At 37.0% G+C, this 144,179-nt stretch overlaps 9 protein-coding genes across 14 annotated transcripts in view; 6 read left to right on the forward strand and 3 right to left on the reverse strand.

Annotated features, from left to right (window-relative positions):
• Window positions 1-4,571: 4,571 nt before the first annotated feature.
• cabp5b (calcium binding protein 5b) lies at window positions 4,572-14,532 on the reverse strand. The gene is made up of 7 exons (XM_022668498.2): window positions 14,454-14,532; window positions 11,747-11,911; window positions 9,083-9,113; window positions 8,476-8,619; window positions 7,301-7,410; window positions 5,770-5,917; window positions 4,572-5,046 (listed from the first exon to the last, which is right to left on the reverse strand). The coding sequence occupies exons 2-7, from the start codon at window positions 11,831-11,833 to the stop codon at window positions 5,018-5,020; spliced, it is 549 nt and encodes a 182-aa protein (XP_022524219.1). The 5' UTR covers window positions 11,834-11,911; window positions 14,454-14,532; the 3' UTR covers window positions 4,572-5,017.
• A 7,790-nt stretch (window positions 14,533-22,322) lies between these two features.
• Window positions 22,323-31,540, reverse strand: asphd1 (aspartate beta-hydroxylase domain containing 1). The gene is made up of 5 exons (XM_007234691.4): window positions 30,738-31,540; window positions 29,369-29,575; window positions 26,096-26,303; window positions 23,919-24,032; window positions 22,323-23,578 (listed from the first exon to the last, which is right to left on the reverse strand). The coding sequence occupies exons 1-5, from the start codon at window positions 31,278-31,280 to the stop codon at window positions 23,469-23,471; spliced, it is 1,182 nt and encodes a 393-aa protein (XP_007234753.3). The 5' UTR covers window positions 31,281-31,540; the 3' UTR covers window positions 22,323-23,468.
• A 5,458-nt stretch (window positions 31,541-36,998) lies between these two features.
• sez6l2 (seizure related 6 homolog (mouse)-like 2) lies at window positions 36,999-58,750 on the forward strand. 4 transcript variants are annotated; one of them, XM_007234692.4, is made up of 19 exons: window positions 36,999-37,432; window positions 39,871-39,951; window positions 40,140-40,268; window positions 41,526-41,738; window positions 43,614-43,750; window positions 45,314-45,506; window positions 46,011-46,196; window positions 47,441-47,624; window positions 48,060-48,223; window positions 48,322-48,516; window positions 49,102-49,240; window positions 49,417-49,613; window positions 50,877-51,071; window positions 52,339-52,533; window positions 53,757-53,948; window positions 54,082-54,120; window positions 54,338-54,455; window positions 55,043-55,154; window positions 57,421-58,750. In XM_007234692.4, exons 2-19 carry the CDS (start codon window positions 39,894-39,896, stop codon window positions 57,448-57,450), a joined length of 2,676 nt encoding a protein of 891 aa, XP_007234754.1. In that variant the 5' UTR covers window positions 36,999-37,432; window positions 39,871-39,893; the 3' UTR covers window positions 57,451-58,750. The 4 variants fall into 4 exon arrangements, with proteins under 4 accessions (XP_007234754.1, XP_049324153.1, XP_049324152.1 ...); XM_049468196.1 differs by having other exon boundaries at window positions 41,592-41,738; XM_049468195.1 differs by having other exon boundaries at window positions 40,140-40,205.
• Window positions 58,751-61,341: 2,591 nt separating this feature from the next.
• Window positions 61,342-70,846, forward strand: kctd13 (potassium channel tetramerization domain containing 13). Of its 2 annotated transcripts, none has more exons than XM_022668447.2 (7): window positions 61,342-61,515; window positions 63,417-63,683; window positions 64,559-64,728; window positions 65,828-65,917; window positions 66,024-66,076; window positions 66,872-67,067; window positions 68,406-70,846. In XM_022668447.2, the coding sequence occupies exons 2-7, from the start codon at window positions 63,452-63,454 to the stop codon at window positions 68,655-68,657; spliced, it is 993 nt and encodes a 330-aa protein (XP_022524168.2). In that variant the 5' UTR covers window positions 61,342-61,515; window positions 63,417-63,451; the 3' UTR covers window positions 68,658-70,846. The 2 variants fall into 2 exon arrangements, with proteins under 2 accessions (XP_022524168.2, XP_022524167.2); XM_022668446.2 differs by having other exon boundaries at window positions 61,342-61,504.
• Window positions 70,847-72,091: 1,245 nt separating this feature from the next.
• hirip3 (HIRA interacting protein 3) lies at window positions 72,092-79,915 on the forward strand. Its single transcript, XM_022668491.2, has 8 exons — window positions 72,092-72,243; window positions 72,462-72,588; window positions 72,988-73,135; window positions 74,379-75,116; window positions 75,521-75,696; window positions 77,687-77,837; window positions 77,987-78,085; window positions 79,400-79,915. Exons 1-8 carry the CDS (start codon window positions 72,176-72,178, stop codon window positions 79,582-79,584), a joined length of 1,692 nt encoding a protein of 563 aa, XP_022524212.1. The 5' UTR covers window positions 72,092-72,175; the 3' UTR covers window positions 79,585-79,915.
• Window positions 79,916-83,085: 3,170 nt separating this feature from the next.
• Window positions 83,086-94,101, reverse strand: zgc:123295 (serine protease). Its single transcript, XM_022668501.2, has 6 exons — window positions 93,859-94,101; window positions 92,334-92,351; window positions 89,600-89,762; window positions 86,590-86,867; window positions 85,126-85,271; window positions 83,086-83,749 (listed from the first exon to the last, which is right to left on the reverse strand). The coding sequence occupies exons 1-6, from the start codon at window positions 93,917-93,919 to the stop codon at window positions 83,480-83,482; spliced, it is 936 nt and encodes a 311-aa protein (XP_022524222.2). The 5' UTR covers window positions 93,920-94,101; the 3' UTR covers window positions 83,086-83,479.
• A 5,488-nt stretch (window positions 94,102-99,589) lies between these two features.
• Window positions 99,590-135,501, forward strand: taok2a (TAO kinase 2a). Of its 2 annotated transcripts, none has more exons than XM_022668499.2 (20): window positions 99,590-100,490; window positions 111,847-111,987; window positions 112,097-112,168; window positions 113,535-113,636; window positions 113,745-113,790; window positions 114,440-114,536; window positions 115,702-115,815; window positions 117,303-117,394; window positions 117,750-117,843; window positions 119,242-119,323; window positions 120,919-121,086; window positions 121,210-121,416; window positions 123,009-123,161; window positions 123,427-123,663; window positions 125,004-125,132; window positions 125,237-125,440; window positions 126,642-126,881; window positions 128,255-128,476; window positions 128,768-128,950; window positions 130,219-135,501. In XM_022668499.2, the coding sequence occupies exons 2-20, from the start codon at window positions 111,856-111,858 to the stop codon at window positions 131,158-131,160; spliced, it is 3,516 nt and encodes a 1,171-aa protein (XP_022524220.2). In that variant the 5' UTR covers window positions 99,590-100,490; window positions 111,847-111,855; the 3' UTR covers window positions 131,161-135,501. The 2 variants fall into 2 exon arrangements, with proteins under 2 accessions (XP_022524220.2, XP_022524221.2); XM_022668500.2 differs by having other exon boundaries at window positions 99,591-100,490; window positions 128,255-128,467.
• A 1,554-nt stretch (window positions 135,502-137,055) lies between these two features.
• cdipt (CDP-diacylglycerol--inositol 3-phosphatidyltransferase (phosphatidylinositol synthase)) lies at window positions 137,056-141,913 on the forward strand. Its single transcript, XM_007234690.4, has 6 exons — window positions 137,056-137,248; window positions 137,529-137,663; window positions 137,782-137,935; window positions 138,801-138,882; window positions 139,751-139,832; window positions 140,099-141,913. Exons 1-6 carry the CDS (start codon window positions 137,206-137,208, stop codon window positions 140,242-140,244), a joined length of 642 nt encoding a protein of 213 aa, XP_007234752.2. The 5' UTR covers window positions 137,056-137,205; the 3' UTR covers window positions 140,245-141,913.
• Window positions 141,914-143,789: 1,876 nt separating this feature from the next.
• The window catches only part of LOC103028280 (vascular endothelial zinc finger 1), a 10,006-nt gene continuing 9,616 nt past the window's right edge, over window positions 143,790-144,179 (forward strand). The window contains exon 1 of the mRNA XM_007234687.4: window positions 143,790-144,179. This exon is cut by the window's right edge and continues 764 nt beyond it. The gene's annotated coding sequence lies outside the window, so the exon portion shown is untranslated.

Genomic DNA, 144,179 nt, shown 5'->3' on the forward strand with positions numbered 1-144,179 from the left:
TTAAAAAACTTTTATATAAAATAAAAAGGAAAGTGTGCCAGAGTGAAGTGCAGCACAGCAGTAATTCTCCATGCAGTGCTTTTATTCTAAATGTATTTGTTGTATTGTGTGTAGCCCTGCTGTCGCTTATCCTCCCACCATCTGCTTATTCCAGCTGACCCATACAAACATGCTCTGTGCATTCTTTCCCATAAAAGTCAAATGAGTGTAATTATATTTGCATGACTTCTGTGTAGGACACTAAGTAGGATCTGATAGTGCTGTGATGTAACTGTATCAGTGTATGTGTGTGCAGGGGGAGAGAAAAAGACCCCTACTCAACAGGCTTAGAGACTGCAGCAACAGATGTGACCAGCAGCGGCCTGCGATGGAAGGGTCGAGGCTGAGCTGAAGAGAGGCAGAGAGGCTTCGCTGCTTTTCTCAGAAGACGATGATATGCTCTGTATCCGCTTCCGTTTAATTAATAGGGGGGGGGGGATTTAGAATAGACACAGGTATTACTGTGAATTAGATTGCAGGCATCAAATCTATCCAAATAAAGTTATAGTTTGACAAGGAATAGTTTAAAAAAGAGATTCAGACTTGATTAGGTTAAGGTGTCTAGAATTTGCTACTTTAGTCTTAAACTGGAGCTGGAAGCCCAGCTAACAAGCAATAGAAGTCTATACTACGGTGAAAAAAAAGTATGTGAACCCAGTTCCTGATGTTTTTTGATATCATGATATTCCCTCCACCATACCTTATGCCAGATGTAGAGCAGCAACAGCTTAATCTTTGTGCCGTTTGTCCATAAAACATTTAGCCAGTACCATTGTGGAGTGTCAATGTAATTTTCCACTGCTTATTCAAGGTGTTATTCAAAGACTGTAGATCATAGATCATGGATGTTGGCCTGTACCAATAATGCCCCTAAAATAACCCTTTTCATCTGTATGTAAGTTAAAAAAAGGGTTATGATCAGATTTCTTTTTACTGTGAATGGCCAATATACTCGTATCCTTCTTGTGCAGAGCAAAAAATGACAATATGATATTCTGCATTGTTCATGTGGAGCTAATATTAGTGATAAATTCTGTAAAGTCAGCCAAGTGGTCACACAGGATTTAAATAGCTCAATAGCCAATCAGAAAAGTCTTAAATGCAATCTTAAATGTATTTGGTCAGGTTTTTTTTTTTTTTTTGCATGTTTTTGCTCTATTGTACTAAAATGAGTAAGATTTGGACATAGTTAGGTGTGTTTTTCTTTTTTTTTTCTTGAGCAGTACATTTTGATGATGTGTAGGGATGAGTAGAAGCCTCACCTGCTTTAAGAAATCCAGCTGCTCAAAAATGTTCCATCACTACTTAAAAAAAAAACAAAAATAGGAATCAGTACAGCCTAAACCAGCCCATGGCAGTGACAGGTCAGTGAAGTCATGATCCTCCCCCTGACCTCGCCCTCTTTTCCCATGTCTTCCTGCCTGAAACCACGCGGGATTTATTGAGATTATGTGCTTATCCTAATTCGTAAATAAATAAATAAATAAAGCAGAGGTTCACAGCTGTCAGCTTGTGATATAGGTTTAGACAGATACCACAGAAGTAGCGCACATGTATGAAAACTTGAGACGTGATTAGCTTTTGCAGCTTCTGTGTTTTACAGTTTCGAATCCCTGTGTCAATCAAGCCCCAGACTGAAGAGTGATCGAAGTTTTACATCAACATTGAAGTTCCGTCATTAAAGTTAACCCTTTGACATTTCTACCTCTTAAATTAATTAAGCCTTACAGCCTTAAAACAGGAGAGGAACATATTTTTACTTTTGTTTTAGGTATTATACATCAGTGATACACTTAAAGACATTAAAGCTGTCCAGAATCAAATGTGGAATTATTTTCTAAACAAAAAGTGTTAAACAAACCAGAATATGTTTTGTACTTTAGATTCTAAGCAGCCACATTTAGCTTTGAGGACAGATCTGCACACTCTCTGTATTTTAATCTCAGTGTCTTCATGAGGTGGAGTCACCTGCAATAGTTCTCTCAGTGTCTTGAAGGAGTTCCTGGAGGTGTTGAACAACAGTTGCTGCTTTTTCTTCATGCTGTGAAGCTCCAGCTCATCCCAAATCACCTCAAATCACCATCTCAGTTGATTAGGTTTAGGTCAGGGGATTGTGGAAGACAAACACTAATTTCGACCTAAATTGTTTTTTATGTCTTTAATATAATTATACAATGTGGAAAATACTTAAATAAAGAAATAAAGAAAAACACTGAATGAGAATGACGTGTATTGCATGTGATACTAGACAAGAACCAACAGCTGCAACTAAATTCCTTCTGTGTGTGAACAAAATTGGCAAATCTGAATCTGACAGCAGATACTGCAAAAAGTTAATTAAAATAAGTAAATATATAGAATTCAATAATTCATTAAGTACATGCTGCTCTTTTTTAAAGACAAATCCAAATAGATCACTATTAGACAATCTAATCATAAACTGTGAGGTCTTCCTTTAAGGTATTTTGGTTTCTGTCCAGTAAAAGGGATTTGGGTAATCCCAGATTAAAGTGGTTTGTTTACGAGGGTTTTCACCTTGTTTTATTCCATTCATAAATCACTCAGGTTTTCCCTTTATCCCAATGCTAAGATGCTTACCAATCAAATATGTCACAAAATATATATAAAAAGATGTGGTGATAAGGAATTAAACTGTCTTGAATTAACTTAAGTAATTGAATAATTATAGTACAATAATTATACACAATACATGGTGGCAAAAATATACGCACTATAACAAATGTGCTACAAAAGGTTCTTAAGTGATACTACACTCTTTATTCACCTACGCACCATGGTCTACCAAAAAGAGTGTGTAGGGGACGGAAGTAGTGTTGTACCACTGGGTACTAGCAATGCCGCCTCACTGCTGTGTTCCCAAATGCACTTCTTTAAAAAGAAAGAAATCTTATAGCAGGGGTGTCCAAACTTTTTTTGTTGGGGGCCAGAAGGAGAAATATATTTGAAGTCATGGGCCACAGACTCTGTAATAAAACAAATAATGAAATATAACACTTTAAATAATACTTTTTTCCTGATTATTTCCATTTACACACCATTTCACTTGACTCACTATCTTTACCTATCTTTGATAGTGTTGTGTAAACTTAAATTTTTCAAATTGATGTTTCATTTCATGATCTCTCTTAATATTAAACTCCTTAATTACGGCAACTTTTATTTATTATTATTTTGCCCTTTTTCTGCGCTACAACTAAACACCCTCTCCGCTTTTAGACTCTTTGGCCCGCTTTTCTGCGCTACAACTTCACTCTTTCCGCTTTTAGACTCTTTGGCCCGTTTCTGACACTTAGCCTTTAAACTTTGAATCTCACATTATAAAAACCTGCTTAACAGCGGGCCAACTTTCATTCTATTTCTAAAATACCTTGCGGGCCGCTCCAAAAAAGGAAACAGGCCGCAAATGGCCTGCGGGTTTGTAGTTTGGACACTTAGAGGGTTCAAATCTTCCATGGTTTCCCCAAAGATTCCGTACTTCATCGTGAATGGATTTACAAAATCAGTAGAGATCACCATTTCAATTTAAGATGTATGTTACTCTGCTAGCTAGCTAGCTAAGGCTAGCCATGTTAATATTTCCCAGCCAACCAATTTAAACTGATTATTTTCTCGGTTTACCGTCAAAAAGAGTGAGGGGTAACGTTAATCAAGCCATAGCTCTTTAGAGTTAGCTAGCAAACTAGTTAATAACCTACTGTGGGGAGCCTGTTCTTACAAGTGTACACTCTCATGTTTAGCCGGACTGTATTTGTTGTTTAACGATCGTGTTGACACTGGCTGGCATTGAAAGTTAAAGAAGGATTCTGTGCCCAAGTTATTTGCCTAAACAGATAATTCAGTGAAGCCTGTAAGGAAGACTGTAGTTAGAGGAACTACAAGGTATTTTAATACAGTCACTAAGTTAGTTAAGATCTAACTAGCTAGCAAGCTAGCTAACATGCAATTTTTCAGTACAGCAAACAAAGGCACTTTTACTTAGCTACATGACCCTCAATCCAGTTGCTGTAGCCATTTTTCGACTGCTGTCGCCGTTAATTCAGGGAGGTGTCCGAGGTTAGTTGTCCACACAGATGCTGCCATTTAAGCGTGTGGTTATTCTGCCGGCTCCAAGGCAGTGGCCTTGGAAATTCCAGTTTAGGAGCGTACCCCTCAGCCTCACCTTCATTTCAACGTGGGCACAGAGTGAATAAGGGGCATTATAGAACCACTTTTGGAAACATTACAAACCATTTTTTTTATGAAAGAAAAAGAAAAATATGTCTAATAAAAACCTTAAATGTGGGCGTATGTCAGTGTATTATACAATATTGTATTAAGACTTGACCAACATGCATACTTTCTGTTTGTGTGTGTGTGTGCATATGCACTGCATGTGTGTGCCAGTGTGTCATTCAGAGGTTTATAAATTCTGCAAGCTGCCTAAAATGTATACAGATTTATATGGATGAATTCAGAATGTAAAAAAGCTTGCATCACAAAACACGTCACACAGCCCCCGATGGGAAATTAAAAACTTTATCATTTCCAGAAACACTTTACCCTTTTCAAGTTTACATTTCAATATAAACCCAAATATGCTTCTGTACAAGATACATACAGAACATACATACATACTAACAGAGTGCACTAATAATGTTACATAAGACAGAGGCTTTGACATCATCGAGATGTACAGCGATGGATAAAGTGGAGCTTACACAGGATCTGCAGTAAACACACAGAGTGGCACTCTGTATAGTGAGTTGTTTACAGACCGTTGGTATAAAATTATAAAAGGGTGCTTTTATAATATATGACGGAAGTTCTGCGAGTTTGGATGCAATTGTACAGACAGTAATAAAGAAAAAGCATAAAAAGTGCAGCTGTTTTGAGTTCGTGTTTGAGTTTGAGTTGTTTATCTTTGTCTTTGTCCTTTTTTCCAGTTGATATCATTCTCTTCAAAGCATTTTCTTCATTTTCAATCCCGTGACATCATTTTGACAAATTCTGAGGGAAGAAAATTAATTATTTTTTAAGGATTTAGCAATAAAAACAAACAAATGTCATTTTGTCTGTTTTAACTGCCTTTTCTTTATTTGATTTTTGCAACTGACTCTTTTTTAACCCTTTAGGCCCTGTGTGTGGGCCCATATTTAATTTTTTACCCTCAAAACTTCATTACTGAAATAGTGAACAACAGTTTTATAGGTCCTCAAAAACAGTGGAACCCTTTGGAACTCCCCAAGATGTACTTGGGACTACTACAAGATATAGCAATAAGTTAAGAAATATTAAACAATATTTTACCATATTGTTTAAATTAGGATTTGTAACTGATGCACGATAAGTACAGTACAGGATATTTAGAACAAACTCATTTTAGAACTAAAAGAGACAAATTACACAATTTTTTCAGCATTTTACATGTCAATAGTTCATTTAGAAGCTGGAATATTTTTCTGCCTCTCACAGTAAAAGCCATCCATAACACATTCAATAATGATGAGGTCTGGACACTGAGGTTGCCACAACACTGTTCTGAGAAAATCGGTGGATTTTCTTAAAACAAATTCTTGAAATTTCGTTGTGAGCTATTTCTTATTAACAGCTAGAGAATAAGTGGTAAAGTGGATTTTCTCCTCTCTTTATCTCTAAATTGAATATGTTGAGCACTGTAATATGGATAGGACCAGTTTTGGTGGTATATTTAAGATATTGGTACAAACTCACCTTCAAAGTCGACTGTTCCGTCTCCATTGTTATCTGCCTCTTTCACCACGGCCTCAATCTCTTTCCTGTTAGTGGATTCACCAAGCAGCTTCTGCATGGCATGCCTCAGTTCATCTATAGTAATATTACCGTCACCATCCATATCAAACTACACACACACACACACACACACACACACACACACACACCAAAGAGACCTGTTAGCATATTAAATTTATTGTATATACCATGAAGTACATATACTTCTAGAAAGAAATACTAATGGTTCAACTGTTTATAGAGTTTTGGTAACCCAGTGTTTAATAATGTTTAGTGCAATGTTTTGCTATAATTTTTTTTTCTCTCTTGCCCTCTACTTTTTTCTCTTGTGGTTTACAAATTATTCAGTTATTATTATTGTTATTATTATTATTATTAATTCTCTTTTTTCTATGTATTAATTTTTTTTCTCTTCCCCCTTTTCTCCACTATCCCCCACTTCTTATTTTTGTATTATATATATATATATATATATATATATATATATATATATATATATATATATATATATATATATGTTTTATTATTATTGTTATTATTATTATTATTATTATTATTATCCCTTTTTTCTATTATTATTTTTTTTCTATTATATATATATATATATATATATATATATATATATATATATATATATATATATATATATATTATTATTATTATTATTATTATTTTTTTTTTTTTCTTCTCACAATACCCACAGTACCAAAAAACTTTGTATAAACACTAATAAACAATAAAGTTAAATTGGTCCTCCGAAGTCGGGGGGTTGTGGCGGGCAAAAAAAAAAAATAATAATAATAATAATAATAATGTTTAGAGCAGTAACAGCCTCTAATCGTATGGGAAGGGTTTGCACTACATGTTTTGAGTGAATAGGAAATATAAGGAGTAGCTGTGCAAGCAACTAGTTATGTGTATTGTCCTCAGTAGGCAGGTAGTGAAGTGTAAACGTAATGATTGTAAACAGCAGTGTTTGGCTAGAATTGTCCGTGCAAACAGATAAGTAACTCTGGCATTCACATTTAATGCAGAAAGCTCCACATGTATATTGTATTCTGCAGGTCAAGTGCAGTGTGCTTTAGTTTCCACAACAAGTGGCAAAAGTCGTGGACGTGATGCAGGTTCCCATCATTGTATAGTGTTTTCCTATAGCAAACGGACTGATGAATTACCAAATTAAAAACAGTTAAAGGAGAACTTCAGTGTGAAATGGATGTGTGGTGTAGTGGAACATAATAGCCCCCAGTGTTCCAAAATACAATCACTATATTTGCACCATAAACAAGGCTCAAAGTAGCTCCACAATAAAAGAGTGTTATGCCCCATAACAAGCATTGTATGCCTGTTTGGAGCATTGGCTAAAAGCGAATATTTTAGAATGCTGGGGACAAATGGAGGAGGGCTATTAGACAAAACGTTTTACTTGCAATGAGATGGCTTGTATTTCTGCAAAAGGGATCAATTTAGTGGGTTTCTTAAATGGCTTTACCTCTTTAAACGCTTCCTTCAGCTCCTTCAGGCCGATCATTCCAGCTGTCTCTGCTAACAGCTTAGGAGCCATCAGGTCCACAAAATCCTCAAAGTCAACTTGCCCTCCAACTTAACGTGAAGAAAGAGAAATCAGGCAGAGAGAGAGAAGGACAAATTAAAAGTTGTAGTTAAAGTAAATGATACATCTCTGGGAAAAAATAAGAGACCACTTCATTTTCTAAATCTGTTTTTCTGATTTTGCTATTTATAGCAATATGTGTGAGTAAAATAAACATTGTTGTTTCATTCTATAAACTACAGACAACATTTCTCCCAAATTCCAAATATAAATATTGTCATTTAGAGCATTTATTCGCAGAAAATTAGAAATGTCTAAAATAGCAATAAAGATGCAGAGCTTTCAGACCTCAAATAATGCAAAGAAAACAAGTTAATATTTATACAGTTTTAAGAGTTCAGAATCAATTTTTGGTGGATTAACCCAAGAAATTCTCATGCATTCTCATGCATCTTGGTATGTTCTCCTCCACCAGTCTTACACACTGCTTTTGGATAACTTTATGCCACTCCTGGTGCAAAATTCCATGCAGTTCAGCTTGGTTAATTGGCTTGTGATCATCATTGTGATGTGGTCTTCCTCTTGATTATATTCCAGAGGTTTTCAATTTGGTAAAATCAAAGAAACTCATCATTTTTAAGTAGTCTCTTATTTTTTCCAGAGCTGTATATTAATAGATTAATCAAAGAAGCAAATGAGCTTATATAAAAATATATCCAATACTGCAATCAGATGAACTTCAGGCATATTTATCAGCTCAAGAGAAAGAATGCGGCATAGCCATATGATGTACAGAAACTGTATTTTTGATATGCAGTTTTAATACATGTTCAAATGTATGTGAACGCTCCTCCTAAAGAATGCAATCGGCTACTTTAAGTTATGCCCGTTGCTGACAGATACTTAAACACAGCTTGTTTTATCCATAAAGAAAAGTACTTCCAATAAAATAATACTCTCTGAAGCAGAAAATCACGAACATACTGGTATTATACCTAATGCCAGGTAGGGCTAGACTGGTATAAAGCAATGATAATTAGGCTGTAAACTGATGAACTGTTCTTGCATTACATGGACAAAAGTATTGGAACATCTGAAATAATACAGCTTCTTACGATTCATGTTGATGTTCTGGCCGAGTTCGATCAGTTCCATCTCGGTGGGCATGTATCCCATTGTCCTCATTAGATTGCCCAGGTCTTTACAGCTGATGAGTCCGTCCTTATCTTTATCAAACTCCCTAAAGGCATCCCTCAACTCTGGAACACACACACACATTTATATTTAGCCTGGAGTCATCATGACATCTTATGGTTGTTGTGTACTAATAGGAAAAACACCAGCATAGTTACATGCTGTAACCCGGTTTCTCAAATACAATAATCTGCCATAACATTAAAACCAGCCTTTCATTCACAGTCCATGGCATCCACATCAATAAGCCTTGTATGGCTATGACCCTGTTGCCAGTTCATCAGTTACATACTTCTATCCCATGAATTTTAGCATCTAAATGTACAATATGACTAGAGCTGGTGGGACTCCCACAAATAAGAATGTTATGAAATTGCCTTGTTTTATATAAAAATGATTAATGAGTGTGTAGGGAGTGTTTTACTTTTACAAACTGCAGCATACACTAATTACAATTACACACAGGATGCAAAATAACACAGATGGAAACAGATGAAGATGGACGAAGTAGAGAATTAATTGCATTACCTTCTATCTCATCAGCTACGAGTTGGCGTGCCTGCAATACAAATCCCATCAAGTGAAATTCAGTTTAGATAGATAGATAGATAGATAGATAGATAGATAGATAGATAGATAGATAGATAGATAGATAGATAGATAGATAGATAGATAGATAGATAGATAGATAGATAGATTTATGTTACATTAACATTATGCTTTCATCAAATGTTTGAAAGTAAACTTTAATCATACTTTTTTAAAAGTACAATATAGTGTAGTTAAAAAAACATAGACTACTATGAAGTACACTTTTAGTTTAATGTAATTCACTTCTAATGTAAAACACTTCTAAAATACTTATTTACAAATATACTTTTGGACATTACTAATTAAAAAAAACAAAGTAATTTGTAACAAGCAAAAAATACAGTACAATATATTAAAATATATGTTTATACCCAACAAAGTATACTAGAAGTGTGCTACTTAAAAAAGACAGAAACAAGAAGCAAATTTGTACTCACATATATTTAACATCAGTTCTTAGTACATTCCACAGTTGTAATACTCATTAAATATATTATAATTTTACTGTAAGCATGTTTAAAATATGCGGTTACGTACATTAAGTGGTATGTTTAAATGTTGCTCAAGTATATTTAAAATAGTTCCATTTTAGTACAGTTAACTACACTTAGCACAATTTAAGTAAGACTGTTGTACTATTTTATACAATAAAAGTATAATAAGTACAAAAAAGGTTGTTCCATTTAAGCCCTCTTTAAATATACTGATTAATAATGTGGCCACAAGAACACTTCTTTAGTGCTCTATAGCATAATAATGCTTAGTATTCTTTAATCTACTTTTTTTATTAGGGTTTACAAATACTATAAAACAAAGTTTGAACAAAATGTGTATGTTTATTGTTTTTTGAGTTACCGATCCTGGAAGATTAATAAGAAGTAAAAGAAGAAGCCTACAGATAACAGTATAACTCTTTGCTTTGTAACCACTGTAATAACACAAGTCAGCCAGCAATTCCCAAATCAATTAGTTAAGTGTAAAGCATGTGGAGTAATTTCTAAATGGCTCATAGGCTTTGCATCTCTGTCTCTCTTTGGATCCATTCACTCGCGCAGATGAGCGAGATTATTCCCGATTATAGTAGATAATAGTAGAGCGTGAATGTTTATAGGCTCCAGAAGGATATTAGAGGAATTCTCCAGTTTTTTTTTAACATAATCTCAATCCGCGGCATCTGCAGCATATGGTTGATTACCACAGACATTCATTTCAACACATTCCATCTGTGAGAAGCCCTGTAGGAGCCAAAGAGATATAAAGAGAAATAGCTGAGATATCCTACTGCTGAAGTATTATTCCTTTAAGAGTAAAGACTGAGGAACTGCGGTGTAGCAAATCAGCTGAAAAGCATCTATAAGCTCAAAACAGCATTACTGTACTACTACTTTACTACATTAAGGAAATCACCTCTAGATCTAGAGGTGAAAATAGACTCAAGTCACTCTAAAAATCTCCAGAACTTTCCAAAATGTCAACTTTACAAGATAAGGAAAAAACTTTTGGTCATTTATTATGAAATTCTGATTGCAATATTTAAAATATAAAAAAATACTCAAAAATTTATCATTGCTGTCCCTTTGTATTTGCATCTGGATATATTACACTATATTACATTATAATAAACACAAATAAACTTAAATAGTGGTTAAACATAACAATATTGTGTAAAATGTTGTTATTCTAGTAGAAAAACTTCCATTAAAAGTTGAGAAGGTTTTTTTCTTCTCCTGTAATTCTGATGTCTAAAAAAAAATATATATATAACAATAAACAAAAAGATATACTAAATTTTAATAGTAAAAGACAGGTAGACTTCGGCCAGTCTAGTAAGCATGCTTGTGCTGCTGAAAACACTATATTACATTATAATAAACACAAATAAACTTTATTGTAAAAAGTTAAATAGAACAATATTTTATTGCCTTAGAAGATATTACTGATATCCTATATGTTGGCTAGAAAACCTTTTTTTCTCCAGCTAACATATATATTTATATTTATTTATTTCTACCATTAGCACAAATAGGATGAAAGATTGATCAACTAAATAAACTTGGTCTTGAATTATTCTACTGTAAGGACTGGCCTGGACAGTATTGGACACACCAGATTTATTTATGTTAATTTTTATTAAATCAAGTGCTTGGTTAGCACAGACCAGGAATGCTTCAAATACTTAGCAAATGAAAATAATTGATATTTGACAGAATATTTGATACTGAACAATGCCTTTATTTATTTTAACATATATCAGTGTTTTTTCGGATCTGACTGAAAAAGAATTGCTGATGTAAATTCGTGGTTAAAATAGCAGTGCTGCAGTAAATGTATTGTCCTATGTTGGTTCATCTGTTGGAATATTAAAAAGTTGTCCAATAAATATTTTTAAACTGTAGTTTTGTCTTTTTTTTTCTTTGAAAGCAAGACATTTAATACATTTAAAATGTGTAATTTATTCAAATGTGAAAAAAGTGACAAAATAAATAAATGTTTAAAATATTGGTGCATTTCTCACTAAGGTAATAAAACACACAGCGCACACTGTACAAATACACATAAATATACACACACACATATATAAAGATTTGAAATCAGACTTACAACATGTTTTCCTCTGAGGAAAATACAGGCTGGTCCCAGGCGCACGTCCATATCGTCCCGCCGCGGAGACAGTGAGTGTGCGAACATGTGCCTCTTGGTTGAATTTTGTCTGGCCACTGAGTCTTTAATGGGATTGGGATGGGACTGACTGCAATCTCCTGTAAACTGAATACAACAATAAATACCTCAATACTGCAGATTAAACTAAGCCGCTGTTTTGGCTTAAAGAATTCTGGGTGTGCTGCTGTTGCCCTGCCAGGTCACTAACAACACAAATTGACGTCACGATTTTGGTCACGTTTTACGTTTCAGTTGTAAGAATGGAATCTGTGCTGTAGATATTAATATAGTTATTTTTGTGCATATTCAGAGTATATAGCCATCATATATACCCTGATTAAAAACCAGGGTATTCCACAAAATACTGATTTCTAAACTTTTCAAACTTTATGATTATGAACTTTTCTTTTTTTTCTTTGCATTACTGGTCTGAAAGTTCTGCATCTTTTTGTTATTTCAGCCATTTCTCATTTTCTGCAAATAACTATGATAATATACATTAATTCATCAAGGGAAAAAAATGGCTTTATGTGAAAAAGTAATTGCACCCCCATTAATTAAATATGATTAACCAATTTTTTTTTAAAAGATAAATTCAATTTCACTATTCAAAAAAAGGCTTGATTACTGCCAGACCTGTAAAATCAAGGATTCACTTAAATAGAACCTGTCTGACAACATGAAGCAAAATAAAATATCTCAAAAAGCAACACATTTTTATATGAACAGATGAGAAAACTAAATCATTGACAGACTGGAAAAGGTTACAATTAGTCCAGCAGACCACAGTGACCACAACTTTAGAAAACATGAAACACTGGTGAACTTTTCCAGGAGTGTCTGGCCTGCTAAAATTATTCCAAAAGGGCATGGCAGCTCATCTAGGAGGCCACAAAAGCAACCCAGAACAACGTCTAAAGATCTGCAGGCCACGTAAAACGTGACCAAAATTGTGACGCCAATTAATATTGTTAGTTGATAGTTCCAAGACAAATAACACTGCTGACCAAATACATTTTCACATAGGTCCAGATTACTTTGAATATATTTTTCCCTTAATTAATTAAATTAAAATTTTAAAACGGCTTTTTATATTTATTTAGGTTATATTTGCCTGACACTAAAATGTGTTTGATAATCTGAAAAATGTAAGTACCATAAAAAAGCAAATATGTGAGGGGCAAATATTTATATGAACAACATCACAGAGCCAGTGGAAATCCTGCACACCTCCACCTTATGCTTGAGGGTGCCCCACAGGTTCTCAATTGGGTTCAAACATACTTGACCTGCCAATCACATTTATCTGCAGCTTCCAAGGCAAAGCAGTTGTCATCTTGGAGGTGTGTTTGGGGGAGGTGACTTTATTGTGTTGGATCGTGCTCTGCTTAAGAATGTCATAGTTTATGTTGGCATGTACAGCTCTCCAGTGCAAGTGGCACTCATGCAGCCCCAGACCATGATGCTACCACCACTAAGCTTGACAGTGAGTTAGTGACAGTTGTCTTGTTGCTCCTCACCACATGTCTAGCTTGTTCTCGTCAGACCACAGGACATGGTTCCAGTTATTTAGGCTCTTGGGCTGCGTGTTTTCAGCAGTTTTTTTGCAGGCTTTCTTGTGTGTCAGCTTTAGAAGATGCTTCCTTCTGGGACAACAGCAGTTGCAGACAGAGTTAATGCAGTATGTGGCATATGGTCTGAGCAATGCAGGATGACTTCATGTGTATATTTGTTTTAAGCCCACCTCTAGATAGCCCACCTTCTTTGGTTGTCCCTGTTCTGAGAAAAATCTTGCTTTATGACCTTGGCCACCATGCTGTAGCTCAGTTTCAGGATGTTAGCAGTCTTCTTATAGCATTGGCCATCTTTATGGAGACAAACAATCCCTTTTTCTCACATTCTCAGAGAGTTCTTTGCCATGAGGTGCCATGCTGAATATTTAGTGGCCAATATGAGAGAATTGTACCTAAAGCACCAAATGTAACTGTTGTGCTGCAAATTTGCTCCTGGAATCCAGTAACTCTAATGAGTCACATAACACCAGAAAAAAGAACAACATAATTGGGCACAATTTGGTCATGGTGGTGGTTGCATCATGCTCTAGACCTAAACTTAATTAAGCACCTGTGGGGCATCCTCAAGTGTTAAAATGGCTGGTTTCTAAGATCCATCAGCTCTGTGATGTCATTGTGGTGGCATGGAGAAGATTTCAGCTCCAAGATGTCCAGCTTTGGTGTCTCACCAGCTCTCTTCTGTTCTAATTCTGCATTTTTTGTTTTAAAAATGCATGAACGAGTAGATAAAGTTTGTAAAATGTTCGTAGTAGCTCTTGTATCATCGCCATTAGCAGCAAAGTTGCTCAAGTAACCAAGAAAAGGCAGAAAAACTTCTGCAAAAATCTACCAGACCACTTTGTTTTGTAGAGTGAATATATTGAGCTTTGCAGGAATGGCCACATAAGCATGATGAATATTTTATCCCTGTCTAGTCAGGAATCATGCAGTATGTCTTTCAATAATAAAAAACTTTACATTGATACTGCAAGCTGCAGGTAAATAAAAACATGTTGAATGAAAAAAGTTAAAAGTAGGTTTTAGGTTTTATTGAAGGTCTGAAGCAAATATTTAAAATGAAATCCATCACATACCTCTTTCTCCTCCTCTTCTATGTGGACACTGTGTGAGTGTTTGTTACCCGTAGCTGCGTCCTGCTGCGTCCTCACGCTGTCCAAGAATTAGAGTTCAAACATCCATCTCTGTCAGAGTGACTGACTGACCACAGCAAAGAGAGAGCGTGAGAGAGAGTTAAAGAGAGGGAGTAGAGAGAGCCATAGGGTTAAAGAGAGAGAGTTTAAGAGAAAGAGAGTGAGAGAGAGAGGGAGGGCGGGGAAATGACATGATGGAGTATTAGAGAGTAAAGAAAGAGTGAGGAAAGCTAGAAAGAGAAGAGCGAGTGATTTAAGGAGAAAGGGTTAAAAGAGAGAGAATGTTAAAGAGCGAGAGAATTATAGAGAGAGCAAGAAAGAGAGGCTTAAAGAGAAAGAATGTTAGAAAGTGAGCGAGAAAGCTAGTGAGAGAGGAGCAAGTGATTTAGGAGGGAGAGGGTTAAAGAGAGAGAATGTTAGACACTGAGAGAGTTATAGAGATAACTAGAAAGAGAGAAGTGAGTGATTTAAGGAGAGAAAGGGTTAAAGAGAGAGAAAGAGAGTGAGAGGGAAGCAAGAGATTTAAAGGAGAGAGAGGGTTAAAAAAAGAATGTTAGAGACTTGGAGAGTTATAGAGAGAGCTAAAAAAGAGAGAAGTGAGAGATTTAAGGAAAGAGAGGGTTAAATAGAGAGAAAGAGAGAGAAGCGAGTGATTTAAAGGAGAGAGTGGGTTAAAGAGAGAGACGGTTAGAGACTTAGAGAGTTATAGAGAGAGCTAAAAAAGAGAGAAGCGAGGGATTTAAAGGAGAGAGGATTCAAGAGAAAATGCTAGAAAGTGAGAGTTATAGAGAGAGCTAAAAAAGAGAGAAGCAAGTGATTTAAAGGAGAAAGAGGGTTAAAGAGAAAGAATTCTAGAAAGTGAGAGAGTTATAGAGATAGCTAGAAAGAGAGAAGCGAGTGATTTAAAGGAGAGAGGGTTAAAGAAAGAGAAAGAGAGTAAAAGAGAAGCAAGTGATTTAAAGGAGAGAGTGAGTTAAAGAGAAAGAATGTTAGAGACTTAGAGAGTTATAGAGAGAGCTAAAAAAAGAGAGAAGCGAGTGATTAAAAGGAGAGAGAGGGTTAAAGAGAGAGAATGCTAGAAAGATTTTTATTAAACAATTTAATAGTATAGGTGAGTCAAATTTAATCAAATTAAATCAAATTTAATTGAGTCAAATCCAGATTAAATAAAGAAATGAATATACATAAATAACTAAATGATTTTAGTGCTGTAGAAAAATATAGAATTTGTGTATACATCCAATAGACATGCAGACAGACTGACAGATGGATTTAAAAGAAGCATAAATACATACAGTGTGTGTATATATATACACTGGGGGTCTGCATTACATAACCATTGAAGCCCACCATGCTCCTGGGTCTCTTGGGTTTGTGTAAGAGATCCTAGTAATCCTATAGCTCTTAATGCCCAGCAAATGCAAGGGCAGATGTACATTCTGTAAACCACATTACTGCCCAACAGCCAAGAGACCAAGAGAGAGAGAGAGAGAGAGAGAGAGAGAGAGAGAAAGAGAGAGAAATAGAGAGAGAGAGAGAGAGAGAGAGAGAGAGAAAGAGAGAGAAATAGAGAGAGAGAGAGAGAGAGAGAGAGAGAGAGAGAGAAAGAGGGAGATGACCTATTTCTGCTCCTACTCTACTAACCTGTGAAATAAAGTGGTAACCATGCGAACTTTAACTTAATTACACACCCAAAACACCCACTGTTTTGTCTAAAAAGTGTTATGACTTGGGCTGGATATCATTTTAAAATGTTCGATACCGGTACCAATAGCCAAACAGTACTTTTTCCAATACCTTTTTTAAATGTAACCAAAAAATATAAAAAAGTATAATAAGACATGATTAATCTTATTCTCATACTGTCACCATGAGACACTTCACCTAAAAATCATTGTGTGTGCTTAATCTACAAATATTTTTTCTACGCATATTGCTTATATGTGCATTTCAGTTTTAACAGTATCGAAAACAGGATTTTGGTACTCGGTAATACCGAGACATTTCGGTCTGTGCCTTTTTGGTATCGAATTTCAACCATAGCCAAGAGGAACCCAGAAGACAGATGCCAAGAGAGACACTAACTTCCTTTTTGTGTTACCAATGCAGCTAGTATTTGAGATAGCTACCTAAAGTGATCTGAACTATGCTGATTAACCATTTCAAACCCTGTGTCCATTACAATGGAGATCATAATTTTCTTATTTTTTCAATTTTTTTGTTGCAAATAATACTATTTGACCGCCGTTGTTAATCAGAATGAAAAAGCCAATGAAAAAGTTTATACGCCAATAAAACAACAGCTAACCCCGCCCACTGCACTGAAGAGAATAAAAGCACTAATTGTGTGTACCAGTTTTGTAGTTTGTGTTCCTTGAATCTGTTTCTTCAGCCCAGGTCTGTTTTGTTAAGTAAGTGTGCCAAGTTTGTAAATTTTGTATTCTTAGTACTATTCTAGTTTTTCTGTTTCTTGTTTGTTTAGTTAAGCTTAGTTTTGTTCTTAGTTTTTGCGCTACCTGTGTTTGTTTTCTGTTTTTTCATTTATCTTGTTTATTAAATAAATTGAAAAATATATATCTGCACTTACGTCCACCCTCCTCATTTGTGACACAAATTAAAAGAGCTCATTTTTACTTATGGTATGAGATTTAGAACACTTTTTATCATGTTTATTGTAATGTTTAGGAATTGCTTGTGAATAAAAAGGTCATTATTAATTATCAATATCAAATATTATTGTCAATATCAAATCTAAAATAAAAATGTGAAGCACAGGCTTCCAATTTAAATTTAGTTAATTGGATTTTATGTTAAAATAGATTTTATATTAGAATATTAGAGTCTTCCTTTGTGTGCATACAGACAAAAACAAACATCATTATTATTTTTATTTTTTAATCACAGGCACATTATTCAGGTATGATAGGGTTAACACCATCATGCTATTCTTCTATAGTGCTTACTCGTGTGTTAGTCTTCCTCTCAAGTGTGCTCTATTTCACTTGTTTGCACTAAAATAATATTTCTGCGATATTGTGCACAATTTGCAGGTATCAGGGAGCCCTGTAAGATTGAGACTAAAGTTTTTTATAGTATTTATTTTCTTTTGGTAAGTAACATATGTTGATTTTTTAACATGTTGTTTTTACATGTTACTATTAGAGTTATCATAATAAAAAAAGTCAGTTTGTGCTGCAATAAAGATTTTGTTGTGTCCAATTTTAGGTTCTGACTTCAGAGGATGTTCAGGTGGTGCTTACTGGTGGGAAGCTTGACACCAGTGGAATACAGCATTAGCTTAATGGTTCAGAATGATCCCATCACCATTCCTACTGTGGGCTTGTACCTACTAGAGAGAGGATCAGAAGAGATCTAATGCACAGGCTTACCGGGGCTTCATCCCATCCCATGGGACCTGAATTACTGGGGGCCTGAATTAGCTGTTGTATTTTCATTTAGATTATTTAGATTTTTCTGTTGCAAATGACGAAGCCACACGTTTACAGACTAGTGATTTTGTAACACTTAGATACATCATTCATAGTTTTTACTGCTGATTGGCCAGATTCACTCTGCTGTAATTCATATGGTGGGTTTAACTTCATTTGTATGAGGATAAAAAGAACTAGAGCATGGGAACAAAAACAGGAAAGCCCAAAAAGTACAAAAACTAACAGTAGCAGCAAAGCAAAAGAAGCCAAAAGTGAGATAGTCTTCTATCCACCGAACCCAAGAACTATGTCGAATACAGCAGTCTGTTTTTTTTGAAACTAGACTCTCTAAACAGACTCTGGTATTTATAAACAGTTTTGAGAAACCTGGATTTTAAGAACATTTTTATTTCAGAAAAGAGGAAGAAAAGCAGACAATATAAGAAATACAACGAGACTCTAGAAAGAGACTCTAAAATAAAAGAGAGCAATAGGAAGAAAGACGAATGCACTCAGGCGTAGACAGATCAGGATATGAGAGAAGATGAAGATGAAATGTCAGTTAGTGTTAGGCCAGTTAATCTTAGAGCATATATAAAAACTGACCAAGCAGAAATGGAACTGAACTTAATGAGAGCTCTGTCAAACACAGCTCAGACACTGAGACACTTTGAGTAATAAAATGTTTTATACTGTTGGACAATAATATCTACTGTTATCTCGTTCTTCTGATGAAATCCAGTGTGAAATGGACTTGGGGCGTAGTAAAACATGATAACGAGTGTGAATTTTTGTTGAATAGCTCACCTCTGTTTGCCCTTCCAAAATACTCCCAAAACTCCCAACATGCTTACAAATGATAGCAATAAGGACAACGTGTTATCCATGCAAAGAAATCCCTATTAAACAACTAGTTAAGCAAACAAAATACTTTGTAACGCATTTAAGTGGCTCTTGTCCGGTTTGCTGTTGACTTTTTTACAGGCTGATGAACTAATTCTGTGCAACAGAGGTAACTCTTGGTCTTCCTTTCCTGGGGTGGTCCTGATAAGAGCCAGTTTCATCATAGTGTTTTTGATGGTCGTTGCGACTGCACTTGAGGATACTTTTAAAGTTCTTGAAATGTTTCCAATTGACTGATTTTTATTTCTTCATTTTTCTTTATTTAGTTAAGTAGTTTGTGCCAACTCAACTGATGCTCTCAAACAAACAAACACATTAAGAGGCAAGAAATTCAAGTAATTAACTCTTGAAGTTCAGTACAGCTGTTAACCCTCCTGCTATCCTCCAATGTAGTAACACCCTTTATTCTCTGGGTCAACATGATCCAAGCAATTTAAACCTCCAAAAAATGATTATAATTCCACATAATTAAACATGTTAGCAAAGTTAACTTACCATTTTTGTATGTTTATTTGACAATTTATTAGCGGTTCTGGTATTGTTATAAGTGGTTTATTACTTTTATATAAGTATTATAAGTATTGTGTTGTTAAGTCAGGGCCTAAACTGAAGGTAAGTTTAGAGAACGATAATAAAACTGAATGTAATAGTAAACTTGACATTATAACCACACAAATATGTTTGAAATATTGATATTTCTTATGTTTTACGCCAATAAAACAGCCTAATAATCAGACATTGAAGTTGATATATATTTAAAACATCTTATGTTTTACTTATTGTCTTTATCAGATTAGGAGAAGACGGTAAATATGAATCACAAACCTAATGTCAACCCTTTTTTCAGAGGCTTTAAACATGAAATGGGGTCAAAGATAATAGGAGGTTTAACTGAAAGCCTAAATTCCAGGTGACTCATAAAGCTGACTGAGAAAATCCAGCCAAGATGTGCAAAGCTGTTGTCTAAGCAAGAGCTGCCTACTTTGAAGAATCTAAAATATAAAACATATTCTGGTGTGTTTAACATTGTTTTTTTACTAAATAATTCCATATGTTTTTCTACATAGTTTGCATGACTTTAGTATTAATCTACAATGCAGAACCTTTTAAAATAATGAAAAACTACTAACATGAAGATGTGTCCAAAACGTCTGACTGGCACTGTAAAAAGGATTTATGGTGTATAAATGTATGTTAATGTTAGAAGTAAAGGGTATCATGTAAAGGGTATCAATACAACATACAAGAATATGGGATATGGGTATTCAGGACCAATGGACACTACTGCATTATAATGGAGCCAATTGAAATTCGCTTTTTTAAGTGTGTGAATGTATTTGTTGGTTAGGCATAATAACAGTTTAGATGCAGTATTCTCTGCAAAGGGCTGGTGTGGATGCAGATTTCCATTCCAATCATGCAAGAGTTCATATTATCAGCTGTTTGGAGGCTGACTGACTGATTGAACAAAAGACATCCAATGTGCTGCTGATTTTTTAGAAAGAAGAAAATGCAGCCACGCCAGCTTTTAACAGAGAAGATTGGACACACCTGTATTATAGAGTCTTTGGTGTAAGCTGGCACTGAAAGCGTGTCAGTGTAAATGGCTCAGTAGTGCATAACAGAGAGGAAAAATAGGTAAATAGGGCAAAGAAGCAGGAAAGGGTCAGAGAAGGGAGCTTTGTTGTCACTGAGGCTGTGTGTGTGTGTGTGTGTGTGTGAGTGTGTGACAGAGAGATATATGCCCCAGAGGCAGTAGTACAATAGCAGACTGAGACAGATTACCTGGACTGGATTACAGTATCACAGAAGCAGAATTGACCGATTTATGCTCTGTGAGTTAAACTGTTTGATGATCTGCTTAAACATGGATCAGTTCAGCTCTCTACTAGCATACTGTCAGCTGTGGTGGTGTAACAGTACCTGTATTTATACTGAATCATCTCTCGGAGCATAATGTCGGCTGTAGAGGCGTAACGATACCTGTATTTTTACCGAATTATCTTTCAGAGCATCTCTCAGAGCATAATGTTGGCTGTAAGGGTGTAACAGTACCTGTATTTATACAGAATCAACTTTTAGAGCATAATGTCTGCTGTAGGGGTGTAACAGTACCTGTATTTATACCGAATCATCTCTCGACTGTAGAGGTGTAACGATGCCTGTGTTTTTACCGAATCATCTTTCAGAGCATCTCTCAGAGCTGTCAGCTGTAGGGGTGTAACAGTACCTGTATTTATACCAAATAATTTCTCAGAGCATCTCTCAGAGCACAATGTCTGCTGTAGGGGTATAACGGTACCTGTATTTGTATCAATTGTATTATTTGGGAATGTCCTATGATGACTCAGAAATTCTTGTCTTGCTTTTTCATTTCTTCACAGATATAATTTATACTTATTATTATTATTATTATTTTTCGTTTTCCTTTTTTTTTGGTTCAGTTTTTCTGGTGTTGCTTTTCCTTTTTCCTTTTATGTTGTATGTGTACAGAGAATTGTCGGTAACTAAGGTCATGAAGGATACATCAGTTGTGTCCTGTTCTTGAGATTACTAGTGTGGTACAGAATTGAGACACAGCCTCAATTAGGCTTGGTTTTGTTTTTTTCATGCCTACTGAACTGTGAAGTCCAAACAACCTAATTCACATTGTGATAGATCACAGTAATATCTCAACATCAAGTGTAAAGCCTTATCAGAAGAGTAGAGGCTGTAAAGGGGGAAATTCTTAATCAATAGCTTTAATTTTAGAAGTAAAACCTGAGATCTGCAGTTTTTTTAGTTTCACTTATAAAACATAAAAGTAGGTACCACTTTAAATAATAAAATATAAGTATGCATTATATGTACAGTATCCTACAAAAGTAAGTACACCCCTCATATTTTTGTAAATATTTAATTGTATCTTTTCATCGGACAACCCTGAAGAAATAACATTTTGATATAATAAAGTAAAGTAGTCAGTATACAGCTTGTATTACAGTGTACATTTGCTGTGTCCCTTAAAAAAGAACTTAACACACAGCCATTAATGTCTAAAAAGCTGGGCCTGGGGTAAGTAAACCCCTAAGTGACGTGTTACATTATGAGTCACATGACAATGTTGAGGGAAAAAGGCTAATTGGGCACAATTTGGCCATTTCCTCTCAGGGATGCACACACATTATTTGCCAGTGGTTTAGACATTCATGTCTGTGTGTTGAGTTATTTTAAGGGTACAGCAAATGTAAACTGTTATATATGCTGTAAACTGGCTACTTGACATTGTATCAAAGTGTTATATCTTCATGGTTGTCTCCTGAAAACGTATAATAAAATATTAACAAAAATGTGAGGGGTGTACTCAGCTTTGTGAAATTCTGTTTATTAACTATATTAGCCTCATAGCTACTTCACTGATTGACTACCTTTAGTATAATAAAGAGAAATATAAGTTAATCACTGCTTTTAAAGATACGAAGGTGTCTAGAACAACATCTTTTTGCTTTAACAAAAGTCTTTATTCAGAGAATACACCTTTAGTCAATTACACATTTGCTCTGCGAGGGAGATGGTTCAGATGCATCGCATTGGCTGTACAGTTGGGCTTCACAACGCATGCATGCAGTCTGATCAAACACATTTCAGGTTTCATTTCTTTACTGTGTGCTTCACACAATGTGTCCGAAAATAAAGCTCCAGAAAATAAAACTCCACGTCATAAAACAGGGGACAGAAGTAATAATCTACATACAGTATTGACGGAATAGCTCGAGTCACAGTATATATCAGAATAAGAGGTCACGATCAGGTGAAGAAATCAGGCACGAAATGATAGAACAGGAGATCGGAGTCGTTAAGACAGGCACAAATCAAAAAAGTTTAAGATATGAAGATACTGGAAACCAGTGTTTGAATAGAGTTCACAGTATTTGTGGCTGCATGTTAGCGATAGCGCTCTCGCGAGGGCCTGGTAAGATAGAAAACTGTGCTTGTGGAAGACTCAGAGTGGAAGAGAAGTTTAGGGCAGTAGAATATAAAGCAAGGACATACAGTAAAATGTATGGTCAGGTAAGTGAATGGTAATGGTAATTCCCTACCCTTGTTGCTGAACACTGCTGTGGGCCTGTCCCAAAGTCTATACTGGTGGCTTGTGGTCTTGCTCAAGTGCAGAAAAACATAGTGTAGAATGCTTTCCAAAGCTTAACACCACCATTGATTTATTTCCTTTCCAGTCAATGTGGCTTTTAATTGTAATGTACTGTGGAAAATATATATTTAACCAAACATTATACAAAGATCACAACAGATAAATATGATATATAATGAATATGAGCCTTTTGCAGTATTTACTGTCCACACTCTTTTCCTTAATTACAGCTTTCCTATTCCACATGACTACTCCAACAGTTCTGCTGCCCTTCCAGACTTATTTTCCTTCAGCTTTTTCTTTCCCTTACAATTAGATGATTTTACATCTAATCCTCTCAGAAAAAATGAACAATTAATGGCTGTTGTGACTGGAAATGAATAAATTAATGGTGGCCCCTAAGAACAACTTTAGGACAGTGTTTAAGAAGCTGATAAGATGTTCTCTTCCTGTTTTGGTGAAACCGATGAACTCGGTTGAATGATACATAGTTGATTACTGCTCAGGAGAAAAGATGTAGTCCAGAGCCTGTCTCTCTGCTGCAGCCACGCTTGGGTGCCAAAGATCCACACTGAAAATCACCCTTGGGCCATCTTCAGCACCACCTAGTTGAAAAACATAGAAATAAAGAAAAGGTATGAAATATAATGGACCAGTTTTTCTGATTAGCCTTAAGGATAATAAACATTAAAACATTTTACAGATACAATTTATCTTGTATCATTAAAATGTCTAGAATATGTAATTTAAAACATGTATACTATATATACTATACTAATATACAGTATATTAATTACTATATGTATTTTTTTATAGTAAAAATACAGTAATTGCACGTCAAATAACTCTCTGAAGAGCATGTGTTTGTATCTGTAATATATCAAGTGCTTCTTCTTCTGCATGCTCTTTTTAAGCACTTTTTCAGTCTGCCCAACTAATTTTTACCGTTATGAGAGATGGTGTGCAGGAAGGAGTCGTCCACTAGAAGGCAGTGTCCTTCAGACCAGCACTGCGGCTCACCACCCACCACCAGCTCACACTGGGCAGGAGTCTGGAGACCTGAGAGAGATCACATATAACAACAATTTTTTTTCACGTTTATACAAGTGAGATCAAGCACTTAAAGTAAATGTACCTGAGGATGGGATTTTAATTAATATATACAGTACAACTGCATCAGATAATTAGAAAATTTTAAAATTGTTCTGGAAAATTAAAGGAAAAGAAAAGAAAATTAACGCTGCCACTATGATTAGGAGATTGCTTGTTCACATCCCGGTCATGCAGCTTGCCATCAGCTGCCGGAGCCATGAGAAAGCACAACTGGCCTTGCTCTCTCTAGGTGGGTAAATGGCACTCTTTCTCCTCATCACTCCACAGGATGATGTTGATCAGCACAAGGCATCTGTAAGCTGATGTATCGGAACCGAGTCGCTGCACTACACTTGGCAATGATGCATCAGCAGGAGTTTAAAAAAAGGTGCTGGATGACTTCACTTGCTAGTCTTCACCTTCCTTGTGTCGTGGAATCACCTGTAATAGCGGATATATATATATATATATAACTGTGTAGTTGCTGAATCGGACAATTGACTTAGCTTAATTGTACGAAATTTGGAAAAAATAGAAATAAAAGGAAAAAACAATAGTTAAATAGTATTATTGATATCAATATATTTTAATTTAGATTTTCAACGTAAAAAAAGCTTTTGAGAGTTTATTCTCTTGTCATTTTTTTCTGTTTTTCAAATTCACATATAAATTAAATTTTCACACCTCCCAGTCCCTCCACTGTGATCTTTTCACTTTCATATAGTGTCTGAAACACAAGAAATACTGACTTGATGCCTTGCTGTTCACTCTACCCCAATTAGAAGACAGTGCAGTGATGATGGGGTGTGTAATCAAATCAAAGTGGGCTATACATCCTAAAGTTGTGAAGGTAATGACAGGTCACTGCTCATACTGTAGCTGTTAGCATTTTAGTCCAATTACACAGAAAGCAAGATGACCAAACTTCAATTTAGACATGACTGGGTAACTTCCTGCCTCAGAATCCCTAGCTCAGAATCCTGCCTGAATGGACAACTTTTCTTACACTCACGGACCCAATTTCTCATAATGAAGCATTCACAGTCACTCAAGTTCTGTTTCCACACACCTGCATTTCCTCTGTGAATCTGCTTGTCTGTTTGGTTGCTTCTTTGCAAAGTACATACAGGACAGAAAACTGAACCCACAAGTTGTTGTGTAACACCCGTAATACTGTCTATAATATATAAATTGCATGGTCTAGAAGTATCTGAGGCATTTTGTTCAACAGCAGAAGAAATCAAAGACCTAGATCTGTACTAAGCGTTACAAAACGAGAGCACAGATATGGGACAAATATGAGCAAATTGATACAAGCAAAGAGAGAAACAGACATCATAAAGCATTATAGAGAGGATATGCCACATTGGGAAACAGCCAAAAATAGCTTTATGTATACTCAGTGGATTAATGCTCATAGTCACTGCTGGATTATTTATATATTACAGTTTATCAACTGCCAACTTTATCCCAGATGTACTGAAGAGATTTTCCATAATATTTTCTAGCATATTTCAATAGGATCTTTTTATGTAATGTTATTGCACTGCCGTGAAGTATGCTTCTTTTATTTGCATTAGTTATGCTTAAGCTTAAGAGAAAATGACTTTTATTTTTCTATACATACAATGTATTACTTCATTATAGTAATAAAAAATAACAGGTTTTATTTCTACTGGAAAAAAGGCTACAATTTTGGTTGATTTATTGTGTACTTATGCATGTTCACTGCGATGTAATCAGAAACAGATTACAGTCACAACCTAAAGAACCAGAATTAAGCTTTAGATTTCGGATATAGGGATTTAATGCTGTAATTCTGTATATGCCAAGAGACACGTGGGTCACCATAAAGCAGAACATTCAAAACAGAAAGGTCTTTTTGACTGGAGTGTCCTAATTTTGCAGCAAAGGAAAGAAAAAATAAATAAATGAAACAACAATTACTGTTTAACATTTTAAAGATTAACAAGTTGGGTAGGGGTTTGTGTCAGCAGAGCTGTGTATATATATATATATATATCACTCACCCAAATGGCAGCGCAGGCGAGTGTTGGTGGGGCCATAAGCTCCTCCCAGTGAGGCCCCGGGGCCCAGTACCCAGAAACCTGCGGCCCCAAGAGAGTTACTGCTGATGAAGGTTCTGAGGGAGAGGAGGGTACGGTACGTATACGGACACGCGCGACAGTTACTCGCCACACACACTCCTGCATTATAGAGCGGAAACACTGCCTGGCCCTGCAAGAAGAGTTAGAACACACACACATTGTTTAATTTAATTCCATAAAAAAAAATTGCCTTATAAACGTTGTTAATGAGGTAGCATTATAATAGTATTAATGTGTTTGCCAAAATCAAAGACTTTTTCTCACTTTTGCTTTGGAATTAAGCCATTCCATCTTAAAAGTCCCCTTTTATGTAAGCTTGTTCTGCTGTATACATCTAAATACTGAACTAACGATACCCCGCATTACTGTTAGCATCAGTGTTAGCATTGGTACTACTCTGCTATCAGTGATACTACGCTACTAGCAATGCTTTTGTGGAATTAGTATTGTTACCTTGACATTAGCATTGCTACTGTGACAGTAGCATCATTACTGTAGTTTTAGCATTGCTACTGTGGTGTTAGGGTTGCTACTGTGATAGTAGCATTGCTACGGTGGTATTAAGAACACTACTATGGTATTAGTATTGCTACTGTAGTGTTACCAACACTACTGCGATATTAGCATTGCTACTGTGGTACTAGCATGGTCACTGTGGTATTAGCATTGCTACTGTGGTATTAGCATGACTATTATTGTATCAGCATGGCTACTGTGGTATTACCAACACTACTGTGGTATTAGCATTGCTACTGTGGTACTAGCATGGCCAATGTGGTTTTAGCATTGCTACTGTGGTATTAGCATGACTATTATTGTATTAGTGTGGCTACTGTGGTATTAGTATTGCTACTGTGGTATTAGCATGACTATTGTAGTTTTAGCATTGCTACTGTGGTATTAGTGTTGCTACTGTGGTATTAGCATGACTATTGTAGTTTTAGCATTGCTACTGTGGTATTAGTGTTGCTACTGTGGTATTAGCATGACTATTATAGTATTAGCATTGCTACTGTGGTATTAGCATTGCTACTGTGGTATTAGCATGACTATTATAGTATTAGCATTGCTACTGTGGTATTATTGTTGCTACTGTGGTATTAGCATGACTATTATAGTATTAGCATTGCTAAGGTGGTATTAGTGTTGCTACTGTGGTATTAGCATGACTATTATAGTACTAGCATTGCTAGGGTGGTATTAGTGTTGCTACTGTGGTACTAACATTGCTACTGTAGTTTTATTTTAGCATGGCTACTGTGGTATTAGCATCGCTACTGTGACATTATCATAACTGCTGTGGTACTAGTTTTGCTACTGTAGTATTAGCATGGCTACTGTAGTATTAGCAATTCTACTGTGGTATTAGCATGGCTATCGTGTTATTAGCATCACTACTATTGTGTTAGCATTGGTACTGTAGTGTTAGCATGACTACCATGGTATTAGCATCACAACTGTGGTAATAGCATTGCTAATGTCTTTTTAGCATTGCTACTGTGGTGTTAGCATTGCTAATGTTTTATTAGCATCACTACTATTGTATTAGCATTGGTACTGTAATGTTAGCATGACTACCATGGTATTAGCATCACAACTGTGGTAATAGCATTGCTAATGTCGTATTAGCATTGCTACTGTGGTGTTAGTATGGCTACCGGGGTATTAGCATCACAACTGTGGTATTGGCATTACTACTGTAGTATTACCATTGCTACTGTGGTTTTGGCATTGCTACTGTGGTATTAACATCACTACTATGATATTAGCATTGCTACTGTGGTTGTAACATTGCTATTGTGGTATTAGCTTAGCTACTGTGGCATTATTATAACTACTGTGCTATTAGCATCACTACTGTGGTATTGATGTGTCTTTCACCAGTCCTTTTTCAGGCATGTTTACATGAAATGCTACATACAAACATGCCATGGAATAGTCTATGCAGACTGTGGCAGGCCAGTAACCTATGGCTTGCCTGTTTTTTCTTGTTTTGAATCCTGTTTATTGGTTCTTTAATCATTAATGAATGTTGTATAACAGTATGTTAAAAACCATGTCCATCATTTCCTTTCATAGATTATGTTAAAAATGAATGCTATCTATTTAAAGATTGTCAGTACAGCTTTTTATGATCCTACAGCCTGGGGAAGCAGAAGGACATACATTTAAGACATCTCTCAGATGGTGCAGTGCAGATATCGACTTCAGAGAGCAAGAGTGAGGAAGTGGAAGTGAAAGAGAGAGAGCACTGCTACTCAGATATTCTTTAAATATTCATGCATATTGCATGAAAAAGTAAAAAAAAAAATGAAAGCATGAAACAGTGTCTCATAATTTATTATAGAAACGCCCCTAGGTCTATTCTAATGGAAACCATTAGTGAAAAGGCTATCAGTAATCAAAGGAATATGGTACATCCTTTCAGAGTGAAGTGGGTGGAGAAGAGAGGAGCTTATCTCTGCACACACCCATATGCAAATGTCTTTGTATTAGCAAACTGTATACATCTGGTAAGATTTACATATTTACATATTACATACCCTTTTAAATCAGGTTTTCTAAGGACACAGCACTGACCTCTGGAAAACGGTGTGTGCTCTCCTGCATTGAATGTTTGAATGTTTCTAACAGTACTGCATTACACAAAGTGATGGGGACAGAAGCGCAATGGAAGATGGGTAAATGGCTCACTAACACAGTTTATACTCAACTTATTCTGTGTCTCCAAAAGTGCACAAACCTTTAAATACCTTTTTAAATAACTTATGTTCAGCTGTTTCTATCATTTTTAGAGATGGAGGACATGGAAGAAATAATGGTTGACTATTCGACTAATCGAAAACATAATCACCAGATTAGCCAACTACCAAAATAATCCTTAGTTGCAGCCCTAATTATTACCACCCATTACATTGTTCTGTCCACTTTGTATGGCAATGCCTTCTAAGATATATTCATATACATACATGACACCGTGAATTGAGGAATGTTAAATGCCTGCACGTTTTATGATTCTTTATATATTACAGTGTACATTTACATTCAATCTACATTCAGTATGTAAGATGTTTTATATTTAACATGATTTAAAGTCTTTAAATCATTTTCAAATATTATTGCATCAGTACAGTTATAAATATTGTAAAAAATATTGTATAACATTTTGCATTGTAAATAATATGTTTTTATTACCTTAGGTCCTTGGTACATCCACCCCAACTTTGTGTCAATGCCTCTCTGGTAGACTGCCTGAAATTCAGCGAGGATTATGGAATAGTTGGCCTCCAGGACTTCAATGTCGTGTCGATGAGCATCCCGAGGGAAGAACGGGATACTTGGAACATCTGGCAGGTGAAAAAGGTGTGGCTTCTGGATGGAGGAGCGATCGCTCATCCTGGCCTAAGAAGAAGAGGACAAATGCATGGTAAGATCAGCAGAGGCAAGGAATGATCAGGTTAAAATAAGATGAGTGAGAAAAAAGGGTTTAGTTTGGGTTATCTCTGAAGAAATGGCAAAAGCTAAACATTTACCTTTATGGCTATATGACTCTAACTTTGAGTATTTAAACTCTCTGATTCTTATGCTTAGGATCATGTATTCATCATGATCTTAAAAGCAGCATTGCAGTCTTTTGCACAATTCTCACATACATTTCTATACAAGCTGAGAGATTTAGAACTGGTATTTTAAAAAAGATTTAAAAATTGTGCGTGATGCAATAGTGTATTAGGGTGTCTACACACCAGAGCAGGGGTGAGCAACCCAAATCCAGCAGATTTTAATGATGTTCTTGCTCTTAAATACCTACTACACCTGGCAGTTAACAGATGAGTAGAACACAGCTGTGTTAATGCTGTGTAAAAGGGCACTTCATCAAGCATCAAAAGAGTTTCAAATTCTTGTTCTAACTTTTGCATTAATGATTATCGTCCGTGTCTCAAATACATTAAATATGTAGAAACAACAACAGGCACAGGTAGGCGATGTGGCTAATTAGTAATCATCATCGCCTCTACCTTAATGACTGTTCTCTGCTTGGCTCTGTATGTAGCCATATATTTTCTTCTGATATTTCAGATTTCTTTCTAATTGTCCAAATTTCTCATTTCCAATAGGTTTTAAACTGTACAAACTCCATACCAGCTCCAGCCACATACATGCCTTCTAGATGGACAACATCTACATGCTTTTATGCCTACTGCATAATTGCATAATCCAATGCCAATGGATTTAATTCAAGTTATACTTCACCAGAGTTACATAGTGCAATATTGTTATAGTGTGCCAAGCCTAAAGATTGCCCATTAATAGATGGTGGGAAAAATGATGCAATATTATTGCTTAATATCATTTTTCTGCCACTCGTATAATAGATATAATAGAGCCAAATTTCAGGTCAAAGCCATTACATATCAATCGATTTTCAATTTGATTTGAAACATAACCCCAAAATCCCATTCCATTCTCATGACCTGTAGGTTGCCTAGTTGTGCATTTCTTCTGTGTGTGTGTGTGTATGCGAGTGTGTGTGAGTAATATTTTCTAGATTTGTATAACAGACCTGGTTGCGCAGGCCCTTGTGGATGCGGCCCATGCCAGCCCAACTGTAGCGCTTGGCGTACTCCTGCAGAGCTGTGTACAGTTTCCTGCTACCTGCTGTTGCCTGGGCAGGAAAGGGGGCGTGGCTTAAAACAGGTGTGAGGTAGCTCTCTGCTCCCTCCTCCTCCTCACCCCTCTCCATGGCGATCGCAGGGGAAGCTTTCGGTGCTGATCGTCCCGGGTCAGCGGTGGAGCGGGACAGGGCAGAGAGGGTGGAGCCAGCCCCTATGTGACTCCGGCAGGATGGGGGGTCGGAGCCCACGCGATAGCAGTACCAGAGGAAGAGCAGCAGCAGGGTCCACAGCAGACCACTGAAAGGAGGCCCACCCAGCTCCACACAAGGGGGCAGAGGAAGCAGGTCCAGTGACCAGGACATCCTGCTGAGAGCCTGAGGTACTGGGGGGAGTAGAAAAAAAGAGAGTACTGTAGGCAAGCAAATGTAATACATGTACTCTCTTCCTCTACAGTCATTCCTTTGTAATGTGTGCAGCATGTAGTTTTGCATGGTCTTGTTGAGAAATGCATGGACATCCCAGGAAAAAGATGTTGTCTTGAAAGTAGCATATGTTACTCTAAGATTTCAATGTACTTTTCTGCATTAATGCTGCATCTCAGAAGTATACTGACACAAACCCAAACTATGAAATACTTGTTGTTCATAACATTTAAGTCTTTGGTACAAAGTTTTCATTTTTCATTTGTTTCAAAAAGATCAGGAATACTAACTCATCTCACTACAATACATGTTTTCACCTTACAGTGGTCCATCCCAGATGTCTTCACCTCCAGAGAAGTTTACACCACTTCTAAACATGGTTAATAAAAGGCTTTTCTTTTGCCCGGTATTGTTTTAAAAGTGGCATTTATGCATAAAACTGGTGTTTGTCAAAGGAATATTTTGCCCATGTGGTTCAATTAGCTATCAGAAATCACGGGTGTTCAGCTTAGACCTGTGCCTTTATGCACTGAATTTTATTTTTCTTGATTATCAGCCCTGAATTGCTCCAATCCCATCATTTTAGGAATGTTTTACAAGCACGAAATGCAGGAATTGATGTATATTAACACATAAAATAAAGTTAACCAGACAAAATATATAAATATCCAATATGTTGGGTTCATACTGTCTGCAATTAAATAAAAGTCAATTTATATATACACACTACTATAATGTTTCTGAGTGTGCACTGGACACAACAGGCTGGAGGGGATGATAAATTGTGCAGCAACTGATGGGCTACTGCCAGAAACTATAAATCAACAAAATGCACCAGTATGTTTGGTGTTCCTGATGGACAGTGGCAGTACAATGTACACCGAACTTCATTTACATGATTTAAATGTAAGTAAATGGTTGCTAATGAATGAAATGTGTTACATGAGCACAGTTCTTGCCAAGAAAGCACTTGTGCTTTGACATTAAGATGGATGCATTTTTACACTGTTATTAAATGCTCTATTGTTATTCCCTCACATGAGAACCATCACTGTATTATCACAGCAGCCCTGCATAACCTGTTCAGTTCTGTACTGTTCTGTTTTTGTTCACCTTGTTATCACCAGCATGTGGCCTTGACTAGATTTATAATTGGGTGAACCAGTTTGGGACAGACCATACAAGGTAACACCTTAAAACTGTGTGCTGCTCTGCTCAGAGCGGCAGAAGAATGAGGTTTGGCCTGTTTATACAATATATGGACAAAAGTATTGGGACACCTGTATATATATATATATATATATATATATATATATATATATATATATATATATATATATTGTTTCTTCAAAGGCATTAATATTTCTTATTCTGTTTTGCTAAAGTAGTCTTCTGTCCAGGGAAGGATTCTGGAGCATTGCTATGAGGATTTGATTGCATTTAGCCACAAGAGATGAAGACAAGTGAAGTCAGGATGTTGGATATTCATCATCCCACCTCATTTTCCCCAACACAAAATTATTGGATGGTGCACCATCATCATTCCAGAGAACACAGTTAGTTTCACTGCTCCACAGCTCGGAGGGGTCCAAACATATAGTGTAGCATATCAACTCCATAATAGTGTTGAAGAATAAATAGATAGAGAGTGAAAGATTAAGCAAGTCAGTGGAGGGTCTTGAAAATAGAAACATAGATGGCAGTTAAGGGGAAATGTGGAAGTCAAGACGAAGATGCTAGGAAGAAAGTCAAAGCAAAAAAAAACGTTCAATAGCAAAGAACTGCAGAGTAATCTAGTTGACACAAGGGTAGCATTGTAAGGGCATTCATTTTTGGCCAACTTTTATGAATAGTTTAACCCAGCATCCAGCATTATGGTTGGTTACTAGTTCTAGTTTACTTTTTAAATTGAAAGTTTTTATCCATATTTAATGATAAATGAGCTAATAGAAATGCCTTTTAATTATTTATTAAACTGACTGATTAACTGAACTGAAACTGAAAATTATATATGTAAACTACAGTACATTTCAGTATGTGAACTGATTATTAAGGGTTATTTTAGGGGATGTTTGGAAATTCCCACACCTGTACATATTGTAAGGTGTTGTCTTGTGAGTTAGGTTGGCCAATAAGCACGAAAGATAGGCTGAGTAAATTATCTAAATTGTCAGAGTTTGAGTGGACATTTAATTTCTGTAGTTGTGCATTGGGAGTTTAGCATTCCTTAATCCACAGGGTCACTTGTCCTGGGAATATAACATTATCATCCACAGTGGATAGCACAGTGGCTGGCAATGACAGTGACCGGTGGCATGTGGCTAGAATTGACCATGCGAATATATATATAATTATATTGTCATATTGTCAATGAAAGACAAGTATCTCCAAACCAGCAATTTTACAGGGAAGAGATAAAACATTCTTGGCTTTCAATGGAAGTCAACGTGAAAAAGTTTATTTCAGGTTATTATAGAGAATTTCTATTGGTTTGACTATTGGTTTGAGTGTTCTAATAATGTAGTGAACTAAAAATCTTCTAAAATGGAAATACTTGTTTTCACTGAACAGAAACAATATACTTCATATATGAATCGCATCTACATTCAATGCAGGAGCCCACAAACTCATATCTCAGCATCCTTTAACTTTAAATGGATATCAAAAGTTAACACTTTTTTTTTATTAAATATTGTTCGTTTGAACAGAGCTACCCAAACTTTCACATACTGTAACTGTAACTTACATTCAAGCTAAGAACCCTGTTTTATGAGTGTAGGATAAAATAACAATATTTTGCTTTTTTTTTTTTTTTGCTCTGCTTTGCAAGCACCGTAATAACCTAAATTATGATGATGAAGGAAATAGTAAGAAATTAAAAAATGGAGAGATTTCAGCATGTTTGACTTAGCAGCATGCTAAAGCTAGCACTGTTTCCCATTTACAGTTCTTCCTCCTTACTCAAGAAATCACTGAACAATCCATAGTGTAGATCTTGTCTTACCAACACTAACACATCGTCCAGATAAAGAGGATGATGATGATGAGTGCAGTGATGACACTGAGCATGGATACTTCTTCCTGTGTCTTCCCTTCATTACATAACCCTCCTGCGGTCGCTTGCGTGTTTTTGTGCTGGCTGCTCTTCCGCGTTCACTTTACTTGGCTAGAGATATATGGCCAACAGGAGGGACTCCAGTGAGTCCAGCCTTTAGCAGCAGATCTTATCAGTACAGACTGCATTAGAACACCAAGCAGCTTCATTCTTTCATTCTTTCTTTCCTTAAATCTTTGTATGTTTGTATAGTGTGTGGTGTTCTGCATGTAGGATGACTTACCACGTCTCTGCTCCTCACTTGGTGTCTCTTCTCCCCCTCCCTCCTCCTCCTCCTCCTCCTTCCTTCAGTACTCTCCCCCCACTCTGTTTATATACTGCTGCAGATAGCGAGCACACAGCATACGGCTGTCTTAACGAATATCTCCCCCCGAGAGAGTAAATCGCCCTCCTGAACTACTGCAGTAGCAGCAGCAGCGTGAACAGCAGCGCGATTTCTGCGCGTTTAAGCCTCATTTCCCCTCGTTGTCTCACGAACAGGCGCGTCATTACGCTGCGGCAGCAACGGCGTTTCAGCACCACGGCGCTGGACAGCTCCACTCCGCTCCGCTCCGCCTGCACAGGCTGCAGTACCGCGCTGTTCAGCACCAAGGCGCTGGACAGCTCCTCCCGGCCTAAACAGCCTGCAATATTAATCACATGGACGCTTTAACACATGTTTAGCTCACCAAATAAAATGAATAAAACCCATAGGACTCATATTGTGGACTACAATGGTGAGTTCTGGAGTTGTTGTTTGAAGTGCAGAAGTGACTGAATGAATTAATAAATAAGTAAAAGGACACCCACTGCACCTAACATGAGGCCCCACCAAGCATATAGGCTAAACTTCAGAGCACTGCATCGCAATTAATAGTTTTTTTTAATGTTTTTATTATTTTACAGTTTTTTTCTAGTAACGTTTTACAGTATTTTTAATGTTATTTCATATAAACTAATCTATTGTTAGGAAAATAACAAATACAGACTGTGTGATTTAAAAACTGCATAAGCAGTATACATTAGTTAACTATTTATTACTTTTTTAAACTGGCCGTTTTTAAAGGCGATTTCTTTTGCCAATAATTAGGGTCATTTTATATTATTAAAAAGGAAGGGGGGCTGAAGAGAAATGCAGATGCGTTGTAAAAAAAATATCTATAATTTTAGAAGGGTACAAAAGTGGCAGATTTTGCTTTAGTGCCACTGTTGCCAAAAAAAGTAAATTTATTTTACAGACAGACTGACAAACAAAGACTGACAGAGAGACATTTACAAAGACAGGCTGACCAAAAACAGACAGACAGACAGACAGACAGACAGACAAAAAAAACCCTCAAAGTAATCAATAAATATGCAAAGGGTATATAAAACTGTTCTGTAGCAGTGCAGTAGGTAGTGCTAATGGTCAATAAATAATTAACATCGCAAAAGTCCAATATGTGAATTACATACAGGTAATTGTTTAAAAAAATTACACATACTTACTTTAAAGTAAGTATTATGACAATGGAGTCCACCCTTGTTCCTTTAATTTTTAAATATAGTTAGCTAGAAAATAACTTTTAGTAGTCAGTTTGTTTACCATTTTCAGTTCATGTTTTAAAAGAGCTTTTGCAAAAATATAATAATAATTCTTAAAAAAACAAAAAAATATTTTTGTGAATTTACTAATTTTGTAAAATGTTCCTAATATTTTACAAAGAAAACTTTATTTACTTTATTTGTTATTTTCCATAAAATTACTTTTTTCCTTAAAAAATAATAATTTATCATTTTATTTTCTTGTGAAATCACACACACACACAAGAAAAATAGTCTGATTTTAGGGAAATCACAAGGAATATATTTTATAGCATTCATACTTTTAGTGTGCTTTATAATGGAACAAAACGTGAAACTGTGCTATGTTTGTAACATGTTTAAAATCATAAGCATTTATTGTCGAAGGTCAAGACAACACAAAACAACATTGCTGCACTTTAATCTTCTGCTCTTCAATCAGTTCAACACTAAGCATATGGATAGTAGTTAATCCATATAATATATCGTATATACAGTTCTGGAAAAAACATAAGAGTCCACATCAGTTTCTGAATAAGTTTCTCTGATTTTGCTCAGAATCAATATTTGGTGGATTATCACTGGTTTTCATGCATCTTGGCAGGTTCTCCTCCGCCAGTCTTACACAGTGCTTTTGGATAACTTTTTGCCACTCCTGGTGCAAATATTCAAGCAGTTCAGCTTGGTTTGATGGCTTGTCATCATCTATATTCCTCTTGATTATATTCCAGATATTTTCAAGTTGGTAAAATCCTGGGAAAACGCCATCATTAAGTGGGTTCTTATTTTTTTTTTCAGAAGTGTATACTGCAACACAGACTTCCTAATTACAAATTATTAAGTATTAAAAGTATTAAATTTCATAATTTTGTAATCCTCCCTGTATGTTTACACCTGAAACCCTCACCCCATAGTTAAAGCTTAGCCCCCCTAAGATTTATAAATCTCTAATAATGACGCCTCTGCTGCAATACCTCGCTTTTCAGCACCACGGCGCTGGACAGCACCCCCGTGCCTGAAAAGGCTGCTGCAGTACCTCGCTTCGGCCGGCAGGTGATGCGCGATCTGAGCCCCTCTGCCTAGGCAGCAGCAGATGCCCTCACATAGACACGCACATAGATACACACACACACGCACACAGACACACACACACACGCACACCTATACACACACACATAGACATCAACGCGTCAAACCACACGGGTTGAACCTGTCATATAATGGCTGTTCCACCCACCTAAGCGCCAGCCCTGGGCCTAGGACCTCAGATTTAAGCGAAAACACATTTTTTTCACGATTTGCGCAGCGAAGGGAAGCTGTATTTTTGCGCTGGGAACGAGAGAATGCGTTTTTTCTCGTTAGCGTGCTGTTGACATCCCTGGCCAGCCCAGAGCGTGTTTTGTGCCAACAGGGGGGTCGAGCGGAGACTGTTCTGGTATTTTTGGTGAGGGAGAGAGAGACGGAGCATCTTTCCGCAGAGTAAAAGGTAAAAGACGGGAAATCTCAGAGCCACGTCCAAAAATAGGCGCACGGATAACGGAGAGAAGACGAGGAGGCTTTGGAGGTGCGTATGTTTTCCAGCCGTAGTCTGGTAGACTGGCCTTGAATGCTTTAGCATAGGGGGGCTTTTGCGCGACCCTCGCCTTATTAGAGAGGGGAACAGAGCTAGACCACCTGCATGATGATTCGTTAGATGTTTTTTATAGCATGACTAGAGATAAATGCAGATAGGTGTGTGTGTTATTATCATGTATTATAATTATTATTATTTATTATTATGGCCAATGGATTTTTTTCCTCATAGGCCTGTAGATATTAGAAACAGCCTGCATGGCGCTGTATGGTTTAGATGCATAAGGCTATATAAATATAAATATATGGTGCGTTATTTGTTAAGGTACAGCTGTATATGAACAATGGCAATGCTATATACATATATATATTTTTTGTATTTTTTATTGATTTATTTATTTTTTGTGTGTTTGCTAAAAGGGGTTTTGGCGGTAGGGTTGAAGGGGGACTAGCCGGCGCTGAGATGAGATGGGGAGGGGTCTGAACGAGAAGAGAGAGATAGAGAGAAAGAGAGAGATAGAGAGAAAGAGAGAGAGAGAGGAGAGGGATCTGAGGCTTCTTCTGCCCGCAGTGTCAGCAACAGCCTCTGTTTGTTGTGCATCATCATTCACATGTCTTTATTTTGTCTCTTTATTTGTTTGCTTGTATGTTTTTTTTTCTCCAATACCTGTCCCTCCTCCAATACCTGTCCCTCCTATACCACCGGATTCTCTGCTCTTGTCCTAAACAGATTTTCTCTCGGTGGTTTATCCACACAGGCCACCGCGAGCCTGGAGATAAGAGGAGGTGACGTCATTAAGGCGGCATCAGAGAACGTGTAGGCGCGTTTTTTTGTAGTGTGATTTAATTTTCGCTCCCTAATTGACCAAACTAATCCTCCAATCCGCCAAACATGCTTTTCCTCTGAACTTAAGAACAATAATAAAAAGTATAGTATATTATATATATGAGCAATCCAGATTGGAAGAAAAATCAGACCTTACCACATACAGCTCTGGAAGACCACGTAAAAATGATGAGTTTCTTTGATTTTTCCAAATTGAAAACATCTGGAATATAATCAAGAGGAAGATGGATGATTACAAGCCATCAAGCTGAACTGCTTGATTTTTTTGCACCAGGAGTGGCATATATATATACTTATCCAAAAGCAGTGGGTAAGACTGGTGGAGGAGAACATGAGAAGATGCATGAAAACTGTGAATAAAAATAATATGATCTTTGCATTATTTGAGGTCTGAAAACTTATTTCAGCCATTTCTCATGTTCTGCAAATAAATGCTCTAAATGAGAATATTTTTCTTTGGAATTTGGAAAATTTGTCCGTAGTTTATAGAATAAAACAACACATACCTATAAATAGCACAATTAAAGAAACTGAAACTTTTTTTCCAGAGCTGTACACTTCAGCTGACAAATAAAGACCTTTCTCTACCTTCTAACATCATGGAAACTTTAACATTTAAAAAGCACCGTTCCCAAAACTAAAAAAAAATATTTTGAAATGTTTCAAAATATTGAATAAAAAGGTTTTAAGAACATCTAAAAAAAAGGCAACTAATTGTAATTGTAACATTCAGGAAACTTTCTTCTCATCGACTACTAGATACTATCCAACACATCATAATTTGACTTGATTTAAAAATGAGCATTAATAATTAATTAATTGTTATTAATAAATATTGTTTGGTGATGGAAAGCTCAGAATATAAAATACTAAGCAATCTTTTCGCAGAAAACAGGCAGGAAACACAACATTGTGTTCCAAAATTCACATTTAGTCCTGAATAAAGGACAATTCTGGAATGGTCATATCAGACATATCATTTGGACACAAATTCAACAAGACTGAATTTAGCACTCTTACATAACTGGAGGGAGAAACACACAAGTCTCTCCAGACATGCCAGAACCCTCAGAGCTCAGCAGTCTATCTTATTATATACACTGGATTCAGCTCTCATCAGTTAATGACCAAAACCTTTAAGAGGGAAATTTGGTGTGTCAGAAGAAGGAAAGCATTCATCTATGCAGAACTGTGTCCCTACAGGGGCTGAGTTTGACACCACTGATGTAATATAACACATGCTAAAGACTCTGAGAGGGTGAGATGTTGCAAGTTGGTTCTGTTCTCTGAGATCTCAGATTCTTTTAGTGGAAGCTGAAACTGTCGCATAATTTCAGGAGTGTTTAGCATATTAAAACAGACTGTTCTGTTAGTTTGGAAAAACGCTTTGGGCTGTTATTATATAGCTGTATTTTTGTTTTCCTTATTTTGTGTTGCATTTGTTTATTTACTTACATATCATCATTTTGCAATGAAACATTAACATTAAAATATTCTTAATCTTATTTTTTATGAAGGACCCTTGTCTTTTCTGATTTCTGCTGAATTTCTGCTCCTCATTTCCATCTCTTCTCTTTTTTCAGACTGTATTTTTTGACACTTCAACATGGTGTCCACAATTCTGGCTGTGACGCTATGTGTCACACTCCTGCACATGACTACAGGTAAGAATATTTATTTATAACTCTTTATCTCTCTAACAGTGTGTCTCTTTGGACGAGCACTTATCATTATTCATGTATGCTAAACTGCTTCAAATGCCAACTGTGTTGAACATACTTATCATAAATAAAATTGTAATTGGGCATTGAATGATGTCAATCATAACCTAAGGAACTTCTTGCCATGTCAGGTGCAGCTTTTGTGACCCCTGACCCTGAAGCTCCTCCCACCATGACATCTGACCCACGTCCACTGGGTGAGTTGATCCATGCAGCGTTGATGAGTAAGGAGTATCTTGGCCAATCCTCTGGCAACATAGGTGAGCTTATAAAAGGACATGGAAACTGACCTTTTTTGCTCATTTTCACAAAACTTTGAGCCCTATATTACACCCTGAGCAAGGCGTGTTACGATGCTCATTGCTATGTTACACCCCGCCATCTACTTTCATGTATTGCATCTACCAATTGCATTGTTTAAAAAGCAGAGGCCCTTGTGAATTTATCTACACCAATGGACATGGCAGTCTCGAAATGAGGTGTGTGACACAGTACTGACACAGTAGCTGTAAGAAACTGGTTGATATCTGTGATAGTGTTGGGTATACTGAGTCAAATGTAAAGTCCTCTGTGTTTTGGAACAAACATTGTTGCTTAAGCAAATTAGTGCATGCCTTGTTCGCGTTTTTAACCTGGACAACGCATGCTTTTTAGTGTTGCCAGGTTGACGGCTTGCCTACAGATTGCTAAAATAGGGCCCTTAGTCTAGTTTATTAAAGCATTAAAGCAGAATTATGTAACATTTTACAATACAATAATAGTCTTAAAATCAAGTTGACATGAAGTAGGGAACACACCGCTAACTGCACTATGTATCTCTGGTGAGAGGACAATTTTCACATATTTCACACATAAATTAGGTCTGGACATTATTCAGACTTGACCTTGGACACATGCAATGTACATCTGGAAAGTGTATAAAATCCTTTTTATAAATGATTATTGGTGGTTCAAAGCGCGTGGATTCCACTTATTTACTCCCATAATACTGCTTTAAAGAGATCTTGATTTATACAGTAAGTATAGAGTGAACACCTTTTTTATTGTTGCTAGAAAAGCACAAGTAGCGTATTAAGGTCTAAGGTTAGCCTATTTGTTTTATGGTTTAATGGTTTAAAATTTGATAATTGATGGTTTTATGGGTTTGATCACTATCTATGCACTGTGGCCATCATGGCTATCTTCTCATGTCCCATTCCCATTTTGGATTACCTCTGGGTAATCTGGTGGTCCATTACCTCCTTAAAACACACACAGAGTAGGTGAACTGGTTATTTAAAATTGCACCTTAAATTTAATTAAATGTGAGTATTTGTGGAAAGCTGCAATAGACTATAGCGCCCTAATCCTATACTTTTCTGCCTTGTGCCCAATGATTCCAGGGGGGCTCAGGATTCACCATGATCCTGATCAATAACAAGCATATCTATGTCCGTAAATTAACATACATTAATTAGTCCTTAGTTTAAAACTTAATAATAGTAGCTGATAGGCCTGTATGTGTACCTGCCTCGCAGGCACAACCACCAACCCGACCCAGGCCGTCCCATCCATCGACCCTGTTTCCACTGTGATGTCACCAGGTGTTCTGACCACTGCCGTGACGTCATCTGCTGCCCCCCAAGCTGGCCAGTCTGGAGGACGGAGTGCTGTGACGTCACCGCCAGCTGAGGAGGAGACCACAACGACGCTGATCACCACAACGACAATCACGACAGTTCACACACCAGGTACGCTGCACAACTGGGATTTAAAAAAAGCAAAAGATAAATTGTTGCAAAAATAGTTGCACCCAGAAGGAAGCGTCTAATTACAGTGTTATTTAAAAGGAAAATAAAGGTTAGCAGGAACAATAAATTATTACAAATGTAGACTGAAATGGGCAACTCTTGGTTGTATTTATTGAGCTACACGTACAGAAGTAGTGTAGAACGCAACATGCCAATTATCTCAGCATTGAATTGGAGAGGTTCCTAATGGTGTCCTGCAATAACCTATCCCACACACCTTAAATATTCTGAAAATCTCAGTTCCTGCAGATTTTGTCGTAGATGTGGAGTATTGATAGCATGTTCAATAGCATTCCACACATTTTCTATCAGAGATATACTACGGATCAACATTTTTAGAACGCCCCACTTTTTTCTCTTTATTTTTAAAATTTAAGCTCTTTATGTCCAATCAATAACTGGAAATGGTACAAAATCCAGCATAAAAAAGTAAAGATTGCAGCAAAGTTCCAGCGCCTTTACAGAGAACAATAGAGCAAAAAAATGAAACTGAACAAAAAAAAACCCTGGAAAAAACATATAGCTGGTATGTAGCAATGGAAATAAATTATTATTTGGAAATGGATTTTAAAAAATGACAATTTACAAAGCCTTTGTGTGTAGTAAAGCAGTGCTGGAACGGATCATATTGCTGCACTCTCCACTGCAGCATTTACACATTTACACACAGCACACTCACACTTTAACCGTAATAAAAAGAAAAAGACACAGAAACACAGATAACTCTGTAACTATTAAAAGTAGAAGTCTTTTCTTTTGAGAAATTACTGATAAAGCCACAGAGCGATAAGTATTGTATAAGCACCTTTAAAAGACTCCTGGAAACGTGAGAAAACTGCTACAGGAAGAGTCAGGTCTGGCTGACCCACATGGCAACACCAGCCTTTAGTTCTGCTTAGCACTGGACTAAATCTCAGTTTCAGCAGTGAAGAGAAAAATTAGAGGTCTGACGGGTGAAGTACAGTAATAAAGTCAAGACAAAAAAGCTTACCTGTCCATACAGCACTGGTAATTGACTGTTAAAAAACAGGGTTGTTCTAAATTTTTGACTGGTGCTGTAGGTTAGGCATTTGTTTCTTCTGCATTGTCCTATTGGAATGAAACAGTTCAGCTAATGTTGGGCTATCAAAGTGCCTGTGATGGAGACTAAAGGAGATCTGGCTTCAAATGAAATTACCCTTCACTAAAGATGATCTGCTGCCCTTTTTGAGTCACTCCATGATAGTCTGATTGACTTTGGTCCCCACAAAGGTATATTCCAGTTGGTTAATTCATCAAAAAAGAGTGCCACAATTTTTTGACAAGGTATATATGTATATGTTTATTAAAGATTTCTGAAAGTATATTATTTTTTTTCACAAGAAAATGACACAGTAGCCTTATGAAACGGACTGATTTCTGTAATACAGTGTCTGACGCACTGTGTTTTGGAACAAACCTTAAGACTTGGCAATGGAAAGCAGGAAGCCAGATCAGAGTGGCTGCATTTCATAATCTTCTTTTAATAACTTCAGTGCATCACCTCGCATTTAGGCCTAATAAAGCTTAGCACGTTGACATTGAAAAGTATGAGTAAAGTAACTCCGCACTGCCCAAAAAGTCTGACATGAATTTCACTTAAACACAGGACTGGGTTCCTAAGGATGCCACTGAAATCATTTTGGGTCTTGGCAGCAATGTCTCCATTAAAAAAAAAAAGTTCAAAGCTCTCAGCAGGGCACAGAGCTTCAAACCTTCAAATCTGTCAAAAAAAGAAAAGCAAAATGAAGGCTAAATATTGCAGTCTGAATAAATCTGGTCTCTCTCTCTCTCCAGTGCAGTGCAATGCTAGTCTCTCTGGGATGGAGGGAATAGTGGAGTCTCCTGACCCCCTTTCTTCATCGTCTCCCTTTTCACCACTTGAGTGCACCTACAGCATCACTGTGTATCCTGGATATGGGGTAGAAATACAGGTAAAACAGTGTTCCCTTTGTTGCCTTAGACTGAGTCAGTTTGTCAAAAGTGTGCCTAAATAATCAGCACAGACTGAAGCAATCTGTTAATTAATCTCAAACACACTGACTGTCTATTTATTCTATTATTGATACTGTGATCAATACAAACGGATAAAAGTACAGTCGAAATTCTGGCTTCAAGTTGGCTGATATCATTATTTCTATAAATAAAAAAAAAGAATAAATTTGGCACTAAAGTCTGATTAGCTGAACCTTATTGTAAAGGAATGTCAAATCACATGATCATATTGGGTCATATTAGGTAAATTCATTAATTAATTAAAACAAGAATTCAGAAAAAAAAAAATATATATATATATTGAAATATATTGTGTTATTTACATTTAAATGTATGGCATTTAACTGACACCCTTATCCAGAGCGACTTACAAGGATATTCCTATTACAGAGGTGGACCAATGTAGTGTTAGGAGTCTTGCCCAAGGACTCTAATTATTGTAGCACAGCATTGTCATGTTGTAGCTCACTGGCAGGCGGTGGTGTTATCCACTGCACCACACCAACCACAATTTGATACAAATTTTGCTAGGCCTACATTCATGCTACAAACAAGCAAATAGTCATGCATATTAAAGTTAACTAGTAAATATTAACACTGTAATGTAACAATATCATTTATTAAAAGGATTTTTACTACTTCTGCCACAGAACCTTAACACAGAAAGTTCATTTGATCAATCTCACTCCATTATTTGGGCATATTTTACTCAACATTATTTTGGTAGGCGAGTGCACTCAGTTACACTCAAAAACTTGAAAGGGCTCTTGACAAACAAGAGGCATAGGTATCAAAGGTATAATATTTTACTATTTTTAATATGAAAGCACAGATTACAAGAACTATGTTCTCTATATTCACAATGTATAGAGTATAGAGTGAATAGCTGTTATTAGATACCAGTTATATTATTAATAATGATAATAGTAATGTAATTTTTTTTACAGTAAAGCAAAAAATACATAAATAAATAGAATAAGAGAATAAATATATACAGTTTTCTTTACCACAGGGCAGGAATAGTGATCTTAGAAAGTCCTATTAATTTCTGTTGTAGATACATCTATCTTAGATCTGGAGTTCTTAATTTGGGCATGATGCTGATTACCAATTGCCAGTATGAATTCATGCTGTTCATGAAACAATCTCTGACTATTATGTTGCTTGGCAACCTGAGCCTTCTGTTACCAGAAAACTACATTCTTTATATTTACTGCAATATACCAAATGAATAAAATCTTACCTAATATGTCTATGTTTTTTTCACACTGTGGCATAATCTTATATTTGTTTGCATTATACATATTTTTAACACTTACAAAATCGGATAAGTGGAAGTGGAACACTGTGTAAATTTAATTTATTTTGAACACAGCTATTGATCAATCAGCTGATGTGCATTCTCAAGCCTTTTTACAAAGCTAGCATCAGTAAAATGTGTTTTGATCTGAAACATTTATATTATAAGAGCCCAGCCAATGTCATCTGCACTGCACTCTTAGGTGAAAAAAATGAACTTATCTAAGGAGGAGACCCTCACCATCCTGGGCCTGGGGGAGCCAGGGCCTGAGCTACTAGCCAATGAGAGCATGATGAGCGAAGGTCAGGTGATCCGCAGCGCAACCAACCAGGTGCAGATTCACTATCGGAGCCTGAAGCAGACCAATCACGGCGTTTTCAGCTTTCACTACCAGGGTATGTGTTTGGAAATAGTGTGTAATTAAAAAAAATTATCATTTATTTCTTTAAAATAAATGATGTTCAGTGACTGACTGCTTCTTCCCAAGTGCAGAACCAACAGATTTAAAAACTCCTTTGTCCTTCATGCCATCTGACTGTACAACTCCTCTTTGCAGGGGAGGGGGTGGGGGTCACAGGAGGACAGAGGATGGGATGGAGCAGTAGACTTAGTAGACAGATAAAAACATAAACTGTAGCATAAACCATAAAATTCAATGCAACAATAACGTGCAATTCCTCTCCTGCTGGACTTTTTTATATATATTGGAATTTTTAATTTAAATTATTTCTCCCCTCCCATTCCTTATTTACTGTAATGATGCTGCTGGAATCTTAATTTCCCTTAGGAAACCCTCTGAAAGGGATCAATAAAGCTATCTACCCATCTAAATATCTATGAAGCCGTGATGACTGATGCTGTGATCTGTCATCTGTGGTTGTTTGTTTCTCTCTCCTCAGCGTTCCTGCTCTCCTGCCCGTTCCCTCTTTCCCCAGAGGGTGGGGGTGTGACTGTGACGGACATTCACCCTGGTGGCCAGGCTCATTTCCACTGTGACCCGGGTTTCCAGGTCAGAGGTCATGAGGTGGCCACCTGCCTGAACTCCACCCGACCCCGCTGGAGCATGCCTGAGCCTCAGTGTGTCGGTAAAGAGCATTCACTATATTAGTTCGGCTTCTAATGGGCAAGTTTGGATGCAACATTAGCAAGCGAAAACATAGATAATTTTATTTAGCCTATCTATGGCTATATAATTAGGTTAAGATTGCATTTCTTCAAAGCAAATCCATTTGATCCATTTGAAAGCATTTTGGTTGCCAGGATTGGATTTCAACTATTCAGACTGTTTTTACCAAAGATACATAAACAATACTGGTACTGGGTGTTCGCCCAATATAAATCTCATTTATTCATAGCCTTTATTCGAAAGGCTACTGCACATTACTGTCCAAAATTTTACAGTGGCTTGCAAAAGTATAAATGCCACTTGATGGCATTTAATACAGGGTAATCCTGGAAGAACACCTAATGAAGGCTGCAAAAGACTTGAGACTGGGAAGGAGATTCACCTTGGGCATTGAAGGATTTTTTTTTTTGTAGCTGTAATATTGTTCATATCGATATTATATTGTATAGACTAAAATTAAGAAATATACTGTGATATACAGCTCTGGAAAAAAATAAGAGACCAAATCAGTTTCTCTGATTTTGCTATTTATAGGTATATGTTTGAGTGAAATAAACATTGTTGTTATATTCTATAAACTACGGACAACATTTCTCCCAAATTCCAATAAAAAAAAAAATATTTAGAGCGTTTATTTGTAGAAAATGAGAAATGGCTGAAAGAACAAAAAAAAGCAGAGCTTTCAAACACCAAATAATGCAAAGAAAACAAGTTCATATTAAGTTTTAAATTTAAAGAGTTCCGAAATCAATATTTGGTGGAATAACCCTGTTTTTTAATCACAGTTTTCATGCATCTTGGCATGTTCTCCTCCACCAGTCTTACATACTGCTTTTGGATACTTTTATGCCACACCTGGTGCAAAAATTTAAGCAGTTCAGCTTGGTTTGATGGCTTGTGATCATCCATCTTCCTCTTGAATATATTCAGAGGTTTTAAATTTGGTAAAATCAAAGAAACTCATCATTTTTAAGTGGTCTCCTATTTTTTTTCCAGAAGTGTACATTTGGGTTATATCACTCTGCTGTATATATTAACCTAACCTTGGTTATTTGTTAGACACTCCTGCATTTATATTATATCTTTCATTATCAGTAGAATACCACATATTTTACTCCTTTTTCTTTCTGTTGTTTCTAAAAGTAATGTGGTATGTGTGTGTGTGTGTGTGTTTGTGTGTGTTTGTGTGTGTGTTTTATAAAGCTGTGTCCTGTGGAGGATGGATCAGAAATGCCACAGTGGGCCGTATCCTCTCTCCCACCGTCCCCTCCACCAGTAATCTCAGCAGTGGCAGCAACTTGAGCTGCCATTGGCTCCTGGAGGCCAAAGAGGGCCACAGGCTCCACCTCCACTTTGAGAGAGTGGCTCTTGATGAGGATGATGACAAGTAAGTAAAATATAACACCACTATCTCTGAAATCTTATCTTCTTTATAGAAAAAGAAAGAAAAATAGCTTTAATCTATTAAACAAGATGTGGATTTTTTTTTTCAAATCAAATAGTAACATTTGTCTTTCCCACAATTTAATAATTCATTTTAAATTACTAATGTCCAACCTATTAATTAATGTGCCTTTGAGACTGCTAAATGTGGAAGACTTGTCCTATATAGGGCATCATTCAAAGATCACTAAATGACTTCATATAGGATCAATATGATTATGTGTAATGTTCTTTTACTATATATAGAAAATACCGCTATACAGGAATAAGGAAATTAATGAAATGCAATGACAAATGGGTATTTTCCACAAACATTTGGCCATATAGTAGAGCATACAGACTGACCTGTTCTGCTTGTCTGGATGTGTCTCTTTCTCAGACTGATTGTCCGAGGTGGGAATAACTCTAACGCTCCGCTTCTCTTCGACTCGGATCTGGACGATGTTCCTGAGCGTGGAATCGTCAGTGAGGGATCATCGCTCTATCTGGAGCTAACTGCAGACTCCTCCTCCATCCCTCTGCTGCTGGCACTCCGTTACGAGGGTAAAAAAACACGTGTTTTTTGAGCTAAGCAATTTTTAAATAAATTACATAAAACAACAGAAACTAATGCAGACTCTTTTTTTATTTTCCCTGTTCAGCGTTCGATGGAGAGCACTGTTATGAACCCTACGTTCCACATGGAAATTTCAGCAGCACTGACATGTCCTTCCCTCTGGGCACGACCGTAACCTTCTCCTGCTCTCCTGGCTTTGTGATGGAGCAGGGATCAGGAGTCATGGAGTGTGTTGACCCCAGTGACCCCCACTGGAACGAGAGTGAGCCTGTTTGCAGAGGTATGGCCTCTAGTGTCTATACAACAAAAACATTAAAAACTGTACTCACAGAATTTTGGACAACAAGTAATTTTGATTGATTAGAATGAATGAACCAGGTATTCTACTTAACCTATGTTAAAACCTAACTTAGTAGTGATGACTCACAACTGAACCTATAAGCACTGTAAGTGCAAAAATAATCCACCCATCTGTTTTCTGTGAATCAGTTGAAAGTGTTTGGTGTCAGAAATCGTATTCTTCTATGTCACAATAAAAAACTGCATAGAACCACCATGGCTCCACTCCTCTCCCCATAACCCCTCACACACTAGATCAGTTAAAGATCCACCATTTCAGTCAATTTGTTTAAGATCCTTAGACAGTACACAGCAGAATTAGCCAGCAGACTTCTTTTGAAGGAGGGATCTTTATCTATTGTACCTTGCAAGTCAGCAGATGGAGAAAAAAATAGTTTTGTGCTTCAGTCTCAGTTAAGCATGAACTAGCTAAAACTAACATGTGGTAAATGTTTAGCGTAAACATGGGGCATGGTCAGGAACAGCTTATTTGCATAAATTCTCTTCTCCTTCATTCTGTATTCAGCTCTGTGTGGTGGAGAGCTGGCCGATGCTATAGGAACAGTGCTGTCTCCTGATTGGCCACAGAGCTACTCTAAGGGGCAGGACTGCGTTTGGCAGATCCACGTCACTGAGGACAAGCGTGTTGAGCTGGACGTGCAGATGTGAGTCTATGAACACGATTTACAGTATCATTCTACTAGCAGTAATTGGAACTGGGACATTTGTAGGGATTGGGTACCCTTTGTATTATGCCAGTGACTCATGCATAGCTATAATAACTTAAATAAATATTTTATTAATTGCTTTCTACATTTTTATCTTCTTTTTCCTTATAAAGTCTCAACATCCGTCACAACGACATTCTCACCATTTTCGATGGGCATGACCTCATGTCGCATGTGATTGGCCAGTACTTGGGATCACGGGAGAGATTTCGGGTTGTGTCCGGTGGCTCAGAGGTCACTATTCAGTTCCAGAGTGACCCCGACGATTCCAGCTTCACCCTCAGCCAAGGCTTCCTCATTCACTATCGAGGTAAAACTGTTAACCAGAGATTCCAATGTCTATAATAAAACTTTGTGTACTGGCTGACATGAAAACATTGAAAACAGAATTTTATAGAAGACTTTCGTGACCCTCAATGGAAGACAATGTAACAAATAATCCAATTTCATTTTGGAGCATTAATATTGGTCATGAGCTTGAAATGCTGTGCTTTGATACATTGTAAAGAACAACTGTCAGATTCACATTATGTCAAAATCTAAAAACAATAAAAATGGACTGTGCAATGGAAAAATACATATTATTTTCCGTATCAATCAAAAGTTTTAAAAAACACCTTCTCAGTATTATTTTTTTTCCTACATTGTAAATGAATCATCCAGACTATGAAAGAACACCAAAGGAATTATGTAGTAACTTAAAAGTGTTAAACAAACATTTACCGGTAGTTGGCCCTTATCTGAGGAGCTGTTTCTGAGGCTGGTAGCTCTGATGAACTTATCCTGTGCAACAGAGGTAACTATTGGTCTTCCTTTCTTGGGGTGGCCCTGATGAAAGCCAGTTTCATCATAACATTTTTTGATGGTACTTGATACTTTTTTTAATTGTTCAGATTGACTGACCTTCGTTTCTTAAAAAAATGTTTTGTACTTAGTTAAGTAGTTCTTGTCATAATATAGATCTATTCACTGTATACCAACTCAAACTCTTTACAACACAACTGATGCTCTTAAACATATTAAAAGGACCAGAATTTAAAGTACTTAACTCTTCAGCCCAGCTGTTAACTGAAAGCCTTATAAGGGTGACTAAGAAAATCCAGCCAAGATGTGTAAAGCTGTCATCTAAGCAAGAGATGCCTAGTTTCAGGAATCTAAAACATATTATTGTTTGTTTTTTCATAAAATAATGAAAATATGCTGAATTTAAAGTTTATCCAAACTTTTGACTGGTGCTGTGCATTATACACAGAGACTAGCTCTAATGTGCTCTAGATAACATGCCTAGTTGTTTTATCTGCATTTTTATGCTCAAATTTCCAGATAAAACTCCAGACATTTTTGCTGTTGTTGCTTACCTTAGATAGGAGACAAAGTACAATCAATTTTGTGAAAGTTGACAGAATATATTCCTTATTAATATTCTGCAACATTTCAAGCTAGAATTGTTACAGAATCTATATTGCTTGGTCCAGCTAGTTTATTATACTTCTGTCCTCACTGCACTTATGCCTCAACTACACATACAGTATTTTTACACAGCCATTACTGTTGTTCCTGTTATCTTTTTCAGAGGTGGAGCCTAATGACACATGTCCGACACTCCCACCGGTCGAATTTGGCTGGAGTAGCTCCTCCCATCCGTCTCTTGTGAGGGGCAGTGTGCTCACCTATCAGTGTCAGCCTGGCTATGACATTGTGGGCTCTGACATCATCACCTGCCAGTGGGATCTGTCCTGGAGCAACAGCCCACCGACCTGTGTGAAAAGTGAGCAAAATTACCTTCAATTTTTTTTTTCAGATTTTTTGGAGATACAGTATGAGCTGCTTTCCAAAGCCTCGGCTGCAGTCTGGGTAGGATAGATATTCTATAAAGCTGTGCTATGAATCTCTCTTGTAAGTAGCCAGTTTATTGGGGACCTGTTATGATACATCAATTGCATCCTCACAATGTTCCAAAAGTAGGTTGCCTACTTTTTCATGCTGTATATGAAGGTTCCCTCAATTTAGAACAGCCTTTTATGATGTAGCAACCAAGAAATGTAGCCTACCTTGGCTACCTAGACGTTAGAAGCCTAGCCAGCTATTGTTCTTGTAACAGTTTAGGGTTAGAGGCGAGATGCAAGTGAAACTTTTTAGGTTTTAGTAGCTATAATGAAATGAAACAAAGAAACAAAATAACACTAAGATTATAAACCAAAAATAAAATACTAACAAAAACATTCAATTTCAAACATACAATAAAAAAAAATAAAATAAAGGTAACAAACCATGAAAAAACAGTAACACAGAGGGAGCAAACAAAAAAAGCTGTGGGTCAAAAAAAAAAACAAGAGAACAAAGAAAAAAACATGGGGTATATATACACAGACACAGACAAGGGACACTTGTGGTAGATAATGAGGGGGCTGGGTTACAAATAAGACAGGTGGGAACACTAATGGCAAGGTGGGGTAAGAAGGAGACAAGAGAGAAAAAAGAGCCATGTTTTATTGTTTTTATTGTTTAAAAAACTGGATTAATTTAACCTAGTCATGGATAAATAAACAAAATATGTCAAATATGTCAAAGTGAAGTAGGAATAGCACTGCCACAATCGCATATTCACAGTATTGCATTAGCATCTGTGGTTGCAGTTCAGCAGTTTCAAAGGAAGCATGGCCAAGCTTTCAGGCTGGAATTGTGATAATAGCATTATGAGATTGCGTTACTTAATAAAGATAATCATGACAAACAAGATGACTAATGAAAATATGAGTGGATATGGTCAATTTCCTTAGAGGAGAAAAGAAACTGAAAGTATCTGGAAATAGACATAAAGGAAATTTATTTCTGACCTATGGTTAAAAGGTCTTGATAGAAGTGGGGACAATAAGAAATCAAGAAAACCCTTTTTGGTACCATACAGAACCCTAAAAAGCTATAGTCTGTTTTTAGGATTTGAAAAGGTCTGTTCTGCAGGATGATTAGCATTTCTTAGTTTGTGTCTATAGGGATTAACTGTGTTTTTCTTTCTGCTATTGATTCTCCTACAGTCCAGCAGTGTCCTGACCCAGGTGAGGTGGTGAACGGAGCGCGCTCTGTGCATCCAGAGTTGGGTTTTGCTGTTGGGACAGTGGTGCGTTTCACCTGTAACCAGGGTTATCAGCTGGAGGGGCCGAGCCAAATCTCCTGCCATGGCAGAGACACCGGCATGCCCAAGTGGAGCGACCGCAGCCCTAAATGTGTCTGTAAGTGTATGTCTTACAATGTCTTAAATTAAAATCCGGATATTTAAGGTCTTAAATTGTCTTAAATTTACTGCAAAGATTTTAAGACTGCATTTAATGCCAGTGGGAAAGCATATACTAATGTTAGTGGAGAGCTAGCTAATGTTACCGGGGAGGAGCTTATGTTAGCGGAGAGCCAGCTAACATAAGCGAGGATAGAGGTAACTTTAGCAGCGAGATAGCTAACATTAATGGAGAGAGAGCTAAGGTTAGCGCAGAGCTTGCTAACTATAGCAGTGAGCTAGCTAACATTACCAGGGAGAGAACTAAGGTTAGCAAAGAGCTAGCTAACTTTTGCCAAAAGCTAGCTAACATTAGCGGCAAATTAGCGAGCCAACATACTAACATATTAACTTCATTGGCGAGGCGGCTAACATTAGCGGTGAGCTAGCTAACTGGAAGTTCAAAATAAGTCTTGACTAATAATAGCATAATTTTAGGCTGCATAATTTTTAAGTTTTAACTTCCAATACAATAAATTATTTTCTACCAAAGAAATTATGACTACATTTTTGGATCTTAAAAAGCATTAAATTTGACTTTTAAAATAGTGCAAGAACCCTGCATCAGTAAAGTCCAAAAAATTATTAGATTGCATACTTATATACTGTAAAATTTGGGAAGGAGAGTAAAGTAATTTCTATTCTCTGTATGTCCTGTACATATGCAGTATTGACAATAAAAACTACTTGACTTATATACAGAAACATAAAATGGCTTCATTTATATAAATAATATGAACAATTAAGCAATAACACAACAGTGAGTGCTATATTGTGTAATATTGGCACTGCCGTGCTGCGGTCAGAGGCACCAGGCTGCAGGCCGATTCCTAGGCCACAACCCACACAGGTTACCATGAAAATACTGGCCGAAGCTCTGCTGAAATGAGCTGTCAGTCCTTAACGCAGTATGTTTCCTGATCATGTCATGAGTCACTACAGAAAATATAATCCTTAATGGTGTTTTAAGGTTTTTGTGTGATATATACATAGTGATTAAGCATAAGCATTTTAACCACCTCTTTCCTTCTACTGCGTTGACACTGAACACATCAGACACAATAATACTGCTGGAGTTTCTAAATCATAGGTGGTCCTAGGAGTATATACAGTATATGCTAAAACTTTAAGACAGACCCATTCATCTCACTTTCTCTGTTTTTCTTCCTCTCTTATATACAGTGAAGTATGATCCATGCCCTAATCCCGGGGTGCCAGACAACGGTTACCAGACTCTGTATAAACACAGTTACCAGGCAGGGGAGACTCTGCGCTTCTTCTGTTATGAAGGCTATGAGCTGATTGGAGAAGTCATCATCAACTGTGTCCCCGGACACCCCTCACAGTGGAACAACCCACCACCTTTCTGCAAGGGTACAATACAATACCCAAATTTTTCCTAAAACAAAAAAAATCTTATTGCATAGTCAGTTTTATCCTGACTAAATATGATTATTATTATTATATTATAAAATGTTCAATTTCTTAATTTTTCCATTCTATACAGTGGCCTATGAAGAGCTATTGGAAGATCACAAACTAGAAGGTAACAATGTGACGACCACTTTCACTCAGATATGAAATTCACTACTGATAACAGAACATCAATTTATAGGAAATAGAATATGATTATTCTATTTAATGCATCTAAATGTGAACGAGGAAATGAATGCATCAACACAAAAATGTATTGATTTTGAAATTTGAAATCTCAAAAAGCTAATGCGTTCATAATATCAGTGTCTAATATCTTGTCTCTTCAGTCTCCCAGTCATTAGAGGCTTCCCATCAGATGCTGAGTGAGAACATTGCGTTGGCCATCATCCTGCCAATCATTCTGGTCATCCTTTTGATTGGTGGAATCTACATGTACTACACTAAGTAAGCAAATGGAAGGCTGTTATTTAATTTTTAAAGCAGCATTATGTAAGAATTTGCATTTCTTGCTCTTGGACTCCCTCTAGACTCAGAAAGAGCTAAAAACAACAGCTAACTAAAGAACAAGCTTTACACATTTCTGCGCATTCCTGGACAAGTAGAAAAATATAGTATAACCATTAAAAGCATGTGGTGTAAAACTGATAGATTTAAGATATGTTAAGAGTAAAATTGCACAGTTTTACACAAATTAGACTACACAGCTTTATTCAGTACACAGTACCTTACGCAGTTATTCTGTTCTTTTCACCAGTTACATAGTGCTGGAATTTTTAGAGTTACTATTCCCACAATACACATCATTTGAGCATTAATTATACATTTTAAAGTTATTTTAAAGTATAAATTCTTTAAGTTTCCTTTTCTAAAAGCAGTTTTTGTTCAGTATTTATTCTTTTTAGCTTTACTCTTTTTGGCCCATATTGTTTGCTTGATTTGTTCATCCTTTCTTTTGCTTTTCCCTGTCTGTCTCTCTCTCTTTCTCTTTCTGTGTGTGTTTGTCTCTTTCTCTCGCTCTCTTGGTCTCCCAGTGTTTGTAGGTTGCAGTGGAAGCCTTTGTTTTGGAAGTCCCTCTCACACACCCACTCCTACAGTCCAATCACAGTGGAGTCTGACTTTAACAACCCCCTGTATGAGGCAGGGGTAAGACACTACCATCCTTTTGGTCAATACAGATACAATGAACAATGGCTTGTTCATTGAAAACAATATATTGTACCATTTACCACCTGCTTTATTAGTACCTGCCTTGTACTTACACTCACTTGTCACTTTGGGGTCGTTTGGGTCCACTTTACTGGTGCACCACTAGGGTTGGTTTTACGGTATGTTTGCTTATTATCGGTATAGGTGAAAAAATGTCAAGCAGATGCAAGAAGAGAGAAACAAAACTGATTTTAACTCTCTCCATCATTCTAAACAAATAAAACTAAAATCAGCAGTATAGGATTATTTTGAATACCCCCTTAAATGATCTCAGGGTTAATGACACAGGGTTCAGTCAACAAATATTTGCAAGTAATCCAGCTCAGAAAAACCGTTAGCTTTGCTCCAAGCATTGCGGCTAACCTATTTTAACACTGCCAAGTCCGGCTAGCCGGCTGCTAACATTGCAGATAACCCCTATTCTAAGTTTAATAGCACAGGTTTAGAATAACATACAGACATAATATACATATCATAACAAACAGCAAGCCTTACCTTATCTAACCAGGCCTCTGCCTGTCTACAACCAGCTTAAAAAATCAGCTAAAAGGTTCTAAATTTGAAATCACAAAACCTATTCATAACATATAACCTATCAAATCTACTACTCTCTATTGCTTTACTCCAGCCAGGTTAATTTACAAGGTAGCTAAATGTAATATCATAGCAAAAATTACAAAAGTCATAATGAGATAAAAACCTTTAGCAAACATTACACAAACATTCACGTACTGCTGTTATATTTCAGGAGAAATGCACTGAAATAGTTTTAGAGGCCAAAAAGCAAATAGTATTGCTAACTTAGTGAATATAAGCTTTCCTGTGATAAAACCCACATGAAATTTATGATCTAAGCAACAACTCCAATCCAGGCGATTTAGCGAACTTTGCACACACTAGTAGACCTTTACCGTAGACATGACTGTCAGATCATGTGATAAGACAAGGTAAAAATATAAGAAAATAGAAAAATATATATTGAAATGTAAGAATGAAATGCACTAGCAGGATAGGTATAATAAAACATACATTTCATTATGGAAAGATTATTATTTTCCCCTTATTAGCAATGGACAAATATTTGTTTTTATTTATTCTGTTCAGTCCAGCAAGTGCAGTGTTTATGCTGAGCTAACTTTAGCATCTTATTCTGTTGCTAATTCTAACACACTTTTTACACACAGGATAACATCAACAACATATATATTTCATTATCACTGTATTTCTTTTATTCAACAATTCAAAAGATGTATCTTTGTTTTAAACACACACAAAGACGCACATAAGATTAGATGTATAACTGAAATTCAAATTTCTGTATACAGCAGGTTAAAGTAAAGGTCTGATGTTTCTGATGTTCAAGACAAAAATATATTTTAACCACATTCCAAACCAGCCAGTACATTATGGGCCCTATCTTACACCCTGCACAAGGCAAGGCTCAATGTTATCTCTCTGGTGTATTGCTATCTTGGCAGCAGAAAACAAAGGTGCATCACTGACTGATTTGAACCCACAACAAACAACCGTACACCCCTGCTTGTTTCACACACACAAGGACACACAGCCGTGCAACAAATACAACTTCACAGCGTGAACAAGCAGGTCAATTTGCTCTGCTGAGAAGCGCTGAAGTGCTGCGCCGTTAAGATAGCAGTACACCAAAGTCTCTTAAAGGGAATGGCAAGTGACACGCTCATTAATTTATTTAATGTTACGCCCAAAACACACTCATGATTAATTAAGAGAATTAGTACATGCCTTTTGCGTGTTTTGAGCCATGCAAGGTGTACTTTTCCCGACATTATGATAGCAAAGACACACTGACATGTCCTAAATCAAGCTGTGCAATATGCGGTTCATGGCTCATCAATAAATCGCTAAAATAGGGCCCATAATCTGCATTACATACATGATCAATGAGGGGAATAAAGTCAAATAGCTGAGTATGAGAATTACCAAGTTTTATTAATGATCTCTGATTGGGCCTAAGTAGGTCACCGGGAGTGTAGTTGGGCTTTCTGGTTCCCACACAGACCCCACATATGCATGTAATCTTGGGTACTCGGTCCACTTATACTGAAATTAAGATGCTGGACAGCTGATCTAGGATCAGTTTTAGCCTTCCTGTAATTACAGAGCCACTGCAGTTACGTGTTATGTTATTACTTTTTCTCATTTTGGTTATTTTGTCTCACTGCAGGACACGAGGGAGTACGAAGTATCCATTTAAAGGCGTGATCATGTGGTTCATTCAAAACCGAGGACGCAAAGAAGAACAAAACGAAGGGATTGAATTATTTCAAGACACTTTTATTCAAAGCCCATAACTTTCCTTTTCCCACTCGTTTCCTTTTCACTCTCTTTTCAATCTCTCTCTTGCTCTTTGCAGACGCAATTAGCAGTATGTTTGAGTGTGAGTGTGGGTGTGTTTGTGTCTGTGTGTGTGTGTGTGTGTGTGTGCGTGTGAAGAGAAAAGAGAGAATCAAAAAGCAAGTGTTATTCATGAGCTTATGGTTTCTCATGATCAGATATGCTTTCTAACATTTGGTTTGGTGCCTTAGGGACTTACAACAAGGTTAAAGGAGTGACAGAATGAGAGAGAAAAAAAAGAGTGCAAGAATTAATTAGAGAGAAAGGAGAAAGAGAGAGTCAAAGTTTGACTACAAAGGATTGATTTTTACAGTGGACAGGAGCACACACACACACAAACATACAAACACACAGATACAACGTCCTTATTCTGATTGTTGTTTCTTTATATACAAGCACACACACACACATACACAAATACATATACACATATGCACACACAAACACACACAGAATATATTGAATGTAAATATTTTGATTGAATATCAAGGCTTATGTATAAAAATTTGATTCAGTGCCAAAATACGACATCCCATAATGTGACGTCGCTTCATGTTTCACAGGTTTCATGGTCTTTCCTACATTGACGATGTAATAATACTGACAAAGCCAGCGTTTCATAATGTTCTTTGCTGTTTCTTAAGAATCTCTTTCTGCTAAATGTTGAATGACTACGGATTATTTAAAAAAGGGGGTGGAATGTCTTCACGCTTAGGGCACGCAATGATTGTATATTTTACCGCTTCAGCTTAGGATTCATGAACAATTATACTTACTGTCATCGTTTATCAGAGTTGATGTTGTTGCATATGCACTATGTTGACAAAAATATATATAAATATATATATATATATATATATATGTACTGTGAAGAAGAAGAAGAAAAAATCAGCTGCTTGCTGTGATGCAGTATCGAAATTGAAATGCTTTTTATAATGTTATTTTTCAATTGAATCATGGTTCGTTGTTAATATTATGCGGTGCGTTTTCGTCTCCTCCACTGTGCCATACCCAGAGTCCAACTGTGGGGGGACTCTGTTGCATTGAAGTATTATTCAACTGTTTATATTGTTTATTAATCATCATTACTATACTGTCATGAAGGCATTATTTATTTGCTAAGATTTAAGAATAAATAAAAGTCTCTGTTGGATGGTAAAGACTGGCTTTTTGCTTTTGAAATCCTGTGTGTGATGTACACATTCAATACTATCAAAAAATGCTGTGGAAACAAAGATAACATCTTTTTGATAGCAATATATCACTCTTTAGTTGTGATAAATGGTCAGGTGATTTGGTTTCTCTTATAGAATATGACAAAGTATTATGGCAAATTATGCAGAAATATAAATGGGTTAATACACAAGCACAACTGCACTTATACAATATGCAAAATATAGTTTTATAGCTCTGGAAAAAAATAAGAGACTTCTTCAGTTTATAAATCAGTTTCTCTGATTTTGCTGTTTATTTGGCATTTCTCCCAAATTCCAAATAAAAATATCGTCATTTACAGCTTTTATTTGCAGAAAATGAGACGGTTTTCATGCATCTTGGTATGTTCTCCTCCACCAGTCTTACACACTGCTTTTGGATAATTTAAGCAGTTTAGCTTGGTTTGATGGCTTGTGATCATCCATCTTCCTCTTGATTATATTTCAGAGGTTTTCCATTTGGTAAAACCAATAAAACTCATCATTTGAAGTGGTCTCTTTATATATATGTATATATATACATATATATATATATATATATACACCATTATAAATGAGCACTTTCAGAAAGCACTTCTGACACAGTTAATATAAATATGATCACAGCAATATTAGCTACAGAGAGATTAGTCTGTGTTACTCATTACAACTTTAGTCACATCACCGCCCGATCCGCCATAACACATTTATAAACACTGCGCAAAAAGCCGCAAAAACAAAAACACTGACCTATTTAAATAGACTGCGATGATTGGTCCAATATAGGCACAGCGAGGCTGTTCATCCAATCAGAGCGCGCATGACAGAGAGTGAGGCGGGGCTAGAGGAGTGATCAGTGTGTGCCTGGACCAATCAGGTTAGAGGTTCACGCCCGAACGAGGAAACAGTCGAGAGGAAGACAGTAGTGGGTGAAGCCAGAGCTGGTTTATAGCGAGGCTTCCCACTTCCCATCTCCCCCGTATATCAGAACGCTGTAGGGAGCCCGCGAGTAAGTCCTCGATGAATGGGGTAAATGGAGCTAAACAGCTAAAAACACTAATTTAAAATAGTAGCTAACTACTTGAAAACTTATAACAATATTTTCTATGTATGCAGCAAACGGGTTTTGGACAACAGCTTTGCTAGCATTACTGCCACTGTGAGCTGATTAGTTTGTGAGCTGAGATGCTGGAGTTACAGACAGAGTTGTTTAAAGTACTAGAAACAAAGAGTTGAGTAAAAATATAAGTGCTTTAAATTACTTGAGTAGAAGTTGAAGTGTTCTTTAAGCACCACACTAAAGTGGAAGTACAAACGTATTCCAGTAGTTTATTCTATAATGTACTACTCAAGTACTGAAAGTAAAAGCACATGTATTATGTTATGCAGTTATTACAGAAAGCAGTGGAAAGTGAAAGGCAGAAGGCATATTCTTACAATAAGATCAACTTGATCACTTGATTCACTCAATGCTAAGAACCTTTATTCAGACCCGGTGACAGTGTAGAGCATCTACCTCTCTGCCTTTAGTGATAATGTGGGTTTGGAATAATTTGTCAAATCTATAAAATTGTAAAGAGTAAAAAATATATCAGAGCTCAAAAAACTCACTGAAAGTATGTAGAGAAGTAAAAGTAAAAGAAAATATTTTCTTTTGGCCTCCTATTCTTCCACTACTTTCTTTCGGCCTCCTTTAGACTCTGCCTAATTATTTATTTTTGTTTTTGCTTCAAACTTTAATGTCCTTTATTGCTAAATGTACATCATTATTTGTAAGTCGCTTTGGATTAAAGAGTTGTGTTATGTAATGTAATGTAATGTAATACCAGACATCCCAAGTTGCAAAAATTAATTTCAGGGAGGTACCCCCGGACCTGCCCCCCCCCCCCCCCAAAAAAACTTGCACACATCAAAGGATACCAACTGTCTCACTGAATACATCCCAGGAGGGGAAAAAAACATTGCCCGCCCACATTAAAAACTGATTGGCTGAAGGCTAAAACAGCCGCTTTGAAGAGAACAAGCCAATTAGAACCTGTTTTGCATGCATTTCACGAATATGCACATGAGGGGAGCACCTTTCTCTCCCTCTCTTTCACACACACAATTGGAGGAAAAAAAAGTCTGTGTCGCCTGCGTGTGCGTTTGTGTTCACTCTTGGGCCACTCGTTCTAGATTCCGGGAGATTTTCTCTGACTTGTGGGCATCAGGGAGCCGTTATTGTTATGCAATAGACTCCCGAAACTTCTGGGAGACTTAGGAAGTCTGTAATACTACTTATAAATACTCTTTGCTCTACATTTTGTTGTTACAGACAGGGAACTGAGTTTGAAAGGCTCATACCTTGAATTTAAAAGCTTTAAAAATAATTTCCTTGGTGCTGAAAGATTTGCTATTGCTCAGTGTTGAGGAAATGAGCACAAAGTTTAATATAAAAATGCCAAAACATTTATAAACTATGATTTTGCTTATTTGCTCCATATGAACGCATTTATTTTGAACTCATTCCGGAGCGCCTTCTAGTGGCCCGTCAAACCAGGAAGAGATTAATAAGTGGGTATTCTCCACTGTAGAGATTCACTGGAGAAGCCTGGAGATAAAACGGAAAATGATTTGGTGAAAATTATACAGAAATTCAGCTTCAAATCTCTTCATGTAGGCGCTCGACTACTGTTTAACAGTTGTTTGGGCTTCAGGGCGGCTGTGCAGCTGTTCAGCTTGGTGAGCGACCGGTCAGTTTTCCATTAATATCTGTATTTATTATAGTGAACACCAGGTTCAGCTAGCGGTAGCTAGCATTAACGGCTCTGTTAGCAAGCTAAATAGATAGGATAGGATTTGGTTAGCTTGCTAATTAGCGCTCCAGCGTTTAACCTAGCTAACCTAGCTATGTATACAAATGTCTTTACCTAACGCACGAATAACTGAGCTGTCGTGGGTATTTTATCCGGTCATGTCGTTAAATAATGTCGTTAGCTAGCTGGGTTAGTGTGCGGATTAGCTGGCTGCCTAAGATCTGTCACGTCTAGGCTAGCCGTCAGTAGCTACTGACCTAATTCCTCCTGTGTAGCCGGTGTTGTGTCGATTTGTGCGACCTTGTCAAACCGTGTTGCTTAGTGAATTTAAAGGTAAAAAAAAATACAAAAAATGTGTTGGTATGATATTTGAAGTCTCGGTATGATATTTGAATAGACTAAATTACTATATCAGAATAAATTTAGGGCAATACAGGTAATAGGAACACGTTTTATAGTTATTTTTATTATTATATTATTTAGATTTTTTGTTAATTTTGATTTTTCACACGGTTGTAAAAACAGTCTTACTCAAGCAAAAATACAATAGAGCTCACATTGTATAATTCAGCCAAGAAAAATACAATTATCAGGTAAAACCCTTGAACAGAGTAAAAAAAAAATTATAATAAAAAAAAAGTTCACGCATGCGTAGTGTCATATAGACGCACATATCGACGGGTAGTGCTACTCGACAGAACACCGGCGGTGCTGCTCTGCTTTTACTGTTTTATTGTAGCTAACCAGCTATTTTCTTTTTAATGACCCAGGAAATTTAGCTAAAATTAATTGCCTAGGTTACCTAGCGTTAACTTAGCTAAGCTATCGTTAGTGAACCTAAGTAGCTAACGATTCTAATATGTAACGTAGACGTTTGTATAACTAGAATACAACTGGGCAATATGAGACATTATTTTATTGTATTCTTTTTATGTGTGTTATTTAATGTTTTAATGGTTTTAAAGTAGTTTAAAGCATTTTACTTGAAAGTAGCATATTATTCAAACCCAATCAAACAAACACACAAAAAAGATTAGTTGTTAGCACACCGAAGAGAAAATAAGCACTATTGTTTTAAGCACAAAAGATATATTCTACTGGCTTGCCCTATGTTTCATAGTATAATTTATATTTTTGGTTAAAAGAATGGAACACTATATATCAGTATTTTATCGAATTGTGATACATTTGTTATTATAAGTAAAGTAAAACCTACGCATCTCGTGGATTTCATCAGGTCTTAAAAACACACTGAATTGAAAAAAAAAGTGAAAATAGGTGAAGAAGTTGAGTTTTGTAATTGTTATCCCAATCCTGACTGGTGGGAAAATACATAATCTAGCATACCGATTTAAATTAAAAGAACCATTTAATATAATATGGGTAAATTAGTTTTACTCTCTATGGAGCAATTTTTCAGCCAGGGATTAAGCCTAGTTGTACATTATATTTTCCTTTTAGTGGAAAATCTCTTTTCAAAATGCTGTGTGGTCCAAGACTAGGCTGTATCCCTGTCGGAGAAACTGCCCCTAAATGTTCTGCTTTTGTACTGTACAGGCTCTATAAGTACCTGTGCTCTGCTTACTAAAAATAGCAGAACAATGCGTCACTCAGTGTCTTTTTTTTTTTTTTTTATTACTTCCACTGTCAACTGAATGTACAGACCCATAGAAGATGATTAACTTTTGTTATTGCCATCAGAATGCTGTTATTGGCTGAAGTCGTGCTTAACACTAGTGAACGCTCACCATAGATGTACAGCTTTACTGTTAGTGTTACTTGTGAGTATGTGACACTGTTCTGTCTCTGTGTAATGTATTTGTACACTTCATTTCTAGACAGTACATTGCAGGTGTTAGACGGTGTTTCCCTGATGTCTGCTGAGGCCTCCGGTGGAAGTGTGGTGTCAGAGAACAGCCTGGCACCTCCATCTCCCAACCATGGCCTTGGGCAGAAGATCGGGGGTGGTCTGGCTGGCAGCAAGTATGTGAAGTTGAACGTGGGGGGATCCCTTCACTACACCACTGTCCAGACCCTCAGCAAGGAGGACAGTCTACTTAGGAGTATGTGTGATGGAAGCACGGAAGTCAGCATAGACTCTGAAGGTGAGTGTGTGTGTATGTATGTGTGTGTGTATGTATGTATGTGTGTGTGTATGTATGTATGTATGTGTGTGTGTATGTATGTGTGTGTGTGTGCAGACAGTAGTGTATGAGAGTAAGGGTGTGACTAATGCTGCTTTCAAGTGCTTCTCATAAGTGTGATGGGAATTCTGTTTAAGTGGTTTTGGTTGGAAACATCCTTCGAGAATGTGTTTTGTTGCTAAAGGGAGAGCAATACAGCAAAAGGCACAAGTCATTCGTTTATCAAGTAACCAACAGCTACATGTATATATGGGAGTAAGTCATTAAAAATATTCTAGACTGCAGTGTTTGCTGCTAAATGACTTTTCTTCACTGCCGTTTTTTTTTTTTCCTTCTTAATGGTGAAAAAATGCTGGTCTAGCGATATATATTGCTTTTTTTTGGCAGGGGGGGACTTGGAAATAGGCACTGAGTGAGTGATTGAGTGAGTGTGCTCGTTTGTGTCTTCAGCACAGTAATGGTGTGTTGACAATTTGGAGGAAAATGAAGTGTGGATGAAAGTAGCGGATGACTCGATAGGTAGCTTGCTGTATTAGCCTCTATGTTAATCGACCATAAATGAGCACTGATAAACTGCGCGAGCAGCCAAAAACACACTCGCAACATGAGGGACCTGTCACTGCCACAGTGTGCGTGACTTGTGAGTTCTCAATGCATCTATAATGCAGTCTATAATGAACTCGTGAAGTAACAACGTAATGCTACTTTTTTTTTATCAGATCGGGAACATCCCTAGATGATATAATAACTTGGATGTTCCCTGGTTAAAAAGAAAAAGGGGCTATAAAAGAAAGCTAATAGCTCACAGATCTCTGTGTTGTTCTCTATATCTGCAGGTTGGGTTGTGCTGGACCGCTGTGGACGTCACTTCCCCCTGGTACTGAACTTCCTGCGGGACGGAACGGTGCCGCTGCCTGAGAGCCAAAGAGAGCTGGAGGAGGTTCTCAAAGAAGCACAGTACTACAGACTGCAGGGCCTGATCCAGCACTGCCTCTCCACTCTACAGGTCAGGCTACCTGCACAATATAAATACATTCATATTTACAGGATTTAACTGCTGCTCATATCCAGAACCACTTACATTTGGAACACGTAATATTTCACAAGTAGGTGAATGTACTGTTTGGAGTTTTGTTGTTACCCATTTACAGCGTTTAGCTGACGCTCTTATCCAGAGTGACTTATTTGTGTAGCACAGCATAGTCACCCAGACCTGAACCCTAGCCTCCCACAATGCAGCTCACTGGCTGGCTGTCATGTTATCCACTCCACCATACCAAACAAGACACTACATATCTCAGCACCACTATCAAATACATTACAGAAGACAATGACAACAAAAACTAGTATGTCTGCTTTTAGGCCTATAAACTCAATCTTAAATGTTTAGTCTCTTTATGTAAGGACAGCCCATGTAAGTAAGAGATCCAGTTTGTATAAATAGTTTTTTTTTTAATTAAAGATATTTAAAGTGACAGAGTAATTGCACCGAGCAGATTGTTCTAGTGATTTTAGCAATAATTTTGTTCTGCTCTCATTAAGCAGGCCAGCTCTCTTCAATTTTAGTTTAGCATTTTTTGGTGTATTGATGTGTGAATGAGCAGTTGAAGACTGAGTTTTCAGTTGATATCTCCCTGTTCACAGTAGTTCTTGTATCAGTGCCATTAGCAGCACCATGGTTGCTGAGGTAATCAGGAAGATCTGTTCTAGAATAATAAATGTGGCTTTGCAGGAATGGATGCAGAAGCACTTTGATTCCGTTCATTATACTATTTTGGTATCTCACCACCCAGTTATACTACCCAGTTAAACTACTTTCAATTTAAGGAACAAAATCTTAAGGACTTCTGCTTTAAGTTGCATTAAATGGTCTTAAACTGAGATCATTTGTCCCAATTATTTAAAACTTTGCATCAGCAAAGGAAACATTCAAGCCCTTAATGTGAATGTCATTAATAAACCAATTATTCATATTAGCAGTGAGTCTAGATGTATATCTGGCATTGCTATTTAATAATGAAGGAATTTTAACATGTATTTGATCATTGTTTCTACAGCAACATTTTGGAACTAATAATTTCATCTGTTTCATTTCTATCTCGTAGAAACGCAACGAGACCTATGAAGGAGGCTGCCGCATTCCCATGATCACTTCTGCCAAGGAGGAACAGAGGATGATTACCACCTGTAGGAAGGTATGAAAGATAGTTTGATGCACAATTATGTGATCAAAAAATACTGTAAAGCTAGCTATTATTAAAATCAGGATCGTCATAATAAACCTTGTTTTATTCATTTCAGCCTGTGGTGAAACTGCAGAATAACCGAGGGAACAATAAATATTCCTATACAAGGTACTGTGAACAGATACATTATATAATTTAAGCTGGACATACACTACATGACTTATATAATCCTTTCATTCAGATTGAATGTAATAATTTAAAATAAATTCTTAAAATGCTATTATACATTGTTTAAAAGCTGCACTTGCTCTGATTGTGTTTGTGTATTCATGTAACCTGCTTTTGCCTAATTTTCCTTACTTTCACATGACACTGCCGTTCCATTTGGTCATATCCTCATTTTATTTCTTCCTAAAACAACAGAAAACCTGTAATAGTTTTCTAGATATCCTAAAATGCCACAGTCTTTTTTGAAACCACACAGTTCAAAGTGTAGAGATTTTTCTTAAACCACAAACAGACCAAACCAAGACCCTCTCAGAAAGTGGACTTACATATGTAATTGAAACCATGGCTCAGTTATTTGAGTCCAGTTCAGATGCTAACATATTCCAAGAATGAAAATACCCTATGAATTCCATGTTTAGCACCATGCTGTTGATGGTGGGAACAACAAAACTCATAGAGCAAAATTTGGGCGTAGGGACCCTGTTTGTGGGATTAGTGTAAATAATTTTTAGAAAGCTGTTTCACCATGCTGTTTCACAAATTAAGAAAATCTCAATCACTTTGTTGCTTAATTGACAACAATTACTGACTGGGATGCAGAGTCATACATTCAGGTTGTCAGTGCCATCATTTGCTTCTGATAGAGTTCCCAGTAATGCTAAAAATAATTTATTTGAGTTGTGAATAAATGTGCTTGGGTTTGTCATTTGCCTGAAATGTTTCTTCCTCCCACAGCAACTCTGATGACAACTTGCTGAAGAACATTGAGCTGTTTGACAAGCTCGGCCTGCGCTTTAACGGCAGAGTGCTGTTCATTAAAGACGTGCTTGGAGACGAAATCTGCTGCTGGTCCTTCTACGGAGAAGGACGAAAGATTGCAGAGGTTTGCTGTACCTCCATCGTCTACGCCACAGAGAAAAAACAGACCAAAGTAAGCAAGACGCTTTGTCCATTGCTTATGTATATTTTATAAAATAATAATAGTTTAACAAAATAAAACATATAACTTTTCTTATAAAATAGAAGGTAAAGGGATAGATATCAGTGAGCAAGAGATTCAATTGTTATGAGTCAGAACCTCATAAGAGCTTACTGCAGGTATAAGAGTCATGAGTATAGGCGAGTAAATAGTTTAAAACATTTGAAAGAAGCCTAAAAAAAAACAATCAAATCAAATCTGAGACATTTCAGATTTGGCCAAAATTTCATATCCTGGGTCCAATTGCTATAGATCTCACCTAAAGTTTCTGTGTCCACTAATAAGTTGAATGTTTTGAAAGTTTTTTTTTCCTTCAGAGCTATCAGGCAAGATTTTCCCAGTAGCCCAAGTTTATTTGCAGTGGCTAATAACTCTTATCAAATTTTCTGAACAACTACTAATAACTAAAAATGCTAATAATAATTATAACTAATTACTACTACAAAAAAAACATATATATAGAATATAGAGTATCTCTTTATGCTGATGACCTAATCCTATTTATATCAAACCCTGTGTCCTCTATATCTTAAATCTTTAAAATATAAATTCTACTTGACAAGTTTTTAGGCTATAATGTTAACTTCAAAAAGTGTGTGCTTCTCTTTAAACAAAACAGACAAATTTAACTCTAGTTCAGAAAACCAGTATGTATTGATATACATTTATACAGATATAGTTGGCATTTGGGGTTTGCCATATCGTATCGTACACTATAATATCGGCAACATTTTTGAATATTGTGAACAATATTATACCCTGAAATATCGTGCCATAACACTCACTCCTAATTATCACATCAGGATACTACTTTTTCGGCTGTTTTAAGCAAAAGAAAAAATTACACTGTTCTCATTTCCTATTGAATATCTACTAGAGACAGATTATATCTGTTCAGTATCACTTATTTTACTTTAATCCAGGATATATGGAGATATTTGGAGTGCATTATTATAAGTAGTATCATGACATTCTGAATCATTGACTTCTGTTACAAATATGCTAGAATTCTTGTTTTTTTTAATATCTTAGTTAGAGGTGTGCAATATCATATTGCACACCTCTAACTGTGCAATATGATATCGTATACAATAATAAAATTTAAGTTTTGTTTTGTTGCAGTAGTGTATTTTTTTATTTCTTGTCATATCACCAAGAGTATCGTTATCGCGATAATACCATGAAATATCGTGATATTATTTTAGGGCCATATCACCCACCCCTAGTTGGCATACAGATATTTTTTACTAAACATTACCCAACCTGACACACCTTTTACTCCTCTCCCAGGTTGAGTTTCCAGAAGCTCGCATCTTTGAGGAAACCCTGAACATCTTAATTTATGAGAATGGACGAGCCTCTGGTCACGGAGGAATGGCTCTGCTGGAGTCCGGCGGCGTCTCGTCTCCAGGTGTGGGCCAGTCTGAGGAGGACGGGGCTGGCGTAGGGGGTGGAGACAGAAGGGTGAGGCGGATCCATGTGCGGAGACACATTATGCACGATGAGAGGGGACACGGACAGCAGACTGTGTACAAGGACTGAGAGAGAAGATAAGTAGAATGAGGAGATGTGGAGATGTAGAATGAAGGAATAGGATACAGGTACTATAACTGGAAATTACGTCCACGGTCATTTTGAGGTTGAAACAAAAAAGATGGATGAATGGAGAGAAAAGCATGGCATGAATGGAGGAGGGAGTAAAATTTGGTACGCTAACACTGCACTGAAGGTGGGGTGGGGGTTTATATGGACTTGCTTCAAAATGATCCCAAATGAGCCACAGTGTGGTTTCGCTTTATTTGTCTTATTATTATTATTGTTATAATTATTTTTGAGGATGAAGGTACATGTCATTCAGTTTTTTTAGTTGTTTTTGTTTTTTATTTATTATTTCATTAATTTATTGTCCAGATTTTTCACATTTTTCACTTTGTAAAGGTACATGTGAAATAAGTTATTGCTTTATGTGTGTGTGGAAGGAAGAGTATGGGGTGTATTGTGCACCTAATAGTGAAATGCGTTGTTGTTGTATGCAGAAAGTGGTACTTAGAAGTGACCCATACTTGACTGATGTATGATGTGTGTTCTTACTGGACTGTGTGCCATCCTCAACCTACTCTTTTGTAAATTGTTTTGTTTTTTTTGTTTTTTTTTTTTACTAAATTTTTAAAATGTGAGAGATCATCAGATCATTGTAAGATGACAGACTGTTGACAGTCATACTTATCCGGCCATATTGCAATTAATATTGCAGTATTAAGTCTTAGGTTAGCTGTAGGTGAACATCTAACGTCTCAAAGACGTGCTGGGGCTTCACTTGTCTATGGCTATGTTCAGACTATAAGCTCAAATGTGAGAGATTGTATCTAGATGGATTTTTAATAGGTCTGGACAGCCAGAAACATTTTTCTGCTAAATATACACATTAAGAGGTGGTTTAAAATGAAATAACTATTGGATTTGTACAGATGCATTTCAGTCTGTACTCTCTGAATGCTCAAATCGGATTTCAAGATATTATTTGCATCACGCACCATATGACAAACAATGACCTCATAAAATCCAGAGGGAGAAAAGTGTGGGGGTCAAAAAAAAATCCCTAAATATTACCTATTGACGTTGACCTCAATACCACACCATCCCATGCAGATATGTTTGTGATGTCCAGACATACAAATCCATTCTGATCACCTGCAAATAACAGCGTGGACAGTGATCTCAACAGATCTGATTTGAGAAAAAATACAATTTACCTGCAGTCTGAACATAGCCATTGAGTGATATCTCTTTATGGACATGTTCTTAAAGTGGTGAATTCTACCACTGTGCTGTCTTAATAGTGGTCCAGTCAGCCAGCTTTGCAATACACACATTCTAACAGCTGGTTGATTTCACTTAGAAACGTAGAAACTTACATTGTAGATGTTTATTTCCTTTTCTTGCATGCTTTAAACCAACCAACCAAACAACTACAAAAAACAACAAGCCTATGAGCCACTCCCCAAGCTTGCCCATAATCTATGTGAATAATAAAAACACCTAATTACATATTTAGTAACATATTTAGCAACTTATTACATCAATTATTCATTTAAGTACCAAAGCTGTTGGAAGCTAACTGTGTTACACTGATGTGACTATAGCATAGGTTCTAATGTGCTGTTCAAGCAGGGACCCATTAAACCAAGAAAACACCAAGGACAAATGCACAAATGTTTCATATGTATCCAAAACAAAGGCTTACATTGTCTTCTGTCACAACAAGTGAGTGACTAAAAGCTTTGCTCTGTTGTGTATGTGATAATAATGAGGACGCGGTTTTTGTTTAAGCCAAAAGAAGCAAGAACCTGCTTTGGAGTCATTGTAGATAAACAACAGTTTATTTAAGAGTATCTCATTGACTGTCAATGATTATATAAAGGTAAAAGCCAACTGCTCACCTGCTGAACATGCCACAGTGCTGTAAAAAAGAATTGTACTAGACCCATGTCCAATTGAGCAAATGTTTTAACTGACTAAGAACATAGCCACTGCTCACACTTAAAAACACTCACTCCACTCACCTGAACCTAAAAATCAGACATAAATCTTAACAACAGTATTGTCAGAGATTTTACACCACTTTCTAAGTGTTTGGCACCTTAACATCTTTCTGGTATTATTATGCCGTCCATAAATATTAATTGTTGTTTTATCCACAGGTTCACTAATAAAAAATCTTTTTTTTTACACATCGCTGTTTTTGGACTTTATTTAAATTTGTAGTTCTACTATTGATTTGCAAATAAATCAGTGGAGATATATATAACGTACTGCAAGCAAACTAATATGTTAGGAAAGTTTACTATCCTTAGGAAATAGTAAGTAATTGTTCATTATCATATTGAATCATCTAAAGAATATTTTATTAATTAGACTATTACTATTATTTCGCTTCTTTGTGGAATCTTGTTGTGAGCTCCCCCTACAGACTGAAAGCGGGCTCAGAGGGTATAACTGCACCAATCATGAAAATGTTTGGCCATAACTGGACAATTACCAAGTGTTGTAATTTGCACCTGGGCATTTTATGGCCCAGGGGCCACATCCGGCCCTTTGCCTTTCCATACCTGGCCCTTTTGTTCACTCACTACATACAATTAGACTACAAACCAAAGCTAGCTATAGTACTTTGAATTAACTAAGCTTAATGCTGGTTACTATTGCATAGGCAGTTAAAACTTTTTTATTATCAACTGTTTATCCTAATGTTAATGAAATAATTATATAATATTGGTGTATTTTAAACTATATGTGCTTCACATTTTATTTTTCTAAAACTTATTGCCAAAAGTAATGGAATTTATGTATTTATTTATGTAGTTTATTTTTTTATTTTTTGCCAATATGTTTTAATAATTAAATAACGCTCAATTTGATTTAATTTCTGATGTTAAATCTAGAATATAAAACTAAACATGCAGAAAAAAATTCCTGTGGAAAGTTTCCTGTGGATGATGTCACACAGACTAAGTAGATGTACATAAATTCAAATTAACTTCAGCCTTTTCTTATGTAAATTATATTTTACAGTATTAATTGTAAAAAAAAATCTTCCTATTCTGTAACAAACAGTCTATGGTTCTGAGCGTTATTTTTTTAAACTTAAGTTATTTTATATTAGTATAGTATATTTTCTTATGGTAACTAAACCGTTCAGAGCGTTTTTAATTTTTTTATATTATTTATTTTTCTCTTTATATTATTATTTATATTTTTAAATTTAAATTAAATTAAAACATTATTTTTATCAGTTAAATATAACTCAGTATCTCTTTAAACACATTACAGTATATTTCTTATGTAAACGGAATGATTTATTTTGTGTAGTTATTTCTGTTATTTATTTTAGTATTTTATTATTTTTTTATATCAGTTTTATACCAAAATGTATTAATTCTCTCTCTCTGGTAACGGCTTCGTGCGTGATGACGCAACAGTGCGTGTCCGCGCGCGCCAAACCCGGCCGTGGCGCAGTGTGTGTTTGTGTATGTTGGAGGAGGAGCTGCAGAGTTTAAAACATGGTTTCTGAAGAGACAGTGATCCGCCGGTTCGTCTCCAAACAGCTGCAGCGCTGTCCGGACCTCAGGTAAGCGACACTGGGTGAGCTTTAGCGGAGTGGAGGAGGTTTAGAAGAGTTTTAAGGCGGTTTGGGTGGGTCTAGAGACGCGGGCTGACTAACACATACATGTAATAATGAGCTAAGCTAAGCTAGGCTAGCTGTGTTGCTGATGTTTAAAAATGAAAAGGCGCGAGAGTCTCACTGTGTATCTCTGTGTTTATTAACGCTGTAAACTGTCTGTGCAGCACGTTAACACTAGGAATACTACGGAAGCGCTATCTGGAGCATGTGGGCAGAGAGTGCCTGAGTGTGGAGCACAAAACCCTGCTGAAAAAAGTGGTAGAGGAGGAGCTGTTGAGGATGCAGGTCGAGGTGAGTGGTGTATTTAGTATTTTCAAAGGCTCTGTATGCTTAAAAATTGCTTAAAAAGAGAGAAAACAGGTTTTACCACAGCTGGCCATGCAGCATCATGAGGAAATAATTTAGGCAAAAACGTACATTTTGCCCAAAAATATTTAGACGACCATTAAATTATTTTAGGATGTTGACAATATATAAATAATGCCACAAGAGGGGGTGAAAGTGCTTCCATTCTGCCCTAGTTAAAGGCCTTGGAGTCTCAGGAGTCTTGAAGCTTCTTTTTTATTATTATTTATTTATTTATTTTGTTTGTGTGTGTGTTATTACGATAACTTGTAATCTGTTTATATTCTGTATGATGCACTAGTTAATGTTTAAATGTCTGTCTTTTTTTGTTTTTCTTTTTTTCAGGACAGTGACGATGAACCTTTAATAAGAAAGTCAGACCCTTCACAGAACAAACGAAAGAGAGAGGATGATGACGAGGAAGCAGAGGCAGAAGAAAACTGTGATGTCAGGGCCCAGAAAAAGAAGTCTCGTTTTGAGTCAGTACTTCCAGGTATAAGGCAGTTTGTTTGCTTTCATAAATTTAAAAATTGCAAATATAGTCTGTATGTCCAAATTCATCCAGACAACCATTCTTATTAGTTGCTGACATTTAGAGGTCAAATATATACAGTGATTTACCACCGCTTTGTGTCAATACTTGCTGCCCATATGCAAGCAAGAGCATACAGAGGAGCACTTTTGGTTTACAAGTACGCACTGTAGTTCTGTAGTTTGTCTGCATACTTTATTATTCTTTTTCGACCTTTTTCTTCAATGGTCATGACCCCAGAGGACCACACCATGGAACAGCTATTATTTGGGTGGTGGGTTATTCTCAGCACTGCAGTGACACTAACTTGGTGTTAGTGTGCGTTGTGGTAGTATGAGTGAATCGGACATAGCAGTGCTGCTGGAGCTTTTGTCACCACTCACCGTATTTTACCAACTGCTCTATCTTGTAGATGTAAAGTCTGAGACAGAGGCTCGTCTGTTGCTGTACAGTTTGTTTTGCTCATTCTCTGGTCCTTCATCAGTGCTCACAGGATGCTGTTGGCTGTGGGTATTTCAGGTTGTTGGATTATTCTCAGTTCAGCAGTGATGCTAAGATGTTTAAAAACATCAGTAGCTCTGCTGTTTTTGATCTTCTTCTACCAGCACAACACACACTATCACCATGTCAAGTACTGAGCGTCACTGCATTGCTGAGATTGACCCAGCACCCAAATAATAGCTGCTCTGTGATTGTCCTGTGGAGTCCTGACCATTTGAAGAACAGGGTGGAGGATTAAAAAAAGCATGTAGAGAAACATAGGTCTTTAATGGGATTACAAAGAGATCCTGTATGCTCAGTTGAGATGAAACAATGGGGGGCTTTATTGAAAAGGCATGGAACCTGTTTACTGCAGCACACAACAGCAGAAATAAAATAAAATAAAAAAATGTTGTTTAATTTTCTTATCCAGTTTAGACTAAGAGCTTCTAATATAGGTTTAATACAGACCACAGAATGGCATAGAAGAATGACTGTAGAAGTAAATAGCGTGGGATTTAATTTTTCAGAAGATTAGAGCCTGCTATTGCAGTAAAAAAATGCACCACCATTTATTCACTTAATTTGAAACAATGTATTGAATGCAGGTGTCTATAAACTTTTGGACATGTAGCATGCTATACTTGTTTTCATTAGTCAAAGTGTCATAACAAATGTTTTATATATGCAAAACATACATTACTGCTTGTCTGTTGTCTATCAGAATCCCCGGATTCTGGAATAGAGAAGGCTGCTAATGAGGACCAGTTAAAAGAAGATGAAGATGATGACGAAGAGGAAGAACAAAAACAAGAAGAAGAAAAAGATGATGAAAGTGACGAGGACATGAATGTAGAGAGTGGGGAAGAAGAGCAAAAGGAAAATGTGAAGAGTAAGAAGAAAATAGAGAAAAAACAGCCAGAAGTGAAGGTAAAGAAGAAGGGAAAAGCAAGTCCAAGAAAACAAAAGAAGGATAAGGGAACTAAAGCAAGAAAGAAAAAGAAGGTACCAGAGAGTGAGGAAGACGAGCAAGACCCATCCTCATCTTCTGAGTTATCAGAGGAAGAAAAACCACAGCAAGCAAAGTCTAAAGGTCAAAGAGAAAAGAAGACGGTGAGCTCAGACAGCGAGGAAACAAAGATGAAACGGATAAAAAAGAAAGGACAGAAAAAGGATGAGACAGAGCAAGATAAAAGCAAAGTAACCCCTCCAAAAAGTGAAAGAAAAGAGCCGAATAATGAAGAGCTCAAGTCACCGGAGAGTGAGGCTGTGAGAAGAGTGCAGAAGGAAGTGTTTGGAAGTAGCTCTGAGAGTGAGGAAGATGATGATGAGGAGGAGAAGAACACGAAGAAGAAACAGCCTGAAAAGAATGAAAATGGTGACAGTGAGATTAAAAGTGATGATGAGAGTGATGAAGAAATGGACAAAAAGAAAATCACTGCTAATCTTCCTAAAGAAAAAGGTAAAGCTAATGTCTTTTGGATTCTAAACTGTTCTGTACTGTACTAAGTTAGGTAATGGATGCAGTTAGAATAGAATTTTTACCTCAATAAATACAGTGGTTGTTTGCTATTGGTGTATTGTCTGTATAATTGTTGTTGATGTGTAACAGATAAACTGAAAGGTTAAGAAAATAGACAAATTAACTGAAATTTTGGAAAAACTAGTAGTGTATGTTTTGAGCTTCTTATATAAACTTAAAATCCTAAGTGTTTAAACTATAAATGTCATGTTCTTTTGTGTGAGACAATATTCAAATGTTTAAATATATTCACATTTATTCACATTTGTATCCAAAAAGGAATATATTGAATTGTCATCTTTATTATGGTTTTACCACAATGTCATCTCGCCTTTTTATTCCAGAGCAAGCAAAGGATGAACAGAAGGATGGAGCAGAGGACTCTGATTCCTCTTCATCTTTGCCCTCACTAGACAGTGATGAAGAGGGGAGAAAGAAAACTAAACAAGAAGAAAAGAAAAAGAGTACACCAAAGAAAAAGCAGAAGGAAGAGAGTGAGAGCAAGGCCAAAGGTGAAAAGGTGAGAAGAATGGAGCTGCCAAGCCCAAACATATCTCAGTCCACCAGGAACCAGCTTGTTTTCCCAGAACAAGAGCTTGTTTAGCTTCATTCTCTGGTGCAGGTAAAGGTTATTTTTGATCAAGATCGGTTGAAAATCATCTCCACATGTTGCTGCATTTTTGTGTTTTACAGTGCCTGTATTGTTGTTTTGATCACAGGTTGCTGAGTAACAGTGCACAGGTTACTGTTGTTTTTGGTGGAAAAAATATTGAAACAGTTTGCTTGAAAATATTATGTGTGATTCACATTTTCTTTTTATTTTATCTAAAAGCAACAGCATATTAAAAGTTGTATAGATTAACCACAAATTCTATATACTTTGAACTGTCAGAAATGAGCCACACAGTAACTGCAATACATAGTTTTCTAGTAATACACAGTTTCTTGAGTTTAAATGTAGAGCTTAATCATTATAACTCATGGGAGCAGTTTGTCAGAGTGGGCTTAAGCTTAATCCTAGGCTAAAATTGAAAGAAAACGATAAACTAGAATTAGTGCCTGTCCAGGACCATAACCTACACAGTATAAAATTAAAAACATTTGCCTCAGACTCTAACACTACTAATATTGATGTAACTCTCTTGCTAATAAACTAGCTAGCTCTGTCAATCATGTGACTGTACTATGGCAGACAAGATTTACCTAAAGATGTATTTAAAACAGTAGACCACTGAAGGCATTTTGTAGTTGGCGCCATTTTGTCTATGCCCATATTTGGGTTTCTGTGTCTAAGCGGTTCAATTGAATGGGGAATTTGAATGAGCTTTTTTAAAAACTGGCCTCTGTCACATTCTGTGGTAAATAAATATGTTCAGAACCCTGTACATTTTATTCTATGTACATTTACCTCCTAAATATCACTGGATCCTCTAAATTCGAGATCGTTTAAGGGTAGTGATTAGAAAAATGCTAGCTCTTAAACAATCTTGTAATTCAGGGATCCGGTGGTTTTTTTTAAGAGGTAAATGTGCACAGAATAAAAAACGTACAGGGGTCTGAACATATTTATTTACCACAGAATGCGACAGTTTTTGAAAAGCCTATTCATTTTCCTCATAGGGAAAAAACGCTTAGACACGGAAGCCGTACGAGGACTACCAACTACCCCTTCCAGTACCACTGTGTCCCACTAGGGGGGCTGAGACCTACATGTTGAAAACCAGTCCAATAGACTTATACAGTTTAATAATAATAATCATTAAATGCCTCAAGAACCTGATCTAAACCACTGGATTTGCTTTCTGGCACTCTGATACACATCACAAGTTTAGTCCTTCCCCAACTCAATTCAAACAAGAAAATGTGCTCGATTCCATCTGGAGCTAAACTTTGCTACTAAATAAAGGTAGCAAAGTTAATGGCCAGTACTGCTGCTCTCAACACACTAACTGAAGTGTGTTGTGAACAGGGAATACATTAAAATGATAAAGGCCTCCATAACCAGAATTTGGAATTGCTGCCTTAAAAAGTGTTCATTTTAATACACTAGACATGTGTTGACAAAACCTAATTATTTGCAGTATGATAAAACAAAGTATATAGGTTAGAGAATCTTCATGTTTGATGTTGAGTGTTTCATATTTAATGTATGGTAAATGGTGGTAGGTGATGGGACCATAAAATAATTTCAGGATATTTTTTTTTTTTGTATTTTTGACAATATGAAACACATTTTAAGCAATATAATTTTTACATTTCATAAAAGAGAAAAAAATAATAAACAGTAATTTATCAAGACTTGGCAGGAATAACTTGTAGGAAGTTATAATAATGTAAATAATGTAATGTAATAGAACAGTTTACCACAAAACTAATGTGGATTTTTTTTTTTTTTTTAATATTATTATTCTTATTAATTAATAATGTTTTTTAAACTATGATGATTGGGGAAGTCACAGCGGCACATTTAAATCTTCAGGATTCTGACTGAACTGTTTCTTGACCTGTAGGATGAAGAGAATAAAGCCGTGTCCAGACTGAAGCGCTACATTAGCCTGTGTGGGGTACGGCGGAACTACAAGAAGTTGTTCGAGGGCTGCCGCTCAGTGAAGGCCAAAGTCGCTGTGTTGAAGAAGGAACTAGAAGAGTTGGGAGTGCAAGGTAACAAAGTAATCTGTGTGAGAAATAGAAACTGGTCTTTCTGGTCCAGTGCGCTGAATGGCCATGAGAATGTGAGACACTCTTTGTTTATTTGTGTGTACAAGTAGTCATTACCACCACCATCACCACCAACATTATAATCTTTCCAGGTCAGCCTTCGATAGAGAAGTGTAAGAAAGCAAGACTAAAGAGAGAGGAAGCTCGGGAGCTTGCAGAGCTGGATGTTGGCAACATAATCACCACTCAAGGTACGGTCACTGGAGATCTTTCATTAACCAGCCAGAGCTGTGCAATAAATTGAATCAGCATCATCACTGCAGATAGGGTGCAGGAGTATGCTGTGGTATAAAAATTATGGTTGTCGTATTGCATATGTTTGCGTAATATCAGTAAAAGGGAAAAATGCACTTAAAGTGTCCCACCCACTATTCGTGTTCAAAAATCAAACAACTGATGAACGGAGAAATCTGAAAATCATCAACAGCTAAAAATAAAATGGTTGTAAGAGCTTCACTTCATTTGCAGTGTTCTTATTTATTTTAAACTGAAAACATCTTGAATAAACTTAACCCATAAAGTAACCAATTTTAGGCTTTAACTATTGCAAAGCTTTTGTTCAACTGAAAAAAAAAACCCTGTCAAGGGTCAATGTATAACAACGACAAAAAAGAGAGAATAGTAAATCACTAATTATTTATTCTGAAGTGGTTATCTTTGCCATGCCATGTGGTATAGTATTGTTGCCTAATAATAATAAAAAAAAATTTCAAAGAAAAAAATCAATGGATCTAATTTTTTGTGACCGTTTATCTGAAGCACAGTATTTTATCTGGCTAATATAATTTATTTTTACTCAAATCCTTGAGCAGAAAACATTTAACATTTTGTTTTAAACTTTGTTTGTTTGTTTTTTATGTTGCCAGATTAAAAAAAAACTAAATATTTCAATCGATTTCCTTTTCAACGAAAACAGATTCCCTGATCACCCCTCCAACTCTAATGAGCCCATCTGTTAGCATTGTTTATGTCCTGCTCTATTTTTCCAAACATTCTAATGATTTAAAGTATTAAAATGTACACAACTAGATGGATAAAACTGATTTATTAATTCTCAGTTTATTTCAGTGTGATGTTTTTTGACAGTCACTTTCACTTGAACATTTTGGCCTGCACTCTGCCCTCTTGCATGTAGAGTGTAGCGTGGGCAATCAGAAATGATAAAAAGAAGAGAAACACGCACAGAGGGCCTTACAGAAATAACATTATTTAAATGTTAAAATGATCACCCTCTATAGAAATGTTTTCAAATCTATTTGTGGTCCATGCCACAAAGAATAGAATCTGTTTTGAGAGTAAAATGATGTCCTTCCATTCTTATTTATATATAAATATGTAGTTTGCAGTGGGTGTGAGAGGGTATTGTGAGGGGTAAATAAATGACTGCTTCTAGATAGATAGATAGATAGATAGATACTTTATTGATCCCCGGGGGGAAATTCTTGAAATACATATAAACAAAGACCGTGGTTGATTTGCCTGTCTGTCTTATCTGTGTTCTTCAGGTCGCCCCAAACGTAGAGCTTCATCAGTGTGGACTTCACGAGAAAGTTCTCCTCCACCTTCAGCCTACAAACGGGCAGTCAACTCTGACTCTGACAGTGAAGACGGGCAGGCAGACAGGGGCCGCAAAAGAACAGACTGGAGCAACCTGCGGGGAATCATCAGCGATGATGCGGACAGTGATTAGGGCCTTTTTTTTTTCATACTCTTAAAAATAAAGGTGTTAAATGTGTGTAAGTGTAAAAAAACATCTTTACTTGATGTTACACTTACACATTGATTACATATGCCATTTCCATCCAAAACACTTGGAAGCACCTTTATTTTTTAAGAGTGTTAAGTGTACAGAATGTTCATAATGTTTTGTTCTGTTGAGATTTTCAGACTAAAGTTCTGTTTTCTCTGTGAATTAGTCTGGTTGTTTTAAATGTTCTCATTGTGCTTGTTTTTGTAGCAATTTTACTTATGTTATATGCAAATTTATAATAATAGCTAATAATAAAGAATTGTTATTTGTACTTTGTATGTTTGGAATTACAGTTCTTATTATATTTTTGACTCTTAAAGCACCACTTGGAGAACTGACATGTATGCGCTTTGGGCCTCCTAGAACACGTTCTAAAGAACACATATTGCATCTGCCCGCACTGTTTAAAGACTGATTTATGGCTGGTTAGTACAAACACCAATCCAGCAAGCTACCTATCGAGTCATCTGCTACTTTCAGCCATGCTTTAATTTCCTCCCAATTGTCAACACATTGTCATTGCTGAAGACTCTCAGTCGCTCAGTCATGTTTTTTATACTTTAAAAATTATTTCAAGGTTGGCAGACCTGTGTGAAAACAAATCATATACTCAATTTGTCCCTTTTTGTATCTTTATGCCATTTAAATCGCCAATCGTTTTAAAGCCGTTGATTGCATATTTTAGGCCTGATTTCCAGTTAAAAATGATTGCTTCATTTATACACAGTGTTTATCCATTTTCTCATTCACTTTATTTTTCTTCAGTGGTTTTTTTTTTTGTTTTTTTTTATATATTGCAAATCAGTACATAACTTGAATCACTTGTTATTTACCGGACATCTGTTTTTGAAAGAAAAACAAATATCTCCTTTGTGGGAGAGATTTAGGTTTTGCAGTGGGTTTCTCTTAAAAAAGAAAAAAAAAATCATTTGTGACCCTGTGGCAAATCAGTCGTGCAGAGCCGTGATGTCTGTAAAATTCAGCACCAGTGTCTGAAAGGTTCTTGTTTACAAGACAGGAAGTCATATAGTGTAAATTTAAAGTGACTGATGTGAATGCTCTTTTAAGTGGGCTCTTATTCTCCTTTTAGGAAAAAAATATTTATTTTTGCTAATATAATTTGGTCACCTGAATGTCTTCTACATCATGTATGTAGGTGTTAACAGCCTTAATTCACAGGCTCCAACTCAGTTCCTGGAAAGCTATCTTCATGCAGACTTTGGATCCCAACCCTCATCCACCCCACCTGATCCAACTGCCTTCAGACGTTCAAAAGACAGATCAATTGTTTGATCGTCTGTATAGGGTGTGTTTACGAGTTAGATAAAGTTTGCGTCATAACCAGCAGAAAAGTCGCTCTTTAGGACGAGTGTTAAGCACCCCTGCTCATCCAGGATGCTTATGCAGGGCTCACTTGGGTGGAACTGTCACCTGAATGGGTTCCAGGTGGAAGAATAGTATTATTTGGAGCAAGTTTGGTTCCTAAATGTTCCCCATTGTTACATCCAACATAATCTCACATGTGTCCTGTCTAGACCTCATGTGTGGTGTATAAACCCAGACAGGGGCCATATTTAACCTTACTGGGCCCAACACTGTCTGACGTGGGCTGTAGAGCCAGTTGGGCTATTCTTACAGAGACGTATGTCCTTAAATATTAAGAGGAGCTTCTATACACAGATATACAGACGCAAGAAAAAGTATGTGAACCCTTTGGGATTACTTAGATTTCTGCATAAATTGGTCAGTAAATGTGTTCTGATCTTTATCTAAGTCACAACAACAGACACAGACAGTCTGCTTAATCTAATACCACACAAAAAATATATGTATGCATGGTTTTATTGAACACAACATGTGAAAATTCCTTGGTTTGTTCACTAGTGTTCTCTAACAAACCACTGAGGTCTTCACAGACTAAATTACACACAGCTGGACTTTATTAACTAATTAAGTGACTTTTGAAGGCTGAATTGTTGAGGGCTGAATACTTTTGCACATCACACTTATCAGATTTTTATGTGATTCAAATTTTTAAACCATGTATCATTTTCATTTCACTTCCCAAGTATGTGCTACTTTGTGTTGGTCTTAAAATCTCAATAAAATATACTTATGTTTCTAGATTTAAGGTGACAAAATGTGGAAAAAGGTTCAAGCGATATGAATACTTTTGTAAGCAACTGCATAAAAACACAATACATTTTATAAACGTTTCACATTTAAATGGGCCAAATGTCTTTTCTTCTGTAAATTACAATGTACAGATTGTACAATTTTATCAGTGTGCACTGGAGAGAACATCACAGAATCTCCCAACTTTTATATTAAGTTATAGCATATCTATGTTTGGACAGTTTGTTCAGTTAATCATTTTTCCAAACAATCAAATCTTAGGCCTAATGCTTAAAGTAGATTCTAAAGAATTTGAGCACTGCAGTCTTCCTACATTAGAAGTGTTCATGAAAGATCCAGTCTGTAAATCATTCATTTTTACATGGTTTTATCGTAAGTACATACTTGCCTAACCAACCTTATTTTATTATACATCTTTTTTCACATAAAGAAATGTGCTTCTAGATAAAAAGCCCACTACATACAGAAGAGAACAGGACCATAAACGCCTCCATCTGCTGAACTTCAGTGCATGACTGTGTGGAGGACTTTGACAGGGTGTACTTTATGGTGCTCCTTAAAGGAGTGGAATTCCTGTAACAGTAATTACACTAAAGACTTATCATTCAATATATTGACACGACGTCAATCACTTTTGCTAACCTCAGTACTGACAATGAAACTGCCTTTTTTTTAAAAAAAGGAGAGATCTTTAATGTGAATTTTAAATTAGTCTAATTATTTTATTTATGTGTCTTTATCAGAATACTGTGCTTTGTGGTCCTCACAACCTTTAAAAATATATTAAACCATAATATTAATACATTTTTATTAGACTTCTAGACTACACAGAAATCATATATTCCCAGCTTAATCAGTTTATATATACATTTTTATATTATATTTGATGCAATGCGTTCACTCTGCGACGAACAGCTGCACCACAGGGTGGATCATTAAATGAAAAAGTGCAAATTAGTCTTGCAAACGTGTTGAATTTTTAAACTGAACGATGACCATGTTTTGATTTTCTAAAATTATTTTAATTATTTTGAAATTAAACCATGGCAGGCTTTATCAGTTTAATTTGACCTAAAAGTAATTTAAATTGAATGTTAACATTTTTGGCAAAATTACATGCAATAATGTGTTCCTGCAAAATAAACCTTGAAAATGTATTGTTACATTTTTTTATTAAATTTATACACTAATGCTGTTTATGACTTCATATTCTTAATAATTAATAATTATTTATTTATTTTTAAACATGTGTAATTGCATTACTATGCTGTTATATTCACACTATCTTAAAATCCATACAAAAACTGACAACAATATTGTTTATTGCAATCATTTCTGATACAATATATCATCCAAACAAAAATAGTTATCATGGCAGATCCACCTGGAGGCTGAACCTTCAGTAATGGATCACCTGGATTTATTGGAAATGCCAATCAAACCTGATACAGCAGGTGCTGTTAATGTATACAATTTTATGCAGCTTAATATGAATTTGCCCATTAAAAATGTAATAGGTAAAAAAACAGAACCGCACAAGTGATATAATACAGATGACAATTACAATTATAGATACAATTAGCATTCTTCATTATTAGTATGTTTAGTCCTTCAGTAAGACTTATTCATAAAAAATCAATTTTATTCTGGTATATTCTTCATGTGTGTATGTGCGAGTCTCACTTCACTTCACTTGACATCAAAAGATATAGAGAGACAGTAGGAAGGGGACGATACACAAGGAAAGTGACAGGGACTGGGAGAAGATCCTGGAGCCGCCGCTGGCTGTCACTGTAACGTATCCAGGTTGGCTGCTGCCGATCCGAGAGTTGATCCAGTTTTGGTATTCAGACACTCTGGCGTACACGCCGGGAATTTTAGGCAGAGCACAGCCGTAACCAAAGCTTACAATACCAGCCTGAGTCCAGCCTGTGCTCTGCTTGATGACCAGTGGGCCTCCAGAGTCACCCTGTAGAAAGAACAAGCTGCATTTAGCCATACCTATGCTGGTGTATGAACTGCTATATAACAAAATTTATTGGCCCTCTTTTCTTCTTCTACTGGTTTCTTAAATTGGCAGCTGCCTTTTACATTATGTGAGTATTTCATGATGAACGGACCAACAGAAATAGTCCGAAAGATGATTTTGAGTTTAAACATGGACAATAAACCATAGATTTGGACAAGAAACAACATTGAAGTAATTTTATTGTTTTCATTTCTTATAGAATTTGAATTTGAAGTATTATATACTTTAAGCCAGAATCACTTTTTACAATCTACAGTAACAAACTTCTTTATTTTGCCTGTTGAAAAATCCATCTCAAGGCCAGTATTGGCTGGTAGCTGGTTTCAAATGGTCTAGGTGGTTGAAAACTGTCCATCCAGGCATAAGAATGCCTTATACTGGTAAGCTAGTTGGTTAGTTAGGCAGTTTGACCAGCATGACAAGCATCACCAATTGTTGTTAACAAGCTTGGTGGTGCTTGTTAGGTATGTAGACCTGATCACTGCTCAAAAGCTGAGCTGGCAAACCAGCCAAACCAGCACAGTTTCAACAAAAACACTTTTCATTTACATAATTCAACAAACTGAAGATGTTAATTCAGCAATAACAAATACAATCCGAGTTCTAAAATTTGCAGAACATGATCACAGTTAATTTGTTCAATAGTTCAAGTTTAAAAATAGTCTGTTTCTGCAGCTACTTTCCATATAGGAACACAGAACTCACTGGGACAAACAGCAGCATACCGAAAGGCCCAATCCCATTGCTTTTTTGTACCCTACCCCTTGGATTCAATTGTCTCATTTCAACTTGGAACAGAGTCATAAGAGGAAGATGTGAAATAATCCACCAAAGAATTGGGACAACCCTTCAAACACCTGAGCTATAGCAGCAACCTAGCTGCTGGTTAACTAGTTAACTTTATGATATCCTATGTCTTCAGGAAGGCCCAATTCCGTAATAGTTGTGGAGATAAAATAAACTACTAGCGATTTTTTGCTTGTTATGTAGAAAATGACAATAAAATATTGAAACTACACATTAAACTATGGTGATATAGTAGATTATTGTCATTTTAACAATGAAATTACTCAAATTTGTGAGTTTCTTTGGTCGCTTGTGCCGCCATCTTGCCTGTGATTCTCACAGCCTTTTTTTTTTTTGAGTGTGTCTCTGAAAAATCTCTATTTGAAGGGTCATGTAGACCTAACACTTCCCCTACCCCTCCAGCCTAACATGAATCAGGACACACTACCCCTAGGCATGCAGACTCAAAACAGAGAGTTGGGGGACCGTAATAACAAATAATGGGACATCTGATTTGTCTGATTTCTTACCTGGCATGAATCCTTTCCCCCCTGAGAGAGGCCAGCGCACATCATATTGCTAGTGATGGAGCCAGATCCATAGGCTGATGTGCATGCTGTGTTACTGACGATTGGCAGCTCTACCTCCTGGAGGTTTTGTGGGTCTGGTAGGCTCACTGCAAGGCAAGTGTACAATTTAGCATTTTAGTATTACAGCATTTATTTATATAATTTACAGCATTTACTTAGAAAAATCTAATCTAATTACATTAGCATTACAATTTTGTCTTTTGATTTATAGTTTAACATTCAACCCCCAATGCAAATTAGGTTTATTTACCCCTTAGAGCCTTTTTGTAAGCTCATATTTATACATTACACTGCAAAACATCACTGTGTACTTTGTTGTTATTATTAGCATTAAATTGAAATAAAGTCCTGTTGGACTCCCCAACAAAAATAATTCCAGCATCTAGGAGTGTCCCTCAGGGTAACTTAGTCTATTCATCATGAGCAATGGATTCCAGTTTACCAATAATTAACCCTTTTCTCTTGTCTACCTCCAAATATGCCAATAAACCAAAAATACTTTAAAAAGTTACAGTTTTGTTTTGTGATTCTGTTCTGTGGAGTGATGAAACAAAACTTTTCAAAACTTTTCAGGCTTATTGACACGCAGTATGTCTGCAGGAGAAAGAATAAGGCACATGTTGAGCATTTTGCCTACACTAAAGCAGTGGCTTGGTGTCGCTCTAAGGTTGATTTGTTTAATCTACCAAAACTTAGTTTTAGAAGAAGTCCTGGAAGATTCTGGAGGGGTCATTACAGTTATCTGACTTGAGCTCTATAGAGAATCTTTGATGGGATTTGAAGAATGTGGTTGCAGCAGGACACAAACCCATGAATATTAGTGAACTGGAGGCCACTGCCTGTAAAGAATGGGCTGTGAAGATTTGTCTTAAATGCTGCTAGATGCTAGTGTCTCGCAAAATATATGCATAAGTTTTGAGGTGTTAACTTGTGAGTGTTAAAGTTGAACACTGTTTAACATGCTTATGGCAAGACAATGTTTATTAGAATTAGTCCAGAATTAGAAGTCCAAAATTTAAAAAAGATTTTAATTTCTGGTACATTTCACATTTCTCGATCCACAGTGTTGCATGTGTACTGTGAACACATCATAAAGGGCATTACCACCCACAGTGGGCAGTGCAGTGCAGTGACTGGTGGCATTCTGGAAGAAATTACATCTAAATTCAGCACAGGAGGCCCCACACTCATGTTTTGCAGGTCTGTGCAGTGATTTTTGGCTTACATGGCACATGGCAAAAGTCATGGGACATGATACTAGTGTGATACAGTGTAGATTTTGCTAACAAACCTTATTTGTTATAGGGGTTGAGAAAACAGACCACAACTGTATGTTTCCAGTTTGGAAAAATTAAGTTTTGATATAAGAGCAACAAAGTAGTACACTGGTTGCAAAACACTTACCATCAGAGCTGATGTCTCCCCATCCAGTGACCCAGACAAGAGTGCCAGACCCCAGAGTGCTGCCAGCTGCTGCCAAGCACACTGGCTGGATGTAGTCTGAGAAAGTGACTGAAGAGGAAAGCTGTAGAAGTGCAATGTCATTGTCATGAGCGCTGGAGACATAAGAGGGGTGATTGATGATTTGTGCGACTGTAATGGTCAGACTGTTCGACTCTGGTGTCTGCAGGCTTTGCTTTCCCAGAGAGACTCTGAGGAAAGCAAGGGTACTGGTCTGGGAACTACAAGAAAGAAAGATCAAGTCAGAGTGAATATCAAGAGTTTAGGGTCTATACAAGTGTTGTCAGTGTTAAAGGAAAACTGTGAAAAACATGTGAAACATGATAACGAGTACAAGCTTTTGTCGAATAGCCCACCTCCACTTGCCTCCAGCATTCCAAAATACAGCACTTTTAGCCTATACTCCCAACAGGGTTACAATGTTCGCGAAAGGGACATAGAGTTGCTCATTCAAAGAAATAAATATTTTTACACCATTAACTACCTCAAAGTAACAACACACTTTATTGGTAGAGTTCTGAGGGCCCTGCCACTGAAAACGAGGCACTGAGAACTTTGAAAGTGCCCAGGTAGTTCATTAAAAAAGACACACAGTTTATACACACAGTACCTTGAGGTAGTTCTCAGGGTGCAGCCATCTTGAAGTTGTGACTGACGAGCATGGACAAATTGGTAGGATAGGGGAATGGAATGCAAAGATATGTTCAGCAACATTTGCACCTTGAGCCTGTTAATTAACATTTCCATCCCAGTGGAAACAAAGATGGGCTTATTCAACTGAAGTTTGTATTTGTGATCATGTTTTACCAAACCTCAAATCCATTTCACACAAACTTTCTCTTTTAATGTAATAATCTGGAAACTTTAACACATTTTTTACACAAATTAATAGTTTTGCAAAGTTTGGAACCAACTTCCTCCCCCAGTTCTTGTGCTTTTCATAGAGCCTGGTGACATATTAGCGTTTTTATTTAGTGATATAAACACAGTGTAGAGTTAAGAAGGCTAGTCATGGATTAAATCTCATAACTAACTCTCACTATTCCTACCTTCTTTTCTCTCTCTCTCTCTCTCTCTCTCTCTCTCTCTCTCTCTCTCTCTCTCCCTCTTTCTCTTTCTCGCTTACACACTCATAAATTAAGCTTTCTGTTAATCCTTAAATCCGTTTCCTGCCTAGAATAATTATTTGTTTGCATTACAAAAAATATGTTAATGCTAAAAATTGAGGTGCTGGATGCTGCTACAATAGTGCTCTTTTCCTCTATTATTAAAGGTTTTGTGTGCAAGTTTCTTTGTATTTGATGCTAAAGATCTCAATTAAACTTTTACTCATCACTTTAATTAAAATTCTCTAATGTAGAAATCTAGTCTGTTTGCCAGACATTTCACACTACACTTTAAATCATGATTCAACTTTCAAATATCTACTATTAAAATCTTAATGTTCAATCATTAACCATTTCTGATTAAATTCCGAGACGAATAGCAAAGGACTTTCAGGTGAGTTTCACTAATCTCTGTTTCTATAGCTGTAACCTAGAAGCAATCCAGTTTGACAAGCTGTGTTTATATATATATGTTAAGTACATATTAATGTTTACCCTGTTAAAACACACCTTGTTTAACTGCTAAAGGCCAGATTTTTTTTGTTAAGTGTGTTTATACTGAAAAAATACAACTAGGCTCATTCAGAACATTTTTAAATGTTTTATAAAGAGCTATTTAATAAAAGTATAACATAAACTGAAGCGTCAAATGTTAAAGGACAGTAAAATGTCCCATGACTAAAGAATGCTGCACTGACACATGATATGAAGGTGAATGTGATATGTACCAGAGTCACTGAAATGCTTGTCTGTTTGTAAGGACAATTCTAACCAGACATCGCTGGTCACAATCATTACTACTCACTACACTGTTCTCTGTGGGTGGTATTGCCTTTTACACAGTAGTTAAGATAAACACGTGACACGAGAAATCATATGTGGATTGAGGAGTGCTACATTTCCCCCAACTTCAGAAATGAAATGTTCTATCCATTTGGCTCCCACGTACAGGCCTCGCCCCAACTCTGATAAATCACGTCACTATGCCATGAGCACACTGGTCAATGTTCAAACTCCTCTGAGATAGCAATTCACGATAAAGTTAGATATGTTATCTATTTACTTTTGGCATGTCAGAATAATTTTGTAAATTTTGTATGTGATTTTCTTTTATCTAGCATAAATAAGTTCATTAACTCCTAAAACCCTGTACTCATATATATTTATACCACTTTTTACTTTTTACATTTTGTCACATTACAACCACAAACTTAAATGTATTTCATTGAGATTTTAAGTGATATACCAACACAAAGTACCACATAACTGTGAGGTGAAATGAAAAAGATATATGGTTTTCAAAAGTTTATAAAAAAAAAAATCTAAAGAAAATGTGACATGCAAAAGTATTCAGCCCCCCTATATAAATATTTAGCAGAGCCACCTTTTTGGGGTAAGTTTCTTCCAGCTTTGCGAATTCTAGATGCGCAAAACTGGAAGAAACATAGACAGAAATATAGACTGAGATTTTTGCCTATTCTTCTTTGTAAAACAGCTCAACCTCAGCCAGGTTGGATGGAGAGCATCTATATATCTATATTTCTTTTCATGTCTTGCCAGAGAAGCTTAATGGGATTTCGTTTCTTTGATCTAAACTATTCCACTATAGATTCCTTGCTTAAAATCACTTTAAAATCACTTTGTGAAATTTCTAAGGGTATGAAAACTTTTGCTAGTAACCGTAAGTCCATTCTTGCATTCACAACTATCGTATCCCCAAAACGAACATTCAATTTCACAGACCCTAAAACTGAATCCTGTGGGACCACATGGTTACTAAATAATTTATAGTTGTTTCTGCGTTATAATGAACAACATGGGATTTAAAATGTTAAAAGTCTCAGTACCTTTGAAAACAGTGAGCAGCAGACAGGATCCAGTTGTTATTGATCAGGCTTCCACCGCAGAAATGTCTTCCGAGAGACTGGATGCTGACCTGCCATGGCCATGACCCACTGACAGCAGTATTCCCACCCACAATCTTGGTGTTTAATGGAGCTTGACCACACGCTGGTGGAAAAATAGAGATAAATAAACATGCATACTAACTAAGTAGCAACAACAGCAAAAATGTTGTTAAAAAATAAAATTAAATAATACAAGGACTGGCTCTGCTTTTTGGTTGTAATGCACTTTCAGACCTTGCTGATGAAGGCATTTAACCTGTGGGAAACTAAAGATCTACCACTATTTAAGAAGAACAGATTAGCAGTCACAGTGGACAGAAAACGCTGAATAAGGAAATTAAGGAAATGTGGGCTGAAGGTGTCTTTTGTCTTTCATTTGAGAAAAGGACTGTTTTACTAATGCTCTTGCTCTAATATTCATGGATAAAGTAGACAAGAACCTTATTTTTTTAAAACCTTCGGATTTTAATTCAGTTCAATTCAAATGTATTTTTATAGAGATTTTTTACAACAAATCTTGTCACAAAGCAGCTTTACAGAGATGTGAGCCCAAGCTTCTTATAAGTAAGTTCCACAGTTTTAGCGGCAACCATGGCAAGAAAAAAACTCCCTCACACTAACAAGAAGAAACCTTGGGAGGAACCAAGAAAAAAATTGTATGGATTTGTGTGGATGTAGTCTAAACCACAGATCAAGTGCTTCTAAATAGTGGGAAGTGATACATACATATGGATCACAGATTATTCCTAATCTGTTACAACACTTTATTGTACCTTATCAGTTCATGGTACTGGCTTTCACTCAGAAATGTACAGTATGTGAGGAACTAACACAATGATTCATGCCAACCGGAAATTCCGTTGGGCTATTTAATTGCTGTAAAACCTGTAATTCCTCACTGTGTCTTTCTTTAAATAACAAGACCACACCTCTCCTTGTTCCTCTGTGTCTATCACTTAGTGCCAGTGTAGACAGTTCACTAATTATTATTAAAAAAAGTATCCTTCCGCCTGCATTGCATTTGGTGTTGTGAGGCTTGGATGCAGCTGTTCAGCAATGGAAACCCATTCCATGAAGCTCTTTATGCTCTACTGTTCTTGAGCTAATCTGAAGGCCACATGAAGTTTGGAGGTCTGTACTGACTGAATCTGCAGAAAGTTGGTGACCTCTATGAACTATGCACTTCAGGATCCACTGACCCAGCTCTTTCTATTTTACGTTGACTTTTCTATTGAATGGAAAACTTGGTATGTGCCTTATAGGGGTATGCCATATGAAATCGTACGAAATAATATTGCAAAACCAAACTGGCCATCAGGGTACACATTTTTGCTGTTTGTAGCAAAACTTTGTAGAAAAATCACGTTGTTTTCATTTCCCATTAAATATCTACTAAAGACAGAATATATCTGTGCAGTATAACTTATTTTACTTCAATCCTGGATATATATAGTGTATTATTGGTATCATATTTTTCTGGTGAAAATCTCAATTAGGGCTGTGCCATATCATAACTTACGAAATAATATCACAAAATACACTTTAATAATATTCATTTTGTTGCGGTAGTGTATGTTCTAAATATTCTTTTAAATAAAATGTTTTGTCATATTGCCAAGAATATTATCGGCCATATCATCCATGAACGTCTATTTTCTGGTCTATTTTTATACACCGGATAATAAGAGGCATTTTAAGCAGCACCAGTAAGCAACAAGGGTGTCATCATGTTTCCTTTCTAATTCAGCAAAGTCAAACGAGAGCTGGATGTTGATCTACACAGATTTCTCTCCTGAAAACTGTTTATTTGGGTGAGTAAATCACTTTTGTTTATTTAAAGTAAGCTTAGAATTCCAATATTTTCGCTAACTATCAGCTAGCGGTTTGTCCCATGTAGCTTGTTTTAACAGAGTAAACACGCAAACTACAGTCCAATTACAAGTACAAGTACACTTGCCTCTGAATAGTGAATAAGCTAGTGCTACGTTAGCAGCTAATGCTAATACTGCTCCAGCCTAAAACTCACTGAAACTCCTGTATAACGCTGCACTTCAGCGGAGTGACTTTACTGCTTCTTACAACCTGACTGTTAAAATTCATAGATAAGATTACATTGGATTATAAAGCGCAATAATGATTTTTGGGAAACTTAAAGGATTTTAAGTGTGGCTTACAGTCCCTATATGCACTCTAAGAAACAGAGGTACGATATGAGTACTTTTTTGTACTCAAAGGTACACTCTTCTTAATTGTACCATGAAAGGTACAATATTGGTCTTTACAGGGTCAGATTTGTTCCCTCTGAAGTACAAAGTAATTTCTAACAGCAATAAGTACAGATTTGTACCATTTAACCAGACAAAAGGTACATTCAGTATTCTGTATCACTGTACTAATAAACAATATATATTTTAATTGCACATTTTTTATTTGAATGCCAGACAATTTTGGATCATCAATTTTTGAGTCATATTTAGTTGATCATAATGTTTACAATGTTTATAATCTTTACTGGCACAAAAAAACATGGGTACAAAAAAGGACTTTCACTGAAAGGTACTTTTTTGTACCCCAATATAAGGTACAGCCCCAGCGACAAGCTTTGTACCCTTTTAAGTACAAATCTGTACTTTCTTTTTTTAGTGTGTGTATTATACGAGTCACAAAAACTTACCAGACTGGGAGAGTGAGCCTAAAAGGAAAAAAAGAGAGAGAGAGAAAGAGAACATGACATTACACGTCAAGTCAGATTTGACTCATTATCTTTTTAGCAAAAGAGCATTTGATTTATTCATTAACATTGGAATTTAAAGAGTATTTCAATAAATATAACATACCATAAAATAAAAGTCTGTATGTCTTGCACTTCACACTTACTAATTATTCCTGTTATATTCCTAAGTATAGTGTGCATTATAGTGTACAGTGGACTTATAGTGTACATATACAATCTCTTGTTATGTAACGTGTGCTTTTGCTTTATATTTTATATAACATGTATTATATAATAATGTTTTGTTAAGTGTGATCGGACAGTCATCAAAGCATTTATGAGAAAATATGCATCCAGAAACTGTGATGTAAAGCACGTAACTGAGCTACGTTCAATAGAATGGCTGAGAAAGATACACAGTTACACAGAGGCTGGATTATAAGTGAGAAGAAGTACTTCCTAGATTCTATATAATCACCTACTCCAGCTTTAAGGTCCCTTGACATTAAGACACCGGATTAATTAATTAATTAGAAGAAAAATAGGACGTCTATAAACATAGACACATAACACCTAAAGCAAGAAATTGACATCTTGGCTTGGCAATACAAGCTCAATACATTAAAAACTTCTAATGAAAAACTTCATATTAACCATTTCTCTATTTGAGGAGAAATTAGCTTTTTCAATTTAACATTAAAAAATGTGATTTATTTAGAATTATACCTGTATTTCATATTTCATGAAGAAGCGTATTAAAACAATAAATTAATTAACAATAGTAAAAAGAAAAATGAAAGTAAAATGAAAAAAAAAATCTCACAAAAATGAAGAATGATTAATACATGGTTATTCATAGGAAGGCCTCAATTATAACAAATTTAACACTTGATTCTAACTTGTCTTCTATTAAAAGTTAAATAGAACAATAGAAGTGTTATGTTACTGAAACAGAGAGGTCAATGAGTCGTTAACGCTGTCTGTCCACACTGCTGTTAGAGGGGTTTATAGACTAAATACACTGAAGGACAACATGAGCAGGAACTTTATTTTTCTTTTTTCTTCATTCAACACTATTTAACCCAAATGGATCTTTACTAAATTTACATGACATTCAGCAACACTGAAGACTGGGTCTCTAATACATCGAAATCATTGTACACAATAATCATTGTTCATTTTAGAAAAAACTCAGTAAGGATACTTTATTTACTTTATTTAAAGTGCCTTCACAAAATTAAGAAATGTACATCTAAATCAAACTCATTTTTTGTTGTTTAATGTAAAAACGTTATGTCCAAATAAAAAAAAAGACAGAATAATTTATTCTTACCTAATATTTTACAACCTTTTTTAATTATATTTCTTGAAATACTCTTTACACTTAACCGATTCCTTCCAAAAGGGTGAAAAGAATGATTTACAGTTATTCGTTGGAAAGGTTTAAAAATTAAATAAAAAAGAGCTACAGGTCCACTGAACTTACCTGTAGCATTCAGAAGTACAGCCAACACAACCAAGCCAGCTTTCCACCAATGAAGCTCCATGTTCTTGCTTGTTCTCCGGTTCCAGGTGATGACTGCTCTTCAAGCTTGTGTTCAGCTAGTTGTTAAGACAGTGTCTGGTGACGTTCATGTCTGCTCTTGCGCCACCAACCACCATTTGTTCCCTCTATTCGCTCTATTCCTCCACAAACAACTCCTAATCAGGTGGAACTGACTGCAGATCAGCATGAAAAAGCAGCACTTATAGCACCCAATGAAAACATATTTCTGATCTTCCATGACATCAATATGTGGGAGAGGCATTTCATAAAAATCCGGTGTTGAAATACATTTTCCATACCGGTTTGATTTCATTTTAATTGCCTGAAGACTTTAAACATTCAATTGTTTAATTAAGATTTATTTAAGATTGATTTTTAAAGTTTTTTTTTTTTATAGAACCAAAGTCTAATTCAAATTCTTCTATAGTATCACTTAAAGAATCTTTACTATGAATAACAAATAATAACAATTTTAGGTCTTTAAAATGTATAAAATGAACTACTTCAAAAACCTTTAGTACACCGTAAAACCTGATAGGAAATCTGCCAATAAACAGTTTTTGATGACATAGTTCTGTGTGGTCACTGTAGCATTATGCCATCCTAAAGCTGCCTTCTCTACACAGCAGAAAAGGGGTAACTTGTTCTTACAGTCTACAACAAGAGCAACAAGAACAAGCAGCTGTACCATCATGTATATTACAATTAAACTTATAGAGAAAGGTAGCCAGGGGGAATAAATACACATAGATGGTCCCAGGAGACTATGGGAAAATGGGGTGTTTTACTCATTGCACAGCCCAAACATAAATTCACATTGCCCTCAAAATATGCAAAAATGGTAATCTTACACAACTTTATAAAATGTGTATCTCAACCATTTTTCTAAGTTTAGTTTAGTTTCATCTTTCGTTTATTCAAAACGATTCAAAGCTGGCTCTTGCATGGTATTGCTCAAATAACCACCTGAAGAACCTGTATTTTTACTTGCTCTATATATATCGCTGATGTCATGATAAAAACCTTGTAAAAACACAACACTCTTAATCTTAACACCCATGTGGACCACTTATATATGTTATACCTGTTTTACACCAAGCATCTGGTACACATGTTTTATTCTCACTAATTTAAACTTGAGAAGAGGAAGAGTTTCACCAAATGGAGTTTTGAATACTGTCTGCATCTCTTCCTCATCCTTTTCCCCCTCTGTTTATCTCTGTTGGCTTAATACCGATCTAATCACTGTGGACACTATGTGTGTGTAAAGCTGCTTTCTGACAATAATCTTTTGTAACAGATACAAAAAAAACTCCTCAAACAAGCCATACAGAAACCAAACTGATTGAATGGAGTTGACTTCTTTACACAATGAACTGAATACACCTTAAACCTATTGTTTATCATTTTGTACTTTTAGACCAATATTTAAACATTGCTCTATAGTGAGCTTTGTTGTTGTATCGGCCACACCTGTCCCTTAAAGCAAACGTAGGTTGTTGGTTTTTTTTAAGATGCTAAAGGACATAAAAATGGCACAAGACAGTTAATCCAAACTGTCATGTGGCATTTTATGTCCTTTATGTTTTTATGTTTCTTTTATAATGCCTTTAGTCTTACTGTTCTCTCATTGTGATGGGATAGGCAAATTCCAGGAAATATATTATCTGTCTGTCTGTCTTTCTGTATGTCTGTTTGTCTGTATATCTACATATCTATACATCTGTTTTATCTAAGTGTCTGTCTGTCTTTATGTTTTATTAATAATGTGTTTAGTGTTGCTGTTCTCTCAATGTGATGGGAAAGGCAAAGTCCAGGATTTTCAGCAGTATTGTTATACCTATTATGTTTTTACATAATACCGGCAACATTTTTATTTCAGGTAAACTGTTCCTTAAGTAGCCTACACCACAAACAGTGTATATGCTGCCAGAATGCAAATAGTCTACCCGTAACACACCTTTATACAATGCTTTTCATGCTCCTTCCATGACTCATTACAGCTTCTGTCATCTTCGGTTGACACTTAGGTCTTTTCATCTCCTGACCAATCAGAAACCTGCAAGAAAATCCAAGCAAACAGTATGTAAGCATCATAAAAACAACAGAAACCAGAAAAAAGCTGCCACTCAGATCCAGGCTAACTCTGAGCAAATACATATGAATTTATTGCAGTAGCAGGGCTTGTCTAATTTATGTAACACAGCCAACCAGTGCTCATTAAAGATTAATAAAAGCTTAGACATTGTACAGTGATTTGTTAGTTTTACTTTATGAGAGTATTCAGCACTGTCTGGTTTAATCAGACAGACTGGTTGATCTACTCTGTCCTAAGGCTCCACTTAATTTGATTTACAGACAATAGCACCATAATCTGTAAAACAACAATGGGATTCAGGTATCATTAAACATTTCTTACATCTTACATCCCAATTCTTTTGTTTTTCTACAAATTAATCCTTTTATAAACATCTATCTAATAATTTGTAGATCCAAAAAAACTGGCAATTTAAAGCCTCCATGCGTTGAGGGGGAGGTGGGAGATGAACTTACCAAACTAGACAAAGACACTGATCAGAATAAAGATCAAACCCACAAACAGAGCCTGATAAAAAAAATCTATCTCAAGACCAGCTGATCATCCACAAAACATCATAAGTGGTCCCTTAGCAAAATTAACATTTAAGAAGATTTTTAGCCTAGCTTAAAGAAACTACGTAGTACTTATTTGCCATCCAAAGACAGAAGAAAAAAGTCATCAGACCCAGAAATAAACCCTAACAATAAAATCTAGCAACTCTTATGCTCTTTTGACATCATTAATGAAATAGGCTGGAGGAAACTGTTAAAACTAAGCAAAACAGCCTCACAGACATGCTACAGGAAACCAGCGTGGCCCAAATTCCAAAAAGTGCTGCCAAAATAGTCTGACACAACTCACACAACTGAGAGCAAAATATGAAATATAGAAGCATTTTGGATGTTTAGCCTTTAGGCTATTATTTTGGAATGTGCCTCCTAAAGTATTAATAAAATAAACTAATATTTAATCATAAATTATTCCCTGAATTTGTTTTCTTAATTTAATAAAGCATTCCTTAAATTAAATAAATTGTTTAATCAGTTTAATGTTCTGTTGCCCATAAATGTAATAAATAATTCCCTAAGTTTATTAAATAGTTTCCTCAATTTAACAATCTATTATTAAATTGTTCACTTTATTAAAGAAATTGTTTCCTATATTCAACAATTAGAGGGATTTTTTTTGGCTAATCTGAGGGAACATTTAATAAAGCTGACATTTTTAAACTGAGGAAACATTTTATTAAATTGAGAGAAAACATTTTTTAAACCAAGGGAACATTTAATTAAACTGAGTCAACACATATTTAAATGGAGGGATTTTTTTTTTTAATTGAGAGAAAAACATTTTGAACTGAGGAAACATTTTATTAAATTGGATTAACATATTTTTAAACTGCGTTGATGTTTTATTAAATTAAGAGAAAACAGTTTTAAACTGAGAGAACATTTGGTAAATTGAGAGAAAACATTTTTAAACGGAGCGAACATCTGATTAAATTGTGGGAACACATTTTTAAACTGAAGGAATATTTTTTTAATTGAGAGAAAACCTTTGTAAACTGAGCAAACATTTTATTAAACTACGAGGCTGAAGTTGGCGTCTTATTCGCCAGTGTCTTATTCGGATTTTCCGGTCCACCTTAAAAAGTCGAAGTACCAATTATTCGCCAGTAGAGAGCAGGGTTGAGCCGAGCAAAACGAGTTTGGCATTTAGGGCATATTACACTGAGAATACATTGCCTGTTCTGGGTATTTCCAGTTGCCCGAACTCCAGATTATCAAATAGTCTGTTGAATTTGACACCACATTATGAAAATATAACTAGTATACTGTGAATAGCCTAAAGAACTTAACATTTAATGTACAGTTTTTTTTTTATTATGAGCCTCTGAACTTGGCATTTGAGAAGATTAAAGGAGAATAAATTGCCTGTTCTGCATATTTCTAGATGCCCTAAATCCACAAATTCAAATAGTCTGTTAAATTTGACACAAATTATGAAAATTTACATATTAAACTGTGAAAATCTTTAATAACTACAAAGATTACTGTACAGTTTATTATTATGACCCTCTGAACTTGGCATTTCAGAATATGTCAGTAGAATAAATTGCCTGTTCTGCATATTTCCAGATGCCCTAAATCCAGATTCTCAAATAGTCTGTTGAATCAGACACCACATTATGAAAATATACCTATTAGACTGTGAATAACCTAAAGAGCTAAAATATTACTGTACAGTTTTTTTATTATGACCCTGTGAACTTGGCATTTGAGAAGATTAAAGAAGAATAAATTGCCTGTTCTGCATATTTCCAGATGCCCTAAATCCAGATTCTCAAATAGTCTGTTAAATTTGACACAAAATCATGAAAACATACCTATTACACTGTGATGAGCCCAAAGAGCTAAAAATATTACTGTACAGTTTTTTTATTATGACCCTGTGAACTTGGCATTTGAGAAGATTAAAGAAGAATAAATTGCCTGTTCTGCATGTTTACAGATGCCCTAAATCCACAGGGTCATAATAAAAAAAAACTGTACAGTAATATGTGGTGTCTGATTCAACAGACTATTTGAGAATCTGGATTTAGGGCATCTGGAAATATGCAGAACAGGCAATTTATTCTTCTTTAATCTTCTCAAATGCCAAGTTCAGAGGGTCATAATAAAAAAAACTGTACAGTAATATGTTTTGTTATTTAGGCTATTCACAGTTTAATAGGTATATTTTCATAATGTGGTGTTGATTTCAACAGACTATTTGACAATCTGGAATTAGGGTAACTGGAAATATGCAGAACAGGCAATTTATTCTACTGACATATTCTGAAATGCCAAGTTCAGAGGGTCATAATAATAAACTGTACAGTAATCTTTGTAGTTATTAAAGATTTTCACAGTTTAATATGTACATTTTCATAATTTGTGTCAAATTTAACAGACTATTTGAATATGTGGATTTAGGGCATCTAGAAATATGCAGAACAGGCAATTTATTCTCCTTTAATCTTCTCAAATGCCAAGTTCAGAGGCTCATAATAAAAAAACTGTACATTAAATGTTAAGTTCTTTAGGCTATTCACAGTATACTAGTTATATTTTCATAATGTGGTGTCAAATTCAACAGACTATTTGATAATCTGGAGTTCGGGCAACTGGAAATACCCAGAACAGGCAATGTATTCTCAGTGTAATATGCCCTAAATGCCAAACTCGTTTTGCTCGGCTCAACCCTGCTCTCTACTGGCGAATAATTGGTACTTCGACTTTTTAAGGTGGACCGGAAAATCCGAATAAGACACTGGCGAATAAGACGCCAACTTCAGCCTCGTTATTAAACTGGGATAACACCTTTTTAAACTAAGGAACATTTTTTGCTGCCTCACAGCATTGCTATTTTTTTCTGTATGTAAGTTTTTAGGAGTAAAAACGTTTTGAACACGGTACACAACTAAAATTGTGTGTGCCCCATTTGGCGTTTGACCTTCTCAACATGGCGTCATTCCCATCACGGTGTCAGAGCTCAGCGCCCACAGGAAAGTGATTTTTAAGAGTCTCCTCTCCTCCTGCCCTTCTTCCCGTTGGCTCCCGCCCCACGTAGCCATCTTGCGTTTCCTGAACAAAAAAGGGGGCGAGAGAGAAAGACAATCAGAAAAGAGAGGCTGGCCGCCCGCGGGTTCATGTAGAAGAGCTTTTAAAACACGAATGTGAGCGAACAATATGATAGGAGCGGGAGTCGGCGGAGAGGAAAACGGGCTGCACCCTTTACTGAGGCTGGAAACGGTTAGCTAGCTAGGCTGAGCGGCTAGCTAGCTAACGGGCTGCTGTTGGTGAGAGGAGGATAAAGATAGCTGGCTAACGTTAGCCGGCTAATTAGCTAACCTAGCCAGCTTGTTTGGACCTACCGTAGCTAGCGGGACACTAGAAGGAGTTGGCAAGCTAGCTAAGCTAACGCTAGTTTGTTTGGCTAGAAGAGTGGAAATTGGGGCAGAAGGGAAAGAGGGTGTAGCTGGGCAGCTATAGCTAGGTTAACTAGCTAGGTATGTAAATAAACTAGCTTCTAAATGTGGGTCATATGTGGTTTGGAAGTGCATTGTAGTGAAGACCATACGAATTAGACCTGATTTTACTCGTTAGCTTGGTTGCTAGGATAGCAAAGATAGCTAAGGACTGTTAGCTAAACAACCAACCGCCTGCAGTTAGCGTTAGTTAGCTAACTTAAGCAAGTTAACTAGCTAAGCTAGTCAGCTTTTTGGTTAACTTAAATTGGTTAAAACTGAGAAATTGGTAGCTAGCTTAGCTTAGCTCTCCACAAAACAAAAACAGGAAAGAGGGTGTCTGTAGCTGGCTGGCTAATATGGGTCATATTTTGATCTGAATAATTCCCTGTGGAAACACCAGGAAACGCCAGCTACGGATCTTCTGAAAAGAGCCAGAGAAAGATTGATTTCCTCGCCAGAAGAGACCCCTGTAAGGCTGCGGTAAGTCCCTCTGTTTTCTCCCTTTCTCCCCAACAGATGCAGTTTTACTTTCCCTTGATCAGACATCAGACATTAGATTAGCTAAGCTAGCTAGAGCATTAGTTTAACCTAAGCCTCTCAGAGGAAAGTAGGCCAGAAGACAGTTCCAGGGCCATCCCAACTGCAAAAGTGTGTCAACTTGCTAGATTTTTACAGAGCGTGTATTCAAAACAACACGTTTTAGTGCATTTTCTTTTTTTCTTTGATTTATTTTTAGCTAGTTAAATACCAAACAGTGTCATTTAGGATAAGTTAGCTATATGGCTTCAGTCCTGATTTGCACAAATTTAGCTATTGTTTAGGTTGCCTTCTTGTAGTAGAAAAGGCTAAAGGCTTGCTAGCTGTGTTAGAGATTGTAGGTAGGTTAGTTAACTAACTAGTGTTAACCCTAGCTAAGTAGGCCAGCACACCACACATCATTGTAGGGTTAGCTAATCTAGCTAACTAACAATTTTCCATTATATGCCACATGTTTGTCGCGTGTTAAAATGACACACAGGCTGTTTTATCAGTTTTTCCCCCTCTTGTTTTTCCCACTTAAAGCTGTTCAGCCGGAAAAGGATCGTGCAGGAACCCCACTAGCATTTAATGTTATCCAGACTTGTTGGCAGTCAGAATTGAAATGAACGTGTCACAGTTTGGATCTACCACTGTAATATGGCTATCTAGATGTGTTTAGTCTTGAAGTAGAGCAGTTGGAGCTCAGCTTATCTAATAACAGCAGCACTGTCTTGTGGGTGGGGTAGCTAATGTAGTACAATTATATTAGGTATTTCAGTGTGTTAACTAGCTAAAATGATGAGAAGTGATACAAAAAAAGCTTAGTAAAATAGTTCAGTATTTTGATAAAATAAGTAATGAAACTGTTTCTTGAAAACCTGGCCATGTAGTTGTTTTTTTATTATTATATTTATTGTATTTTTTCTTATTTTAGTATGGAGCCTTTCATTGTAATGCATGCACAAACTAAATCTAAATAATCATAAAATTATGAGCAAATAATGTACATAGGCCTGTCACAATAAGATTTTTTGTGGCGATATATAATCTCAGAAATGATTTCTATAAGCAATATTACTGTCATATTAAGACAATGAAATATCTGAATAAAACAGGCATAATATAATAGCGTAAAAAAACAGCTATACCCTTTTAAAGAAGACAAAGAAAATGTATATATACTCATTTTATTATGTGAACATTGTGTAGTGGAAATAATGCTCCATTATTATGTGTCTGTTAGATTCAACACTAAACTCTCACTAGTAATGAAAAGCTCAAAGATCACTCTGGTACATCAGTATATACAGCGGTGCTTGAATTTTCCAGATTTCTGCATAAATTGTTCTAAAACTTCATTAAAAAATATGAGGCATCTGTTTTTATTTATTGAGGAAACCAATCCATCAACCAATGATCCACCAATTTTGTAGTGGCAAATGTACAGTATAACCATGAACCATTGTTTTCAGTATGTTACCTTCCTGCCACTAAACATTTTCAGTAAACTATAGATTACTCTCGAACATCAGCTTGTAGAATTTTAGTCCGTTCACAACAGATTCAGCTCTATATTGTTTCTGGGTTTCCTCCATATTAACTGCTGCTTCAGGGCCTTCTACAACATTTCCTTTGGATTAAGGTCAGGAGGGTTTATAAACATTAAAGCACCATTGTAGATGGTATAGATCACCAAGCCCTATTGCATAGACCCCCATCCTGCTAGCATTCCTCTTTTCAGAAGTTCCTCTTCCATTTCCTCTTCCACCCTATTGGCATGAAAGAGACCGTGTGTGAGTGTGAGTAAGCCAGTCGGCTTCCAGTGCCCCCCAAATCAGAATCCAAACTGAAGCAAAACTGAGGCAAAACTGCAATTGATACGCACATCAGTGTAAAACTTGTGATGGCTGGTTCTCAGGCTAAGAGAACATCTGACACAAAATCTGTAAAATGCTGCACGCATTCTTACAGCCACATGATCTTAATCGCATAATGCAAAGGTGGTGAAATGCAGCCCAACAATGCAGGGCTGCTAACAAGGCCATTTAGTATGTTTTATGGTACAGGCATAATTAGTTTAGGTTTTCATCTTAGTATCTCAGCGTGCAGATTGTTGAGTGACACTTTTTGTTTTTAAATGAAGCACATTTAGACCAACTTCAGAAATTTGATCCACAAACACAGTTAATGTTTTGATGTTCATTAAGTTGTAAAGGGCTGGGTTCCTGGACAAAGACTAAGCCTAGTACTAAGCTGTATTTCCTTTCAATGGAAAATCTTTCAAAATGGTGTCAGATCATTCAGAATGGTCCCAACCTACCAAACCGTAACTGGACGTAACATGATTTCATATTGTACATTTAGTTTGTCTGTATGTTTATTCAAATTTTGGTTTTCCTACCTTTGTCTGCCCCCAGCATTAAAATACAGCGCTTTCAGCCTAAGCTAGTAAGAGGGACATAGCATTGCCCATGCAAAGAAATAAATTGGTAGATTTCAGAGCGCCCTGACCTTTAAAATAAATTATATACTGGGAACTTTGTACACATGTTTTTTGTCGCCATCTTTAAATGAAGTCAAAATTAGTTGACTGATACGCATAAATAAAAGTAAAACTGTGTTAGTAGATCCACACATCATTGGTAGAAAAACCAATGGGCTTTTAGACAAAACATTGTACTTATAATTTTTTAAAATGCCCCAAATCCATTTCACTCCAGATTTTCCCTTTAAGCCTAGCCTTGGACTTCTTTTTTCCCCAATAAAAATAAAACCTTAATTCAAAGTTAAGTATAGTTAATGACTAAGTTTAATTCCTGTCAGGGGAAACGGAACACATATATCCCAATATTTGTGGACACCCCTCATAATGAATATATTCTACGGCTTTTAGTTGCACCCACTGAACTCCAGGACTCCCTGCACCAGTTAAATACGAACCTACTGCCATCATGCTTAATGCCAGGCATTGGCTTGAGGTGTACAAAACCCACCAGGGAAATTATGTGTTCTCTGGAATGATGGTGCTCCACCCTGTAGTACATTTGGGAGAAGATTTTCCATAGAGAGATCCCATTTGACACAGGGAATCACTGTCTGTGTGCTATTTGTGTAAAAGGCCAGCTTTGGATAATGTGTGGACCTGCATGTTTTCTTGAGCTTATATGTAAAAACATATTGCATGTTATTATAGTCTTGGCATCTTACTTACCGTACCTTTTCTTTATTTATGGCCTCCTCTTTTGTGATTACTTATCTTGATGCTTTATATTTCAAATGTTACAATGGGCTGTGACTGTATGTAGATCGCCTCAAGCTCATTCTGTGCGGAAACACAGATTTATCCTCTCAACCGGAACATGTGCTAGTTCATGTTGTAGTGCTGTGCTAATATGATATTGCCGCATTGATTTTTAAAGCATTCGATCAATTTTCAAACCCCACCCTCCTTGTTGCTCTCCGAGTTCCACAGCATTGACTGCACCAACTTGCACAAATCACATGAGGTTAAAAAGAGGGCCAAAAGGCCTTGTGGTGGGCATCATATTTTCACATTATTTGCCTGTTTTTTACATCATTGCCTCAAGAGTAGCCAGCTTCAGTCACAGCTTTTACCTATAATGTCACAGACATGCAGATATCACGAGTAATATTTCGTGTGGATGGTTAAATTCACCTCACAACACAGATATCTAGCTAATGAAAACTCAAACACTCAATAGTGTTTGGAAATTGGACTATTACTGATTGTTCCTTTAAGATATCTTGTAAATGATTCGTAGCATACTGTGACAAGTATCGGGATTGTATGGATCTCTTGTTAGTCAGACTAAATGTGATTGATGTGTGGGACAGAATATGCTAATTATGCTCATTGGCAGCAAGTTATACTGGTGTTTTGTTTATACTGGGAGAAATTTTAGACGTGCCCTCTAAAGCCCACTGTGAGTCTACACTTAGAATTCTTTATATACTGTGGCTCTGTGGGGATGTCCAGAAGGAAACAAACCTACACTACCTCATAAAAATAAACAGCTGAATTTAGAGTCAAGCAGTCCCAGGCTTGGACTCTCTGCCCTCTCAGAGTTACACAGACGGTCTGATATTAATTTTGTGCTAGGATGACCACAGCTGTTGGAATTTTGTCTGTCACACTCTGATTTTCTATCCGTGTGTCTGTGTATGTGCGTGTCCATGCACCATTTTTAATCGTCTTAATAGGAAACAGCTTTTGCGAGCAATGATTTTCTCTGCCTGGTGACAACAATGAACTTGTGCCAGAGTGAAAAAAGTTTAAAGGGCTCAAGGCATCACATGTTTATTCATAAGTTCTGCTTAAGTTGTGTTTGGAGCCTTTAGTTCTTTGTGAAGGAGACTCTTGTGTTTATACAGACTTTGTTGCATTTGGGTCTGTTTTTGTTGTTTCGCATCAAGCAAAAGAAAATTTGTCAGTTCATGGTTATGTTTAACCTATGAACAAGAAAAATAATGAGCTAAACAACAGGTTTTTTTATAAACATTTTCGATAAGCTTTTTAAAAAAAATAAATCTTTGTGTCTGCATTATCTGCTATGAAGAGGAGGAGATCCAACATATGTAGTTTGTAAAAGGCTGTGATTTTCACCCCCCCCCCCCCAACACATTTTCAACCTTTTTCTCCATATATATCTGTGAGTTATGTATCTGTATCTGCCAATTCTCAGTCCAAATTTGTGATGGACTATTGGCTGATAATTTAGCTGTTCAGGTCAAATCTTAGAGTTTATATTTTATGTTTTGTTGCAGCGTTTGCTGCTGCGTTTCTCTGCCTTCTCTCCACAGGATTTTTTGTCACTGAAAACTGAGATTCTTTTAAAAAACGCTCTCCAGTGCAGATGCAAATGCATGAAAAGGCAAAACATGATAGTGTTGATATTGCACAGGTTGCTTTCTCAGGGTTTTTGCCAACTAATTACTTTTTTTTTATTGTGCCTGTTTAAACCTAATATTAACATGTGTTTCGTATCTGGATTTACTGGATTTAACCAGATTCTGTTTACACTTAAAATGCATTAAAATGTGCACCAAGTGTGAACAGATGAAATCAGATTTTTCTTTTCAATGTAGAAACAACCAATATTTATATGATTAGCACCCCTGTGTGGAGTAAGGAAGCCGTTAGTAAGTCAAATTAGGGGTGAGTCCCAGGGAGTTTAGAGTGCCTGTGTTTCAATAAAAAATATTGGTTTTTGATGGCACGTGTTGATAAAGTATTGTAAACGAAGATGATGAAATATATTGTGATTTTAGTATTTTTTTCCCCCATCCCTGATTAATATTCAGACATATTTGGCAGTTAATTAACTTCTTTTAGGGTTGTATTTCTCTTAGGTGACCAGAGTTAAGTTTCAGTGTCTGTCAGTTGTTTAAACATGTTGTAGAACGGGTTTGTCAGTCATAGAAATAGACAACAACAGAAGGTAATGCTTGGATTGTGGTTATTATGTGGTATTAAAAGTGCTTAGTCGTAATCGCCTACAGTCAATATCTGATTTTTGCTTCCAGCACACAGCAAACAGTTAACGTAGATTGTTTTGACCAGTCAAAGTTGTAATGTACGTGATGCCTACATGTGTAGGCTCTGAATATTTTATTGATATCATAAAGGAACTAAATATTTTATTTTGTCCACTAAAAACAGTATTGTATTTTTCACACTATAAGCACCGGATTTTAAGACTCACTATCAATAAACTATTTGCATATATAAGGCGCACTGAATTATAAGGTGCATTTTAAGAGAGACTATACAGATTACTACAAAAATGTTTATTTGTGTGAGTAAAGCAATTTCGGTTAAGCTTCATTAAGCTTAGATAACCGTTTCTCCAGCACTAAGGTTCAAGCATAAGCAGCTAACTACTAGCGCCACCCGACAGCACTAGACTGAGAAATCCTGAGTGCTCTGGTAGGCCAGGGCGATATACTCAACTCTGAATGGCAAAAAAGTCTTTCTGTTTGGCATTTCTACAGTAAAATATCTCAAAACAAACAGTTTTTAGTCGAAACAACAGCTAGTTATTTGAGTTATATGATGTTTCTCAGAGACTGTAAAAAAAGATGGACGCCGTGTCGCTGTTCCCATTCATTTAATGAAATTGAAGCCAAAATCTACCGCCATGTTGCCGATCCTGATACCCGAGTCTGCGCAGTAGAGACCAGAGGAGGGAGAAAGACTGTGGAGAGACAGCCTACTCATTTAAATAACCCTCGCGGTCACAGGCTGCAGAGCGGAGCAGAGCTGACGGTCTGTTATTGGTCCCGCCCATAACCAGCCATTTTACAATAACCACATCTTTTGAATAGAGCTGAATAACTTTTTAAAAAATGAATTCTGTGAGGATATAAAAATTTGACAATATAAGCAGAGGTTACACTAGCTGTTGCATTTAAATAAAGGAGGTAGAATTATAGTATATTAGAAAAAAACGTGATTGAAAGTTGTCTGTTTTGCCATTGAAACCTATGGGGATGGGTGGGGTTACACAGCTTTCTGAAACCGAACAGCAGGGGGCGCCCGACCTGTGGTGGCTTCACTTTTGAGAGACAATGCTCTGTCCATCTAAACACAGTCTATGATGTGTCTCGAGTTACGGTGGGTTTACCTTTTAAGCAGCCTTTTTGTCACATCATTGCTGAGAGGATTTGATTGCATTCAGCGACAAGTGTGCGTGGTCATGGAGACCGATCTTGTAAAAACAATACACTTGGGGTAAGAAAACATAAACTAAAACAAAGGATTATGGATGATGGTAACAAAGTGATCACTTACAGTAAGACCTGGATAAGGTGTGTCTTGTGTATTTCTTTTACCGTTTAAGTTACAAAAGAAAATTTGAACGTGAATAGTCCAGAGGAATCTTAAGTCTTGACTTAAAATGGTACACGCTGTAACAACCATGGAATCTTAGCTATGAAATGTATTTTCTGTGTTTTTGTATGAGGCATGCCACGCCTGAGTGTCTATTAAGACTGCCTGACACTTTGTTCTGTTTATTTAGCTTATAAAATGTAAGCTTTAGGAGGACGTGCTTTTCACAAGATTTTGAAGTATGTCAAAGTCAAAGTGTTTTTTATTGTCATTTCAGCTATATACAGAGTACACAGTGAAATGAAACAACGTTCCTCCAAGGACCATGGTGCACATAAACACAGTGTAGACAGAACAATAGTGCAACAGTACAAAAGTGCAGACAGACAATACAACACCATACAGACAAAGAATAATAAATAACAAGACAGTGTGCAAATTTTGCAGTGTGCAAAAAGGACCAGGTGAGGTAGTAATTACTCTATTACACAGTGTGCAATAGAGTCCAGTGAGGTAGTAGGGTTTTTAGTGCTTTCCATTTTCTAGGGTAAGTGGGGTAAGAGTGTGTGTGCATGTACAGAAAAACCATCAGTTCAGTCTCTGCAGTTGAGGAGTCTGATGGCTTGGGGGTAGAAGCTGTTGCAGAATCTGGTCGTGCTGGACCGGATGCTGCGGTACCTTCTTCCCGAAGGCAGGAGGGAGAACAGTTCGTGTGAGGGATGAGTGGGGTCATTCACAATGCTGGTTGCTTTGCGGATGCTGCGGGTGGTGTAAATGTCCGTGATGGAGGGGAGAGAGACGCCGATGATCCTCTCAGCTGTCCTCACAATACGCTGGAGGGTCTTGCGGTCAGAGACGGTGCAGGTCCCAAACCAGGCAGTGATGCAGCTGCTCAGGATGCTCTCAATGGTCCCTCTATAGAAGAGTGTGAGGATGGGTGGAGGGAGACGGGCCTTTCTCAGCTTCCGGAGGAAGTAGAGACACTGCTGGGCTTTCTTGGCTGTAGAGCTGGTGTTCAGGGTCCAGGTGAGGTTATCTGCTAAGTGGACACCAAGGAACTTGGTGCTCTTAACAATCTCCACAGAGGACCCGTCGATGTTGAGTGGAGAGTGGGTGTGTTGTGCTCTCCTGAAGTCAACAACCATTTCCTTTGTCTTGTCCACATTCAGGTGAAGGTTGTTGACTGTACACCAGTCTGTCAGCCGCTGCACCTCCTCTCTGTATGCTGACTCGTCGCCTTTGGTGATGAGACCCAGCACGGTTGTATCATCGGCGAACTTGATAAAGCTGTTAGAACTGTGTTTTGCAGCACAGTCATGAGTCAGCAGGGTGAACAGCAGAGGACTCAGGACACTGCCCTGGGGGGCCCCCGTGTTCAGTGTGATGGTGCTGGAGGTGCTGCCCCCGAACCGGACTGACTGGGGTCTCCCCGTCAGAAAGTCCAGGATCCAGTTGCAGAGGGGGGTGTTGAGGCCGAGCGAGCTTAGCTTCCTGGTGAGGTTCTGTGGGATGATGGTGTTGAATGCTGAACTGAAGTCTATAAACAGCATTCTGACGCAAGTGTCCTTCTCCAGGTGGGTGAGGGAGAGATGAAGGGTGGTGGTGATGGCATCGTCCGTGGAGCGATTGGGACGATACGCAAACTGCAGGGGGTCCAGTGAAGAGGGCAGTTGTGTCTTGATGTTCCTCTTGACTAGCCTCTCGAAGCACTTCATGATGATGGATGTAAGTGCAACGGGACGGTAGTCATTGAGGCAGGACACTGTGGACTTCTTCGGCACGGGGACGATGGTGGTGGACTTGAGGCACGTTGGGACAGTGGCGCTGCACAGGGAGATGTTGAAGATGTCCGTGAGAACATCTGTCAGCTGGTCTGCGCACTCCCTGAGCACTCTGCCGGGGATGTTGTCTGGTCCTGCAGCTTTTCGTGGGTTGACTCTGCGCAGAGTGTTCCTCACATCCACTGCAGTCAGGCACAACACCTGCTCGTCCAGCTTGGGCATGGTCTTTCTCGCCATCGTGTTGTTTTGTGCCTCAAACCGTGCATAAAAGTTGTTCAGGGCATCAGGGAGGGAGGCATCACATTCACAGGACGGTGGCATTGTCCTGTAGTTGGTGATTGCCTGGATGCCCTGCCACATGCGCCGTGCGTCACCTGTGTCCTTGAAGTGGCTGTGGATTCTCTGGGCGTGTGCGCGCTTTGCCACTGATAGCTCTTGACAGGTCGGCTCTCGCTTTCCTCAGGGCCACCTTGTCACCCACTCTGAAGGCGGAGTCGCGGGTCCTCAGCAGCGCACATATTCAGTTTCATTTATCCCAAAGTTGTTTGATTCCTTTATGGACTACACTAGGGGTGAAACGATTACGCGAGTAATTCGAGTTACTCGCTATAAAAAATTGATCGAGTAATTTTTTGTGCCTTTCTAATGTGTGGTTAAAATAAAAACAGACAATTCTGGACTTAATACAGGTTTTATGTAAGTGAACACAGCGCTGAGGATTTTATAAACAAATACATGTCACCGGCTTGGTGGGAAGAACTGGCAATATCTCTGCTGTTCAGAAGCTAAGATGCACAACATAATGCAAATGTTAATGACTTTTTCATTGATTAATTCCCTATATTTTTGATACTTACAAGAAATCCTTGTTGAAAATAATTGAACTTAATTTATTAAAGTACGAATTATTAAATTATTATTATTCCTTTATTTATTTCTATTTGTCTTTGCAGTTTGAAAATGCATGTTGTGAATTAAAAAATATAACTTATCTAAGAAAGGAAATCAATGTCATTCATTATTAAGTGAAATGTCTTGTTTTCTTTTGTGTATTTTTAATTACTCTTTAAGCAAACAAATGTTTTATCCGATTACTCGATTAATCAAATCGATTTTTCAGTAGAGTACTCGATTACTAAAATTATTTTTACAGACCTTTGGAAAATGCACTAAATAAAAAGCTTTGATTCAGTGAATATTTTTGTACATGTAGTTTATATCAAATAAGACTGGGTGGGCTAAACTATCCAATAGACTGAACACAATATACAGATATAGTTATATATAATGCGTTCAAAGTAGGCCAATTTGGAGCTTAAAGGGCTTGGGAATTTATTGTACATTTTGAAGCTTTGACAGTGTGCATACTACATGAAATGCTAGCATTCTAAAACAGCTTCCATAACATGAACTATAAGTACATATAAGCACAACTATATAATACTATATAAGCACAAATCATAAAGACTGTTTTCATAGGATTTCAGTTGTTTTTTTTCCAGCTTGTTTATTTCCCCATCATAGACTATTTTGATTAAACTCAATGTGGGTCAGTGAGGGCCATCTAGGAACTTCTCAAATAGCTAATCATAACATTTTGAATAAGATGCTTGTTCTGGTCATAGCCATCATGTGACACTTCCATTCGCTCGCCCTGGGCAACAATACAAGCATTCCAAGGCTGCGAATTCAAGAGCTCACTGTTTTCCTCAGCCCAAAGCTATTTAAAGTCTTCAAATTCCACTTTAGCACATCTCATTCTTACACAAGTTAAACAAGCAGGACAAATATATCCTTGGGCTAAAGCTACAGCTGGTGATGACAGTTCAAATGATCTTTTCTGTCCTGATATACACCATACAGTGACTGACTGCTTAAATATACAAGTACTGTTTTGTTGGCATTTTATATTAGAGGACCATGGATGTTTTTGAATGTCTTCCACAGGTTAATCTAAGGCAGTGTATACATAATCAAATAATGTTTCATTTAATGTGACACAGATCCAATCTAATCTGATCTCAAGTCAGATAAGAGTCTTTTTCAAATGTGGTAGTAGATTGGTACATATTCGATTGTGGGTATGTAGCAGATTTATTGTAATATATCTAAAACTAAAGGTCAAATTGTTTTCAAAATAGTCTTAAAAAAATAATAAAAAGAGACGCTTACGTCACTCACTGCTTAGTGGGCTTGGCAGTGTTTTGCCAAATTCAGCACCCCCACCATGAAAAGCACCCTCTCTCTGCTTTAACTTACTTATAAATACGCACCAAAACTCATGGCGACATAGCACATGCTCCTGAGAGGGGGTGCTTTTCGTGACAACGGTGCTGAAGTAGGCACAACAGCGCCATGTATGTTTACAGGATCGTCGCATCACTGACATCATCTTGTTCCATGCTCTGAACTTTAAATCTGTGTAAAAGTGGCCAACCTCTTCTGCTTTTTATGCAACCAGCAAGCTGAAGGCCTTGTTTTTGTTGAAGGGTTGAAATGAACACTGTACAATGCAAATATAATGTATTTTTATGAATAAATTATCAATATAGTCAAATCACATGTACTTAATTTAAATGTTAAAAATCTAATTACTGTACTACTGATCTGAATTCTCAAAGCGCTAACATCAGTGTAGTTAACAGTGCCCTCACTCTCTGTACCTCTGTGTCTCTTTCTCTCACAGGAGCTGGCCATGCCTGCAAGTGTACGTGCAGGGAGTCTGAAGGACCCTGATGTAGCAGATCTTTTCTATAAAGATGACCCAGAGAAACTCTTCGCTGACCTCCGAGAAATTGGCCATGGAAGCTTTGGAGCTGTCTACTTTGTAAGAACTCAAACTTAAAACAAACACATAAGCCCTTTAATTATTTACTTTAAGTGTTGATTGCTTATGAAGGAGTGAGTAGTGACTGGTTTAATTCCCTGTCATGTAGGCACGAGATGTTCGCTCCAACGAGGTGGTGGCCATCAAAAAGATGTCCTACAGTGGAAAACAGTCCAACGAGGTAAGTGCTGCTTTGTTTCTGCAAAAAAACGGCTCAAATATTCAGTCTTATACAAGTAGCAGAATCACTAAGGATTAGAAATTGCATTTACCAGCTACTGTAATAAAGAAAACAATTTAAGATGCATTCATTAAATTGACATGGTTTGTAAAAGTTTTAGTTAAGGCCTACTATTACATTAAAAGCAAAGCAATATATTGTATTTGTTTAAAACAAATGTTAAAACAAATAACTTTTTGACACTGTTTGTGGTGTGGCCGTTTAGTGGCACTTTTGATGTCGCACAAATAAGTGGAAAAACAAGCAATTTAAACCAATGACTGTCATACTGCATTGTTTCCTCTTCAAGGCTACAAGTGCTCTACTCATTTAAAGGAGAACTCCTTTGTGAAATGAACTTGGGGTGTAGTCAAACATGATAGAGTGCAAACTTTTGTCGAATAGCTCACCTTCTTTTACCGGGCATTTTGTAATACAGTGCTTATGCTTATGCTCCCAACAGACTGTTCTCATACATAGTTCCCTCACTACCTTAAAGAAACTCCTAAAGAACAAACTCTTCAAAGAGCACTTACTCTTCTAACTAACAAACTAACTACCTACTTCTAACCACATTTCCTGCTTCCCTTCGTTTCTTCCTCTATTGCACTATTTCCCTTTGGCCTCCTTTAGGCCCTGTCAAAAATGTTTTTTTTAACCTTGATCTTCTATGTTCTCTATTGCTAAATGTACATTATTATTTGCAAGTCAATTTGGATAAAAGCATCTGCCAAATGTAATGTAATAAAATGAACTGAGGTGGGCTTTTTTTTTTTTTGCCTAAAGTTTATATTCGTTCTCATGTTTCACTGAACCTGATCCATTTCACACTGGATTTACACTTTAAATTAAATGAAATCCTTTTTTATGCTCAGTTTAGTACTACTTCATACACTGATGGATACAAGATAAACATGGCTAGGACAGTAACATTTAGCTCAGTTAGCTTTAACATTTGTTGGTTTGCCAAAAGTCTGTCTGCCTTGCTTTGCAACGCATTGTTCTGTGCTGAATAGTCTCAGAAGTGTGTGTCGATATCCAGCACCAGTGTACAAAGACAGTCTGCTGGGACGTCAAAGTTCAGTGTTGAAGAAATGCTTTTAAATGATAGTTCTGTAACTGCTTTTTCTTTGAATAGAAAGAAACTTGCGAACAAAAATGTTTATTGGCTTGTGACCAAATGTTTTGTTGAATTTATTTTTTCTATTTCAGTTTTCATTTTTAAACAGGATTCATGAAGTTTTTAGCAACACATTATCGTTGGGCATCACTGTTCACCTGACCCTGTCCTGATTATCTCACCCCCTGTCGTGCTGTCTCTTTGCAGAAGTGGCAGGACATCATTAAAGAGGTGAAATTCCTTCAGAAGCTTCGGCACCCCAACACCATAGAGTATAAAGGCTGCTATCTGAGGGAGCACACAGCATGGGTATGTATCAGTCAGTGCATGTTTCTTGCAGTTTTGTTTTGAATTTAGCTTGAAAGTTTCTGATTTGTCTGATTTTCTCTTCTTGCTTCCCCTCTTTCTTCCTTATAGCTGGTGATGGAGTATTGTTTGGGTTCTGCCTCTGATCTTTTAGAGGGTGAGTAGATCATTCAAATCAATCTTATGATAGTCTTCAGTCCCCTTGGCTTTTCTTTATTTTCTGTTTTTTTTCTTCCGTCTCTGGGTATTATAAATAAGTGGTGGTAAATAGTTTTTCTTTTAAATTGAAAGTTCAGTTTTTTTTCATGTGGAAATCTCCCAGTGTTCCTAGGTTGGGTAAAGACAAAATATTCTATTATGCTGTGTCAATTTGTTTTATTTATTCCAAAAATAGTGTGGTTTGGAAGGTTTGTTGGATGTAGTTGCTTTGTACATTTGTGCATTCTCGATTACGATTTAGTTCTTACATAACTTGATTTCTAAGCTATTTTTTACGAATATTAAGCAGAACCCTTCAACCTTACAATGCAGATTTTATATCAAACATGGTGAAAACATAACATTCTTATAAGTTTCTGACAGAAGCAAATGTCTTATCTTCTCGGTTTCCTTCTGGCAGCTTCTATATGTAAACATGTGCAATCTCCATTATGCTATTTTAAAAATCTTATTAAAACAGTAACATTCTATCAATCAAATTAATTTAATTAATCAAATGTTTTTAATTAGATGTTTCCTAGTTTGTGATAAAAGTTATTACATGTTACATGTTTTGTGTGTTAACCTGTGTTTTTACCCATCTGCAGTGCATAAGAAACCCCTTCAGGAAGTGGAAATCGCTGCTATTACCCATGGTGCGCTGCAGGGTCTGGCCTACCTTCACTCTCATAACATGATCCACAGGTGAGCGTTCTCTGCTCTTCAGAGCTTTTTTTTTCTGACACTTTTTTTTTTCTCAGTGATCTAACAGGCAGAACACTTCTGCCAGTAAAAGTCACAGCCACAGCTGCATCTTCATAACAGAACAAATGTCAAATGTTTTTTGTTCGCGTTGTCAGGTTAGCATACTTTAAACGTGCTAATTGGGCTGTTTTGTTCAGTTTGTCATCTGCCAGGATGCCGTAGCCTGTGAGAGTGGCCTATGTAGTGGAGTGTGTTTTTATATGTATATATGCGTTTGTGCGTCCACATCTCTGCATCTCTCTGCAGTTTAAAACGTAAAGGCGGGAATGTGTGCCTGCCTCAGCAGACCAGCTGCTGCTGTCCACATGACGGTTACTTTTCTGGCGAGCTGGCGTCAGGTTGCGGCATAAGCTATGGTGTAGGTTAAATTGGTGTATGTATAAATTGGCCTTTAGGATAATGTCTTCCCTGACAGCCACACAGTACCTGCCACTTGCACTTCACCAAAGCTTCGTAACCAAGTTTCTCTTCTATCAACACTAAGAACAGACTTCTTTGACATTTGGGTAAAAGTGTTAAATTTAGCACCTTAAAACTGAAAGCACAGATCCTGATCTTTGGAAGGTTCAGGATGTGTTAGACAGTGCGATGTCAAACAACAGTCTGATCACTAGGAAGTACATCATTTATTCAGTTTAACTGGATATTTGTAGTTTTTTTTATAATGTTTTTTGACTGCATTTACATGTATTTTGAAAATGTCTGTAAATATCATAATCATAATATCTGTAAAAATCAAATGCCTGTATATATCTATTTGTGCTCTCTCTCTCTCGCTCTGTCTCATGGGCTCTCTTTCTCACACTCTCTCACTTGCTCTCGCTCTCTCACTCTCACACATGCTCTCGCTCCTGATCACTCTCTCTCTCTGTCTCACTCTTTCTCGCCCTCTTTCTCTCTTGCGCACGCACTCTCACACTCTCTTGTTCCTTATCTTTCGCTCTCTATCTCGTTCTATATCTCACTCTTTATCATGCGCTCTCTTTCGCTTGCTCTTTTTCACTCTCTCTCTTTCCTTCTCTCTCTCTTTCTCCCCCTCTCTCCTTCTCTCTTCCTCTCTATCTCTTCCTTAATCTCTCTCTCTATCTCACTCTCTCTCTCTCAGGGATGTGAAGGCAGGCAATATTTTGCTGACTGAGCCTGGTCAGGTGAAGCTGGGAGATTTTGGCTCCGCCTCCATCGTTGCCCCTGCCAACTCTTTTGTGGGCACACCCTACTGGTAAGACACACTCACATTCTGTCAAAACCTATGATTTAAGTATTTTGTCTTTAGGGTTTTTTTGGTTTTGTTTAATTTTGACGACAAAAAAAAAGGTGAAATCAAACATTGAGAGTTGATATCTGAATGCAGAGCTCTTTAAACACAAATGAAATGTCTCAGTACTCCAATATTTTTTTATATAGATATATAACTGTTATAGGCAGTTTTGCAGTTTTGTGTGTCACTTTGACTCTGTAAGTCTCCTGTATGGTCTATAAATAAGTTTGACGTGACTAAGGAAGAGGGAAGTTGTTTGTCCGCACCCTGTGCGAATCTAGAGCACCCACAAATAATTACTGCTCTCCCTCCCACACTGTAGCAACAGGCATGTGCCGTATCTGTCAGTAGAATCTGTAAGCATAACACTTGGGCATCATTATTATAAAGCTTTATGCTGTATACACACAAACACACACACACACACACACACACACACACACACATTCAGAAGGTGCCCATGTTGTGGTTGGTATCTTTCCTGTATCTAGACAGTAAGCCTTATTTGATTTGTCAAGTGTAGGCCTGCAGTGATTAGTGATAATCAATTAGACATAAGTGTCAATTGTAAAAAAAAAAAAAAAAAAAAAAAAAAGAACTGCCTGTTAAAACACTGCAGTGAATTTGGCTTTGATACAACAGTGGTCCAACACCAGCAGATGACATAACTCTCCAAACCATCACTGATTAGGGAAACTTTACACTAGACCTCAAGCTGTTTGGACTGTGCGTCTCTCCACTCTTCCTCCAGAATCTGCTCCTTTGATTTTTCCCAAATGAAATGCAAAATTTACTGATGGTCAGTGATGGTTTGTAGAGCCAGGTCATCTGCTGGTGTTGATCCACTGTGTTTTATCAATTCATAAGTCAGTGCAGTGTTTTCCTAGAAAATCGTACAGCACTTTAACTTTTATTGAGATGCGAATTTCATTTTTCAGCAGGACTTGGCACACTGCCAAAAGTACCAATTAGTCTTACATAATATTCACATTTTTTGAGACACTGATTTTTGGGTTTTCGTCGGCTGTAAGCCATAATCATCAATAATAAAAGAAATAAACACTTTAAATTGATCACTCTGTGTGTGTATAACATGAATTGAATTACTGAAATAAAGATGCGGGGGTGGTGGTAATGCCTTTTATTATGTATTCCCAGTACACATAAGACATTGTGGATTACCTGCCAATTGCCCACGTTTTAGAGATTAATCTTGGTCAGCCTGTTTTTAACCTGTTTGAAATGGGCGTTTCTTGTCAGTTGTCAGCTCTAATGTCTAAATAATGTATATGGAGAAGAAACCCGATTGTCTGTTTGAATAAACATAATCATTTATGAATACAAGTCAAGCCAAGAATTTATCACCAATTTGGATTCTTAGCATTTGACCATTCAAGCTAACCTCTGCCAGTGTTTAATCTTGTGATGTTTGCTTGTGTCATATGCAGGATGGCTCCGGAAGTTATCCTAGCCATGGACGAGGGTCAGTATGATGGAAAGGTGGACGTCTGGTCTTTGGGAATCACCTGCATAGAGTTAGGTGAGTACTGCCATCATGAAGAGCAGTTGACCTTTGACCTCTAGCTCTTGACAGGCACTGTGATTGGTTGTAGGTCATGGTAGACATTTAGGCCAGCGTGGTTGTGTGCGGGTTTTTGTTGTGTCTGCGATGCCTGTTAGGGAGAGGGATTTGGGGTTTAGTTTATAAGCTGCTTTGGTTACAAGCTAACATCCCTATCTCTGTCTCTCTCTTGCTTGTTATCTCTCTCTCGCTCTCAGTTTCTGTCTGTCTCTTCATTTCTCTTATTCGCTGCTCACTTGCTGTTGTTTTTGATGTAGTTAGATGTAATTTATTGTTGCCCTTTAACTTTTATTTATTGTCTTTCCTTCTTTAGCGGAGAGGAAGCCGCCCTTGTTTAATATGAATGCTATGAGTGCCTTATATCACATTGCTCAGAACGAAAGCCCCGTCCTGGCATCAAATCACTGGTAAGTATCTCTCTTTATTTATTTTTTTTTGCTTTCATTTTCCAGTGCTAATGTTTCCTGACTTGAGTAATGGGATTTGTAAGTTACTATTTGGATAAGTTTTAATTTGTTTGCTCCTTGCTAGTTATATTTAGCTTTAAGGGAATTAAGCCACAGAGTGAAAGTGTTGGTTATTGGACCTTTTTCATTATTCATGCTAGCGTCTTTAACGCAGGAGTGTTTTGTTAGAATTGAGGCTGGTCAAGAGAACTGATCTCTGGTTCTGCTGAAAGTTGTGATTTCGGTTTGTTTCAAGTGGACTTTGCTGAAGTTTACTGTGTGTGAGGAAGCTGTTCGCTCTCGGCACTCCATGTGAGGTTGCGTGATTGGTTCGTTTTGTTACATGACTGCTGAAACGCACGTCTCATGCTGGCTTCCAAAGCTGAAAATCTTCTTCAGTGAGACTGGCTTTGTTTGCAGGTGTTTCGGCATCGTATGTCAGTAAATGGAAAAACATTGGCCTTACCATTTTGCCACCCCAGAAGAAAAAACACCAGAAAAGTTGTAAATTAAATTGTGCAATCAATCCAACTCAGTTTAAATCGGATGATATTTTTTTAATAGCAAAAACAAGCCAGTGACAACAAGCCCCCACACAGCCTTTGCTTTGTTTTTCACAGTGTAGTGTTAAATTAAAATTTTCTTTAAAAAAAAATAAAAAATACATAGTCACTATAACAGTTTTTCAGTTTCAGTTCCTATGAATTATTGTGCTAAGCGATTATTTTGTCATTTAAAATAGCATGTAATATAACAATTAAATATTTTGTGGCCGTCTGTATGTTTGAGTGTGTGTAACCGCTACGTTCTCAGACCACAGACAAGGAAACAGAGCAACATGACTTCTAAAATCTATGTCTCTGCTTAAATACCCACAAATTAACACAACAGAGCATGACCGTCATGTTAAATCGATAGCTTCATTATCGGCAGGGCTATCTTATATTATCTTATATTTTCCTATTTTAAATGAAATTGGATTTAATACTTGTTCCTGTTATCCTGTTGTCTTATTTTAAAATATGATGTCAACTTAAAATGTGGTCTTGACTCCAGCACATTCTGTGCCTTGTCTATGCTTGTTGATAAAGTCAATAAACCTGTTTTGGAAGTAGTGAAAGTGTTTATCTAGCTTCAGATATCCAATGTCATACTGGTTTGTGCTGAATATGTGAAGATACCACAGTATCACCTTTTCTTTTTCTTTTCCTTTTTCTGAACCTTGAGTATTGTACAAACTTCTGGTAGTTGTTCATAAGAATTTTTAAATAAGAATGACTAACTATTGCTAACTCTCCTATAAAGCCCCTTCAAATCTTCACTGACTGTATAACTCACTGTTTTCTTTTACATTTTCAGGTCTGATTATTTCCGTAACTTTGTGGACTCTTGTCTACAGAAGATTCCTCAGGACAGACCTACCTCTGATGTGCTGCTCAATGTAAGAAATCTACCTTTACACCCATACACACAATTAAAGTAAGCTTTTCTGCCTGTATCCGTAGGTGTATTCACACCAACTCTAATTTTCACTGATTAAAAATAATTTTAACATTTGTGCATTATTTTTTTGAAACTGTTTTTTTTTTCTCCTATTTTTTTTTTATATTTTCGGTTCTTCTGTATGATCAAGTCAAGATAGTCAAGTCAAGAAGCTTTTATTGTCATTACATCTGAGTACAGGTGCACAGTGTAGTGAAATTACATTCCTCCGGAACCATGGTGCAACATGGGACAACAAGCAATAGACAACAAAGTGCAAGAGTGAAGACAGTGCAACATGAAACTATAACACTAAATAACAATACATACAAAAAGCAAGACAATTTAAAAGACAGAACAGTGCAGTACCGATACGGTATATTCATGTGCATAGTCAAGGCAAATCAAGCTGAAATTGTTGATCATAGTTACAGTCCAAACAAATTAGCCTTAAGATACTGGCAGAACAGCTCAACTTTCTTACAAGAGACCAAAACCCTTATATATCAAATACACTGAGTTTTAATAGCAGTGGTTAATGACTGGAGAATGATTATGAGCAAATATCAGTGACTGTATCTAGCCGTTGTTTTGTTTAACTATACCCCCATTCTTAGAGCACAGCAGAAAGAAATACATCAGACTTGGGCCCAATCCCATTTTTCTAGTGTACCCCTACCCCTTCTTTTCGAGTGTAACCCTTACCCTTGGAACACAGTCACAAAGTGAAGGGGTAAAATTCTCCCCCTAAGAATTTAGACAACCCTTCAAGAACCTGAGACGGAGCTATAGCAGTGTAGTGCTAAATGTCAGCTACCTTGCTGCTGGTTAAATAGTTTAACTTTAGGGCATTGAATGACTTTAAAAGAGGGGCAGGTGGTGCAGCAATTATTATTATTGTCCATTCCTTATTTCCTCTTTGATGGAGAGCTGAAATTAGCTTTACTTTACTTTTTTTTTTTTATAAATAATAATAACCATTTCACCATAAATGCTGCAGCCTCTTGCCATCATATATGTTAGAATGGGAAAGTTAGCTAGCTATATAGCTACGTAGATTAACTAGTTGCTATTTCTTTATGTGAAATGGCTATAAAACGTCAAAACATTAAAATATGGTAATATATAGTGGTTAACTTTGGGGGAATATCTGTAGCCTTAACCAGGCACAATCAATAAATGAGTGATTTTATTTTCTATACAGGTTACACTATACAACTATCAGTAGGTGCAAGACTTGTACTTCCAAGCACAGCAGCAGATTTCAGTTATAGTTTCAGTTCCATGTTCCAAACAGAGCATTTTCACTTAATAATAATTAAGCCAATTTTAAATCAGTGCAGGTGTGGGAACACACACATTTATGGCATCTGAAGAATGCAGATGAGTATGTGTTCATACACCTGCACTGATTTAAAATTGGCTTAATTATAAAAGTGAAAATGCGCTATATGGAACATTTAACTGAAACAATAACTGAAATCTGCTGCTGTGCTTGGAAGTACAAGTCTGGAATGTTGAACGACAACAACTTGTCTCGCACTTTGTCTGCAGCATCGGTTCCTGTGTCGAGAGCGACCCCTGTCTGTAGTGATGGACCTGATCGCGCGTACTAAAGATGCAGTGAGGGAGCTGGACAACCTACAGTACAGGAAGATGAAGAAAATCCTCTTCCAAGAGACGCACAACGGCCCCACGCAGGATGGTGGAGAGGAAGAGGAGGCATGTCTTTTCACTTCTCACTTTCCTTCACTGACTCATTCACTCACGCCCTGTTTACCTGTGTCAATTATAACCAAGCTTTCTCAAATGATGAAGTGTCTAAACCTGTGTTTGCGTGTTTAGGACGTGGAGCAGTACCTGTTACGAACAGGCACTGTGAACAGTATGGAAAGCTCTCATTCAGTGCCCTCCATGTCTATCAGCGCCAGCTCCCAAAGCTCCTCAGTCAACAGCCTGGCTGATGGCTCAGATGACAGTGCAGAGATGGCCATGATGGGGGAAGGAGAGCACACAGTCACCTCCAACAGCTCAATCATACACAGACCCTCTGTGAGTAGACATGCATGTGTTTTTTGTTAGAGGTGTTGATAAAATATAGATTGAAGCACTGCAGTATTATATCTAAGCACTTGATATATTCTCTGCAGCAGAACAGAAGATGCAGTTTTTAATTCACAAAACCATCCAAGTTGCGTTTGCCATTGTTATTAAACAAATGCCTTAAATGAGGTCTAGGCAGTTATTCAAAAATAAATCGAGACCAGTATTCAGGCTCTATAGGCAGTGTAACTTGCCCATCTATTTTTGGATTTTTCTTATACATATGTTTTTTACATTTGTGTTCGTTCTGTCTTTTTAAAAACGTAGTACCGCCTATATAGTAGGGGTGTGCCATAACGTATCGTCCGTGATAACGCCAACATTTTTGAATATTGTGAATATTATACCCTGAAATATCATGCCATAACATTCACCCCTAAATATCACATTAGGGTACTACTTATTTGCTGTTTTAAGCAAAAGAAAAATTCACACACTTATCACTTCCTATTAAATATCTCCTAGCGACAGATTATATCTGTCCAGTATCACTTATTTTACTTTAATCCTGGATAGATGGAGATATTTGGAGTTCTTTATTATTATTATTATTATTAATATCATTACATTCTGAATCATTGACTTCTGTTACAAATATGCTAAAATTCTGGATTTTTTTTTATATCTCAGTTAGAGGTTTGCAATATCATATATTATACAATAATAAAATGTAAGTTTTGTTTTGTTGCAGTAGTGTATTTTTTATTTTTTTGTCATATCGCCAGGAGTATTGTTATTGCGATAAAACCATGAAATATTGTGATATTATTTTAGGGCCATATCGCCCACCCCTACTATATCGTCATGTGACTGTGCTGTGTCTAGTCTGTGACATGAAAGTAACACAGAATTAAACTCAAACAATGTGCAGCTTAAGCAGCTTTTAAAAATTATTTTAATTCAATGGTTGTTTTTTCTTTTTATATATATATTTTTTACATTGTAAAAGCTATACAGGAAAACATCAAGAATTATTCTGTAAACCAAAAGTGTTAAACAAACCAGAATATGTTTTATACTCCAGATTCACATTGAACTTAGAGGACAGATCTGCACACTCTTGTTATTTGCTCAGTGTTTTCATGGGGTAGAGTCACCTGGAATAGTTTTCTCAGCGTCTTAAAGGAGTTTCTGGAGGTGCTGAACAATATTTGGCTGTTTTTCCTTCACGCTGTGAAGCTCCAGCTCATCTCAAATTGCCATCTCAGTTGGGTTTTAGTCAGGGGATTGTGGAGGACAAACACTTTTTGTATACTAACTAATTCCAAACGTGTCCCTTAATTGTTTTTGTCTTTAATATCCACATTTTATACTGGTACTGTATATACAGTTAACAAAAACTGTGGGTTGGGGTATAGCCAGTGTGATACAGACAAGCAGACTCTGGAGAAACAACCACGAGCTTTAATGTCTGTCAGAACCTGACAGTAATGTCCTGCAAAGCACTATGATTTTTAGTAATAACAATATAAACAAGCATTTTCCCCAACCTTTTAAGCAATACAAATACAGTACATATATTTTCCCTTTTTGTGTTTCAGGGTCCTGATAATATCTATGATGATCCCTACCAACCAGAAATGGACTCCCAGCAGCAGCAACAACAACAGCAACAGCAGGCGTCCTCAGGAGCTCGCAGAAGAGCACATTACCGCAATCGGGATCACTTTGCCACCATTCGCACAGCTTCACTGGTGAGCAGCCATAGTGTGATCACTGCTACCTATTTGTAAATGTAGATATCTTACTTATCTTATCTTATCTTAGTTTTAAATGTATTTGTTTAAAACTTAAATAATCTTTCATGCTGCTTTCAGCAAAACAGGAACAAAAGCAGATCAGATCTACTGTCAGATTAACGTTTAAGCATATCTAGTACTGTTCTCAATCTATAAATCATTTCCCTTTTGTTTCTTAATTGAGTTTTAAGCCCCTATGTCTGTCCTGTCTGTCCCACAGGTCACACGGCAGATCCAAGAGCACGAACAGGGCTCAGCACTACGGGAGCAGATGACTGGCTACAAGCGCATGAGACGGCAACACCAGAAGCAGCTGCTGGCCCTGGAGAACAAGTTAAAGACGGAAATGGATGAGCACCAGCTGCGACTGGACAAGGAGCTGGAGAGCCAGAGGAACAACTTCGGCAGTGAGGCTGATAAACTGTCCAAAAAACATCAGGCCATCCTGGAGAAAGAGGTATGAGAGTGCAGGGTGGACAGAGAATTTTAATCCATAAGAACCCTGACCCACTTCAAAATTAAATTTGACTTCCAGTGAGCAGCTCATTTTTTTTTTTATCTTACTGTGGGCATATGACTAAGTAAGTTAAGGCTAAAAAGGTGGCAACAATTTCATAAAATGTATTTTAACATTTTGTTTTTGAAATTGTGACAGAATTAGTTATATAGAACATAAAACATTTAATTTAAGTATTTCAGTTGTGAAAATGATGGAAACAGAGCTCTAGAACCTAAAATAGATAGCACTTATGCATTCTGTAAATAAGGCTAGATGAACAAACACACATTCACACACTGTCCTGTGATGCACTCAGGATGTTCAATATACGTCACTTAGAGCCTTTTCACACCAGTAGTTCGTTCCTCTGGTTCAGTTTACAAACTGAATCTGTTTGTTGTTGTTTACTTGAAGCGTTTTTCCTTTTGGTTTCTCACATGCACAGGCCTAAACACAGCAAAATTTGTCCTAACAATTCACATGAGTGTGTGGTCTGCTCTAATTGATCAGAGCTGTCTGGCACATGAGCAAGAAAGAAAACAAAATATAGCTAAAAAGTTTTGTGTTCCATACCAGCGTGTATATCTGTGCAGTGTAAGGCTCCTTTAAAAAAAAAATTGAATGCGTGGAACAGGTGCAGAGTTGGTTCATAGCTGTAGTACTTTTCTCGGTAATAAATCAGGTTAACCTGCACCTGAACAGCCAGCCATTTAGCTGAAATAAAAGGAGTAGATTTGTAAGGTGGGTTAGCTTGAGAGTGGATTGCGTTCTCACCTCAAAGAACCGCTTTATTGTTCATTTGGAACTGGACCGAGACCACTTCCTCTCGCAGGTCTTGGTGCAGTTGTTTTTGTCCAGTGTGATTACTGTCTTCACACCTTCTGAAACAAACCCCACCAAACCTACTACATCTTTTAAAGGGTCTGTTACAAATACGTCACCATGAGCTCTTTTGGGTTAATGGCAGGGGTCAGCCACCCTGCTCCTTGAGGGCTACCATTCTGCAGGTTACAGCTCTATCCTAAATCTAACACATCCTTTTCAAGTGATGACACTTCTTGAGGCAGAAATGAGATAGTAGCTCTTCAGGAGCAGGGTTTGTGAACCTCTTGCAGTTATAGACAGAGATGATGAAGAGAAGAAAATTAGTGGAGCTAGTGAATTAAGTTAGCCAAGGAAATTACCTATAGTGTGGCATGTGAAAGGTATTTCAGGTTTAATATAAGTGTGAAATGTGGACTGACATGCATGTTTATCATGCAGTGTTTTTATCTCTAAATGATGGCATTAATCCACAGACTAAAGCTGCACTGACTGAAGAGAAGAAGTTCCAGCAACACATTTTGGGCCAGCAGAAGAAAGAGCTCACCGGCCTTCTAGAGTCCCAGAAACGGCAATACAGACAGCGCAAGGAGCAGCTCAAAGAGGTATGCACATACACAATATGTGCATCCAGCAATTTCTGGAAATTAAGAGTCTTAATTGTGTATATGTATGTAATTTGCTGAACTCCACTCTGCTCTGTGAGCAGGAGCTGAATGAAAACCAGTCCACACCTAAGCGGGAGAAGCAGGAGTGGCTCGTGAGGCAGAAGGAGTGTCTCCAGCAGATCCAGGCAGAGGAGGAGGCTGGTTTACTGCGGCGGCAGAGGCAGTATTATGAGCTGCAGTGTCGACAGTATAAGAGGAAGATGCTGCTAGCACGACACAACCTGGAGCAGGACCTGCTTAGAGAGGTGAAGTGTATATTCCACTGCATTATCATACATTCATCCACCATAAGCCATTTGTACGGTCCTTGTAGTAACAACGTTTGTTTAAACATCCTGTGAGTCTTGGACTAAGTTATCATAATATAAATATATACAGCTCTGGAAAAAATAAGAGATCACTTACAAATTGAGTTTCTTTGTTTTTATCAAATACAAAATTTTGGACCAGGAGTGGCTTAAAGTTATCCAAAAGCAGTGTGTAAGACTGGTGGAGGAGAACATGCCAAGATGCCTGAAAACTGTGATTAAAAACCAAGGTTATTCCACCAAATATTTGTCTGAGCTCTTAAAACTGTATAAATATGAACTTGTTTTCTTTGCATTATTTGAGGTCTGAAAGATCTGCATCTTATGTTATTTCAGCCATTTCTTTTTCTGCAAATAAATGCTCTAAATGACAATATTTTTATTTGGCATTTGGGAAAAATACTGTCCATAGTTTAAAGAAGAAAACAACGATTATTTTACTCAAACATATACCTATAAATAGCAAAATTAGAGAAATGTATTCAGAAGTGGGCTCTTCATTTTTTTTCAAGAGCTGTACAATGCATATTTTAATTGTGATAAAACATAGAGCAGTTTGTGTGTTATTGTTAGAAGTACACAGTCATAAGTTCTAAAGCAGCATTTTATGAGAATTGGTGGTCTTGTTCCTGGGATCCTTTTGCATTTGGGAAGTGTACTTTGTGATTTAGCCCATCCCTGATGGACATGCTTTTCACATGCATTTGGGAACAAGCTGAATAATACAGAATAGTCATTAAAAGGTAAGGCAGTATGTGGACTGTTGTAGTAGGGCAATATTATGAAATTTGATACTTTTAAAATATCCAGTATTTTATGCTGATCCAGCATAGTAATATTAGCAGTGCTATTCTACCTCTTCTTACAAGTCAGTTACAAAGATATAAAAACACCTTTAACCCATCTGTGCAGTGGTACACACGTACACAGTGGCCTACAATGAACACACATGCCCAGAGCTTTGAGTATTGAATACAGTCAATAAAAGAGCACTACAGTCCCACAGAGCATCACAATAATTTTAAAGCTAATCTTAGTATTGAAATGCAGGAAAATCTGTATTTCTTGACACTTGCACTCATTCTTCTTATGGTTATCTTGAAACTAACAATCTTTCTTTTTCTGCATTATACTTCAGGAGCTAAATAAGCGCCAGACCCAGAAGGATCTGGAATGCGCCATGCTGCTGCGGCACCACGAGTCCACACAGGAGCTGGAGTTCCGGCAGCTGGGCCTGGTGCAGCACACGCGGGCCGACTTGATCCGCACACAGCATCAGAGCGAGCTTGCCAACCAAATGGATTACAACAAGCGCCGGGAGCAGGAGCTGCGGCAGAAGCACAATATGGAGGTCCGCCAGCAGCCCAAGAGCCTGAAGGTGAGAGGAAGATAATGCATGCAGGAAATGGTTTACTGCCTGTGTAAAAATTAGATATGTATTGAAATAAACTCTACTGACAAAAGGTCTGTCACTATGGCTATATTTTTAGATGATGTATTGTCCCAGAAATAATGGCAATTTCCCTGATATATAACGATGAAATAATAGCAAACTTTTGCTGTAACACCCTTTTAAAGAGCGATGAACATTTATTGAGAGTTGTAAGAAATTGGAATTGAATACAAAATGTGAATAGAAATAAAACAAATTAAACTAGAACATTCACATTAATGGACTCTTCTTGTTTAATATACATAATGGGCAATATCAAATTTAGCCAAAATTACTAAGGTCATTACCATACATTAGGGGTGGGCAATATGGCTCTAAAATATTATCACGATATTTCATGGCATTTTCACGATAACTATACTTTTGGCGATATGACAAAACACTGAATTCAAAAAAATATTAAAAATGTTATTATTGCATGCAATATGATATGGCTAACTAAGATATATATAAAAAAAAGATTTTTATCAGATTTGTAACAGAATGATCCAGAATGTCATGATACTAATAATACAAATATCTCCATAGATCCAGGATTAAAGTAAAATAAATGATACTGGACAGAAATAATCTGTCTCTAGTAGATATATAATGGGAAATGAGAACAGAGTGAATTTTTCTTTTGGTAAAAACGGCAAAAAAGTAGTACCCTGATGTGATAATTAGCGGTGGGTGATATCTCATGATATTTCAGGGTATAATATCGTTCACAATATCCAAAGTTTTTGGCTATATTATCATGTACAATATGATATGGCACACCCCTACCATACAATGTCCGATAAAAAAGGGGTTTTACCAAAAAAACAACAACTTCTCTCCTGTATATTTTCACATGAGTCTCTTCACAGACCTTAGGAATATTGTTAGAAATCCCCCTCAGATTCTCTATTCAACTGACAGAGACGTAGTGACCTGTTACCAAATGTTTTTTTTTATAGCTGTGTCATGTCGATGCACGTTTAATGCAGCAAGATCTCGTCACATCCCTACCAATAAGTCAGTAATGTAATTTTTGTGATAGGCCAACTTTACTTTTAACACATCTTCACTGTCACACATTTTAATACATATAAAACTGGCGAACTGGCAACTTTACAAAAAAAGGAAATTCAGTTAAAGATTGTATTCCAGAACATTGTGGAACATTTCTTTTGAATTGTGATTTTTGCATGTTTAGGCTGTACTGGATATGCCAGGATTTGATCTGACATGAACAAAAATGTTCGGTTTGCTTAGCAATTGCCATTTTTCATATTTTCTTTTGTCTTTTTCCCTTTGTTTCCGACCGCTTTCAGACTAAGGAGCTGCAGATCAAGCGTCAGTTCCAGGACACGTGTAAGATTCAAACTCGGCAGTACAAGGCCCTGCGGAACCACCTGCTGGAGACCACGCCCAAGTCCGAACACAAGGCTGTGCTAAAAAGGCTAAAGGAAGAGCAGACTCGCAAACTGGCCATCCTGGCAGAGCAGTATGACCACTCCATCAATGACATGCTGTCCACACAGGCTGTGAGTAAGGCAAGGAGAGACCCGCTTCTAATGCATACATTACTACATTACATAACACACATGCATATACGTAACTGCTCAGTCAATCAGTGACTGTGCCAGTTTCATACAGTATAGAAAACAAGTGTTAGAAAATTAGATGCATATAAATTATATGATATAATAATTAAAAAAAATGCTTCTAAGCAGGGATCACTTTATGTAACTACACAGGTAACTCTCAAACTCTCTAAATCCATCTTCTTCCTTCCAATTGGCTGATTCTCTACTGACATGCTGGCTCTTCTCTTTCTCTTTCAGTTGCGACTGGATGAGACGCAAGAGGCGGAGTACCAGGTGTTGCGGATGCAGCTGCAGCAGGAGTTGGAGCTGCTGAATGCGTACCAGAGCAAAATCAAAATGCACACAGACACACAACATGATCGAGAGGTGAAGGATCTGGAGCAGAGAGTGTCCATCCGAAGAGCGCTGCTTGAGCAGAGGGTGAGACTTTCACTAATTAAGCAATGCCTTTATAAAACCTTTCGATCACAATAGAAATGTGATTAATCACAATCGATCACACTTTTTCTTTATTAGGACTAAGGGGGTTTTACACCTGTATTTTGTTTCTATGGTCCGAATCAGTTTTGTTTATTTGGAGCATTTTCTCCCTCTGTTTGGTTTGGTTTCTCATAGGTATAAATCTAAATGCGCCAAAATGCGCACCAATAAACTATGCGAGCAGGCTAAATCCTCTGATTGGTCAGAGCTGTCTGGCAGGGAGTAAATATAAATATACGAAAAAAGTAATATAGCGAGAAGATCCTGTGTTCCAGCGCGTATATGTGCTTTAACACTGAACGCTGAAATGTTACGCTCCAAAACACAGTGTTTGGACTTGCAGCGCAGATGTACACGCAGCTGCGAGTAGTGAATGCAGCACAGACTGTGCATGCATAAACGCAGCATTTGTTCATAGCTGTGGTAATTAGCAATATCTGGCTAATATATTAAACTGCGTCTTATCCACAGTTTACCTCAAATGAATTGACTATATTTAATAGCTGGGTCAGATCGAGACCAGATTATGTTTTAACCAAACCAAATAGTGCTGGTGTAAAAGCACCCTAAGCCTTTGATAATGGATATTTAAATGAATAAAAGAATCAGTTTTACAAACTCTTAAATTTGAATTTTTATGCCAATTTTATTAATCACAATAATAATATTATTATAATAAATGTGACTAAATCATGAATGAAATCATGATTACATTTTTGATTAAATGCTGGTCCATAACTATTCTTGGGAAGGGGACAGTAATAATGATGAAGAAGTGTGATTTAAACCTGGCAGACGAGATTTATTTATTTATTTATTTATTTATTTATTTATTTTAAACTGTATTATAATGTCTCTGTGTAGTTTTGATGCTTTTTAAATTAGGATGTGGTAGTGTGCTGAATTACTGAGTTTAAATTAAGAAAATAAATGCTAGTGTATCTCCATATTCCACACTCAATAGTCTAAAAAAAAAGCAAATGTGCTACCAGCTGTGTAATCAATATTCTGAACTCAACAGAAAGCGTTGCTGTTATATCGCTAAATAAAACTGCTAATGTGTCACCAGGCTCTGTCAATTTTAAAACGTGAATCATTGGCTGAAGTTAAAGTTTCCAGATTAACTGCATGCCTAAATGCGCTGATGTTAAGAGCACTTATATAAATGCTTTTAATGTAACTTTAGATGTTGTCCTCTTTCTCTCCAGATTGAGGAAGAGATGCTTTCTCTTCAGAACGAGCGTTCGGAGCGCATCCGGACATTGCTGGAGCGTCAGGCACGAGAGATCGAGGCGTTCGACTCTGAGAGCATGAGACTAGGCTTCAGCAACATGGCCCTGACCGGCATCCCTGCTGAGGCCTACAGCCAGGGCTACCCCAACCCTCCCTCCTCTGGCCCAGGCGGCTGGCCCTCTCGCCCCGTGCCTCGCTCAGGCAGCCACTGGACTCACGGCGTCCACAACTCAGGAGCGCCACCCTCCTGGAGGAGCCAGAACAGCACAGCCGGGTTCACCAGAATGGAATCCATCTCGAGTCGCGAGAGAGAGCGTGAGCGAGACAGCGAGCGGGATTTTGAAATCCTGGGATCACGTGGCCTGCCGAGTTCTCTTTCTTCAGCCTCTTCGTCCTCTTCCTCGTCTTCATCATCCCACCACCGCCTCCATTACCTGCCGCAGCAGTACCACCACCAGAGCACGCCGCACCTGTACCGCGAAAGCCGTGAACGAGAGCGGGAGCGAGAGAGGGAATTGGTAGGTGGCGGAGGAGGAGGAGGAGGGAGCCACCACTCTTCATCTTCTTCATCCTCCTACTCCCACGGCCACTCGCACCACCACCATCTGTCTGCCCATGCCTCTGCTCAGTCACTTGCTCTGCTCCCTCCTCCTCCACCACCACCACCTATTTCTCTCTCCTCGTCCTCTCCACCCTCGTCCTCCTCTTCTTCCTCGTCTCAGGGTGGGTATGGAGGAAGGGGCGAGGGCCTGGTGGTGAGAGGCCCCAGTCTGATGGCCTTGAGGAACAGCCCAGGACCCCTGAGGCGGACAGCTTCGGGAGGAGGACCCGGAGGACCGGGTGGAGACGGAGGCTTGAGCCGCAGCACCTCCGTCACATCTCATATCTCCAATGGATCCCACCTGTCCTATTCTTAGAGCCACCAACAAATCATGGGGGTGGGCTTTTTGCGGGAATTTGCAGGGGTTGGTTTGGCTCTTTAGTATTTTGGAGCCTTTGTGGTTAGTATTTAGCGTAAATTTCAAAGGTCTTTAATGATCTTCATTCCACCCCTTTAATAGTAAATCGGAAGGGTGATTTACTATTTGCCATAGCTGTGACCTTGTTTTTACTTTCTGTATTGTTTTTTTTTTTTTTTTTTTTTTTTTTTTTCTGATCAGTATTCAGACAGTGAGCAGCAACAGTCATCACCTTTACTTTACTCGTAAGGTAGATTGAACTCAGGGTTACCAAGGGACTCGGTAGGCGGAGAATGGAAAATATGGGGCTAAAGACAAGATGAGATGCCACCTAAAAATAAAAAGAGAGGAAATGTATGTGCTTTGAGCGAGAGTAGGTAAAAGTTGTAAAAGTGAATGGTGCCAATACTGTAGGGCAGGCTGGTCATCCAGTGGTTCTGTTGGGGGCTTTTATTTTTTATTTTTCAACAGAACATTCAACAGGCTACCTCTAAAAAGAGCAGTGCTTGAATTGCTTGCAGTGTAATGCTAAGCAAACCCTCATAACACACTACATTAGTGACCAAGTGTTGAGAAAGAAGTTTAGAAGTGTCCGTTGAAAGATTACGTTAGAATGCCATACTGACTTTTTCCTTTTTTCCTAGATGTAAATAAGTTTAATAGCCCCCACCAGCAGCTAAAGCGCTGATCAGAAACCGTTTCAGTGCCAGTGCTATGCTGTCTATGTTTGGTACTGCAACAACAGACACTTTGGCTGTGTTCAGACTGCAGGCAAATTGGATTTGTTTCTCAAGTGATCAGATCGGATGTGTATGTTCAGATAGCTGAAATGTATCTTAATGGTTTATCCAGAGTGTCCACCTTAAGATGTGTCTGTACAAATCCATTTGTCTCTAATAGTCTCATTTGAATCTAATAGTAATCTGATCAGTCTGATATGATTTGATGTTTCTGGCTCAAACATCTGGATCTGGATATAGTCTAGTTGTTCCTAGTTGTCAGATTTGAGTCTGCAGACTTGTGACCATAGCCTTTAAACATGATTACTACTACACTACCAACGCAACACTTTTAGAACTCTGCATTTCAAAACATTTTTGTGCTGGCATGGTGCTCTTCCAGCGGTTTCTGATTGGTCCTTTAAGGCCCAGGAGATGAGGATGATGATGATGATGATGATGATGATGATTGAACTGCCAATGTGAGCTTTACTACTACGAGAGAGAGAGAGAAAGAGGCAATAGTGAGGTGCGTCAGAGCTAGTAGCACGTTTTAAACTTGGTTTAACAATATTAACCTAAACTGAAACACAAAAGAGGGTGCTTAAAGTTAATGTATATAATACTAAAACCGTACTAAACCGAAATGGTCATCGAAATGAATGCACATTTGTAGTAGAGGCAAGGAGATATTATTTGTTGTTGTTATTTTTTATATTTGTTTTTTTATATTTGTTATTACTTGCACAGTGCCATCCAGAGGCTCGACTGAGCTAAAAGCTAAAAACTCCGCCCGCTGTCCTCTTTTAGACCCTGTTTACACCTGGTCACATCGTACATCTTGAGTATCTGGTGTGTCATAAAATTGCTAGTGTAAACACACACAAGAAACATTCAGAACCCTTACTTCATACTGTGAATCCAGTCATTTAAACAACCCAGTTCAGGAGGTGGTCTGAGCCACATTTTATAGCAGTGTAAACACATTTTTTTAACACAATTCTCCTAAATGCGTTTGACAACCAAAACTACTCCCATTAACAACCAGAACACTACTAATAATTGCTGTGTAACGAGAAAATGTGTGTGTTCCGTCCAACACTGCAATCAGATTTCAATGCATTTGACTATCAGGTGTGAATGCCATGTGGCTAAAATCTGGATCCAAAAATTAGGATGCAATCAATTCAGATACCAAAGTGACCAGGTGTAAAAATGGGGTCTTAGGCTGGCTTCCAAATAGTCTGTACTCACTTGTAGAACAAGACAACTCATTTTTTTAAATAAATCGTGATTAGCGTAATAGTAATTAGTTCATAGGACTGGTATTCTCCGCTTCTTTTTCTAACCTGTTGTATTTGGAAAGCCATTCAGAGGGCAGTATCTACCTATATATGACTATATTATATTACAGCTCATCCTAGTCAATCAAATCTCCTTGTCTCTGTCTACAAAGGCAGATGTATATGTGATGTACATGTCAATAAGCGAGCTGATCAGTGCAGTTCAGTGCATCGAACCCTAATGTACAGAGGCCATTTGTATACGAAGCGTACACACAGCACATTTATATATGAGTGAGTATATATGTGTATTATACCTGTCAAAAGAGGACTTGACAGCTAGGTTTAAGATTGTTCACTGTTAAAACACTTTTGATCTATATTGTACTTATATAATGTGTGTGTACATAAAAAAAGAAGAAGCACTAACTCAGAACTTGTATAGGATAATGTTTTTTTTTTTTTTTGCTGTGGGAACTATAGTAATTGGAAAGTAAGGAACGGAGGACAAAAAAAATACTGTTATCGTTAATTCAACTACTGCAGTTGTAATTTATGTTGTAATTAATTCTAAACTAATTCTGTTCTTGCTTTTTTTATTACTGCAATTTTTTTAAGAGTTTTAATTTCATTTTTTCCTGTTTTGCCAATGTTGACCACTAGGTGGAGAAAGCAAGTGATTTTACTGTGATGGAGAACTTGACAAGTCTCGTTTCTAGGGAGGGAGGGATTGAGGGAGGGAAAAGGGGAAAGACTACCTATCCCAGCATTCCTTGTTACGTCTCAGGGTAGGAGTCTGTTGAGCAGTGCATTGTTGGGATTGTAGTATTTTAGAGCCAGTATTAAACCTGTACAGGACATTTGAAGAGAATTTTAGCTGTATAGAAAATGTCTAGCTAATTGTAAATTGTCAACAACAACAAAAAAAACACCCCCTCTGATCCAGCATGTTTTGTCGGACCATATCCTAATTTCCTGCCTGATTTTTTTTTTTTATTACGATTTAAGCTTATTATTTTTCATTTTGTTTTAACTAAAGTCAACTTGAGCTGTTTACATTCTGACAACCAAATTCTCTGTAACCTGTAGTGGTGGCAGTATTGCTGCTGTTGCCTTTCATAGATAGCGTCCACAACTTTCACACTGCCAGCTCAGATCTTCTACACAAACACCAGCGTTCACACTTCTCTTCACATTCTCTAAAGCATGACATGACCACCACCTCCTTGTTTCTACATGTATTATCCTTTGAGCAAAAATAGGGGCACTTTGTAGTTGTGCAAGTATACATTTGCAGTCATTCTATTTCTCTGCACACTTTATTCTCCTCTTTTCTGCTGTTCTTCAGTGGTCAGGACTGTGCAGGAGAGAGAGATCACCACAGATGAGCTCTTGTTTGGGTGGTGGGCATTGACAATAAGGTGTTTAAAAACTCCAGCAGCAATGCTGTGCCCAATCCAACTTGCAACAATGCAACACACACTAACATTAAACTACAACCACAATTTCCATGTCACTGCAGTGCTGAGAAAGAATGACCCACCACCCAAATATTAGCTGCTCAGTGGTGGTCCTGTGAGGTCTTGACCATTGAAGAACAAGGTGAAAGGGGTATGGTAAAGTATGTAAAGAACAATGTAGACTACAGTGTGCTCCTATATAAATGATCAGTGGAGCTAAAATAAAATGATTGGTTAGTTATTGGCGTAGAAACCCAGAGGTAGTCATAATGTTATGCTTGATTGATGTATTTATATATGTCTTTCTCTTTGCAGTACCTCACACTACAGTTTCTGCCTGACCTCAGTCAGTGTGGTTCGTTTCTTCTGTCCTCTTTTGTACCTCTCTGTTCGTTTAGCGTTTTTGCAGATAGAGGAGGAGACCAACTCTAAACCTCGGCCACCGTAGCTTCGGCCTACTTCACTCCATGTGTTTACAGCAAAACGTGCTGGATTCTTATTGCCGTCTGTTCTGTAGGGGGTGTTTCGTGGTCCAAGTCTGGGATTGGAGAATCGGGGTCAGTCACAAGAAAAGGTTGAGCCTCTGTCTTTGAGTCACAGAAACCAGGACAGTTCAGGCCAAAGGACTGAGAATGTGTTGAAGTGCGTCCTCGAGGCATGTGTTTCTATGTAAAAGTGTTGGCGAGAGAGAAAAGGCAGAATATGTGCAGAGAAAGTGCTAAACGTAAAATGGCCAAACTACGTTCAGGTTTAACACAGAGCAGGAAAACTCAAGGATTGAGTTATAGAACATGTACAGAAACCATTAACAAGCAATTAAAAATGATGAAAATTCAACATATTGTGTCATTCTTTCAGTTTGTTGTCTCATTCTGTTGTGTATGTGTGAATTTTAACGGGATTTAATTTAGTTTTTCATCAAATATAATCCACATCAGGTCACTAAGGTCATGTTGAGGCAGCAACACTGACTGACGGACAGGGTTGTGAAGTTTCCAGAAAGAGAGGTGTTTAATCCTTTTGTGGAACATATTAACCTGCTGCCTATCCATTTAATAATAATACGTTTAACAAAGACCCTGTTTATGCAACCAAACCTCATTTTTAGTTACATATGTTCAAATATTCATATAATAAAAGCATAATAGCTAAATCCATCAATAACATTTTGATAAAAATGTACTTTAATGCCTACATAATCTGTTGATGCTGCGGCCACATGGTAAATTTGATCAGATAATTGGATTCTACTCCTTTAGGACAATGGCCCATATCAAATTGTTGACTTAAAGAGCCACTTAACCCTAAACCTTATTTTTTCCATGAACAGGTAAAATATGTTCTTTTAAAGTAATGAAACATACCAGTCCTACTTTTTTTTTTTTAGAAACATTTCCTAAGCTTAGCAAGCTCAGCCAATCAGCTCTTTCTTCTGCCCTGCATCTAAACCCATACATCACCCAGTGCCCTTCCCAAACTACCCCTCCCATTTTGAGGATGGAGTTAGCAAAAGAGTTTTAATATAGTATAAAGTTTACTTCTTATTAATAAAGGCTATAGGCTATAGATGTTAAATAGTTGTTTAGCTTAGTCTTATTGGATTTATTTTTTTAGTCTGCATTTTAATCAACAAAATAAGTTTAAAAAGTTATCTGTTTTCTGTCTTTTTAATCAATAGTTTCTAAATGTTGAATTAGGATTGTTTCTGGTTGGTTGGACTGTATAATAAGCTATCTACGGATCCCTTACGGTGATATCATGTTAAAAAATATATATAATTAAGTCTTCACCACAAATTATTAAGGTGTGGGAACGAGATAATAAAGTTGTTGCCAAAGGATAATAAAGCTTGCTTTTCTGTGAATTAATGCCTATGAAAAGACTGAATCTTCCACTAAAGCTCCTATTCAAGGAAAATCTATTGTAAAAAAAAAAAATGGAGATTGAATTGATTTAATTTTATTTTCATCTCTGATTGAATTATGGCGATGTTTTGGAGTCTCTTGCTGTGAGACATGGCATAATTCTAAGTTAAATAGATTTAATTCTCATACTAAAAGCTGACGGGCTCAGACTTAAACAAAAATACTTTGTTGCCACGCATTATTAAGTTATGCCCACGCCTTAATTATCTCGACCATGCATTAACGTTATTTTATTTTTAAATTAATGTCACCTTAGGGGCTCTTCAGCTATCCTCCTAAACCACTGCTCCTTTTTAAACAGCCACAATAACTGTCCTACATAGTTCTTTTCTTAGAAAAACTAAAATTAAACATAATTTTAGTAAGGTATCGATATAAAATGATAAAGTAAGGTAAACATTCAGGGTTCTGCTGGATTAAAGGGAAGGTGTTACTTTAACAGCCCGACCGGAAATCTGACGTGTGTCGTTACGTCCAGCGGACGCTTCCTTACCAACCTGTAGCTGTTTATCTGCTGTAGAGCTGCAGAGAAGCTGTCAGAGGAGCCGCTGCGCTGATTATTACTATTATTAACCCGCTACAGGCTCCGTGCTGAGCCCTCAGTCCGGCCGCGGTGATGGCCGAAGAAAATATCTTTCTGTTCGTCCCCAATCTGATCGGTAAGAGCCGCGCGGAGCCGCTGCAGGAGACAGGAGCACACAGCGAGCTGAGCGCCCAGCCTCCAGAGCTAGCCTAGCATAGTATAGCATAGCATAGCCTAGCTACTCTAGCTAACTTAACTAACCACAGCCTTGACTGAATGGAATGAATGAGGTGTTGCCAGGTGGTTGCTGTGTGGTTGCTTGCTGGTTACTAGAGTATGATGTGCTTTTTATTGTCTAAGTTTTATTTATTTAAATGACATCTTGATTAAATATCCATATTTCCTTTTCTTCACAGGCTATGCCCGAATTGTTCTGGCTTTATTGTCTTTCTATTTGATGCCCTGCTGTCCAGCACCTGCCGTGTTTTGTTACCTGCTGAGTGCACTGTTGGATGCATTTGATGGACATGCGGCTCGAGCTCTTAATCAAGGTAATCCTTTCCACCTTTTTTATCTCCTAGGGAAGTATACTGTGATATATCTACTGTTGAACATTTTCTTCTGTTTCTCTCTTCATCCCCTTGTATCTTTCTATTTCTTTTCTTTCAGGCACAAAGTTTGGTGCCATGCTGGACATGTTAACTGACCGATGTGCCACCATGTGTCTGTTGGTGAACCTGGCTCTCCTCTACCCCTCCTACACTTTCCTCTTCCAGCTGAGCATGTCCCTGGATGTAGCCAGTCACTGGCTGCATCTGCACAGGTGAGTCTGATGCTTTCAGTCCAAGACATTAATGTTTTCTTTCTTAATTGGTAACATTAAACCATCACTGTTCACGCACTTCTATGCATTCTTTACATTGGCATGGATGTTACGCAATATAGCCGTATATAGAGGGCAGTTTATAGTCCGCAACAAGTTTCTGACAACAGCAACAACAAACAAAAGGGAGGAGGTCATTATGATGTACTTGCTTGAGAGCAGTGATCTCTCTAAGGCCATTAAGTACTTAAAAAAATGTATGTGTGATGTATTTTTTTATGTAGAATACAGACATAAGGCTCTGTCCATATCTGTATTTAAGATTACTCATAATTGAGCCTTTTATGATCATTTTAAGGGTTGGTATTTTAAAGGCTATTTTATTAACTTTTTTTCAGTATAAGCAGGTCTATTTAAATAGAAAGTTAACTACTGGTCACAGAGCATAGATTTTCCTTTTTAAATGTATTGCCTTACTGAGACATGTGGCAATAGAAAGTCCATCAGCATGTTGGATGAAATTTATCAAATATATATTACATTATATTTACTTGTGTCTGTCAATACATTATTAATTCCAATATACCCCATAATGAATGTAAGTTACATATGACAGATGCTGTAAATAATGTATATTAAAATATACATTATATACATATAATTTTTAGTAGTCGAAACATTTTCTAGTGCGATATTTATTGATTATTTTTAAATATTAACCAGTTCTACCCTCAGGTAAACCCACCTTGTAGTCAAACTGTGTTCAGATTAAGATGTCATTGGACTGACATCAGTTGTATTTAAACCCACAACATACTACCAACCAGTTTCAAATAATAGTTTGTACCTATTTCTCTTGTTTCAGCTCCATGATGAAAGGAGCGTCCAGTCACAAGACCATCGACCTGTCCGGCAACCCCATCCTCAGGATCTATTACACCTCAAGGGTAATGGCGGAACACATATACAGGCAAATACACACAATGTCATGTTTACTCCCATTCATATTACATCCAGTCATTGGGTCCCTTATCTATAATGTATTGTATGGCATTGAAGGCATAATTATACAAACTATTAATTATACATACAAATTAATTTTAAGTAAGCCTTAAATATAAATATAATTAAATTTAGCTGATATAACACTCATTTTTTTAATTTTACACACTAATTATTTAAAGCTTAATAAAATCTGGTAGGCTACATGGTTTACACATACATATGATGTTTGACATTTGCACTGGTGATTTAAATGTTTTTGTTTGTTTTAAGTAAATTAAAAAATGCATTAAATCTATTGTTTTAAGCAATTATAATCCTTTAAGAAGCACAGGCCATTTGAGTAATTTTGAGTTATTGCTATCATCAGAATTACAGAAATTATCGAGATATTAATTTTGTCAATATCGCACAACCCTAGATACAGGTCACATTTCAGGATTCAGGTCAAGAATCAAGATAGACTAATCTGAGCAAAAAAAATGTAAATATATTTATTAGGCCTTTAATTTGAACATCCACTATTTTAATTTAACATTGACTTAAACCAGTTTTGAGCTTAAATTCTATATATATATATATATATATATATATATATATATATATATATATATATATATACATATATATTTGCACGTTGCACTTTGTTAGCAGTGTTAAATTACGCAAATAAACTGCTATAGTAGAAAAACAAAAACACATGTAATACAAGAAGAGAGCTGCTCAAACTTGTATACAAGACTGTATATGACACATGTATAGATAATCACTGTTCAAGTACATTCACTCGCACACGTTTTTCCCCTCTTATAGCCCGTGCTGTTCTTCATGTGTATGGGCAATGAGCTGTTTTACTGCCTGCTGTATGTGATGTACTACATCGAAGAGCCACAGGGTGAGTATCAGTGGTCATTAGTGTCTCCCTATGTCAAACCACACAGCCCACTTCCTCTTCCCTGCTAGTTCTGTCTTTCGCTCTTTCTCTGTGTTCAGTCTGTGTTTTCCACACCCTGCATCTCTTTCTCTTTCCATGTTTGATGTTTATAAATGCCAGTATATTTTTATAACATCTCCGTATAGCTTCTTCTTATATTAAACATCAGTGCAAAGCTTCTTGCATCTCTAATTTGTGTTAATGTATGTGTATGTGTGTGTGTATAGTGTGGTTACAGTGCCTGTTGGGAGTGTGTGGTGTGGTCTGCCTGCTGAAGTCAGGTATCAGCGTCCTCCACCTCATCACCGCCTCCTGCAACATGGCTGCAATAGATGTTGCTGACCGTGAGAGGGAAAGAAGCAAAACCAAATGAGGGAGGAATCCGGGACGAAATGGAGAAGAAGTGTGTCTTAATGGAAGTATACACTGTAGTAGTACTGTACTGTATGTGTGTGTGTGTAGGGGGGGACGGGGGGATAGGTTGATGAGTAAAAAAACGAGTATGGAGATGATGGCTGAAGGTGAAGAGAAGGTCAGTACAAAACATGAGTTAAAGGAGTACTTCAGTATTTTTCACATAATCGTTATCTGCTATGTGTAGCACAAAAGAGCATGCTTTCTTCTGAGCATGCTGGCTATACATTAATGCTATATCAGCAACAGTTGAAAAAAGTTGGTTGGCCTTACATGTGTTAAAGGAGGCATGTGCTAGTCTTCACCCTCCTAGGGTTGGGGGCATTACTATTGGTAGGGGGAGTCCTAGTGAGTCGGTTGGGTAATTGGCTTCTAAATTGTGAAGAAAATGGGATAAATTGGAACATTTACTCTTTAGAAAAAGAAAAAAAACTCTTTTGTAATGCTCTACTCTTTTGGCTTCAGTCCTCCTGAGGTTTCACTTAATAAGTAGGCTAAAATTACAGTTGAACAGATCTTTTTTTTGTTCTATAAATAGATGCATCAAACCTGTAAGGGGTTCTATTCTGTGCACAGACACAGTAAGTGTGTAAAGCCTAGAAGTGAAATTGAATGAGTGTATTTGGCTTTCAAATAAGTGGTCATTTCGCACAGCCCTGCTACCATTACCTTATCTGACGTGAGTTCATGTACAAATCCTGGGTTTTAAAATTAAAATCAGAATTTTGAATGTTTTAAGAGAGATACTGTTCATGTTATATATTAGTCATATATTTCATTCACATTACATGTCCTACAAGTTTAGAATTTGCCCAGTGGCTTCTGTTATAATATATTTTTTATGCTGCCTGTTCTAAACACACAGAAACATCTCTGTGGTAATCAGTGGTTTGACTTCAGCACTATGTAGGGATTAAGTTGAAAAATACTGGAGTATTACTTTAATAGAAATTAACTTTGGGAACTTTTTGAAGCCACCTTGATGATTTGACATTATACATTTATTTATTTATTCACAGACTATTGGTGATATTGTAACAGTAATGTATATCAGATTGCAGTTTCTCTAAATATTTAAATATCTAAATGTATTGGGTTGTATTTTTCTTATTGTGTATATCAGAAAGTATTTAGATTTTAGAATTGTCCCTCAGCCCGACCTTCTAGGTGAAGTTGAAATGAACAGGTGTGAGTATTCTGTATTCCTCTGTGGTAAAGTAGAATAATATTGCAGAGACACACACACACATGCATACATATATCCATCACTTTGCTCAAACATATGATGGGCACATTCCACACCGCACAATGAAATCCACTTATTGTGTTTTTGCTTTGTTTTGTATTTGTTTGCTTTAACTGGCTGTTTTAGTATTTTACTACTGTTACTATCTCTATTATTTTGTGATTTTATGTAATATAAAATATATCTATACGCTGGTGTGTTTTGAGAGTGCCATATTGACTGTATTTTTGACAAATAAATTGCTTAAGAATGGCTGTTTACTTTGTGTAATCCCACTGTATTATTCAAAAGCTTCTGAATGGATTAGAAACCTGAGGAACAATAGAGCCATACTGTTTTTGCCTGCTGAAATATCCACAGCAATAAAGAAATCGTTATACAATGGGTGCTAATTGAATTATTTGTACAGTGTTTCTTAGAGAATTCAAGTGGTCAGTAGTTAATTAATAATGGTTGGTAATATTCTACTTTTACAGATACAGACACTCCTTTTAAGATGCACCCATTGATGTTAAGTGTGTTGGGTTACCCATCTTGTATTGACTCCACTGAAAAGAACTCTAAATACAGTAAAAAGACAATGTGAAACAGAATGCCCATGAGCCAAAGGTTGCCATGTTCGGTACAATTCTACCTCAGTACTGGGCTGTGCAGCACATGGAACTGGAGTGATGAAAAACAATCCAATACATTTGGGATGAGTCAAAGTAGTGTCTGATTCAGAACTAATCACCTAACTAAGCATCAGTACCTGATATCACCCCAGCCAAGATGCTCAGGTTTGACTCACATCATGGGAACATGGCCTAAGTGGGTTCTAAATGGACCTGGGCTCTGAGTGGGCTTTTACATGTATTGTAACTGGGACCCAGTTGGTCTTCGCAAGTTAGCCCCATTGTTGCAGCCTACCTTAATCTCACATAGGTTCCATATAGGCTCCATGTACCATGTAACCACCTGTATGAGGCCATTTAAAATGCTGTCCAAGAATAGGCTAAATTCCTATTCATAATTCATAATTATATAAAGGTTTTTCCAGAAAATAAATAAGCCTAATCCCTGTCTGGGAAACACACTGCAAAAAAATCTCTTGCAACAATAGACAAAATACATGTTAATTGACACATTTATGCTTATATTAGGGGAAATCGAAAGTGAAGTAAGACAATCTGAGTAACTTGACTGATAGTGATTTGAGTTTAAATTACTTAATATAAGGTGAATATTCTAAATAAGCTAGATTAAGACCATTGTCTAAAATGAGCAAATTCATCTTACACTAACAAATTGAAATAAAATCTTATCTGAGAGGAAAAATAAGATTTATTGCCTTGAAATTAGGTCATTTTTAGATCACTTGCTAAGATTTTTTTAAAGCTTGGTCATTGAGTGTGTTTAGAAATCAAATAAATGCAAAAATACCTCCCTTTAAATTTGTAGACAAAAATATGTAGCTTATGATGTAAAAAAACGTAGTCTTAAAGTCTTACAATGTGCCCAAAGTTTACATCAAATACCTGAAAACTGTATTGATACTCTTTTTTATGATGCCAGCTAATTAGGACTCTATTATATACATAGTAAAAAAACAGAGGTATGCTATAGGTTTACGCTTTAAGTTCTTTCTTGTACTCAAAGGTACACTTTTCATAATTTAATTGTACCCTCAAAAGTATAATATTGGTCTTTACAGGGTCAGATATTTACAAAGTACAAAATCTTTCCTAACAGCATAAAGTAAAGATTTGTACAATTTCCGTTATTCTGTATGACTGTACTAATAAACTATATATTTTAATTATATATTTTTCATTTGAAAGCCAGACCATTTTGGATCATTAAGTTCTTGACACTTATTCAGTTGATGATAATGTTTATAATATTTCTGACCTTTACTGGTACAAAAAAAAAAAAAACATGGGTACTCTATTTTACCTAAATATAAGGTCCAGTCCCAGCGACAAGCTTTGTACTCTTTTAAGTACAAATACTTATTTTTCTTAGTGTGTAGGGTAGTTGCCTCCTCTTACTAGTCTAGCTGGATATAAACATTTGGACATACAGTATACGGCTAGTTTCTCAGATATAGAGCAAGTCTCTGCATGTAGACTTGGACTGGACTGTAGATTTAGTGGTGTTTTGCCGTTTTTTGTGTATTTTTGGACTAAATGATGTGGCAGTGGCCCGCACTGTATATTAGTGCTGTATCTGAGTACGGCCCGTCTGGGTGAGTCGTTACCTTTAAGGACCTGCGACATTTTTTCACAGCCGGGTTTTTTTGCTCAGACCGAGCGTCCAGCTGTCGAGCGCCGGGCGAGCGGGGCTGTTTTTTAATATCGGAAAGCGGCAGACGATGTTTTATATTTACCCGTCGTGATTCAGTTCGACATTTTGCGTCGGCCAAAGCCGGTTGGAGGGAGGGGGCGAGAGGAGGACGACACCGCTCGGGAAAAAAGAGCCGTCGGATGGAGGAGGAGGGGACGAGGACGGAGAGGGGGGAGTTCACTCCAAATACTATCCCTTTAAAACAAGGGGGACACGGCGGTGGGGGAGAGAGAGACAGCGGGGCAGAGAAGACGGCGTAAAAAAAGAAAAGGAAGAAAGAGCGAGGGTGGGAGGGAGAGCGCTACAGGAAGGAAGAGAGAGAG

This window comes from Astyanax mexicanus, chromosome 19 (assembly GCF_023375975.1).
Source record: "Astyanax mexicanus isolate ESR-SI-001 chromosome 19, AstMex3_surface, whole genome shotgun sequence".
NCBI lineage: Eukaryota > Metazoa > Chordata > Actinopteri > Characiformes > Acestrorhamphidae > Astyanax > Astyanax mexicanus.

Excerpts from the sequence above, each read along its gene's own strand:
- cabp5b (XM_022668498.2), bottom strand. The coding sequence starts at position 11,833 with ATGTTCGCACACTCACTGTCTCCGCGGCGGGACGATATGGACGTGCGC. Across the intron at positions 7,411-8,475 it reads CCAGAACATCAACATGAATC|TTGGAGGGCAAGTTGACTTT; the intron begins GTAAGAAGCTGT and ends CTTCACGTTAAG. Across the intron at positions 5,918-7,300 it reads TGAAGGAAGCGTTTAAAGAG|TTTGATATGGATGGTGACGG; the intron begins GTAAAGCCATTT and ends GTGTGTGTGTAG.
- asphd1 (XM_007234691.4), bottom strand. The coding sequence starts at position 31,280 with ATGCAAAACTACATGCTGCACACATTACAAAGGAATGACTGTAGAGGA. Across the intron at positions 26,304-29,368 it reads GGATGTACCAAGGACCTAAG|GGCCAGGCAGTGTTTCCGCT; the intron begins GTAATAAAAACA and ends CTCTTCTTGCAG. Across the intron at positions 24,033-26,095 it reads TCGCCTGCGCTGCCATTTGG|GTCTCCAGACTCCTGCCCAG; the intron begins GTGAGTGATATA and ends GATCTCTCTCAG.
- sez6l2 (XM_007234692.4), top strand. The coding sequence starts at position 39,894 with ATGGTGTCCACAATTCTGGCTGTGACGCTATGTGTCACACTCCTGCAC. Across the intron at positions 39,952-40,139 it reads ACTCCTGCACATGACTACAG|GTGCAGCTTTTGTGACCCCT; the intron begins GTAAGAATATTT and ends TTGCCATGTCAG. Across the intron at positions 43,751-45,313 it reads GATATGGGGTAGAAATACAG|GTGAAAAAAATGAACTTATC; the intron begins GTAAAACAGTGT and ends CTGCACTCTTAG.
- kctd13 (XM_022668447.2), top strand. The coding sequence starts at position 63,452 with ATGTCTGCTGAGGCCTCCGGTGGAAGTGTGGTGTCAGAGAACAGCCTG. Across the intron at positions 63,684-64,558 it reads AGTCAGCATAGACTCTGAAG|GTTGGGTTGTGCTGGACCGC; the intron begins GTGAGTGTGTGT and ends CTATATCTGCAG. Across the intron at positions 67,068-68,405 it reads CAGAGAAAAAACAGACCAAA|GTTGAGTTTCCAGAAGCTCG; the intron begins GTAAGCAAGACG and ends CTCCTCTCCCAG.
- hirip3 (XM_022668491.2), top strand. The coding sequence starts at position 72,176 with ATGGTTTCTGAAGAGACAGTGATCCGCCGGTTCGTCTCCAAACAGCTG. Across the intron at positions 75,117-75,520 it reads TAATCTTCCTAAAGAAAAAG|AGCAAGCAAAGGATGAACAG; the intron begins GTAAAGCTAATG and ends TTTTTATTCCAG. Across the intron at positions 78,086-79,399 it reads CAACATAATCACCACTCAAG|GTCGCCCCAAACGTAGAGCT; the intron begins GTACGGTCACTG and ends TGTGTTCTTCAG.
- zgc:123295 (XM_022668501.2), bottom strand. The coding sequence starts at position 93,919 with ATGGAGCTTCATTGGTGGAAAGCTGGCTTGGTTGTGTTGGCTGTACTT. Across the intron at positions 86,868-89,599 it reads GCTGCTCACTGTTTTCAAAG|TTCCCAGACCAGTACCCTTG; the intron begins GTACTGAGACTT and ends TCTTTCTTGTAG. Across the intron at positions 85,272-86,589 it reads GGGAGACATCAGCTCTGATG|TGAGCCTACCAGACCCACAA; the intron begins GTAAGTGTTTTG and ends CTTGCCTTGCAG.
- taok2a (XM_022668499.2), top strand. The coding sequence starts at position 111,856 with ATGCCTGCAAGTGTACGTGCAGGGAGTCTGAAGGACCCTGATGTAGCA. Across the intron at positions 119,324-120,918 it reads CCTCTGATGTGCTGCTCAAT|CATCGGTTCCTGTGTCGAGA; the intron begins GTAAGAAATCTA and ends CTTTGTCTGCAG. Across the intron at positions 125,133-125,236 it reads GCAAGGAGCAGCTCAAAGAG|GAGCTGAATGAAAACCAGTC; the intron begins GTATGCACATAC and ends CTCTGTGAGCAG.
- cdipt (XM_007234690.4), top strand. The coding sequence starts at position 137,206 with ATGGCCGAAGAAAATATCTTTCTGTTCGTCCCCAATCTGATCG. Across the intron at positions 137,664-137,781 it reads GGCTCGAGCTCTTAATCAAG|GCACAAAGTTTGGTGCCATG; the intron begins GTAATCCTTTCC and ends CTTTTCTTTCAG. Across the intron at positions 137,936-138,800 it reads CACTGGCTGCATCTGCACAG|CTCCATGATGAAAGGAGCGT; the intron begins GTGAGTCTGATG and ends CTCTTGTTTCAG.